At 37.2% G+C, this 144,179-nt stretch overlaps 1 pseudogene; it reads left to right on the top strand.

The window, feature by feature from the left end:
• Window positions 1–59,762: 59,762 nt before the first annotated feature.
• LOC132236108 (FACT complex subunit SSRP1-like) lies at window positions 59,763–116,661 on the top strand (annotated as a pseudogene).
• Window positions 116,662–144,179: the final 27,518 nt, after the last annotated feature.

Below are 144,179 nucleotides of genomic sequence, written 5' to 3'. Positions count from 1 at the left end.
AACAGCTAGTTCTTTGAAAGAATAAACAAGATTGAAGAACCTCTAGGCAGGCTCAACAAGAAGTAAAGAGAGAAGACCCAAATAAATAAAATCAGAAATGAAAGCAGCAAAATAACAACAGACCCCACAGAAATACAAAGGTTAGTAAAAAAAAAAAAAAAAAAAAAAAAAAAGATACTATGAACAACTCTATTCCAATAAACTGGTCAACCAAGAAGAGATGGACATATTCCTAGAAAAATATGAATATGACCTTCCAAAACTCAATCAGGAAGAATCAAAGAATCTGAATAGGCCGATAACTATGGAGAAAATTGAAGCAGTAATAAAAAAAAAAAAAAAAAAAAAAAAACTTCCAGGAAACAAAAGCCCTGAGCCAGACGGCTTCACAGGGGAGTTTTACCAAACATTCAAAGAACTAAAATTTTCCTCCTCAGACTATTCCAAAATATTCAAGAGAAATGAACACTTCCAAGCTCTTTTTATGAAGCCAGCATTACCCTAATCCCCAAACCAGATAAAGACACTACAAAGAAAGAGAATTATAGGCCTGAGAATTAGAAGATTTTAGCATCTGATAAACATAGATGCTAAAATCCTCAACAATATTCTAGCAAATCAGATCCAGCATTACATTAGAAAGATCATACACCAAGACCAAGTGGGACTTATTCCAGGATGCAAGGCTGATATAATATCCGCAAATCAATAAACGTGATACATCAGATAAACAAAGTGATAGATTAAAATCACATAATCATATCAATTGATGCAGAAAAGCATTTGACAAAATCCAACACTTTCTTGATAAAAACTCAGCAAAGTGGGAATAGAAGGATCATATCTCAACCTAATAAAAGCCTTATATGACAAACCTACAGCCACCATCATACTCAATGGGCAAAAACTAAAACCATTTCCCCTACGAACAGGAACAAGACAGGGATGCCCACTCTCACTATTCCTGTTTGACATAGTACTGGAAGTGCTAACCATAGCAATCATACAAGAAGAATAAAAGGTATCCAAATTGGAAAAGAAGAAGTAAAACTGTCATTATTCGCAGATGACATGATATTGTACATAGAAAACCCTAAAGACTCCATCTAAAAACTATTATATTTAATAAATGAATTCAGAAATGTAGCAGGATACAAAATTAACACCCAGAAATCTGTTATTTTTATACACCAATAATGAACTCACAGAAAAAGGAACAAAAAATGAATCCCATTTACTATTGCACCAAAAAAATTAAGATACCTAGGAATAAACTTAACTAAGGAGGTAAAAGACCTGTACTCGGAAAACTACAGGACATTGAAATGGAGATAGAGGAAGATATAAACAAATGGAAGAATATACCATGTTCATGGATTGGTAGAATTAACATCATTAAAATTTCCATAATACCCAAAGCAATCTAGAGATTCGATGCAATCCCCATTAAATATCAATGGCATATTTCACAGACCTGGAACAAACTCTCCAAAAATTCATGTAAAATTTTAAAAAGACCCCAAATAGTCACAGCAATCTTGAGAATGAAGAACAAAATTGGAGGGATCACAATACCAGATATCAAGTTATATTCCAAACCACTGTCCTCCAAATTGCCTGGTACTGGCACAAAAACAGACATCTAGACCAATGGAACAGAACAGAGAACCCAGAAATCAACCCAAACCATTATGCTCAACTAATATATGACAAAGGAGTCAAAAACATACAATGGAGTCACAATGGTCTCTTCAATAAACGGTGTTAGGAAAATTGGACAGATACATGCAAAAAAATGAAACTAGACCACGAACTTATACCATACACACAAAATAAACTCAAAATGGATAAAGGTCTTAAACTTAAGACAGGAATCCATAAAAATACTAGAGGAATCCAAAGGCAGCAAAATATCAGACATATGTTGTAGCAATATCTTTACTGATACAGATCCTATGGCAATAGAAACTAAGGAGAAAATAAACAAATGGGACTACATCAAAATACAATCTGCACAGCAAAAGAAACCATCAACAAAAAAACAAGAAGTCCACTGCATGGGAGAACATATTTGCCAAGGTTATATCTGATAAGGGCCTAGTCTCCAAAATTTACAGGTAACTCATACAGCTTAACAAAAGGAAGATAAACAATCCAATAAAAAAAATGGGCAAAGGACTTAAAAATAGATACTTTTCAAAAGTGGACATATAGAAGGCCGAGAGACATATGAAAACATGCTCAAAGTCACTCATCATCTGAGAGATGCAAATCAAAACTCCAATTAGATACCATCTCACACCTGTCAGAATGGCTATCACCAAAAAACGACAAGTGTCAGAGAGGATGCAGAGAAAAAGGAACACTTGTGCACTGCTGGTGGGAATGCAGACTGGTGCAGCCACTGTGGAAAACAATATAGAGTTTCCTCAAAAAATTAAAAATGGAACTCCCATTTGACCCAGTAATCCCACTTCTAGGAATATATCCCAAGAAATCAGGAACACCAAACAGAAAGGACATATGCACCCTTATGTTCATAGCAGCACAATTTACAATAGCTAAGATTTTGGAAACAGCCTAAGTGCCCATCAGCAGATGAGTGGATTCAAAAGCTGTGGTACATCTACACAATGGAATACTATGCCACTATAAAAAAGAAGGAACTTTTACCATTTGCAACAGCATAGATGGAACTGGAGAGCATTATGCTAAGCAAAATAAGCCAAAGAAGGATAAATATCGTATGATCTCACTCATTTGTGGAATTTAATGAACAACATAAACCGATGAACAAAAATAGAGCAGAAACATAGAAGCATTGAATAGACTGTCAAACTTCAGAGGGAAGGCAGGCGGGGGGAGGGAGGCCCTCAACCAAAGGACTTATATGCATGCATATAAGCATAACCAATGGACACAGACCCTAGAGAGGTGAGGACATATGCTGGACAGTGGGGGTGGCCGGGGAGAGGTAAATGGGGGGAAAAGGGAGACATATGTAATACTATATGTAATACTTTAAAAAATAAAGAATTAAAAAAATAAAAAGCTCTCCTGTCTCTTTAAGAGAGTTAGATAGCCCAGCAGATACATAATGGGAAACATACATTCATTTCTACTTATTCTTGAATTGCTTTGGTGCTTTACAGCAAAGCAGGACTTTTGATTCAGTCATTTGGATAAAGTAAAGTGGGATAATCCTAGTACAATTCCTGAAGATAAATTATAAAGAGTCTAAAGAGAAATTTATAAATGTAAAGAAAAGCATGTTAAGTGTACTACACTATATTCTCTGCTACACATATAAATGATAAATGGTACAGTTTGCTATTCATTTAGTTTGTCTCAGGTGTTTACCAATAAACCCCAGAATAGTGCAATGAGACATTTATTCATTTTTAGAATTTGAGGCATGAAGCAGCCACGAAATAAAGATAATATTCTAATACAAGTGTCAAAATGATGAACGATATCAGTATAGTAGTATGTGCAGACACCAGACGTCATTGGTGTTGACAAGTGTGTGACTATTTCACTAGCAGACTATGTCTTTCAGGGAATACGGTTGGATACTTGGAGCTAGCCCTTGCTTGGATTCCAGCTTTTCCAGCTGTCATCTAGGAGAACCCCAGAGCCTCAAACAGCTGCTCTTTTCATAGAGAATGTAACAAATAATCTCTCCTACACCATTTGTGAACCTGAAGTAAGAGGTTACATGCTCACATCCCCATTTCTGAGTTTTGCCCAAGGGTGTCCCTGCTTCTGCCCCTGTTTGGGGGGACAGATTTTGAAATATGTGTTGTTATGTATTTACATGCTGCCCCAGAATGCCTCAACAAGAGCTGGACCCTTTTTCCATCAACTTTATTTTTAAAGGAAATGGTTTAGAAATAGCCATGTGTTCAGTTGTTGCCAAGGATATTAGTGAGAAAACACCTAAAATATGTACAGCTGATGTCATACCATTGCCTAATAAGTTAGTACAAAAAAACACACACACACACAAAACCTCAAGAATACTTAATGATGATGGATATTTTATCATGCTGCAGCCATGTAAAAATAGTCTAGAAATGTTGCCAGAAAAGTTTAGGGACAAAATTCTGTACAACATTATGGGTGTCCTGATGTATAAAATCTATCCAGATACCCAGACTGGAGACACTCAGAATCATCATTGAGACACTGTCTATCAATTTTAAAATAATATAAAAGGCTAAGTGGCCATCCATCCGACTGGTTGCTATTATGTGCACTGACCACCATGGGGCAGACGTTCAAGGCAGGGGCCGCCATGACGCGCACTGGCCATTTAAAAGTAAACTGCACCATGGACCTGGCCTTGCCAAACCAACACTTGGCTTGCCCCAAGTGGTACATAGGCCTGCCACCACCCCGGAGCCACAACTCACGAAATCGCAGCCAATACTGCCAAGACCCCATGGCACAAAATGCGGCCCATAGCCCAGCCCAGAAATGGTGGCTGTGGGCACCGGGTAATGATGTCACGTAGCAACACCCAACTTCCTCTCCCTAGTGACTAGCTTCCTTGGAGTTTCTTCAGCCCAGGAACCTGACTTACTTTATAGCCAGGTGCAAATGTTTTACAGTTTAATCAAATGTTTGTGAAGCGTTTTCCTATGTCTCATCTCATTTGATCCTGACAGAAGTCCTGGAGTAGGTAGATAGGAGACTTGGTAGAATCCTATTTTCTTTTCATTAGCAAGACATGAATAGCGATATTAAAATATTTCTTATAATTATTTTCCTTTCAATGTGCACAAATCCATGCACCAGGACACTAGTTTTAAAATAATTTTCAAATATGCATGAAGGTACCACTACTCCTGCAATATGCCCTATGTACCCCTCACTGAGTCACAGTACTGAGCAACATTATTCAACACTTTTTTTCTTTAGACACCTCTCCCCAACATTTTTTAGGAGTATTTTAAAAAATCTCAGACATCATGTCATTTTACCCATAAATATTGTCAGCATGCAATTTTAAATTCTAAGGACTTTTTTTTAAAAAAAATGAACCAACATGCCCCATGCCAATAAAGTTAACAATTGGTAAATATCATCTATATTTAATTTTCAGTCTGTATTGATGTTACCCTGATTGTCTTGAAAATGTCTTTCTACAGCTGGTTGGTTCCAAGAAGGATCCATATAATATCAATAAAGACAAATACCACATGGTATCACTTAGGTAGCTAGGGGTAGAGGGGGCAGGACGGATAGAGAGACATTGGTAAAAGGGTAAAAACTTTCAGCTATAAGATGAATAAGGTCTGAGGATCTAATGTAAAAACATGGTGACTATGGTTAACACTATACTGTACAATTGAAATTTGCTAAGAAATAGAACTTAAATGTTCTGATAGATAGATAGATAGGATGGATGTATTAATGAATTAAATGAGAGGAATCCTTTCATAATACTGTATATACATACATCAAATAATCATGATGTACACTTTAAATATTTTACAATTTTATTTGCCAATTATATCTCAGTAAAGCTGGGAAAAAATAAGATCAATATACTGCTCTTTGTGTTATTCTTTTATGTTTCTCTTAACCTATAATAGACCTCCTCAACCCCACTTGCTGTGTACTATTGATTTGATAGAGGGATTAAAGTGTCCTGAGTTCTGAATTTGGCCAGCTGCTTCCTCTTGCTGTCATCTCTATTCTTTGGAGCTTTCCTTTAAGCTGGTATTACTAGTAGATCTAGAGGCTTGATCACATTCAGGGACATGATTGATGGGTGGCACTGAGTACTTACTGCAACCAGTTATGAGGCACCTGTCTAGTCACCCTGCTTTGTATGGCAAAGACTAATCAGTGGGGCCAGATGGGGTCAGCCTGATTCTCCATGATGATGATCCCCATCACTTCACTTAATTTAACATTAATTCATTACCATTGCATAGATTCATTATTTCACTGCAGTTGGCAAGATCATAATTCGCTAATTCTGTCATTTCTGGAATTCTTTTATAAAAGGAACTAGAGGCCTGGTGCACAAAAATTTGTGCACTGGGCGGGGGGGGGGGGGCCTCAGCCCAGCCTGTGCCCTCTCGCAGTCTGAGACCCCTCAGGGGATGACCACCTGCTGGCTTAGGCCTGCTCCCCGGGGGATTGGGCCTAAGATGGCAATCAGACATCCCTCTGGCAGCCCAGCAGCTCTCGGGGGATGCCCACTTGCCAGCAGGGAGCAGACTTAAGCTGCAGTCGGACATCCTTAGCGCTGCTGAGGAGGCAGGAGAGGCTCCCACCACCACCGCTGTACTGGCAGCCATTAGCCTGGCTTGTGGCTGAGCAGAGCTCCTCCCATGTGAGAGTGCCCTGACCACCAGGGGGCAGCTCCTGCATTGAGCGTCTGCCCCCTGGTGGTCAGTGTGTGTCATAGTGACCAGTCATTCCCAGTCCTTCTGCTGTTAGGGTCAGTTTGCATATTACCCTTTTACTATATAGAATAGAGGCCTGGTGCACGGGTGGGGGCTGGCTGGTTTGCCCTGAAGGGTGTCCCGGATCAGGGTGGGGGGGGTGCCTGGCCAGCCTGGATGAGGGAATGATGGCTGTTTGCAGCTGGTCACACCCCCTTCAGGGTGGGGGTCCTGCTTGGGTGCCTGGCCAGCCTGGATGAGGGGATGATGGCTGTTTGCTGCTGTTCACACCCCCTTCAGGGTGGGGGTCCCCAATGGGGTGCCTGGCCAGTCTGGGTGAAGTTGCTGAGGGCTGTTTTCAGGCTGGCGGGTGACTGAAGCTCCCAACCTATCCTTTTTTCTTTTTTTTTTAATTCTGGGATTTATTTACCTTCTATGGCTGTCAATGGAGCTGAGGCTCGGCTCCAGCTCTGAGACCTCGGCTGATGAAAGCAGTTATCTGGGTTTGTTTGGGTTATATAATTGTAACACTGTTGCGGTCCTGCTAGCTCCAGCTCTGACAGCTGAAAGCAGGTTTCTAGGGTTTATTTACCTGCTATAATTGCAACACTGTTTCTTAGACTGCAGCTCAGAGGCCAGCAGCGGCAGGCGGGAAACGTTGGCTTCCTCCTTCACTGGAGCAAGCAAGCCTCCTGTTCGCTTCAGCTGCCTGGCTGCCAGCCGCCATCTTGGTTGGCAGTTAATTTGCATATCTCGCTGATTAGCCAATGGGAAGGGTAGCAAAGTTACAGTTAATTACCATGTTTCTCTATTATTAGATAGAATTCTACTTTATCCATTTTTAGTTACCCAGAAACACAGGACTCTTTCCTTTATTGAGGTTCAGGATAATGTGTTATTTCACTAACAACCCCAAAGGTGCCCGAAGTGGGGTTCTTTTTAGCATCATTATAAATGCAAAGATTTGTATATATCTGATGCATTTTAATCCATTGCAGTTATTATTTTCATACTAAAATGATCCCATCTTAGGCTAGTGGGAACTCTTCAGGTATCTTTTATGCCCTTTAGATGTGCTACTTTTCCTCTTCGATAGATTTCTTGCTTTCTGACACACCAAAGCCTCCCAGGCTCATCTTACACATTTGCTCAACCCATATCAGTCATTCCTCTAAGAATCCTTGGTTCTTGTTAGTGGGAAGTCTGACCACCAAAATTTGACTTTTATAAGAAATGCTGGCTTTGACTCAGAGGCATAAATTGCACATAGTATCTTTCTTTTTCAAAATTGCCCAAATATTTGAAAAAGCTAGACATATAAAACTTTAAAGGGGATCTTTCAATATTTGGCAAGCCAATCTGTTACTTCTGTAACAATTTTTATGTAAACTTGTAGACAGCATGAGTAAGTGCTTTCATTTATGCCTTTATAAATTTTTAAAAAATATTTCGGTTTTCTGTAACAGGAAAACACGTACACCAGTGTTCACTCAGCAATCTCACAATGTAAGTGTAACACAGCTTAAGGGGTGAGCTTGAAAATCACGTAATTATTTTTCTTATTTTTAATAATTAAAAAGTTTCTCTAGATTCTGCTTTTTTTTACATTTGTGTTTCTATGAAGGGATAGTCAATGCCAAGATCTGAAATGTAGGCTTAAAGTAGTTTACTAGCTATAATTTAGATAAGCCAAATCTATTTCTGTAAAAAGGAATTGAAATCCAGGTTAACTGCTTGAAATTAGACACACACCCTATGGGGCACAGCTCCCACTCCCCTATTGCTGTGTGTGTTCTTCGTTCGCTTGAAGGAAGCCCCCATAGGTGCAGAACCAACGACACAGAGGAAGGACTCTATTTTCATCTTTTGTCTGGACTTGTTGCTGGTTCTGCGCTCTGGCTAAGATCTGAATGATAAGACTTTTGTACCAAAGAAAGAGTTTCTTAGCTTAGTCGTCTTCAGAAAATCCCTGAGCCTGGCATGCCAAGGGCTCTACTTCATCCAGACGTCTTTCAACAAAGTGCAATTCCTCAGTCAAGCAGTGTTGGATGATGTTTTGTTGATGCCTGTATGGTTTTGTGAACCAATGTCACCCCAATAAATTCAATTTTAAAAAAAAAAAAAAAAAACAGCAATAAGATTAGTCTCTTCCTAAATTTCCAAGTTCTACTCACTGCCCACGGTGTTAAATTCTCCACCTAACCCTAAGATTTCTTTAACTTTACTAATTTTGATTACTTGAATCCCAATAGATATATTTTAAGAGGTTTTTTTTTAATTGAATTTATTGGGGTAGCATTGGTTAATAAAATTATATAAGTTTTGGGTATATAATCCTATAATACATCATCTGTAAATTGCGTTCTGTGTTCCACCCCAAGTCAAGCCTCCTTCCATCACCATTTACTCCCCCTTTCCTCTCATCTACCTCTCCCACCCCTCTTTCTCTCTGGTAATCATCATACTGTTATTTATGTCTATGAGTTGTTGTGTGTGGTTTTTGTTAATCCCTTTAACTTTTTCACCCAGCCCTCTAATCCCCTCCCCTATGACAGCTATCAGTCTGTTCTCTGTACCTATGAGTCTGATTCTATTTTGTTTTTGCTCATTAGATTCACATATAAGTGAAATCATATAATAGTTGTCTTTCTCTGATTGGCTTATTTCACTCTCCAGGTCCATCCATGCTGTCGCAAAGGTTAAGATTTCCTTCTTATTTACAGACTAGTAACATTCCATTGTGTAAATGTACCACAGCTTTTATAGTATATATTGCTTTTTAGAGCAAGAGGAAGGTAGAGAGAGAAACATTGATTTGAGAGCAATGAATGCATCAATCAGCTGTCTCCTGCATGCCCCTATTGGGGATCGAGCATGTTACCTGGGCATGTGCCCTCATGGGGAATTGAACCCAGCAACCTTTTTGGTGCACCTCACAACACTCAATCTACTGAGCCACACTGGCTAGGCATACCACAGCTTTTTAAAAAAATATGTTTTCTTGATTTTAGAAAGAGAGAGATAGAAACACCGATGAGAGACAAACATCAATCAGCTGCCTCCTGCATGGCCCCTACTGGGGATCAAGCCCACAACCCATGTGCTCTGATTGAGAACTGAACCACTGACATCTTGGTGCTTGGGTTGACACTCAACCACTGAGCAACACCAACCAGGCCACAGCTTTTTTATCCACTCATTGACTGATGGGCACTTGGGCTGCTTCCAAATCTTGACTATTATAAATAATGAAGATAGAGGTGCATATATTTTTTCAAATTAGTGTTTCGGGTTTTTTTGGGTATATACCCAGAAGGGGAATTGCTGGGTCATAAGGCAGTTCCATTTTTTATTTTTTGAGGAGACTCCATACTGTTTCCCACAGTGGTTGCACCAATCTGCAGACTTAATGTTACTTAGGGCTGTTAGGCACAGTGTAGTGCCAAACAATATTTTGGAATAAAAGTGCCAAAGAATCTCATGAGCACACTCAGCATTAGAGGATACCGATGGGTGAAACTGAGGTGGAAATGAGAGGAGGCAGTCTCCTCTAGTCCTCTCTCCATTTAATTTCAGTTCTGGGGTACTGGCTGGTCTAATACAGTAGTGTTGAAATTTGCCTGACTAAATAGAGGGGTCTGTATCTCTCCCCCTCATTCTCTCTCTCTCTCTCTCTCTCTCTCTCTCTCAATCTCTCTCTCTCTCTCTCTCTCTCTCTCTCTCTCTCTCTCTCTCTCTCTCTCTAATATACTTTATTGATACAGAGAGGAAGGAAGAGGGATAGTGAGTTAGAAACATCAATGAGTGAGAAACATTGATCAGCTACCTCCTGCACACTCCCTACTGGGGATGTGCCCACAACCAAGGTACATGCCCTTGACCTGAATTGAACCTGGAACCCTTCAGCCTGCAGTCCTATGCTCTATTCACTGAGCAAAACCGGTTAGGGCACTTTTTCTCTCTTTTAACTTCTTTCTCTTTTATCTTTATTTAGACCATTCACTTTTAGGTTTTTATGGGCAATACTTTTTATTATCAATTGGGTCTCTTGTGACCTTCTGGAAATACTTGCCAAATTAAAGGAGGTTTGTTGTTGTTTTTCTCTTGTGAAAGACAGCAAACCCTTCTATAACACTCTGTGAGACAGATACAACCCCAAGCACTCACCATAGATCAACTCGCAACAGCCCTAAGTCCTATTCTATAGATGAGAAAATTGAGATGCATAGAGACTAAGTAACTTGCCCACCATCACCCATATGATTAAGGGCAGGGCTGTGGATTTGAATCCAAGCAATGTGGTTCCCACTAGCCTCAGAGCCACTCAAGGTTAGTTTGATATATAATTAGCTTCTGTGAGCTGGAGCTGTGAGGGCTTACAAAGACCTGGAACTTTGTCTTCAAATGGTCTGAAGTTTAGCATTGGAACTGTGATAATAGTATAAAGCCATTCTTAGTTACTATAATGGAGTAGATTTCTTTCTAGAGTAAAGAAAGCTACCACTAGATAAAATTGATATATTAGGTTATCCTTGAAGGTAAATAAATAAGAGGAAAAGCATGTATTACCATTATAGCAACAGCATTCTACATCAGAGTTTCTGGGTTATAATTTGAGGGAATGCCAAATAAAGATTGATAGGTAATGAATCAAAGGAATGATATTCATATTAGAAATTATGGATTAGAATCTGGACTAATCACAACCTAGACATAAATATTGTAAACCAACACCATGAATCTAAGAGAACCATGACATAGACAAAATTGTTGATCTATCGCCACCAGCACCCTGCCTTCTACAGATAATTTTCTATGAAACTGGAAGTTACTGAAATCAAACCAGAAAGTCTACTGGACCTGAGACTCTGGGGATGCAGGAACATGAAATGTAGTTCTGCACAATCCTGTGTCTACCACCTTATCACCGATTCCTCCTGGGGATCAAGGTACTGCTGCTCCCCAATGCCATACGGCTGTGTGGCACTGAAAAATTCCTGGTGTTGACTAGGCAAAGACCACCAACCTCTAGACAGCCTTGGAACCCATGTCTCCAAAGGTGAAAGGTCACAGCCTCACCTCCCAGCACCGCCTCGGGTCTGTTTCTTATTACCAAATAATTTCCAGAAGGAGACCAGGCTAGGCCTAGTAGCAGAAGGGAGGGAAAGGGGAGTGTGAGGAGAAGCGATATTCTCGGTGCAGTGGCTGGTGAGTGACTGACAGTGGGAACCGCAGTGGTGTCAGGAGGCAGACAGTCCTGGTGGCAGGAAAGGGTGGCAGTTTGAATGAGCCAGATGCTCTACAGAGGACAGCACCTTACTGTGAGGAGATAGGAGGAAAGGAAGACCCTGCCAACAGAAGGGCCAGCAATTGCTCAGAGCCACAGTCAATGGAGCCTTTGACAGGCACAGTCCCAACAGAGCAGAGGTGAAAACCACCTTCATGTACCTGAGGTGAGGGACCACCGTTAAAAATAAATAAGAAACTCCGCATGTGTAAATCCGATATAAGCCAAACCATATGGCTGAAAATGAAAACATTTTCGCCCTCTATCTTTGGGAAAATTCTTACTCGAGTTTGCATACAGGAAAGTATTAACGCACCTTTTGCCATGTAGTTTCTCCCCTGATATATGGCATTGATAATAGAAGCAGTTCAATGATACTTCCAGTGTTTGTGTAGCTATGTACATAAAAGGAGGTTGTGCATACACCAGAAGTGCTAAAATCCTGGGGTAACACCTCATACATTAGTGGCCTTCCACGGTGAACAAAGTCATTTTTCAGGCAAGTCATAAAGTAGCCTAAAAAACAAGTGTTTCAGTGTTTGCCCCAAATGAGGCAGTGGTCCCGGGACCGCCGTTCATCTGACATCATTTCTGACACAGTCAGCGCTGGTTTGGTATCTGATTAGGGCTCCCGCCACCGTGGTGCCAGACTTCGTCTTGAAGTGAGGTGGCGGAGGCAAATTAGTGTGTCAGAGTGACCAGAAGGTGAGAGTGTCTGCCTCAGGTTTCCTCTGGAGAGCGTCAGCTGGAATGGCCTTTGATTCTTTCCAAGACAATCTATTGAAGCTATTTGTGGAGCTCGCTAATAGGTGAGGACCAGCATCCCACAGGAAACTGAGCTGGCATCAGAAGGGAGGATGCCCTAAAGGATGCGGTGACATCTGTACCCCTTTGTGGCAAATAGCCGAGTCATGTAAAGGCTGCATTGAGGTCTCCCCTGAAGAGCTGAATTCCTAAAGGCTGCATTTTCAACTTGGCCGAGCCACTGACCTGCTGCCTGGTTCTGGACAATCACATAAGCAATCTCCACGTCAAACTGTTTACCTTAAACAAAGGAAATGCTATCCGATGCGTGGGAAAATTAGGTAGAAAATACCAAAATGTGCTCTGAGATTTCTTGATGAAAGGATGATATATTCCTAAAGGTAGTGTTTCTGTTCTGTGATTTTTTTCTCCACCCTCCTCCCCCTCCTGGTCTGTCAGCTGCTACACACATTAAACTTATCACAACTCCCAGCCCATTTGACTTCCACTTTCCAGGTAACCTTCTGGATCTGCAGATGGAAGACGCCATGGTGCCTTTCCTTTATTCAGTTGAGGCAAAGTGCACAACATAATTTTGCAGACCTTAAAGTCAAACAGAAATACCCATTACTACCTCCTGTTTTCTGCTGAGAAAACAGAGCAGGAGAATGTGTTCTTTGCACCAGACAAATCTGGGCTTGAATCCTGGCTCTGCCACTTACATATGCATAACTCATGCATGCATACATGCATTCGTACACACACACACACACACACACACACACGTGTGAACCAAGATAGTCACACTATACACACACGCACACACGAACACAGATGCTCTCATTAATGCATGCACACACAAACCCACAGGCACTTATACATACATGAAACTTATGCCCATCAAGCTAATTTTTTGCAGTGGTTCTGAGACTAGAGAAGCAGTTTTACATGATTGGCAGTTCTGCTACATTGGAGCTGCCTTGCTCTCCAGGAAGGACATTTTCTTGTATGTCTTTCATCTAGCCCAGAAAACCATTTCTCTGAGTGTAGGGGCCAAAGTATCAATGTGGGGCCAGGAGACTGCGTTTGACTCCTGCGTCCACTACATAACAGCTATGTGATCTTGGATAAATTCCTAAGCACTTGTGCCTCTGTTTCCTCATCTATAAATCAGGAATAATAATAGAACTGATTTCACAAGGTTGTTGAAAAAATTAAATTCATAAGCTACTCAGGACAATGCTTGGTACATGGTAAAAGCTACTGATTTATTTGTTAATATTAAGGGGAGAAATTCAGCACAATTAGACAAAAAGATTTCTTTCCCAATATGACCTTTAATGAAATTTTCCATGTGTAAATGGGCGAATGAAACATCTTATTGTGAATTAACAAAAATTTTAGTGGGCTAGTTCATTTTAATGCCACCTTTGAGAAGGATGTGTCATCTTTATAGCAAATGTCAGGCTTTTCTGGTTTACCCATAGAGATGGTCAGATCGGTGTTCCAGTGACTTTCAGGAGAAATGAGAGACCATAGCCAGCTAACAGCCATATGTCTCTAGGCCCATTTCAAACTCTTCTCCTAAGAGATCAACTGAAGGACTTGTATACATCATGTAAGCATAACCAATGGACACAAGACATTGGGGGGCAGGGAAGGCCAGGGGAAGTCAAGGGGGATAAAAAAAAAAGAGAGAGACATATGTACTATTCTTTGTAATACTTTAAACAATAAAAAAAAATATTTTTAAGAGTTTAATGGTAGACAATTAGCTGCCTCTTCAGAAATCTGGGGGATTGGGTGGAGGCAATAACCATGAAGAAAATGGGTTCTACTGTTTAATATCTATTTTCCTGAATGATGTAATATGTAATAATTTGTTAGTTCTCTATTTCCCTCATATCCAAAAACCCTTAGATGTGGATCTATTGTTCTGAATTATATTTAGAATTGCTGTCTTCTCATCAGTAAATCAGGAATACTATAATTGATTTCACAATAAAACTGTTCAAAAATGTTTATTGCTTCTCAGATTTTTTTCGAAAATTATGATATACTTTGGATAGATACATATTGCTTGGACTTGGGACTTTTGGATTGAACAACCTGCCTTATGATGGTGCTTAAAGAAGAGTGAGGACTGGGTGTTAAACAGTGCAACTAACCAATATTTAAATAAATACGAATTCTCAAATTAAGTCTTGGTTATTCATTCTGAATCATTCTTTATGACAGCCCATTCTAACCTTGATTTCAGCAAACTTAAAGAGAGATATTCCATCAACTCATAGTGAAACTTCCTATTTGTAAAAATAATGCTCCTTTGACATACATTACTCTGGGACTACATAATAGTTTAATATGCAAATCTTTGCAGCACTGATTTCTAAATACAGAAATTTATTTCTGTCTCTTCTAGAACCCACCATTGGTGGTGTTCCTTAAGGATCCATTGCCCTTCACTTTGACTTAAGGAGATAAGGTGAGCCTGCACGTGAGTTGGGTGACTGCCTTTCCCTCAACTGTAAATTTTCAGTCACATTATCAACCCATTGCCTGCTTCTCATTTTTATTAAGGAGTATGAGCTGCTTGAAGTTTTTAGATAAACATCATAAATACTTATATATACCAAATAATCATTTGGTTCTTTGAGATACCTCACTAAAAAAGTTTACTATACATTGCTTTCAGAAAAAAATTGGAGTTCTGGTCAAACAAAACTTAATGGGGAAAAAAAGTGATAGAAAGGGAATTAATTTTTTTGATAGCCTGTGATGTCTCAGGCACTATTCTTTATTTGAATTACCTTACTTAATTCCCACAACAATCCTGTGAAAACCAAGGGATTGTTGAAACCAAGAAAATTGCACTATTATAAGTGCAAGAAATGAAATTTTATCCTAGATATAAGTACCTATGTATTCTGCTTTTCTAATACAGGAGTACTCTATGGGTATTTCAAACACACTGTTTCTCTTTAGTATCATCATTTTTTCAATCAACAACATTTACTAAAAGCTGGGTACATACAATGTACTATGATAGGAAGCTAGAAAAATGAAAAACTCTGATTCCCATCTTCAAAGATGGGAATTTAATTGGTGAGAGAAGACATCTAACCCACATCCTCAATAACCATGTCAGTCTATAGAACAGAATGTGGGACAAATGGAAATAAAGAAAATTCAGTCCGTATGCATATATGGAAAACCTTCTGAAGGAGGAGGCAATGAATTGAATCAGGCACTTAAGAATGGGCAGGAATGCACCAAGCAGGAAGAATGTATCGCTGCCTTGTGGTGTGAATTCAGTGGAGTGCATTCAGGGGACAGCAGGAAGGCTCCCACACCAGAGAGGTGCTCAAATCAGAGAGGAATGAGAAAGCAGAGGGTATGACCAGTTTGACCCAGGTTATAATGCTAGGTAAAAAGTTTGGACTAAATGATATAATACAACAAATTTATGAGCACTTAAATATGATAATATTTTATAATATTGTGGGGCCAAAGGGGACAATAAGTGATGATACATTTGGAGAATAAGTAGGGCAATTGGGGCCTCAGGAGATAAAGTCTGGTTCAGGAAAATGATAATATGCATATAAAGGGGGTTGGGAAATAGAATCCAGTGTCTCATTAGATCTGTGAGATCCAGTGGAAAGTTTCAGTGATGATTGGTTAGTCTGGAAAATTGGTTTTGCAATTCATTTGATTTTACAGGAAAAGACATCTTTCCTGATACAATTAATAATGGTGTTCACTTGTGTAATGGAGACAGAGAAAGGAATCATTGGGAATATAATATATATACTAGAGGCCCAGTGCACAAAATTCGTGCACTGGGGGGGGGGGCGGTTCCCTCAGCCCAGCCTGCCCCTCTCACAGTCCCGGAGCCCTCAGTGGATGTCCTACTGATGGCCACAATCTGGCAGCAGAGGCTCAGAGCAGGCGTCGTGTGTGTGTGTGTGTGTGTGTGTGTGTGTGTGTCTGTCTGTCTGTCTGCTGGAGCCTGCCCCCAGCCGCGCCACGTAGGCTCGAAGCAGTTGCCGTGTGTGTGTATGTGTGTGTGTGTGTGTGTGTCCCCACTGGGGGTCTGCCCCCCAGCCACATTGGAGGCTCAGAGCAGGCACTGTGTGTGTGTGTGTGTGTGTGTGTGTGTGTGTCCCCAGCCACACCATGGAGGCTTGGAGCAGGAGCCCCTCTGTGTTGATCTCTCAGGCTCCTGGCCTCCACTGCATGTTGTACTCTCCCTTGAGCTCGGCCAGGATGGGGGTGCTGCTTGCAAGCCGGGCTTTCCTGCTCCTGGATCGCCATGGCGACCGGGGAGCAGGCCCAGCGGGGGGCTGCCCGCAGGCCGGGCTTTCCTGCTCCCTGATCAGGCGCAGCTGGGGGCTGCCTACAGGCTGCACTTTTCTACTTACTGATGGCCAGATCACCACAGTGACCCAGGGCCCAGCGGCACTTTCCTGCTCTCCAATAGTCATAGGGTCCCAGCTGGGGGGCGGGGCTTAGCAGTGCGGGGCTTAGGCGGCACGGGGCTCACAGCTGGGGGCTCAGGTGGCACATAGGGGTCCCGGCTGGAGGCGGGGCTTATGCCCCGCTGCCCAGGGCTGCACATGGGGCCCAGATGGCATCTCGCACTGTCCCGCCCTGCCTGTAGTATAGGATAGAGGCCTGGTGCACAGGTCGAGGCCGGCTGGTTTGCCCCGAAGGGTGTTCCAGATCAGGGTGGGGTTTCGCTTGGGTGCCTGGCTAGCCTGGATAATGGGCTGATGGCTGTTTTTAGGCTGCCCACACCCCCTTTAGGGTGGGGGTCCCCACTGAGGTGCCTGGCCAGTCTGGATGAGGGGCTGAGGGCCATTTTCAGGCTGGCGGGTGACTGAAGCTCCCAGCCTCTCCTTTTTTTCTTCTTTTTTTTTATTCTGGGATTTATTTACTTTCTATGGCTGTCACTGGAGCTGAGAGCCGGCTTTAGATCTGAGGCCTGCTCCAACTTGAGGCCCTGGCTGCTGAAAACAGATATCTGGGCTTTGTTTAGCTTCTATAATTGAAACTCTGTTGCCGTCACTGCCGCTCTAAGCTCTGAGCCTGCTGCCGGCTGAAAGCAGCTATCTGGAGCTTGTTTAGCTTCTATAATTGCAACAATGTTGCATCCTGAGCTCAGAGCTGGGCTGCTGCAGGCCGGGAACCTTGGCTTCCTCTGTCACTGGAGCAAGCAAGCCTCCTGTTCGCTTCAGCTGCCTGGCTGCCGGCCGCCATCTTGGTTGGCAGTTAATTTGCATATCCTGCTGATTATCCAATGGGAAGCATTCGGGGGTATGGTCAATTTGCATGTTTCTCTTTTATTAGATAGGATACTTTAGTTATATTGAAAACAATAAATGTTCATGAATTTTACTAAAATTTGATGCAATTCCAAACCTTTCTTTGATGGATATGTCATCGGGGTTCTAAATCATCTTTCTAGTATAAATCACATATTTAGGGCATTATTTATAATTTCAAGTTGCTGTTTTCTTTCAAGTGAATAAGAAAGTTTCAAAACAATATGATCAAAAATTCATCTACATTGATTTTCTCCCAATCTCTCTTACTTTACCACTTTCAACAGCAATCATTTCAGTGAGTAGTTTTATTAAAATATTCTGAAGCATTCCTTTTAGTTTCCAGAAGAAGATACCTTTCTTTTTGCACTAATATTTAATTGACTTATATAATATCTAACTAAATTACATACTTACAATAACAAATACAACTAGCATGAATAGGTTTAGATAAAACACAGCTGACTCTTGGTTCAAAGATGACTTGACTTGTGATCACAAGAGTGCATGGGACCCTAGAGCAAAATTGCCAGATGAAGCCGGAGCTTTTGGCAGGCTCCAAATAGCAGTCACTGTATTATATTCCTAGCATGGAGGCATGAGATAATCCAGTAAGCCAGACAAGTAGAGCTTGGTGAAGAGCTTGTGTTACTCCACAGAGGACATAGTCCTCTAAATGCTAAATAGTAACTAACATTTTCCATGGTTACTACGAGCATTAAAATGGAACCTGACATGAAGTATTCCTCATCTTACCTAATAATAGACAAACATGTAAATTGACCGTACCTTCACTACACTAACCAGCCAATCAGGAGAGTATGCAAATTAACCCAACAAAGATGGTGGTTAATTTGCATACGTAGGCTCCAAGCGGTGGAGCGAAGACTGAAGGGAAGCAGGAGCAGCGAAGACGGAAGACTGAAGGCGGCTCCGGCCAGAGCAGCAAAGACGGAAGACGGAAGGCGGCTCCGGCCGGAGTGAAGACCTGGGTCCCGGGTGCTGGAGGAAAACCAGTGCCGGCAGCCAGGAGAAGGGAAGGCCTATTGCACGAATCTCATCATGCAACAGGCCTCTAGTTTTATAATAAGAACATAGCTTGACTTTAAACATCTAGACCTTCCATATTTTCTTTTGGGGAACTGTCAGTACAAAGTGGAATAAATGTCAAGTCTCACAAGTTTGAAATTTGTAGTGAAGTCAAGGCAGGAAGTAGATACAACATGAGATAGAACTTGACATTATAAAGTAAAAAAAAAAAAAATTTAATGTATGTAAGCTATGCTTTTATTCATTTCCCACATTCTTTAGTGGCTAATCCAAATGAACACCTACTTATTTTTTGAAAACCATAGCTTTCCAACATTTATAAAATTATGAAGTTGTTTCTTTTTAAGAACCACTTCAGAACATTCTTAACAACTTTCAACAACACAAAATAAATGCATTATCTTAATTTCCTAAAGTGCAGTTAAGCAAAAAGTTATCATGCATTTCCTTAAAGTCACCAAATAAGCCTATAAAAGCAAAGACTATAATGAAGCATAATACCCCCAAGTTTATCCTTTAACATGATGGCCCTATATCTATTATCTCGTCTTACTTTCTTTTAAGCCCAAGACTCTCAGGGGTGCATCTGAATGGCAGAGTCTTGGTCACCTGCAACTCCCTAGCTGCATGGCTGGCTGATTTAGTTCCTTGGTATCCCAGTCCATAAATTAGAAAGGATCCCAGCATAAGGTGTTAAAATTACAGATTATGACAACCAAACATGATAGCTGATAATCAAATCATACTATCACATGCCAAAATATATTTTTTTAAAAAGATGAAGGCTCTAATTGAGAATATTTCAACTCCTTATCTTAAAATATAGTCAAATTTAACACAGTAAATTGTCTGGAAAATAAAATTCAACAAAAGAAACTTTAAGTGTGTTAATAATTGAAGATTATCTCCCCCATAGTTTATCTTTTGAAACCCTCTATGTGATAACCATGTCATATCTAGTCTTTTATAAATTTATTGATTCACAAAAATCTGCTTTAGTGGGTATTTTTCATTTAGTGAGCATTTGGAGAGCCATTAACAGCTTTTAGGTCTCTCCAATTTTTAATTATGACAGAATGGGTAGGCATGCAATGTAACACCAAAACCAGTAATACATTACTTAGATGACACTGTACTTAAGAAGAAGGGGAGTTTGGAGCTGAGTACTTTAGCCGATAAAGCACTCATTTTTCACCTATCGGACCTCAGTTCCTGTTGTCTCTGCTTCCTTAAGTAAAATTAATTTTGTTACGTCAACCATGCTACCATTAGTTGATAATCCAGGAGGCCATAGGTGCCTTGCATATTTCATGTTTTGTTAGCTTCATGGCATTTCTGAACGTGGGCTAAATAATAATAAGACATTTCAGATATGCTTAGCGATCTACTAATTTTAGTTTTAGTTTTAAGCAGGACCAGTGAGACACTTGGGTGATTATTCCACTCTCTGTGAGGGCAGAAATATTGGCAGTTTTAACAAATGTGTCCCAAGTTCAGATTGAGAATTCATTTGTGTTTCTAATATTAATTCTGAGGATATAGATTACTTTGGGATTTCTAGTGTTCTGTGTTTGCCTCCCACTCAGACCTATAAAGCCCCCAGGTTAAGGATGAAATCCCAAACGTCTAGTGGCGTGCTTAGCATATAGTGTGTGCTTAAAATATGAAAAGAGCAAAAGTGGTCTGATTTTTATGAGGACCAAATAAACCCACTAGGGACATTATGAAAGATGATTTGGGAATTAATGATCAGACTCCAGGCTATAGGAATTAAGACTCTGAAAGGATAATAGAAGAAGCATTCTAGAAACACCTCAGATAGGCAGAAAACTTCAGAAATAAGAAATGACCAGATGTCTGAGGCAGAGAGTACACTGCACTTTTAGGGGAGCACTTTCAGATTCTATTCAAATGTCCTCCAACTCAGAGTTGGAAAAATGTAAGTTCATTGAGCACGGGACATCAGGAAACTAAAAAAATGAGATCACCCTTCCGGGACTCTTGAACCAGTTGTGCTATAATCGAGGAAAGACAACTCAACTATGAAACATGTGGGCACTTCAATAAGAAGCTGGGAGGACAGAAGAAATCCCCGGCATCTGTCCTACCTATATTCCTGAGCGACAGGGCTGGTCTAGAGGGGTGAGTATGGCTGGCATACCCAGTTATAGTCCTTACACTTGGGCTTGATTTGGAGATAGTGTCACTCACCAAGAGGGTCTAGGCTGGCTGATGGGTAACATTAGCAACCTGTCATGGCTGACAAGTGACTGAGTGAAGGGAAGTACCATAGGCAGGAGCATGAAGAAGTTAATTACCTCCAAGGAGAACGTGGGGGCCATTTGGACTCTATCTGGTCTCAGATCCGAAGACTGACTATATTATTATTGTAGTGGATTTATTCACACTACAATTTTACACAGATTTACCCACACTACAATTTAGATGTACATAAAAATGGAGTTAATTGAGGCGCAGAGAAAAGGTATTTTTTCCTGTTTCTCATTCAAATTTCTGGAGCAAGATTGTCCTTAGACAGCTCTAAACCACTCTGAAACAGGACCACATCAAAATACATTGGGTCGTTCCCTGTGGCCAGGCAAAGGGAAGGCTGGGTGTTCAGCTTCCTTGGACTGCTCCAGATCCTACCTAAGCATTGGCCTGGATGACACCCGACGTTCCCATTGAGGGCAGCTGGGCAGGTAGATGACTTGCCAGGTAATATATGTATTTTTGGACCTGCTTTGGGTGAAGGTGAGACGATACTACAGAAGTCAGGAGAGACAGACGGAGAATGGGAATGTAATTGGCTTTTATATATGCTGCCATCGATTTTCTTGGCCTCACTCATCTTCCTGCTCATGGAAGGGACTAGATGTTGACATCTTGCCATCAGAGCTACTGCTTCTTATATCCCAGAAAGGAGACAGAATTGTCCTTCAGTGTGATTCAGCAACACTTAATTAATGCTGTTAGGATAATATATAATGAACATAACGAATGTTATACTGAGGAGCCCCCAAAATAAAAGATGACTGTTTAGTCACTGAAATTTTGAAATAAAAAGATTGTGCTTGCGTTTGGACTATAAAATCAATTCTTCTCTGCATATAAAATAAATCTCAATCTACTTGTAATAGAAGCCTTTTCACTATGTATATTGCCCATTAGACATAATTCAAGTAGTGAAGAGCTATGGTAAAACTGACGTCATCTAAAGTAAGTTCCATAAAAATCCTGGAGGTTAAGCTTCGCTCCAATGTCAAAGCCTACTTTTTTATCTTTTCTGATTAAAGTGAGGAAGCATCTTTAGGGGCAACATGATGATACAATAGTGATTTAGATGTTAAAAATTTAATAGTGCCCTATCCTGTTTGGCCTATTGGATGGAGCATTGGCCAATGGACCAAAGGGTCCTGGGTTTGATTCCAGTCAAGGGCACTTACCTTGGTTGTAGGATCCTCCCCGGCCCAGGCCCTGGTCAGGGCTTGTGCAGGAGGCAACCAATCGATGTGTTTCTCTCACATTGATGTTTCTCTCTGTCTTTCCCTCTCTCTTCTACTCTCCCTAAAAATCAATGGAAAAATATCCTCGGGTGAGGATTAACAAAAACAAACAAATCTAATAGTAATTCTCATCACTTTGTGTCTTAAAATATGCACTGCTTAGGGACATAATTAGCATCTGGTCAGCAGCAGAACAGGGAAAAGGGTGAAGTGCGTGAGGCACCCTCCTCCTGGCCCTGCTTATCAGGAGGTCAGGTAAGTGAGACAAGGTAGGGACAGCCCTGTCTCTCTTAAACTTTTCAGGTGATTATTGTCACATTTAATTAACTGCAATATACAAATCCAGGAGATACAGGTTCTAGAAGAGTGGTGTGACCAAAATAGAAACAGTATGTTCTGAATTGATTGTAAGAGGTGACTTTTAGGAAATCAAAATTAAAAAGGAATAATTTAATTCTTGAAAACTTTTCTGTCATATTTGAGGACATGAATATTTATTGAAAGAAAAGAGAACACTAGTAAAAGTGACTCTTCTAAAGAGTGTAATTCCCCTAAATGACAGTATCCATATTTTGAACTCCTTTTAGTGCACTGTGTCCAAAATAATTAATAACCTGGGAACTGTGACAAATTTTGAACTCTGAGAAGAGAAAAGCCCTACATAAATTCTTGAGCATTTTCCCCCTCTATTGTTTACGTTACGCTTTCCAATCTCTCCAATCTCCTGTTGACTTAAATTAGGTGGCAAAGGGATATTTGATTATGTTAAATTTCTGCCCTAAGGTTAATGAGTAATGCTTGTGATCTGAAACAGGTATATTATATTGATAGTGTCAGGAATGCCTCCCACTGTGCAAAAAAGGTGTCAAAATGCCAATAACCAAGTGTGTGGTGAAGGTCATAGGGACTATATCTGGCCACTTGGTGGGCAGATCATAAACTCTTAATAAGTGGCACTTGGGCTGGGAAAGCCTCATAATTTGTCCACACATGTCTTTTCTTCTATACCACCACACCCCATCAATTCACAGCCTACGGCTTTAAACATTTTCACAAGCAAATCTCAATGTATTTCTTTCTAACTCCCCTGCAAATAGGTGATAAAGAGGGGTATCTCCTTTGCTTTCAAACGTCTAATTATTTTAGACCTCCAATGCAGTTTATCCATTTTCGTCTTTTAAAAAATAAATGACACATATGAATGAGTATCTTTAAAATGACGTGCCCTTAGATTACAGTCATGTGCCGCTTAAAGACGGGGATACATTCTGAGTAATGAGTCATTAGGTGATTTTGTACTTGTGTAAACATCCAGAGTGCACTTACACAAACCTAGATGGTACACACCTAGGTTTTATGGTATAGCTACTCAATGGTGTTGCTTGTAGGTTATAAATTTATACAGCATGTTACTTTACTGAATACTGTAGACAACTGTAACACAATGGTAAGTATTTGTGTATCTAAACATATATAAATATATAAATGGTACAGTAAAAATACAGTGTGAAAGATAACACATGATACACCTGTGTAGGGCACTTCGCATGAATGAAGCCTGCAGGACAGGAAGTTGCTATGAGTGAGTCAGTGAGTGAGTCGGAAGTGAATGTGAAGGCCTAGGATTTGACTGTCCACCACTATAGACTTTATAAACACTGTACACGTTGGTTACACTAAATGTATAAGCCATCACCAGATTAAAACAAGCACAAGAGAATATGATGCAATCTAGGTTCCCAGTAAACACAAGATGTATGAAGCTGCTGTTGCACAAATCTGGCATACTGCTTTACAGCAATTTTACTTAATAAGTAGAAAGACTACACTCTAAAATAATAATAAAGAGTACAGTACAGTAAATACATAAACCAGTAGCATGGCTGTTTATTATTCTTATCAAGTATTGTGTCCTGTACATAACTGTACGTGCTATACTTTCATACACTGGAAGCACAGGTTTGATTATACCAGCATCGCCACAAGCTCAGGAGTAATGCATTGCACTAAGACAATGAAGACGGCCACAGTGTCACTAAGCAATAGGAGTTTTTTTTGGCTCCATTAAAATCTTAGGGGACCAAAATGTAGTTATGCGGCACGTGACTGTATCTGTTTGTATTTAAATCTCCCAATTGCCACAGGATGAAGCTCTGAATCCTCATGGCCTACAGATGCAGTTTATGGAATTCCTAATCCGTTACCTTGTTGAAAGATACAAAGACAACCCCATGTGTCTGGTTTTAGAATAGATTTTAAAATTTTGTGTATTTATTTGCAAACTAACATTCATGATTAATTTATAAGGATTTTTCTTTCTTTCTGTCATTCCATGTGTATGGAGTGCCTACTATGGGCAGGGTAGAATTCTAGGATTGGGGATATTAGTAAAGAGAACAGACATGTTTATGAACCTTGTTTTTGCATGATTTGCAAAATTCTCTATTGGATTTGGCTAGTTTTATTTACATGTGAACTATATCTCTATCACTGGAATGCAGTGCAATCAGGAACATTTATAGTTAGTTACACACTGTGATCTTTGTGTGAGAGAAGAGTTATGATAATTAATCTCATTCTCCTTGTATAGCAATTGCGCCTCGTGTATCTTTACTCATCAGAAGTTGAAGGAAACAATCCTTCCTGCCTTTCCTCCACTCTATCACCTGACAGTCAAATAATTAATCTGCCTTCCACATCTTGAATAACTATAATTCAGAACCTCTGCAATTCACATCTGGGACAATGGTAGGGAAAAAAATCATAAAAAGGGAGTTTCTTGTAACCTCTTAATGTTCTACTTTTTCTGTCTCTGGCTTCCTTTTTTACTTTCATCAGTGTTGTCATTTGCTCTACTTTTAATTCACTGGGGACAAAAATGCCACGTGTGTTGTGGCATGTAGAACTTGCATTTTCAAATGGAGACTTTGCTGGTTGCCCTGTTGAACTCAGGTTATGAATGGCTCCTGCTGGTAGCAGAATACAGCTGTGGAATGTGTTAGGTTTCCATGTTGGATGCTTTGCAGTCCAATCAATATTCCTCATTGTTGGAATTATGTTTGTATTATAAGACATAAAAGATTTGAGTCAAAGGTTAGAGGCCATGTATGTGCAATTCTTATCCTACCATGACTGAAGAACTTTTTTTATTTTCAGATTCATAATTTTTGATGAATAATGTTTTTTTCTCCCTGAAAAATGTGTTGTTATACTTTGATTTAAATTCTCACACACACTGTACAAATGAGTTTGAATCATATTCCACTCCCCTTTCCAAGAGTTTCTTTGCTGTTGGTTATGTAGAATGTCAAGGGAGTTGTTAATCTTTTAATGTAAATCTTTGGGAAATGGGGTTTCTTTAAAAGCAACCAGATTGTGAGAAATGTTTTATATTTTTAAAAAGGAAATTTAAATAGTTGTATCTCTAAATAATAAATCTTTGTCTTTGTAGGAAAAGTTTAATTTTTCTTCCAAAAAGATAATGTATAATATCAGCTAAAGTATTACTATTTAGAAAAATATATGCTGAATGTTTTGTGACAGCATTGTTACCTTTTTGTTTCATTTTGGTAAAAACATACTAGAGATACAACTTAATTTCAAGGAAGGTTGTGATATTACCTAAAGAACTAAATAAAAGCGTACATAAAATATAATTTTTGTTGTTGTGTGGGTGAATAAGAATCAATTACATTAGTTACTGAAACCACATAATCAGAGAGGTATATTTAATGAGTGAATTTTTATTTGGGGGATTCTGGAATTTATCAAAGAGATTTAGTAGCTTTAATAGCTTTTCCACAACATATAAATCTAGTATAAACATGTATAAAATATTCTTCAAGATGATATTCATAGAAGTAATTGCCATAGTTTGTCTTGTTTCTAGTTCCTGATTTTCAATCTTCAGTTTTCACCTTAACTACAATTTCAAATTAGCTATCTCACTGAAAATAAAAGCCCACGTCAATTAAAATCTGTGTATTCACAACACAGGAAGCTGAGCTACTGATGAAGTGAATTTTTTTTAATTGTAGCACATTATTGATTTCCCTAGTACATGGAGAAGTTACAGTTTAATTAACTAAACAGAGACTAAGTTGGCACAAACTCAATCAGTGGGAAACCTGGCAACCAGCACAGATAATTATAATGCGCCAAATGCAAAATCATGTCCCTGCTTTAAAGTTTTGCTAACAAGGCACATTGCTAATTCTTGAGGGGAAGGGGTTTTTGAGGTGGGGGTGTCTTTTAAAGCATTTGGATGTGAAATAACTTTATAATAGTATTTGTGAAAAGGTGTCATGTTGTTGTACATGTTCACATAGCATTACTTAACGAATAATGTATATAATAATTATATATTTCAACAAAAAAAGCAATTGAGAAAAAGCAATCATTGAATTGTAAGAAACAGGTTTTTAAATATTATTTATAAAACATTTAGAAATGAACAGATTCTTACCTAACATTTTTGGACTTTAGTTATCTTAAATTATTTCTCTTTTATTTTTTTTTGGTACTTTGTACTTATTCTAATTATTTTTATTTACTGAGTTATGGAAATATTTCTACATTACCACCAAATTAATGAGACCACCAGGCTTCTATATAAAGGCACATTATGAAAGTCAATTTTGTTGACTTAATAACAGTGAAAAATGGCAAATATAAATTCATGTTGCCTTTGGGTACATTTAAAGTAGGAGAGAAACTTTGTAAACATGTGCATATAGTCATAAAAACATTTTATCACACTGCATTATTCTGTTTAAGTAGTATCTTTCCTACATTGTATTAGTATATCAATAACATGTATTTTCAATAAAAATAGACTTATTTTAACTGTTATGATTGGGGATTTAAATTTATAAATTAGGAACACTATACAAGATTTCTTTGATTTTCATTCCTACGCTAAAATATAAAAGAAGTAGCAAAGAAAAAGTATACACTTAATTCAAGAAGTACTTATTATATCTCTACCATGCACCAAGAACTGCCCTAATTGTGGGATGCAAAAAAGCATAACAAGTGATAACTGTTATCAAAGACCTTACAATTCGTTAAGTAGATAAATTATGCTGCAGTTGAGAGGATGGTGTATTGAAACTTTAGAAAAGAAAGCTAGTGTTGCTCTGGTATTTTGGAAAGTCTTTAACCTGGAAGGAATAAGGGCATTTCAATTAGTAGAAGGAACAAAGATGGCAAAACCAGACCAAGAAGGACTTGTTTAGGGAGTTGATATGAAGAGCCCCTGGCTTGAATAAGGAAACAGTGGAGTCAAATAATGGGACACAGCATGAAAAGGAAAGCCAGTTTTGGTCAAATTTAGAGGGCTTCAAATACTTTTATAATATGATAATTTTTATATTCTATACCTAGGCGATTGGGCTATATCTCTTAAAATTGGGAGACATTGAACAACCAGAGGAATACAGTGTTTTGAAAAAAATTTAATCCAACGTTAATACTTAGGATATATTAGTGGGAAAGTTAAAAGAGGCAAGAAGGCAAGAAGTTAAACAAAATTTAAAATTCAGTTCCTGAGTTGCAGTAGCAACATTTCAAGTGCTCAGAAGCTACATACAGAAAATGTAGGTGGAGAACATTTCCACCATTATAGAAAGTGCTACTGAGCTGCTGGTATGGAGAAGAGGCCAATGGTATCAAGCATTAGAGGGAAGGAAATCACTTAAGGGCTATTTCCACAGTCACCCAAAGAGCTAATAGGGGTCTGATGTAAGGAGGGTGGCATTAGGAATACAAAGTGAATGAATGGAGGCAAAATCAAGGTATACCTTAAAGGTGATGGGGAGCTAATTCTGGAATTTAACTAATTCATAAGCCCACCCTCTCTGAGAGTAACTATTTAAGAAACAGATACAAGATTCAGAACCAAAATGTTAGCTAAATTACTAAAGTAGCAGAATTGAAGAATATATTTTACCCTATGTCTAGATTTTAGGGGCTCTACCCAAGGAAGAGTTTGCCACACTAGGGGAGTGTAGTAGCCAGCCTCCATACCTTCTGATATCCATGCTTGCTTAATTCCCTCTATTTTAAATAGAGCTGACTTGTGTAACCAATAATATGCTACAGAAATGACTGTGTAACTTCTAACTTGGCTAAAACAACATGGACACTGAGGCACCCACTTTCCTCTCTCTTGCATTGATCATTCTGGAAGCTAGCCACACAGGAAGGGTACTCCAACAGCCGTCTGGAGCAGTCCACATGGCAACAAACTGAGGCCTCCACCAACATCCAGTTCGAACTTGCAAGGCATGTGTGAACAGACTCTCCAGCCCCAGTCGAGCCTTCAAATGACAGCACTCCTAGCTGACACTTTGACAGTAATCTCATGAGAAATCCTGAAACCAGGCATAAGCCAGATACCTAGTTAATCTATACTTAGAATTCTGACACCACAGAAACTGTGATATTATGTTTATTGTTTTGAACTGCTTAGTTTTAGGGTGATTTTTTAAAAATATATTTTTATTGATTACAGAGAGGAAGGGAGAGGGAGAGAGAAATAGAAATATCAATGATGAAAGAGAATCATTGATCACCTGCCTCCTGCATGTTCCCTACAGAGGATCGAGCCCACAACCCAGGCATGTACCCTTGATTGGAATTAAACCTGGGGCCCTTTAGTCCACAGGCTGATGCTCTATCCACTGTGCCAAACCATGTAGGGCTTTTAGGGTGATTTTTATGCAGAAAGTTGTTCTTTATACAGCTGACTCTTCAACCAAGGATGTAAAGAAACAAGACTTTTAAACTTATTCCCTCCACACAGTCAAGACGTATGAGCAAATAGACATCAGAGTCTTACTACTCACACCTCTGAGATAAATTAACTCTCCTCTCATTAAGGCCTTAAGGAACAAGTTTTGCGAGTATTATTATTTTTAAAAAATCATGTATGGAAGCATGATACCAGCTTCCCAAACTTCAGTGACTAATTGTGGAATATCAAGTTGAAGAATGAGGCTAAGATGACTTTGGACACAGCTTACACTTGGACAAAGATGGACTTTACAATAGCATTTCTTGGGGTTCTACTTTTTCATATTCAAGGAAAAGACTGTGGATGAGGTATGGTGGACAATTTAGGAAACATACTTCACAAGCTGACTCTACTGTTGATGGAAGGTGATTATTTCCGCCTGTGTATTTAATTATTAGTATTTCGTATTTCTACCCATAGTGTTGGCTACAGATATGTTATTTCCATTAATTCATGCAAAACATTTTAATTTATTTTTAGAAATGCTTGAGAAACACTGACACAATTCCAGTTCCTTACTGTAAAACTTATTTTAATTAGATTGTACTTTGATTATATAATGTTAATGCCAAAAGCAGATTAGAAGTTAACATGTATTTGAATATAAGTAATAAAAAAATTACATCATAAAAAATTCAAATGAAGTATTGTAAATCAAAGACTTTTAATAGGCATATTCATTGAGCCCCTATGTTAGACAATTTTCCTCAAACCCACATCACTGAATTCTTGGAAAAAGAATTTAATTTTGTGTTTCTATTTTCATGATAATCCCAAAAATTAATATATACATACACTGGGCGATGTAGATGACCAATTATGTCTGACTATGGCTGCTCAAGATCAGTTCTCATGTTTGTGCATGTGTTTACAATCCCACTTACATTAAGTGAAGGCCAAATAATGTGACAATGTGCTGTATGAATAAAAAAAATAGCAACATTTTTAATGTAGAAAAATGGGGTGGGAATTGAATAATTATAGAATAATTATTACTTAATAATCATAATTATAGACAGCAAAATTGGCTGGCCCAACCCCAACAAATAAACAAATAAAAACCTGACATGTGGCAGTAGGTACCATATTTGAGTTGAATAGACCTGTTGGACAGATTGTCTTTTGCCCAATTTGCAACAGTTAATTGGCAGCAAGTATAATGATAAATGAAGAGTGAAAATGTTTCTGTGAGGATCCAGAAATAATTGGTTTATATATCCACTTAATGTTGATTTCAATAACACTCAATTTCACCCTAAATTCAAGTAAACAATATAGTTTTACAGAGTTATCAAGAACTACCTTGTTAAAATTGAGAATAATTATGGGTCTCTACCTTTCACTTTATGATTGTTTTTGTAAATGTCAAATAGAATCACTAACATTTTTTATATTAAATAATGTGCCCAGAGAACTAGGGTTTTTTTAAAGGACTGAGTAATGGTATGCTCAAAACAGCAGCAAAAGATAAGAAAACACAGCTTGTTTATCTGTTAAATATTGTTATGTCTTTGTTATATGTGAGTTTTCAGAGTTAGTAGATTTTTTTATTTAGTAATTCAAATTTTCCCCCCTTATATCTTAAGCCTTCCACTTCCCCCTCTTTAAAACTCACACTCTAATGGGGCCAGTTCTCTAAGCACAGGCTTAAAGCCATGAAAAAAGTTGCATGCATTATGTAATAAGTTGGTTTATGGCACAATATGTCATTTCAGTTTTTGTGTTTCCTCTCACACCTAGACTGGCACTGAAAGATGCAATAGAGTAATCAGCAAATATATTACTTCAATATCAGCTAAAAGCACTTTACAGAAGAGGAGACTCCAAGGCAGCCGATTTCCTATGGCAGCACTTTCCTGAGTGGACTAAGGTAATTAGCCTCAATAGGAGATAATTTTGGTTCACAGGGGTTGCTGTTGTTTTAAGTCTTGCTGGGAAATTTGGATTTTCCATTGATAGCAGTTTTAACATGTCACACTGGAGCCAGAGTGAATTAAAGTGAAGAGCTACACAGTCTAAACAAACATTCCTTCCCATTATCAGAAGCCTGACAACATAATAGCATAAACTATAGTCATGTGGCCACATTCGCAAGTAATGCAAAAACAATTACAAATCAAAGAAATGCTACATTTCCTAAACCAGACTTGAGTTGGGGTAAGCATGCTTAAAATTACCACTTTCCTCCCTTCCCACACAACCTTTGTTTTTGAATTGAAAAATATAGATAGCAATGTTTATATGAACCATTCTCATGATTAGTCTGTCTCTATCTTTTTGTAAAATTAAGGTAGATCATGGTAATATTGCAACACAATTTCAGGTACCTAAACCTTGAAAATATTATGTGATTTGGCATGCTTAATGTTTTGAAAGAATAGTTTTCTATTTTGTCAAAGTTTCATAATTACTGAAAAAAAATGTAGAGCTACATTTTACATTTTCTCCAAGGATGTTAATAGAATGTGGTTACACTTACTACACAGATTTTTTAAACATGGAATGGGTAATGTAGTTTACATGTTAAAAGTGAAATGTTTTTCTATGTATTTTTTTCTTCTTTTTATAAAGAGGTAATTTAAAAGAATAACCCATACACATTGATGGGATTATACTTTGGTGGGTTCTGAAGTAAAAATATTTTGTCAATAATTTAATATATTTTTATTATTGTTTAAGGAAGGTTGCGTTAATTATATTTCAAGAAGTATTTTAGGTTTAGCTCTTCTCTCCACATGTATATGTCTGACTGACACAAGATGAATTCACCTGCACATGCTTTGAGCTTGGTGACAATATCCTTCACCTTCTAAGACCCTTATTTTCAAATACTTTGTTTCCTTAAGTATTTTTAGATTTGTCCAAATATTTTTATTCATGAAAAGAAAAATATTAGTGACCACTACAGTGAAGCATCTTTAAGAGAGGCTTTGTGGTTTCTTCTGCAGCAATTCTCCGAAAGCGGTCTGGCAAACATCTCGCCCTACCCTTACCTTTGCCCTGGTTTTTGTCTCTGAAAAACAATGAAATATTGGTCTAAATTCAGAGATTGGGGTTAAGAAATAAGTGACCAGGGCATCCCAACATGCACCAAAATGAATGATGAAGGAATTCAATTTATTTTTAATATATCTGCTTTACACTACTGTACTAGGTGCTGTAACGGATACAATAATTAGAAATAGTCAGCTCTATCTTCAGAGAACATAGAAACATGGGGGAGATAAGCTATAGAAAAGTAATTACTACAAAAGGCAAATTGTGAACATGTTAGAAGAACAAAAGTTCTGGGGGATAAGAAAAAAGATACAAGTTCTTAAAAACGTCCCCAGTTCATTGATCCTCAAGCCATGCCATCCATGAAAAACATTTTCTTTTATCAAGAAAATCTTGATAAAAATCCAGATTAGAACTTTTCTGGACCCACTGAATTAAGAATTTCTGGGGGTTGGGGATAGAAACTAGGAATGCATCTTTTAAAAGATTTCTCCTGATAATTTTGAGGCATAATCAAATTTGGAAACACTAATCCACATTACCTGGGTATAGGAAAATTATGAAATTTTGTGTAACTATATCTTTAGCCTTCCTAATTATTTTATATTTAGGGCTTATTCACATGGAACTGACACTTCCAAAGTAACTTTCAGACAACGTTTATAATTTCATTCAACTATTTCTTGACATATGCTTCCATTTTTAATGCGTTCTTAGTAATTTAAATGATTTATGCATTGAGTATTGCTTGGAATATACAGTATAGCTGTCAGTTCCTGATAGTCACCCTTGGAATAATGACATTAACAACAGAGTAAACAATAATCTCAATCTCATGTCATTTGATTTTAGTAGTTATCTTAGATTTTACCCTAAAGAGTGTGCATATAGAAAAAGGTATGATACTTTATATATTGCCTGTCTTTGCAAAGTAGGCCAGCCTCCCTCCCTCCCTCCCTCCCTCCCTCCCTCCCTCCCTCCCTCCCTCCCTCCCTCCCTCCCTCCCTCCCTTCCTTCCTTCCTTCCTTCCTTCCTTCCTTCCTTCCTTCCTTCTTTCTTTCTTCCTTCCTTCCTTCCTTCCTTCCTTCCTTCCTTCCTTCCTTCCTTCCTTCCTTCCTTCCTTCCTTCCATCCTTCCTTCCTTCCTTCCTTCCTTCCTTCCTTCCTTCCTTCCTTCCTTCCTTCCTTCCTTTCTCTCTCTCTCTCTCTTTTTGTTTTAGTCCATCATGTCTAACCCTGGCTTCAGGATTATAAAATAATGAAAATTTAGAAGACATAGTTCCTGCCCTTAAGGAGTTTTCAGCCCCACCACGAAGACATAAGGCATAAAAAAAATGTATATATGATAAAAGATTGTCTGAGGGGTAGAGTGATCTTTTACCTACCTGCTACCTGCCCACTGTGTTTGGGGGGGCACCATGGAATAACACCCCTCTACCAGTTAGTGTTGGTGAAAGGGGAAAAACCTGACCTCCATTTAGCTTAAACCTCTATTTTAACAATATTTGTCTTGAAGCAAATCACTTAGCATTCTCTTCGTGTCTATTTCCTCAACAGAAAAAAATGGAGGTAATACATTTCCTCATACATAAAAATTATAGTGAGATGAAAAAATGAGATAATATATGTAAAAATGAGTTTTTGGGATTCATTGAATGTGTACAAGGCTCTGTGCTAAGTGCTTTGGTAGGTATTGTCATTCATACTCAAGATCATCTTAGGAAAGCTATAATAGTGCATAAAAACCATTATTCTCCCTGTCTTCTAACAGAGGAGGAAACTGAGCTTTAAAGAAGTCAAGTGAAATGAGTGCTCAGTGGAAGTGTTAAAATCTAGATTTTTCTCAATCACAGAGCACACACTTAACACTCTTAACCAATACTCTATGCTGCAGTCTTTTTTTGTGTAAAAGAAGCAATTGATTTCTAAAGTATTCGTTATTAGTTCCTTCTCTAAAATTTCCACATGTCCCCTTAGTCCTCAAGGTGGTGGTGTTTCTAGAATATTACTGTTGAAATGTCCATGTCAAATGGGGGAAGAGAATATGACTGACCTTCTAGCCTTCTCTTTTTAGATTTTTTTATCAAACTGTATGATTTTCATATCAGAAGAAACAGGAAACACGGTACTGAGGAGATGAAGTATGTGACCTGAGTGTCCAGAAGAAAGAGGTGGAAAAAAGAGTTGGCATCCACAAGCCCGACAAAATGAGATGCACTGGCTGAGGGAGCAAGCCTGGGGGTGGTTTTGGGTTTGGAGAGAACTCTGCTCAATAACTGAATGCAAAAAAAATGTACCCGAAGAAGATTAATGGACACAGAAAGGAGATGACTCTAAAGTGGTCAGAAACATTTTTCTTAGCTGCTCCGGTGTTGCCTCCTAACATCCAGCCTTGACTTTGGTATTATCTGGTGGGGTCAATTATAGAGAAAACAAAGGTGAGAAACATAGCAAACAGCAATATCACATCTTTGAATTAGATTGAAATTATTGAAAATCATTTTTTATTTTAAAAAAAACCATTTTACTCAGTTATACAAAAGATCATATGGTCATTTAAAATTGGCTTGTGCATAAAGAGATATGGTATGCTGTTTGTGTATGCTTGGCAAATACTTGTATTTTAAGATCATTTAAAGAGATTCTAGCAGAATGATGCACATGAAGTAAGTTAAGTAATAAAGTCACTGCCATTAAAACTTGAATGAGTTTCTAGAAATTTCTAACCTGTGTGAGGGGGCCAATTTTGATCTGATACTCTTTCCAATAAATGACTTTCTTTAAACTATAAACCCCTTGAGAAGAAACAATATATCTTTTTAGTTTTGTACAATACTTAGTGCACTTAGAGAGTTTAGGTATTTTTTTAATTCACCAGTTGGGCCAATAAAAAATTATTATTTCTATAGTAGGGGCACAGTGCACGAATTCGTGCACCTTGGAAGGAACTGTGGCCGTGAGCTGTGGTGAGCACAAGGGTGGGTCTTGGCCCATCCTTTGTGCCCCCCCGGCCCCTCCCACCACAGTCCCCAGTCCCCTGTTGGCCGGCAGCTTCACTCCCACCACCACCACTCCCGAAGCTGATGGTGCCATCCCCACTTGCACCCGCTGAAGGCATGGAGCAATTGGGACAGTGCTGGCAGCAGGTGAGAGTGCCAGGCAGGACCACAGCATGTGGGAGCAAAGAATTTTCAGTAACCACTAGAGGCTCGCACCAATGACAGCGACTACTGTCCTGCCTTGGTCTGGTGCCCCGCTCACCTGCTCCACCATCCCACTGCGGTGGATGCTTGCCATGTTTTGCACGCCCCCGTTCCCCCCCCCGCCCCGGTGGTCAGCACACGTCATAGTGACCGTTTGTTCAGTTGTTCAGCTGTTCAATTGTTTGGTTGTTCTGCTGTTCCTTCTATTTGCATATTAGAAATATATATATATGATGTGTATTAGACATCGCCAACATACAATGCCCCAAAATTATATTGTTGATCTTCTGCCAAACATGTTCCTCCCAGAGTTTGCTACATCCCAGGAAATGGCAATTTCTTTCTACCTGAGCTCAGGCCCAAAACTCTGGAATCAGCCCTGACTCCTCTTTCTCTCACATCCACATCTGATCCATCAACAAACTTTATATCGGGGTCCTCAAACTACGGCCCGCGGCCCACATGCAAATACAAATATTGTATTTGTTTCTGTTTTGTTTTTTTACTTCAAAATAAGATACACTTTTTTAAAACTATAGTCCGGCCCTCCAATGGTCTGAGGGACAGTGAACTGGCCCCCTGTTTAAAAAGTTTGAGGACCCCTGTTTTATATGCTCCTATTAGTTAGCGTAGAGGCTATGCTGCTCTAATAAGAAGACCACAAAATAGTCTTAAATAGCTTAAAAGTTAGTTCTTCGTCCTATAAGAGTTCAAGAAAGAGAGTAATTATCCTGTTCCCGGGCAGTGGCAGATCTGCTTCCTCAACACATTCCAAGGTGCTCTAGTCATCACTATTTCCAGAAAGAATGAAGAAAACCGGAGAAGCAAGTACAAGATGGCCATCCTTAGAAGGATGGCTAGGAGTTGACACATAGGACTCTACTTAATGGCCCGTTTGAGAACCTAGTCATATGGACACTCTTTGCTGCTAAGGAAGCTTGGAAATGTTTCTAGCTGGGCACCCAAATGCCCAGGAAGAAGGATAGCACAGATGCAGGACAGCAGTGATCTTGGCCACAGTTTGTTTTTTCAAAATATATTTAGTCTCCAATTATTTATTATCTCCACTATGACACAACTACTGCAAGGCCTCATCATCCATCACCCCAGCATTCATCACCTGGATGTTACTGCCTTTGTTCTTGCCTCTCTAACCTGTTCACATCTCAGTCAATGATGGTGTTAAAATTCACATTGGATCATGGCATTTTCTGCTCTTAACCCTGCGATAACTTTCCATCTCAGTCTGAATCAAAGTATGTGGCCTGGCCCTGCTACTTCTTGAGCTCAGCTCCTATTCATAGAGTGGACCACCTGGCTCTTCACAGGTGGACCACCTGTATGCTCCCATCTCAGGGAACTTGTGTCCTCTCAGTCTAGCAGTTTCTTCCACCAGGACTCTCCAAGCTCACCCTCACCTTCATCTTGATTCAAATGGCCACTTTCTGGCAACCCAATTTAAAATTGAAACTCTTCTACCAACTTGACACTCCTTTTTCTCCGTTAAGCTATGGAAGGAAGCAGAAACTTGAACTTGGGAGAAATTACATTTTTTGCCATTCTGAGAATAACCTATTCATGAAATTAAACAATTAATTTCCTCTCTATTTGCTTCAGTTTTCTCAGCTCAGTTAAACATAAATACCTACTTCAGGTTTATAGAGATTTGGAAACTTAAATATGTGAAAAAGACAAAGTAATATCTTAAAAGTATTTGCATATAGTTTAGCTTTACATTTACAAATGTTATTAAAGTAAAAAGATAGGGGCTGGGAGGAGGGGTGTAAAGGAGGGGAAATGGGAGATATCTGTAATACTATCAACAATAAATAATATATTTTAAAAATAAAGTAAAAAGAATTCTAAAGAATTTGCTTATTTCAAACAATATATTTGGATAATTTGTACAGAACAATCCATTCTATGTTGTATTTCAGTCTCTATCTCTAAAGTTGTAGTAAACCACAAAGGTGTCTTGAATATGTTTAATTAAACAATCATAGTAACAAATATTTTTACATGTGATGTTAAATCTTTGTAAAAACACTATTGAGGTAGGTTCTTAGAGGGACATGTAGGATATGATTATGGCTGACTAATGATTAAAACAATAATATTTATAATTTGATAATTTAAAAATACTTCAATTCTGCCACTAAAACACAACAAAAAGTTGTGTGCATAAAAATAAGTATATTTTTCTGAGATGAGTATTTACTTACATGGGATATTTCTTTACTTTTGTTCCACAATATATTATTTACTCCAATTCAATCAACAAAGAATATCCTAATACATTTAAAGTGTAAAAAAAATAGCCTCCAAAATAATTTCCTCTCTAATAATATGATAAATATGCAATGCTTGTCAAAGGCCACTAATTCAAAACAAACTACTCCAATTTTATTTCCTAAATTAGAAAGGAAAAAAAGAACATAAATTTTTCTACATATTACCTACATATATCCCCATAAATAAGTTTTTATATGTAATTTATAAGAATGACAAACTTAGAAAAAGAAGCAAATTATAAATAAAATGACAAGAGTTTGGAATTATCAAGGAAACAACCCAGATTCCTGCTAATTTGGTTTCAGAAGATGATAATAATGCTTTTTATCTCAAACTTGGCTCAAGCTTGGGGGGAAAATATTTCCCCAGGAAATTTTAGCCCAGCTGAAGCAATTAATTTTTTCTGACTGTATCCAGTATTCTTGTTTCTCAATTTTTGCTACTCAATGCATGATCGCTAGAACACACGCATTTGGATGGTTATTCAGAATTGAATCAACAACTTTGGTGGCATTAATATCTCTGCTGGCCTTCCACAAAATGCCCTTGTTACTCCAGAAGATGGACAAGAACCAGAATAGACATCCCAGATTCCCAGATACAGCAGTTGGGACAATCAAAAACAGTGTTTGAGTATCCACTGTTTCTTAAGACACCACGGAGCGAGCACAAATTTCAAAAAGGACATGGTACAGGCCTTCAGGAAATAGAATTTATCATATTTTTAAAGATATCTTTAAAGAAAAAATGACATCCAAGCCTCCTATTAGTTTATGAACAAGTCTGGACACATTTACAAAACTTGTTATTTCTGCAAAATTCTCACAGTGGTGGCCACAATAAAATTCTCGACAGTCTTACTTTTAACACAAACAACAGGTAATTTCAAATCCATCAAAAATAAAAATGTGAAAGCCATCTGGATGTTAAAAAATAATTTAATGGCTTTTTGTAAATCTGCTACTTGGATAAATTTTATATTGATTATGGAAGTTTTAGGATCACCATTATTTTCATTGAGTTTTATAATGGTACTAAGATAAGTGTAGCTAAAACATTTCCAGAGTGTTCTTGGGTTTAAAGGGTCACTTCCTTAATAGATTGGGGCTGTGTCAAAACTACTTTAAAATGAGATGATACATATAGGAATACTCTGTAAAGTTAAAAGCCTCATAGAAATGCGGGACCTTGCATAGATCTAGACCCCATTTTGGAAGCACTTAACTATAATTACAAATGCTGATAAATGATGAAGTAAGATGCCAAAAATGCTTTCATGGCCTTTTAAAAAAAATTATTGATTGATTTTTAGAGGGAGGGAGGAAGAGAGAGAGAGAGAGGGAGAGAGAGAGAGAGAGAGAGAGAGAGAGAGAGAGAGAGGTTTGTTGTTCCACTTATTTATGCATCTACTGGTTGATTCTTACATGTGCTCTGACTGACAGGGAATTGAACCCACAACCTTGGTGCATTAGGACAGTGCCCTAACCAACAGAGCTACCCAGCCAGGGCATTCATTGCCTTTCCCACCAGTCTCACTGATGAGGAGGAATCCATGTCATCCATTAATATGGCAAGACCCTTTAAATGCCAGACATGTAACAAGAACTCAAATCTGAGGTCTCCTTTGAGCTAAGCCCCAGAATGAATGCTCTCTCACCCCCTGCCCACTTTTGGCCCTGTATAAATTAAAATTGTTTTAATAACATTTTAAAAATCATGGTAGTCTAATGAGCATAATTGTAAAAATTATTTGTCTTCCAAAAACAATTTACTCCTCCACAGCTACTTCAAAAATCAATAAGCTCTTCTGACTTGTGGTTCTCCTCTAACAGTAGGGATGGTTTTGTTTACTTCCTCACTTGACTATCGGTGGAGCATTAAGAATCAGCTTCAGACCAAAAAAAATTAGTGTGTCCTTAGGGTGTGCCCTAGAAAGCTGTCAGATACCTCTATCTCCCTCTACTGGCTAAATCATCATCCCAAATTCTGCGTTCTGGGGAGCCAAGGACAGGCATTCCCCCAGGAACAAGGCAGAAAACCAAGGAAAGCTGTTGTGGTCAGTCAGGTGCTGGGCTCCCAGTCAGGTCCTGTGCCTTGAAATTTCCTTCCCATCTTAGAACAAAAATAAACGAAAATGTGATTGCCATAAATAAAGAGCCCTCGATGGAAAAAAAAAAAAGTATTTTCCTTAATTTTTTTTTTAATTTACTCAAACAATTCTTGAAGATTGAAGTACAAATGCACAGTGCTCCGTGTGCATAGAATGTGACTTTCCCCGGAATAAATAGGGAACTAAGTAATCTGTAAAATAGTCCCATCAAATCTCATGGCTGAGAATGTGTGAACATTAAAAAAAAAAAATCCTCTATTTACCTGCTTGATAAATGCCTCATTAGGTCACAACTACCAGAAGTTAGAGAAGGCAGAACCTGAGGTTCGGTATTTTAAGTGGCATTACATGTTTTCTTTGAGTTCAGAGGGTTAACCAGGTAAGTGCTTTCACATGGAGGTCCTTCCTAAAAAAAATGAGGACAAAAACGATGAGCTAGCCACTTTTTCAGAGGTGGAAAAAAAGAGTTAGAACACACCACGTCGGAGACACAGTCCGGCAGTAAGTGGAACCTTTTGACGGTGGAGGCCGTGCGAGGCAGCAGCTGGGTTCTGTCACCCCTGACGGGGGCGGCCTTGTTAGTGTAGCGTGACCCCTGGAGCCCTCGCACAGATAATACCGGCACCTCTCCCCACTCTAATCTCCTACCCGTCTGAGCAATTCAGCGGGAGATAGGGGCACTAAGGCCATATTATTCTAAACAACATTTAGCTGAATGGTAGCTGAAGATTGTGACAGCAAAAGACAAATTCTCCCGGCCAAATACTTTCCTTCCCAGAAAAGTTTCCTGTGGTAGCACTTTGGAGACACAAAGATGCCATTAAAAGGGAACCCAAATGGAAGTCTCACACCATCCTTAGTTGAACCTAAGGAAAATTGAATTTCACACAGAATTTGGGGGGGAGCTTCTTATGCTACAATGAGCTATGATAAATAGCCAAACACCCAGATTCAGACTAAGCCATTCATTCATATATTTTGTCGGCATTATGTCATCTCCCCAGATATGCGTAGATAGCTTGTGTTAGCGGTTTGTATCTGGTGGCCTGCATACTTGGTGGCCACTTCTTGGAATGAGGCAGCATTACAGCCTAGCTGACAGTGGTCGGCAAACTCATTCGTCAACAGAGCCAAATATCAACAGTACGACGACTGAAATTTCTTTTGAGAGCCAAATTTTTTTGACTTAAACTATATAGGTAGGTACATTGTTATCAACTGAAATAGGCTACTCCTCAGGCTTAGGAAGAGCCACACTCAAGGGGCCAAAGAGCCGCATGTGGCTGGCGAGCCGCAGTTTGCCGACCACGGGCTGGGTCACAAATCTAAGCGACAGTGGCCAAGTCCTGCTTTTCATCCCCTGCATTGGGACGCTGCTGAATGTGTTTTCTCACAGCCCCAGGAGAAGAAAGTGAAACCTTTCCGAAACTCTTACAAATACTTTCAGAGCTACAAGTGCCCCCTAACAGTGTTTTGTATTTGTATTTCGAAGTGGGAATCTGAGCAAATCGATGCTGAACGTACGCAAGCATTCCCCCTCCGGTTGCCTTTTCTATTTCTATTGGTTTTTTCTTTCAAAACATACAGCAACAGGATTTTGTTCTGATGTTCTAATAATCCAATTTGGGTTTTAAATTCTGGCAATGGGACTTATGGGGAAAAAACAAACTATCTCGCCGGTAATCTGCCATGCCTGGTGCTCTGAAATAAGATCAGACAGTGATGGGAGATGATTCTTTCCTGTGACAGGACACTGTGTTTTGGGAAAGGCTGATTAGTCTTTTAGTTTTGCCTGCACCAACGATGAGCTGGCTTAATATATCAATGAAGATCTGTTTTCTATGTCTTTCTTTTAAACAATATAGACAGACTTGTTTAATAATAAGGATACGATTTCCTTTATCGAATAACATCTGATACAGCATTAAAATTTATATTTCATCTGAAAAAATATATTTCTCACATGCCACCTGATATAGGTTCATTTGATTTGTTCTGTTGATCAAAGAAAGTAAGCTCTCGCTCTCTCTCTCTCTCTCTCTCTCTCTCTCTCTCTCTCTCTTTCTCTGGTGTGTGTGTGTGTGTGTGTGTGCGTGCACACGCTGTGGAAGGGCTGGGGGAATGATGCTGGTGGGCAGTAGAGATGCTAATTCACTCTATACACTAAAGTAATTCACTTGTTGAATCTGCTATGTCTTGATAGATTCTAAAACATGGCTAATTATTCCATTCTTATTAGAATGATTTGACCTGTTTATTAAGAGCTATATCTTTATGTCCTTTTTGTTATAAAAACAAAATGGAGAATGTTATGAATGGTAAGCATGCTCACTATTTCAACTTAATGAGAAGCGTATCACTTTACAACTGAACTTGGTAATTTTCAGATAAATTCCTTTATTTTACTGATTCACAAACAGAATCAAAGAGATGAAATCATTCTTTTAAGTTCACCTCCTTCCTTATCATGGGAGTTCCTGATGGATCTGGTCTGCTGAATGAGTCTGTTTGCCCTCTCCACTTCAAGCTCCTGCACTTGACCATGCTTAAGCTATTCGTTACATCAGTGAGTAAATAAGTGGAGAAACAGAAATACAAACATTATTCTATGGTTAAAATATATCCAAATAGGATTAGAGGAAGTGCCAGATTAAAAAATAGATAGAGCAGGCCATCTGAGTAGGGCACTGTGTTACATAAATTGCTAGAATGAATCAGAAATATGATGCCAGGAAACTAGGATTTCTGCAGAACACTGTGTCCATAACTATAACTGTAACTCATTCCTGCTCTAGATGAAAATTATAATATTACTTGCCCCCACAAACCTATCTCTGAGTAATTTATTTGCGCTGAGAGTCACAAGTTGGCAAGGAGTGCCAGGGACAGTGAGCTAAAAGTCAGAAACAAGTAATACAAGGCTCTAGAAATGCGATTTGTTATCAGATTGAAATAACTATTTAAATTGTTTAATATACTTCCTGAGACACTGTCTATCCCAGAATATTGAAAATGCAAATTGCAGAATGAAAAATGAAGATAAATGAGATTTTACAGACATGGAAGTCAAGAGAAAACATTTACATAATTTTGAACTAAACTTTGTAATTTTATATAGTTTCCTATAGTGAGTAATGGAGAAACAAACAAACAAAAAAAGACAATGTCTGGACTCTTAAAATGTTATATTTTTAAAGGTAAGAGAACACAATTTACAAAAACAGTAACAACAGCATGCTTAGAAACAGGTTTAACAAGAAATATTCTAATCTTACATAAAACACAATCCAATATTATTAAAAGCAAAACATTCTTGAAGATATAGAAGGCATTCCTGTTTCTAGAATGAGAGTCAATACTAAGATGCCAGCTCTCTATCACTTAATTTATACATTTAATGTGATTCCAATAAAAATACCAATGACTTTTTTTAACAGAGCTAGATGAATTTGTACTGAAGTTTATATGAAACAATAAATATGACGACTAAAGAAACACTGTTGGGACTCATGATTTCTAGTATATATGTATACAGGGTGGGGCAAAAATAGGTTTACAGTTGTTCATATAGAAAATAATACAATAATTAATAAATAATAATACAAGAATACACTCTGTGTTTCACACACTCTCAACTGTATACCTACTTTTGCCCCATCCTGTATATGTATTTGTATGTGTACACATACACACACATGCATGCAGACATACATATATATATGCTTATGTGCATGGATATATGTATGTATCATGTATTTATGTATATGTGTATATAAATAAGTGCATTTTTTTAGTTTTCTTAGAAGCAAAGACACCCAGGAGCACAGGTACACCAAGTGCCCAGAACTTGTCTCAAGTGCCATTACTCTCTGCAAGGAACCAGGGCTTCCCTGAGAAATGTCTGATTCTAGGACTGAGGCAGAGTTGGTGAATGAAAAAAAAAGAAAAAGGAAAACTACATCATTCTAGAAAGTAAGAAAACACTCCAAAAAATAAGGAGGCATGTCATAAGAATGAAGGATCCAGCTTAAAGAGGATTCTGAAACAATTTGAGCAACAGAATAATTAAGGAGTAGTAATAGATTATAGACAATTGAATTAAGTAGGAATCTGTGAGCGTCCATACCAATAATAAGCAAATAATAAATGAAGGAAGGAAGGAGGAAAGATAAAGGGGGGCTCTTGCCTAGAGTAGAATATAGACTATCAACTGTGAAGGGAGTGGTGGAGGTGGAAAATCATTTTGCAGCCAACATAGTAAAGACTGGTTCAGGCAAACATCATAAAGGAAACCTAAATCAAAGGAAGTGTTGATGACAAGCAGGGTATTTGTATGGACTTAAAAGTGGGTCCTGCAAGGGGGGAAAAAAGCATACAATGGAAAAATCAGACAACACCCTGAATGGATCGTCAAAGTTAACTCCACCAATGAGAGGCAGATGGACATGAAGCCTTGAGAAGGATATAGGGTCTTCCATGTAATATCTCACCTGAGACTGCATAACTTCAGTCTAATCTTGAAGAAACATTGACAAAAAAAAGTGGCAAGTAAATGCCTTACTAGATCCTAGAGTAAGTACTGTACTGAAGGAAAATTAATATTATATAGGACATTGGGTCAATTGACAGATTTGGAATACAGGTGAGGGATTAGACAAAAGTTAAATGTATCGAAGTTGATAAATAAATGTGATTTTATAAATGAATATCCTTCTTAAAATATATATCCTAAAGTATTAGCGTAAGGGACCATAATGCACAAAATATACTTTTAAATGACTCAGAAAAATATTATATAAATAGATGGATGGGTAAAATACTTAGGTAGATTAGCTATATTAGATGATAGATAGATAGATGGATAGATAGATAGATAGATAGATAGATAGATAGATAGATAAAAAGTGATAAAGTAAATGGGCCTAAATTTTAAATATAGGTGTAGCTGAGTGAAAGCTATATAAGCATTTTATGCATGAGTCTTTTCCTTACAATTTTTCTTTAAGTTCAAAATTATTTCCAAATTTAAAAATAACATAGACATTACACATAACTAATTTTGAATATAAAAATCTGAACATTTGATTAATAGAAAATCAATTTATTTCCCCTGCCAATAAACAAATGTTGAACAAATATTTAACAAATGTTAGTTTAATGTTTACCAAATATTGGCCTGCCTAGAGTCCACATTTCAGTGCAGCCCTAGATATTAGTGAACTTGTGAGGTAGGCTGTTTTTCTTGATATCACTTATACCTCCTGCAAACTGAAACATAAAACCAACCGAAACAAAACTTCTGGATGAATTCTTACCAATAAGGAAAAGCTCCTTGGTTATCAAAAAGAAAATGTTAAAATCTCTGAAGAAAAAGCAGTGAGATCATCTTTGAGTCATTGATAGCCAGTAAGTGAAAGTATAGAGATAGACTTGATAACCAAAGTTTGAGGAGAGGAGAGTTCAAAAAATTCAGAGAAAAATTAGATTCAACCCCAAAACATGAATTTCTGGAAGAGAGTCCAAAATGTTTGAGGAGCTGAGAAGACCTCATAAATGCAGTTCTAGCTGATGAAGAATAAAAAGGGAGGTACAGATAGAATAGCATTACAATGTATAATAATTTATGACTTCACAAATTTTAATATAGGCATAAAAGTAAAAAACAACAACTAGGCATATGACAAAGGTTGAATGAAATAGGGTGGTGGGGTCAGCCTATATAATAAAAGGCTAATATGCAAATTGACCGAATGGCGGAATGACTGGTTACTATGACACGCACTGACCACCAGAGGGTAGGTGCTCAATGCAGGAGCTGTCCCCTGGTGGTAAGTGCACTCCCACAGGAGGAGTGCTGCTCAGCCAGAAGGCAGGCTTATGGCTGATGAGCGCAGTGGCAGTGGCAGGAGCCTCTTCCTGCCTCTGTGGCAGCGCTAAGGATGTCCAACTGATAGCTTAGGCCTGCTCCCCATGGAACCATCAATCAGACATCCCCTGAGGGCTCCCAGACTGCGAGAGGGTGCAGGCCGGGCTGAGGGACATCCCCCCGCCCCGTCCCCGCCCCAAGTGTACAAATTTCGTGCCCTGGGTCTCTAGTGTAAAAATAATGTCAGGAAGACTGAAGTTCTCTATGAAGGGAGGTTTGTTCACCATCCTCCTCCCCCCAACAATGCTAAAGGAAACAAAAATATTTCTGCTGCTGTATATGAAGCAGAAAGTTAAGGAATAGAAGATACTTTCCTCAGCCTGAAGAGTCACAGATGAGACATTATCTGGGCTGAATTTTACATATTCAGAAATAAGAGGTTCAAGAGGACTTTCTATTTAGAAGGATTGCCAAGACATGCCACAAAGGTGTGGAGTTGAGAATCTTGGAACCTTGGCTGGTTCACAAGGGAGACTAAAGGGCGGAGGTGTGTGACACTCAAGGAAGAATGACGATAGCTGGACCATCTAAAGCTTGACTCCTTGTGCAGTCTGTCATGCCACCCTTATATCCTTTCAGAAAAGACAGTAAAAGGTCTCAAGAGGTTTTTCCCCATTGTGTTCTAGCTGCTATCAAAGTTTGGGCCCCCTAGGAGAAATTTCCTAAAGACACCCAAACTCCAGTTGGAAGCCATAGATAAGGTATTAAATTTGGGTTCACCGTGGCTATGATTTTTTTTTTCAGTAAGATATCCGTCAAGCATCTATTGAAGAATATGGCAAACCCATTACAATAACATATCTGTAAAATATACCTTCTGAATGAATGCATCTCTAAATAACAGCTTTCTGTTCATCACCCGTGAGGCCTTCATCCTTCCCTTTCTCAAAAGCCATGTCTTTGTCAATATCCTGTGTGCTACATTGTTTGTTTTTAGAGATGTTAATATAGACCAGTTAAATGTTGGGGGTATGTGTAAAAAAAATTATGGCTCTGGTTTTGAAAGAGTTAATCTAGAGATTTTTTTTTTTTCCTTTTATAGAGAAATTTGCTAGTAGGGCCAGTTATCTTTTGAGGCTAGTCGTAGTTTTTTATAATGCACCCATGCCATCTTTATATTTTTCAGTACACTATGATGGGTGGGAGCAAACAGGAATGAATAGTGTTTATTTTTAATTTATTCCTCCCTTAACCCTGTACATCTGTTTGGCTAATTATTAATGTAAGGGAAGAAGTTTGACCCAAATCTGTAGTCTGGAGCCTTTTGGTTCCTGTGTACTTCAAGTCCACCTGCTGCACACCACAGTTTGTAGATGGGTCCATAGGGAGGTAGATGTCTGCCTCTTTGGTAAAACTTGGGGTGAAGATGACTAACCAGATGGATTCCTGAAGAAGTCCAATTATTTTGAATAATTCATAAGAAACATTACTCGCATTTTCTTGTTCACTTGCTGTGCAGAGTCAAGAGAGAAACTTTCTAACGCTTCTGATGCTGGCTTCTTTTGAGTAACTTTTCCAATATTGAACTGAGCTGTTTGCATTCTTATAAAACTAGGAAGATAATTACCCTCTAAGATTGAAATTTCCCAAGAATTGCCATGATCACATTGCCTCTCTACATGCTGCCCTCCTAGTAACAGGTTGGTAACATATTCCCCCACCTGCTCCACTGCTTGCCTAACCTCCAGAAGAAATAAATAACTACAACGTTCCTCCTAGGTATGGTGAGTACTACTGATAATCAGAAAATAAAAATTTCTAAACATTTAGGGCTAATCCACAGTTTTACGGATGAAAATGCAATTTAAATAGAACAGACAGATTTCATTGAAAAAGAGAAACATTTTATTGGAGAAATATAACAAAGGAAACAGGAAAGAACTAAGAAGGATCCAATGAGATCTGAGGGAAAGTTCTACAAAATAGAGAGAAAAATATTATAATAATAAAGAATTTTGTTAGTAAAAAATCTTGATGTGTTTATTTTAAGTTTTCTATAGTAGCAGTAGAAAATAGAACAGATGCCGGTGAAAGCCTCGTTAATACTATGGTAAATGAACTGGAAATTATCCTAACACACTGAGTAAAAAAAGACAAAGAGTGGAAATTGAGAAAAAAAGAGATAAACTTAATGGAAGATAGATCCTAGAGATCAAACAACCCAATAATTCAGGAACAGATAAAGAAGCAGATGGAGAAAGAGAAACAAAGAAATAATAAGAATATTTCTCTGTGCTGCTTTCAGATCAAGGCTCCTTATTGCTAAGCCAGATTAACAATAATAAAAGACATTCTATTTCATTTGGAAACACTTCTGGACTCCAAGGATAAAACGCCAATCTTCCAAGCTTCCAAACAGAGAGAAGTTTCTCAATAATGAACCAGAAGAGGGAGAAATATTCCCTCGGCAACTCAGGAAGCTGCAACAGAGTAAAATACGATTCACCATTTTCTAGAGCAAAAAGACTAGCATTCAAGGATTGTATAGGCAGCCAAGATATAACTGAACAGTGAGGAAGAGAATTTAAAACTTATCTCACAGAAACTGAGTAATGAAGTAGACAAAAATGTATAAGCATATAAAAAATTTAAGGAATACAATTGTGCCTGAACTGTGTATAGAATAAAAACTGAGAACATTCATTTTCACTTATGCTCATGAAATATGCTTAAAAATTAATATGGATACAGCCACAGAAAATCTTAATACGTTCCAGCAATACATATTTTATGGCAACACCTTTGGAATTAAAATAAACAAAATATTAAAAGTTCTGGTTATTTAGAGATGGTAAACATAATGAAGATGGCCAGAGGGAAGGGGGGCTGGAGCTGGGTGGAGGTGGGCAAAGTGGGGGCAGGGAGATAGAGACATCCGTAATAGTGTCGACAATAAAAATAAAGTTAAAAAAATATTCTATATCAAAGCCTATAGTCTACAGTTAAAGGAAAATCCACAGCTTAAGATTTCACAAGTAAATAAGAAACATTTATAACAAATGGACTAGCCATTCAATTTAAGAAAGAAGAAAAATACAGGAGCTGGAAATTAATAAAGATAAAAGCAGGAATTACTGATTTAGGAAACTATAGTCACCGTTAACATTTATAGAGCGTTTGCCATATACCAATTACTGAATAAGTGCTTTGTAAGCATCGTCTTATTTAATCTTCATAATAACTCTAAGGGATAATATTCATTATGAAAAATACCAGTCACAGATCTTTCTGAGGCAAATAACTGCATCAGACTCTATTAAGAAAAACAGAACTACAATTGTTATTGAGGTCTTTTAAAGTATTCTGTCAGCCTTTGATAAGTTTAGAAAATAAAAGGCCAACACTCCCTGCAAAACCAAACCAAACCAAAAACTCAGACAGTTTGAATAATGTTGAATACATGTCTATTTATATTTCTCTCATACAAATCTGGGTTGGAATTAATAAATATGACTCACATATTAATACCCCAATGAAAATTAAATCTGAAAAGCTGAATCTTATACAGGTTATTGTCTTTGTCTACAATTTAATATGTAAATATATAAATAAGTACTTCCAAATAGAAAAATCTTGGAGTTTGAAATATATCCTCATCTGAAATTATATAATATTAGGAAAATAACAAATGAGAATATTTTTCCAAAATTTATAGATGAAGCCATATCTGAAAATAAAATCAAAATAACAGCCTGGAATATTTTGAATATTAAACAAGAAAAAAAATGGAAATAAACAAATAATTAAACTCAAGAAATTCTGATGTATGAAAACTAGCAAAGAAGGATTTCTGAAACCCAAGTAAAACAATGATTTTGAAGTGGAGAGGGGGGGAGAGGGCTAAACAAAGAACTTATATGCATATATGCAATAGCCCATGGACAAACATTAGTGCAGGGAAGGCCTGGGGAGGGGGCAGGAGTGGGGGGAGGGGTCAACAGTGGGTGGAGGGATAAGAGGGGGGACATTTGTAAGACTTTGAATAATAAAGTTTAAAATAAATAAATAAATAGATAGATAAAAAGAATTGTTAAAAGTTTTTTTTGCTCTTTTTATTTCTTTTTTATATTCTAATTTACCCTGAATAAACTCAAGTTTGCATCATACCTGCATTTTTTTCTCAGTGTTAATTTTGCTCTGAACTGTTTCAAAAATTGATTTTAGAGATGGAATTTCTTTATGTGCTTTCCTGATCACATTCAGCTACCTTTTCCATGTATGCCCGTCTCCCATCTCATGGGCCTTTCTTGCCACCGACAGTGGACACTATAGTATAATGAGTCTGGCCATTCTTTTCAATGAATTGCTTATTCCTTAATGTGGCCGCATTAGGAGTTGGCTGGATTGCACAAGACCCAAGATGGGAAAAATCAGACCCTTTTCCTTTGAGAGCAAGAGAAAGACAGACACACCAGTCAGGCTTTCTCTGGGAATGCGGGACTTTAAAATGGAAAGCCTGATGCTTCTGGGAGACTTCTTATAGCCACACGGCCTGGCCTGTAGTGAGAGAGTGGAATGAAGCCAATGCATAGAGGGGAACAGAACTAAGGAAGCAACCCAAGTGCCTATCAATAGATAAATGGATAAAAAGTTGTGGTATATATACTACATATATATATATATATATATATATATATATATATATATATATATATGATATTATTCATAAAATATATATATATATATATATATATATATATGATATTATTCATAAAATAGAATGAAATATTACCATTTGCAACAACATGGATGGATCTAGAGTATTATGTTATGTGAAACTAGTGACTGGTGAATGGAGTCATGCACATTGAAAGGAAATTAATTAGAAGGTGGCCAGTGGGGCGGGACTGGGCAAGATGGGCTGAACACACCCTGGAGCCAACTTCCTGTGGTCCCTCCCCGGAGTCTGCGGAGTAAGTGGGGTCCCTCCAGCAGGTAGGGTCCCTCGGCCTGGGCTGTGGGGATCGGGCTGAAACTGTCTCTCTGACATCCCCCAAGGGGTCCTGGAGTGTGAGAGGGCACTCTTCAAAGTTGCTGTCATACAGGGTGTGGAACTCAAATGCAAGTATGCAGTAAACCAGATTTGGAGCTGACAAGGCCCCAGCAATAACTTAATCCATAGCCGAAGGTGGAATCACATGGCCCCACGAGGAATCAGGTTCCCTTCTCTATGGTTTCAGGGTGCATCACCCGAGAACTGCCACTGCCAAGTCACTGCCATGAGCATCTGCCCCCTGGTGGTCAGTGCACATCATAGCGACTGGTCAGACAGGCAGAGGGATCCTTAGTATTTTAACCTTTTATATCCTATATAATAAAAGGCTAATATGCAAATAGACCGAATGGCAGAACAACCAGAACGACCAAACAGCTGGTCGCTATGACGTGTGCTGACCACCAGGGGGTGTGTGAGGAACCTGGAGGGGTGTTGGCTGTGGCAGGATGGTGGAGCAGGTGAGCAGGAGTGCCAGATTAAGGGGGGGCACTGGTCGCTGTCATTGGGGTGAGCCTCTGGTGGTTACTGAAAATTCTTTGCTCTCGCGCACCACAGTCCTGCCCGGCACTTGCACTGCTGCTGGCGCCAGCCCCACTCGCACCCGCAGCCAGTACCAGAGCCATTGCTTGCACCCACTGCCGGTGCCTGGCACCAGTTCCAATCACTCGGCACCATCAGCGGGTGTGAGCGGCAGCTGCCTGCCTTGATTACCCCTGAGGGCTTCTCCAGCTCCCCCTGCTCCTGAGGGGTGATCAGAACAGCAGCCACTGCTTGTATACACTGATGGTGCCGGCCCCACTTGCATCCACTGCCAGTGCTGGCCCCAATTGCTCTGCGTTGTCAATGGGTGCGAGTGGGGCCCGTGCCATCATTGTGTGGGAGTGACAGCAGTGGGAGCCAGGCTGCCAGCAGACAGGGGACCAGGGGGCCATGGCAAGAGGGACCAAGTGGGGGTGTGGAGGATGGGCCAAGACCCACCTCTGTGCCTACCGGAGCCTTGTGGCCCACTGTTCCTTTCAACGTGCATGAATTTGTGCACTGGGCCCCTAGAATATAGATAAGTCAGATAGAGAAAGATAAATACCATGATTTCACTTATATATAGAATCTAAAGAACAAAAATAAACAAACAAAATAGAAGCAGACTTATAGATACAGAAAACAGATTGATGGCTGCCAAATGGGTGGGGTGTGAGGAACTAGATGATGAAGGAGAAGGAATTGAGAAGTACAAATTGGAAGTTACAAAATAGTCACTGGGATGTAAGGTGCAAAATAGGGAATATAGCCAATAACATTTTAATAACTATGTATAGTACCGGGTGGGTATCAGAAATATCAGGTGGAAAAAATTTGTAAAGTATATGGTTGTCTAACCATTAGGCTATATACTTGGACTTAATACAAAATAATATTGAATGTAAACTGTAATTGAAATAAACAAAATAAAATAATGCTCTCAGGTGCTTGTGCAGGTCATTGTTGCTGCTCAGTTACATCCCAGACCTGTGTCAATCGGCTGTCCCACCATCTCTCTTTTCCCTCTGTTGTTGGCTGCTTGGAACCAAAAGAGCCTTAACACATGGCCTTACTTACATTTCTTATTTTATATTTCTCGTATTTACTTTTCACTGATTCTCTTGAGAATACAAAGTCAATTCTCTAAATGTCTAGTTTCACTTCCCTCAGTCAATCTTTTCTACAAGTGCGCTCCTTCTCAGCGCCTCCAGCACCACATCCTCCATTTTCTCCAATAATCTCCATGGAGGTGCTGTTTTCCTCTTTTGTAGCAATTCGTTCTTTAAGAAAGAGCAGCCCATGCAGTGAGGATGGATTCTCTTCGTTTTTGCTCCAGTGATGCTGGATGTACACATGCATCCCTTCGTCACCGGGCTGAGGTTTAGAGCGCTCCTCCCGTGACTCTGCAGGAGGAATCTCCAGGACATCTCGCCATGACCGGCAGAGTTCTTCTCTGGTGATTCTGAAACAGGCTTACATCCTCAATCGGCAAATAAGAACCCTAATCCCTCCATGAGCCACTTTCAGCTTGTGCAGGCTCAGTGTGTTCCCGCAACTGATTTCCTATCTTGGAATGTCAAGTGCCACTCCCTATCCAGTCAGCCTCCAGCCTCAATGCAATCCTGGCAATCCTCTACCCTCCCTCCAGTCCTGGAGGATAAAGGTTCACGCCAGGGTGTGCTTGTCTGTAACACAGTGATGCGCTTTGCCAAAACCACTGGTTCTTGTGTCAGAGATCATAGACAGTAACGCAGGCAGTTCCAAATGTAAAGACGGCGTAGCATGGAAAATACAGTGTTAGAAAAGTAGAGAACTTGTATGAAGCGAATAAATTGCCCTGGGGAACATTAATCTGTAGGTCCCTGAGTATCTCAGCGTCAGTAATTTTAGAGAAATAATTTGAATAGAGATTAGAAATTGATTGAGGAAACAGGATAGAAGACTGTAAGGAGCACTAAGGAGAAGGTCCCCAACTTCCTGTTTGTGGTGCAGGTACTCTCTTACTGTCACACTCTGTAGTTATGCTTTCTGTAAGTCACTCGAAAGTCCAAACATAAGTTATATTAGAGAAGTAAAAGTTAAAATTTATGCGTGAATAGTTAATGAAAACTGAGATAAGAATAAAATAGGGTAACATTACATGATTTAACATTGTTTAAAGGAGTCAATATTAAACTTAAGAGAATTTAACTGCAATGCAAAAAAAATCTTTTAACATTTTTTAAAAGATTAATAGGATAAAAATTATTTCCATCAATACCTCAGCATGAAATTAATGGCATTTTAAAAGGATTTCCCTGAAAGAATTTACAGAGCAGTGAGGAGAGTTAAGAGAACCGAAAAGGACTGGTGAAAAATGGGAAACCATGACTACTTCTCAGCTTGAAAAGGGAAAAGTGTGTTCAAGATGGTGCTGTCCAAACCAGTGATGGCCACCCTGCCAAGGGAAGGGGACCTCTCTCCCTGACCTCTTTCCTCCCACCCCCCAATTTTCTTCTGGTCTCTCAGGCCGCAAAACAGGGCAGAGAGAGATCAAAGAATAAATCAGGAAAGACAGAGAAAAACCAACCTGAAGGAAAAGGAATTTAATGGTAGAAAATGATAACAAAACAAAGAAAACATGAAGCCAAATGGAGAAAATGTTAATAAATTTAAAACATTAAAGCTCATTAAATAAAAAATTAAAAAAGTGTAGTCCTTGTGGGATGATAGACCAAAAACAAGAATTAGGGCTAGAAACCTGAGTCAAAACATAGAACACTAATCAAGTAAGATTCCAAGCAAAATAATTTATTTTAGAAAATGAAATCAAGAAAGGAAATTCTAATGTTAGAAAGACATGATAAAATTAGAATGCAACAATGAAAATAAAATCAACATAAGCTGAGGCAATAACATACACAAAAAAGTAACCTAATAATGTACATTAGTAGAATTACTTTCATTATTTCTGTTTTATACTTTATATATTTTCAGATTTTTAAAATAATAAGTATGCCTTATTTTTATCATCAAAAAGGAAACAAGTGTTTGAAAATAAGAAACACATACAAACACAGCTCAGTTAGCACGCTGATATTCAGTGATACATCAATTAAAAGACGTTATGACAGATGAGAAAACTGTTCATAATTAAGTAATTTGCCTAAAACCAAATAGTTAGTGAGGACATAAAAGTTTTTCTACTATGTTGTATCCACTATCTCTCTGCTACATTTTAAACTCAGTCTCAAGTACTAGTAGAGAAGAGGCGAGCATCTCTCTGTCTCTCATTATATATGATTACAAATAATTTGGGGAAGCAGACACAGTACATTTTGTATCTAAACCCCTAATACAAACATTCCAACATTCAAAAACATATATGTTATTGTATTACTTTCCCCAAATAAGCAATTGTACAATATAAGCATAGGAAGAAAGGGGGGTTATGATAAAGCTCAAGCATGTGCTGCTTCATCTCCAGTGTGGGCTGTACCTGTAGCAGTGTTTCTCAGTCCGACAGGGGCCCCCACCTGCCACTGTCAGGGAAGCCTTATATTTCTCTCACCACTACCCTTTGTCCACCAGGAGACATGTTGGAAATTGCTGCATTTTTTTTTTCAACCCAAAACAATTTTTTCAAACTTTACTTTCTATAGCTTATATTATAACTAGAGGCTCGGTGCACGAAATTCGTGCATGGGTAGGGTCCCTAGGCCTGGCCAGCAATCACGGCCGATTGGGGCCTTCTGGCTGCCGGCTGGGGCCTTCCTTTGTTCCGTGCCACCCCCTGTTGGTCAGCACATGTCATAGCGAGCAATTGAACTCCTGGTCTCCCGGTTGAACTCCCAAGGGGACACTTTGCAGAGCCTTTTATATATAGATAGATAACAAGAGTTTTTTCTTCCTTCTAATATAGTAAACATTAATTCAATATTTTCAGGAACTGCACCAGTCCCATGGCTCCCAAGGTACAGAAAATTCTCTTACAAGTGTGTCCTCTCTTTTGAGCCTTTGCCTAGAGAATCCCAGCTCCCATTGCCAAGCTGAGAATGAAGGTCCTAGAAAATAGCCTAAAGACCCTATAAATCTCAAAATTGTCTCTCTTTAGAAGATGGAAGAATGCTCTTCTTGGTGCTTACATTTTCTCTTTTGTATAATATGGTCATGTAGTCCCCAAGTGTGTATTCTTGTTATATGGGCTGGATTTTCAAGGATTAAATCGCCAAGTGGAAACTCTTGGCCTGGTCATTACACCTTTGCTTAGGTAAATCCACGTCAGGAAAACTACTCCCTAGTTAGGGTGGACATCCCAGGCAGAAAAGGAAAGCACTGGACACATGGGACTTTCCTGTCATTGTCACCTCCACCAGAGCACCCAGAAGATTCCACAGTCAGTGGCTATTTTGTGTGGAAGCACAGGCTATTCCACTGCCCTGTACTCCTGCTCCTGACATTTTACAGTAAGAGAAAGTCCAGACATTAAATAGAAATATAAGGGGAAGCTGAAAACTGAATATAAATAAATAAAGTAAGCCTTGAATAATGGGAGTTGTTGATGTTCCTATAATTGGTTCTTGCAACTTTATGGAACAGATGGGAGTCCTAAAAGATCTTAAGAAAAGATAACTGGAGGTTGGCATATATTATATAACTGTCATATTTTGAACTGAAGGGGAGTTCTGGGGGGGGGGGAATAACTAAATTAGGAACATGTAAAACAAATGTGTTTATTGTTATCTATTATTTATGGCCCTCTGGATAGCTGGTAGTTCATTTGACCATACTCTGCCTAAGCCAATTTAAATTAATCTAGCTGGTAAATTGAATAATACTGTATCAACTGCTTTGCTGCAATCAAGATATATTGCATATACTCAACTCTCTTAATCTAGTAACCATATTTTCCAAGGTTGATGGATAATTGCCTTTAAGTGCATCCCTGCCCTCTCTGCTTTTAGGTCTGGTTGATAGGATCATTACTGGAAGTGGTATGTTCCCAGAACCATTTTGAGAATGCAATTTGGCTTAACTCTGCCATCAGTAATATCAATATAATCTGAGGGTTCTAAAGGCTATTAGCTTTCTCTAATGGTCTTTGACTCCTTTAAATAATGACCAGAAAGGGTTCAACAGACAAGAGGAAACAAACTTCAACTTTCAACTCCCTAATCTTTTCTCCACTTTAGTTTGAACGTTCACAGTAATTCATGAACACATACTCCTAAGGAAGAGTGCCTCTGAAAAATTTGTGTGCTACGTCAATGAATTCAAAGAACACAACTTAATCAATCCGCAATTTCCAAAAATAAATTTGTAACTGCAGTAAATGCTCCCCTTTATACTTTCCTTGGACATTATGTCATGGCATAACAGGAAGCTATGAAGAAACAGTTTGGTAAAAGTCTTGCCATTGTAGATTTGTATTAACTAACTAAAAATATTTTAATAATGCATGAAATTCCAAGTCTCTTTCAGCAATATAATAGGCTGGAATGATGAGCTGTTTGCACTTCCTGTTTCTTTTAAAACAATTGGTAGATATTATGATTGGCTTTAGAATCTCAGCTTGCATATGCCTCTATTCTGCCCAAGAAACCTCTTTTTTATCGCTTCTGCTTGTTCCTGTAATGTTCAATGTTATAATTTTGTGAACTTAGTTTAGACATCTTCACTTTTTAGCATTAAGTTTCTGAAAACTCAGCTGATCATAATTATTGATAACTATAATGACAGACTTGAAGATGATCGTGCTTCTACCACAGGGTGTGTACTGGAAGGGTTTTCCTGGTGTAGTTAAGCTAACTGTGGTTAAGCTAACTGTGGGTCTACCTATGCTTACTGCTCCTCCTTGATCAGTAAACCCAAATGTGAGTGTAGCATTTAATCCTGGCAATGTCATTCTAGATAATAGAGAAAGGGCTGCCTGTTTTATATCATAGAAAAATGATAATTCATAATTCATATAATTCTAAGAAGTATAGTTCTTCTCAGTTGAAGAATAAAGAAGATCCACAAAACCTTGGTGGTAAAAATTATGGAGATAGAGATAATCTCTAAAATGATCATACCTCTAATACCAAGGGAACCTCTGTGCCAAAAGAAAACATATAAACAAATAAACAAAAATATCTATTTATTATATCATCAAATGAGACTGTTAATATATGAGTACATTCTTTTTTCATCTTCAGTTGACATGAATATATACATCTAGTATATACATATGTAAGAGAAATGTATATATATGTGTGTGTATATATATTATATATGTATATGTGCATATACATATATACATGTGTATGTATGTATATATATGTGTGTGTATATATACATATACATATATAATATATATACACACACAAATGTGTGTGTGTGTGTTTGGGCCAAAATAAAAATGAGATCATATATGGGAAAGTACTCCATGCTTTACAATACATTTAAAGTATAAGATTTATCATGTATAGACTTATAGGCCTAAGAAGCAAGATGCTCCTCCAATTGGAAGTACATTATCTGATTCTTAACTGAAATTTCCAGGTAATCATTTGATTGTCATATAGTTTCCCAGCCCAAATCCTTCCAAAAATGAAAAACTTAAATTATAAAATATTTACTAGAAGAACCAAAATGACTGTCTCAAATCTCTGGCTTCAGATACATGTATTAGGCAATATTTCAAAAGGCATAAATAGGTATATGTTCTACATGAAAATCTACCTGAGTTATTCTCATAGATTAACTAATTATCTATCTTTATACATATATGTGTATATGTACTTGCACACATACATGTGTATCCATACACACACATATATATGAGGTTTTTTTAATCAAATTAGGTAGTTTTTATATCTTGTCCCAAAAGCCATTGTTGCTTTAAGAAACAAAGATGTTTTGCATTAATTTCAACTAGTATTTTAAGTCACAATCATACACTTTAAACATATAAATTACAAATAAATTTGACTGTATGCTCTTTGAAGGGAAGGATTATGCCTTTTGTTTCTTGCATAATTTTGACACAGATCTTAGGATACTGCTAAATCCAAAGTGGATATTTGATAAATGTTCACATTGAATGGTTGGTTGAAGAATGTTTCAAATATATTCAAAAATAAAATTATATGTTTGACTTGGAGGTGTTCAGTCACTAATGATAATGAGAAATATATGCTTGCAGCACACAGAACAGCAGTCCAGAAAGAGCTTAATGAAATGTTAAGTCAAGCCATAAACTAGCAAAAACCATCCAACCATAGCCTCAACAAACTGGAATGATGGAGAATTACCTTCTCTTTTCCCAAGAAAGGCTTAGGGTATAAAGTGAGACCTGTTAATCCAGGTCATCTTGGTTTTATTTCAAACACAGTGTGTAGGAATATTTAATCTTCTCCACTACTGCCAGACTGTGACTAGTGTAAGATAATGACAAATCAATTACACCAGTCTAAAGTAACAAGACACTTTTGTCAAGTAGGTCTTATTAGTTTGGAATGTTCCAAATATTGAGCCATGATATTAATCCAGTAAATGCTCTAAGCAGACACCAGTCAGCAGATTTTTATAAAGTGACTCTCATGTAACTAGCATTTTGATAAGGACTTCTGAGGAGTTTCTATCCCTGGTGATTTACTCTTGTTGGGGAGACAGGTTTAAAAGGGGAGCAGGTCTTGGGAAATGAGCAGGATTTGGGTAGAAGGACGAAGGCAGAGACTTGAGATAGGTGTATGACTCGCACGAACGCATAAATATTGAATGCGTGGATCTGAGAGTCACTGCTACATAGTGATAAGAACAAGGGTTCTGGAGTTAGATTTCCTTGATCAACTCAAAGCCTGTCTCTGTGCCCCCTAAACTGGCTTCATCTTGATTTTCTCATCTGTAAAATGAGGGAAATAACATTACCTCGTTTTTCTCAATGAATTAATATAATATAAAGTATATAAGTTAATATATGTAAAGTTAATATATACTGTATAAAGCAATTAGAGTCGAGTCTGGGACAAGTGAGTGCAATACAAGTGCTTACTTAATCACTAACTGGAGAAGACATTGGGAGGGTCAATAAAGACATGGCCTAACTGGAGCAAGAATTTTGGGGAATAATAGGCATAAAAGGCAGGTTATAGCATCTTATACTCTACTAGGGGCCTGACTTGCACAAAATTCGTGCAAAAGTAGGCCTTCCTTCCCCCGGCTGCTGGCACCGGCTTCCCTCTGGCACCTGGGACCCAGGCTTCCCTCGCAGCCCCAGCTTCGTCTGGACGGATATCCAGTCTAATTAGCATATTACGCTTTTATTATTATAGATACTTGCACTTTAAATTAACGGCAAAGCCCTGCGTGGTTCCTGCCTCCCAGGTCACTGATCTTTCCGATATATCAAACTAACTGTGTCCCATTTTTCTTATCTTTAAATTGGGAATATAAACCTTACAGGATTTTGGTTAGGTAAAACCTTACAGGATTTACACAATTTTGGTGCTTAAATGGTACCTGGCACATTGGTACCATGTAGTAAATGTTAAGAAAACAAATGTTATTAATTTAGAATAGTTATATAGATTACCTCTTACTGAATAAGCACCTCTCAAAATTAGTTCATGATTCTGCAAATCGACAATATGGGCTGGTCCAGCAAAGCTGATTTAATTCGGGTTTACTCCCGGATCTGCGATCGGGTGGTGTATTGGGTGAGCAGGGCTGGGAGGCTTGTAAATGTCCTCCACTGGGAATACCTGTGACTGAACCTCTCTTCATGTCATCTCTCATCATGCGGCCAACTAGCTCAGCCTTGTTCACAAGATAGAGTCTTACAAGCAAATCGCAAATCTCTGTAGCTTATAATTTGCAACTACCCCACTGGCCAAAAGCAGTCACATGGCCATGCCCAGAGTCAGTGAGGGGGCAGCTACCCAAGGACATGAGTACAAGAAGATGGGAACAAATTTGGGGTCTTGATTGCAGCACCCCACAAGTACATAAGTCCAAGTATATTAAATTCAAGAAACAAGCCTTCTAGTTAAAGGTGATGGCTGAACTAAATATATGTATCTCCCTCCTCCTCCAGAAAACCCATTAAAAATGATAACAAATAAATAAATAAATAAACAAACAAACCTAAAGGATAAAGAGATGGTGGGAAAAAATATTGAAGAAAACATTTCAACACTGTTTTTGTTAACTGATTTAGCAAAGCAGAAGAAGATGTTCACCAAAATACTTACCAATAAGTAGTGGTGGAATTAATCATTCAACCCTGCCCCTTCACTTCCTCTTCCCTATCATGCTCTAGGCTTGGAGGTTTCAAAAACTGGGAAGGGTGAGGGGTGAAGAGAAGGACTGAAAATTGGGATATTGGTGTGAAACCTACATAGAAAGCAGATGGCCTAGCCAGTTTGGTTCAGTGGATAGAGCGTCAACCTGTGGACCAAAGGGTCCTGGGCTCGAATCCAGTCAAGGCCATATGCTCTTTGCAGCTTCCTCCCTGGCCAGGGCCCTGGTCAGAGCACATGCAGGAGGCAACCAATTGATGTGTTTCTCTTACATCGATGTTTCTCTCTGTCTTTCCCTCTCCTCTCTTCCACTCTCTCTAAAAGATCAATGGAAAAATATCCTCGGATGAGGATTAACAACAACAAAAAAGCAGTTAGACCTCAGTCCTTGTCCTTGTCTGCATGGAGACATGAACTAACTGTTTTACAGGAAAGAGGAAATATTTTGTCTGGAAAAGCTAAGAGGGAGATGTTTAGAATTTGGAAACAACAAGTAGGGTGGGTTGAAAGTAAATGCTAGGATTAGAAGATAGTCTCTTTATCTAATGAAGAATGGTACTCCCCAATCTCCTGCCTCACTATTAGACTAGCAACAACCAAACATTCCTCACCCAGGAAGGAGATAAACAGTCTCTTTTTGAAGAGACTGCTTGGTCCCAGAAGGAAGACATATTGACATTTAACAGGGCAGGAGTTCTTTATTCTTTAGCCAAGCACACAGAATTCCTAATCAGTTCTTCACTGATGAATTTCAAGCACTAGAACAGTGCCTAGAACATAGTAGGCATTCAATAAATATTTATTGAGTATGGAATAAATGAGCTTTAAATATTTCATTTTTAGATATAGGCTGGCCAGGAGTACCACATGTTTGAGGAAAGTCTCCAACATAAAAAAGAAAGACCTAAAGAAATAAGCAAAAACCAAACAGATCGAGAGAAACCTAAAGAAAAGATATATAATGAAGGTATGCCTAATAAAAGCATACATAATTAAAAATCCTCAGAGAGATAACAGAAGATCAACAACCCATATTATTAGATCTGAATTACACATATATATATACACATATATGTGTGTGTGTGTGTGTTTGTGTGTGTGTGTGTATATAATTTTTTCATCCAGGGGGGGAAAAAACCTACATTTTTTGTATTAAAAACACAAAAGTTGAAATTTAAAAATCAATAGCAATTTAAAAGATTAAAAAAAACCACCTCAAAAGTAGAACAAAAGACAAAGAGAAGAAATAGATAGAAGATGAGAAACAAAGCGGCTCAAACTAACAAAAGTTCTTATGCAACAAAAGTTCCAGAAGAGAAAATAAAAAATCAAAGACAATTACAAGAACATCTTCCAAAACTGGAGAAAACCAGCATGTGAGTTGAAAGATGTTAACTAGTGTTATATGCTGCTGTCTCACTCTTGGACCTCCTAGAGGGTGGCTAGCACAGGCCCATTGTTCCTCAGGAAAAACAGGGACAAGAAAAAAAGTAATAAAAGTGAGAAAATGCCTTCATTTAGTATTATTTTCTAATCTCCACATCCATTTACTGTAAATAATGCAGTGCCTATATGAATAGCCCTGAGGAGCCCAGAGAAATCAAGAATGAGAAATAAATTTGGTCTCTGGAGGCCTTACAAATTTATCTCGCTAACGCGAGGCAATATTGCTTTGAGAATTGTAAGACTCCCTTCAAAATTCAAATGACCCCAACATATGTTTTACCTTGTTTAACTATTACCAGCTAACACCTGTGGAAATGGACACAGAATAGCATTTCTACAGCGTAAATCAGTAGAATAAGAAAGGATATCAAAAAGGAAAGTGGATGAAAACCAAAAATAATCTTGTTACTTCCCTATTTTTCAAAGTGCCTGCAGTCAATAATGGTGCTTTCTTCACTCATGGGAAGGCAAGTATATTTCACCATGGCCTTTTTGTTAAACTAAATAAATTAAACCTCCCTCATTGCTATCATCCTTTTACTCATGAAGAAGAGCAAAGAGTTCACCTATCTTTCATAATCCTAATATATACATACCAATGACTAATACATGTTTTTAAGTAGTTAAAATAATTATTTTTCCATTCTGTAACTTTATAATTTTGTCTCCCTGCACACTTCCTATACATCATTCAGTAAAATCTTTGCTGAATAACTAAAATGTCCAAGGCACCCATTTCAATAATATGTAACTAGAAACAAATATTTTAAAACAATAACAACTAACATGTCTATCTCCTTGAAGAGAGAAGGCAACATTTCAGCTGGGGAAATGTGACCTAGAAAACACTTATCAGTATAATTTGACAGAAATGGAAGAAATTATTATAAGGCATCCAATGAGATGGGCAATAGGTGAGCTGGCAGTAAGAATTGGTCATTTTAAATTTATATAGTGTGGTAATTAAATCTTTAGTCCATGGAGTCAGAAAGAGCTGGCTCCTGATTCTGCTCATTAGCTGTGTGACCTTGGGTTACTTACTTAACCCATATAAGCTCCAAGTACCTCATTCTTAAAATAGGTATCAGAATGTGACCTAATTTGTTCAATAATATTTGAGTGTCTACCATATGCCAAGCTCTAGGGATGCAGTTATGTACAAGCTCTAGTGTTTAGTACAGTTTGTTTTCATCCCTCTTTAAACAAAAAGCAAGTAGTCAAGTTGTAGAAAATATTCCGAAAGGGAGATAGAAGAGTGCAACAAACAAAACTAAACCTCAAAGATCTTTCTGAGGGATTGGTCTTTTAATGGAGACCAAAGTGCCATGTCGCATGTAGTTAGTGGTGGCCAGTGTCATCAAGAAAGGAACAGAAGTCTGGAGGAGCCAGGGCAGAAGAGGAGGCCCAGGATTTTGACAGACAGTGGATTTCAGAGGACTGGTCAGCCACAATAAGGATTTTAGTCTTGAACCTAAGCATGATTAGAATCTATTGAAGGATTTAAGTGTACTTCATTTAAAGAAGTGTTGTCCTGGCCAGTGTGGCTCAGTAGGTTGAGCAGTGTCCCATGGATCCGGAGGTTGCCAGTTGGATTCTCGGTCAAGGCACATGCCTGGGGTTGTGGGCTCAATCCCCAGTAGGAGGCCTGCAGGAGGCAGCTGATGGATCAATCGATGTGATATTTCTCTCTTTCTCCCTCTCCCTTCCTCTCTCTCTAAAATCAATAATTTAAAAAAAAGAAGTGTTACAAGGATTATATGAGAAACTGCATGTAAAATGCCCCTTCCTTCTTTCCTTCCTTCCTTCTTTCTTTTTTCTCAAATCAAGAGCCCTCTCTAATTCAGGGGAAGGATTACTAATTTATATCTCACCCATTATGTAAGAAGCTATGTGTTAAGAGAAAAGTTATTGAGGACCCTACTTCTGACTCCTTCTATGGATGTTTAACATGCCTTAGAGCTGTGTTTCCCAGAAAGTGGCCCAGATGGCCCACCCCTAATTCAATTCTGACGGGAATAAATTTAAAACATTATTTTAAACAAACGTAATTTTAAGGCACATATAAAACACCCCCACTCCACCCACCCTTGGAATAGTATTCATTCCTCTCTGATAAAAGGGAGAGCTTAGTGGAAAAGTTTTACAAGCCCTGATGGTAAAAGCTTTTGCTAAATGGCAATGTCATTCAAAGTAAAAACAGAGAGGAGGTTGAAGGAGGCCTTGAAGGCCATGGGGAGATTAAACTAAGCTTTGCAGGAGGGGTAAGATAGAAGAATGAAGAGAAAAGAAACGTGTTCCAAGCAGAGGACATAGTGAAAGAAAATGCACAGCATCAGTTCACATGCAGTCACTTGGAGGGAGAACAGGGGAGTGAGCTGGATAGGACAGGGTTAGGGGTTGGGGTGGGGAAAGTATACAGTGAGATCCAGAGAGACAGTTAGAATGAGGTTTCAGTGTGATGACTAATTCCAGAGTAAAAAAAAAAAAAAAGAAAAAAAAAGTATGATTTTAATTCAACAAACTTCTTCACTTTCTAAGGCACAAAATAAATTCATACAAAATTGTAAGTATGAAAAAGTAGCCTCAGAGTTATAATAAAATCACGCAGTATAAATACATTTCCCTTTATATACACTGATGAAAAAAAACAGTTAATTGATAGAGATGAATGCTACTGCATGCTAAACTAGCTTCCATTCAACTGAATAGAAAAAAATGAATCTGGGATCAGATCCCTTCAAATGAAAATGCATAATTCTGAGCTCCTTCATATGCCAGGAAGGGAGAGAATGCAATAAGTAATTAATACAGTCCATTTCACTGCACTGTGTAGTGCATTGATTCATGTCACATACAACATAAGTTGATCTACTGATTGTTCATTTAAAGAGTAGTAAGTCAGCCTGAAAGAACCTCATATAATCATACAATTAAAAGAATGATACTAATAAAATTAGAATTTTAAATAAACCTAGTAAAACTATCAATGATCTATTAATAGAAAATTTGTTCAATAAGCTTAACAGAAATTACAATAACTATCCCAAAGGCCGTGGAGTGTTAGAATGCCATATGCCCACTTTTACTCTGGCCTCGGAAATGCAAGAAAAGAGCTGTTCCATCATAGATCATTTATAACTGTGTTTGCTTATTTAGATTCTGATTTAGAGATCTTTCCCTATATTTGATAAATGTACTGAACTTTTGTAGGTGAAGCACGAGAAAGCATTTGTCTTATACCATTCTTAGTTCATGCATTTTTGAGAAAGCCAGTCAAAAGGAAGGCAACAGAGCTATTTTTTGGACATTGTCCGACATTTTTATGTCTTTTAATGAAAGAGATCCTTGGTTTTTGAGGAGGATGTGATAAATAGTAGGGAGTGTGGAGTTTAAAATAACATATATCTTGGCTAGAAATTCAATAATTTGGATACAATCCCCATTGGTTAGATCTCTGAATTTTTCTCTGAGCACTGTATAGTCCATTTGGGAATCATTCACATATTTAAGCTGTATTTACATATCAGAATCATGTCTTGGTGAAAAAGGTGATTAAAAAAATGGGAATTTTCCAGAATGTGAAGAGGAAAGCTAATCAAATAAATATAACTTTAAAAAAATCAAGCTTTAAAAACATTCACTCATATTCATTTTGAGACAGGTTACAAAATACTGAACCATCCATCCTGATGAAAATTTGTAATTTCAAAAATAAAGAGCCCACCAGTGTGGCTCAGTGGTTGAGCATCAACCCATGAACCAAGAGTTCACTGGTTCAATTCCTGATCAGGGTACATGCCCAGGTTGTGGGCTTGATTCCCAGCAGGGCTCATGAAGGAGACAGCCAATCAATGATGTTTCTCTCATTGATGTTTCTATCTCTCTATCCCTCTCCCTTCCTCTCTCTCTCTCTCTAAAAATCCATTAAAACATTAAAAAAATAAAGAGAAAAAGTCTACAATGAGAGAGAGAGAGAGAGAGAGAGAGAGAGAGAGAGAGAGAGAGAGAGATTATGAAGGTACAAAGGAAAAGAATTTGACTGCATTAGATTTTTACGAGTCAGATTCTAGGAGACAATGGAGCAACTTATTCTGATATTCAGATTTCCAGGAAAAGCAATTCAAATCTACAATTTTTAAATTGCATATAGTACATATATAATTTTATCTTTGAAGAGGCATGCTTACATGGTTCAAAAATCAAAATATAAAAATATATAATCTACAAAAAGACTCCTTCCTCTTTCCCCATCCTGTCCCTTACAAATGGCAATTTTATTCATTTTTGTGTATATTCTAATATTTTTTATAAATATAGAAACAAATATGAATACATGTTTACTTCCAAGTTTCTTACACAAAAGATAGCTTACTCTAAATATTATTCTATTAAATCTTTTTATCACATAACAAAAAAGTGTTGGAGACCTCACCATTTTGGCACCCAAATCTTTGTCATGTCACACTTTTTGATAGCTTCCTACGACTGTGCGTGTATGTACAACAGAATTTATGTAACCAGTCCTTTATTGTTGAAGACTTAAGCAGTTTCCAAACTTGTAGTGTTAGAAACAATACTACAATTAATATTATATATAGTAATATTGTATATATTATAGTTTCTTAAATGTCCATATGTGTCTATAGGATTATATCTTAGTAGTGAGATTGCTAAGAAAGGTTAGATGAATTCCAGTAAAAAAATACCAAACTTCCTTCCTTCAGAGTTGTTCCATTTTTGAATCTGAAAAACAACATACAAGAGTATTGGTTTTCCCACAGTTTTGCTGGAAGAATTTGTCAGCCTTTTGGATTTTTGCCAATAAAAACGTAAAAAAAATGGTATCTTCCTGTAGGTTAACCATGCATTTCTCATATTAGCATTGAGGTGTTGCTTCTTTTCCTACGTTTGAGGAGGCATTTATGTATTTATCTGTTAACAATCTCAACTTTGTTACTTTGGGGTTGTTAGTCTGTTTTTTCCTCAATTTCTGAGAGCTATCTATATATTAGGGAATTAGCCTTTGTTGATTATATGAGTTACATCCCCACCTCCGCCAACCATCAATAATTTTTCGTTTATCTTTTGAGTTTGTGTATGGTGTATTTTTCATTCGAAGCAGAAGCTCTTGATTTTTATCTAGTCAAAAATGTCATTCTTGCCTTTAATGACTACTGGATTTGCATTATAATCAAAAGGGCTTCCCAATTGCAAGGATATAGAATAATTCAATGGTGTTCTCTTATAGTATTTGTATGGTTTTATTTTCAAAAATTCAATCTTTGATCCATTTGGAATTTGTCCTGGTGCAAGATGTGCAACATTAATTTACTCCAGATGGCGAGCTAATTGTTCTAATAGCATTGTTCAAAAGTTCATGTTTTTTAATGAACAGAAACCATGGGTTAATTTTTACTTAATAACTTCAGATTGGACAAGGTTTTTCTAAACATAATACAAAATCCAATAGCCATGAAAATTAAGACTGGTACTTTCAAGCACATAAAAATAAGAAACTTCATCTTTACTCATTTTTTTTCTCATGATACCTTTATCATATATTAAATTCCTGAATACATTTTTGTTTATTTATAAGTCTGTTTTATGTGTCTGAGTACCAAAGTACCAAACTATATTCTCTTTTGAGGTTTATCATATACTTCATAATTCTTAGGATGAGTTTCCCTCATTGTTCTTTTTTCAGAGTGAGATTAGCTAGCTATACATATTGTATTGTGTGTTCACCATCCAAATTTTCCTTCTATCATTACTTATCCCCTCTTTATCATCTTCTACCTCCTCCTCTAGTAATCATATATTGTTTGTCTCTATGAGTTTGGGGGGGGGGGGTTGGGGGGGGGTTTGCTTAATACCGTCACCTTTTTCACCCAGCCTCCCAAACCCTCTCCCCTCTAACAGCAGTCAGTCTGTTTTCTGTATCTGTAAGTCTGTTGGTTTATTTTGTTCATTAGATACCCAGAAATCACAGTTTGATTCCTTATTAGGGCACATGCCTGGGTTGATCCCTCATAGAAAGAGTGCAGGAGGCAGCCAATCAATGATTCTCTCTCATCATTGATGTTTCTATCTCTCTCTCTCTCTCCCTCTCTCTTCCTCTCTGAAATCAATAAAAATATATTTAAAAAGTAAAACAAAATGGCATTAAATTAAAACAAACAAACTTAGGAAAAATAGGCACCATCAGTATTAAATCTTGCTATCTGAGACTATGATATGTTTTTCTATTAATTTAAGTTTAAATTTCTATTCATTTCTGTATTTCAGGGCAGTCTAAAGTATTTTTCATACAAATGTTACACATTTAATGCTAAGTTTAGGCCTATGGCTTTATGCTTTATACTGATATTAAAAATGGAGTCTTCTATTGTATTTTTGAAATAGTGGTTTTATGTTTAAGTAAATTCTATTTATATATACTAATTTTATATTTTACCATATTACTGTATTATCTTACACTTGTAGCGTTCTGTTTTCTTCCTTAGTGTCTGAGGTTTTCCCACAAATAACATTATGTCAACTGCAAATAGTTGTAGTTTTATCACTTCCGTTCCAATATTTTATACCTCAGTTTCCTCTCTTGCCTAATCTATAGGTTAATCTCTTTCAGACAATGTTAAATTACAGTGGTGATAGTGGGCATTCATTCCTGTCCTTGACTTTAGTGAAAATACCTACAGTATCTCCCTATTAAGTATGGCACTGGCTTTTAGAGATAGATAGATAGATAGATAGATAGATAGATAGATAGATAGATAGACAGATAGATAGACAGATGATAGATAGATATTCATATAGATATCTACATATATAATAAAAGTAAGAAAGAAAGGATAATTAATTAAAATAATTCCTATATTGCTGAGTGTTTAAAATAAAAGTGAATGTTTTTTTTGTTAAATGCCTTCTCTGAATCCAGGTAGATAATCATATGATCTATATGAACAGTTTGATAATACTAACCCAAACGGCAAATAGGCTCTTTCTGTACTATCTACTCAATTTTCTATAAACCTAAAAATTATGTTAAAAAAGTAAAATCTATTCATTTAAAAATTAACTTGTATTATATTTAAAGAAAGGGTGATGTAAGCTTCAAGATACTGTGCCAACTGAGAAAGATTGAGAAGACAAGAAGAAGACATTTTGAAATAGAAAGATTTATTAGCCTTGGCCTTAGAAATTCTCCATGAATACACAAAGTTTCAGTAGAAACACATTTCCTTCTATATCAATTTAGTATCATTTGGAAGATTTTAATTTTATGCTTTAACTTACACAAAGGTACAAAAATCTAATTAGGATCACAGAATATAATTGAATATTATAATCCCAACAATTATAATATAACAACAAAAACGATAAGTAGAAGGGGGAAGGATAAGGGGAGAGTGAGTGAATGTGTTTTAATATCCTTTGAAATGATGCAATGCAGTCATGTACTGCTTAATGACGAGAATACATCATTAGGCAATTTTCTCATTGTGTGTGTATCACAGAGTACACTGATACAAACCTAGATGGTATTGCCCACTACCCATGCAGGCTATATGCTATAGTCTAATGCTCCCAGGCTGCATGCCTGTACAGCATGTTACTGTGCAAAACAACACAAAATTAAATCAAGCAAGAGAAAATGATGCAATCAAATGATGCAGTAAACATGAGATGTATCAGGCTGCTGCCGGCATAACACAGCATACTGTTTTACAGCAAGCATTTTTTTTAATAAGTAGAAAGAGTACACTTAAAATTATAGTAAAACTATGGTTTAGTAAATACATAAACCAATAACATTTATTATCATTATCAAATATTATGTACTGCACACAAGTGTATCTGCATATTTCATATACCTGACCATGCAGTAGGTTTGCTTACACCAGACTCATAACAAATACATAATGCTTTGCACTATGACATTGCACTATGACGTCACTAGGTGATAGAAATTTCCAGCTCCATTTTAAGATTATAATGAGACCACCCTTGTATATGCAGTCCATCACTGACTAAAATTTGTTATCAGGTATGACTACTGACTAAAAGTAATAAAGAAACAGAAAATGTAGTGCATATTTTAATAACATAAAGAAAGCAACTTAAAGAATGAAAAACAACAAAATTTAAAGGTCAATAGAAAGAAAAGATATTTGGTATGTGTTAATTCCTAATACTTTCATAGAGGAGAGTAAACAAATATTAACTAAAACTAACCAGGAATCAGAGGTATAATAAGGTTTTTCACAAGTTTAAAGATATCTAGACTAAAATCGGAAATTATTATTAGTTGTGACCTCGAGTTTGAACTTGGGTAAAGGTGTAGTAAGAAACAGAGAAAATGATACTTTCTTTTATATGGACTATGTACTATTTTAAAAAGGTAATCCATGTTCATGCATTGATTCGATAGCCATGGATGCACTAATATGGTACAAGTTCATTACATAATACTAAATTATTACCATATAATTGGCATAATATTATTCCATTATTGTAACTATTATATTTGTGTATGTGCATGTATAGCTACACCTAGAAAAGTCTATAAGGTTACTAGTATATACCAAGCACTCTGGAGTGTGGAATGAGGTTGAGGATCTTTTCCTTATTAAATGTTTGAAAAGTAGTCTCTCTTTCTTCCTCTCTCTCTTCTCTTTCTTTATATGAAGAATAAATCTAAATGAGAAACAAAAATTCCAAGGACCCAGAATAAGGGTGGGCAACCTTTTTGTGAGTGCGAGCCAAAACCAGCAAAATCTCTGACTCAAAATTCTTCTGCGTGCCAACCCTAATTTTTTGAGAACATGTTATGCCTACTTGATATCTCTTAAGGCGTATGTATGTGAAGAACCTTGAAGAAATAATAAAATTCATTCTAGCAACAAAAACACAGTATATGATGATAAAAAATACATTTATTTTTTTAATGTATACATGTTATGTAAAATTATTTATTTATTTAAGATGCACCTACACTGAATTTATCTGAAAAATAAAAAAGTCGATATTAAGAAAAAATTGTAAATGGAAGATTATAAGAGAGGGTTTCGCGTGCCAGCAAAAGTTACTTGCATGCCATGTTTGGCACGTGTGCCAGGGGTTGCCCACCCCTGACCTAGGAACTACAGAAATCTAGAGGCCATTCATAGATTTATGAGATTCCTAATCAGCTGCTTAGGGAAAAGTAGCTCTATTAAGGCCAGTCAAAAAGAATTCTGCAGACACTGAAAGTTTCAGGACTACACTGTTAGATTCACCAAAAGGAAAAAGGTAACAGAGAGAAAAGTTCTCAAAAATATAATTACAATATGGTGTCAGGAAGAGATCTGGCTTTGGGTGATGGGCACACGTGTGGACTATACAGATCTTGTAACATAGAAACCCACATCTGAAATCTATATGTTCATGTTGACCTATCACCCCAATAAATTTAATTACATATATATATATATATATATATATATATATATATATATAAAAAATAACAGACAAACATGGTAATTGACCATACCTTCACTACGCCTCCCATTGGCTAATCATCACAATATGCAAATTAACCGCCAACAAAGATGACGGCTAATTTGCATACTGCAGGCAGGGCGGGACAGCGCCATTCCGCCTGCCCTGCTGCAATCCAGGCCTACTATCTGCGACCTGGGGCCAGGTGGGACAGCAGCGATCCACTGGCCCGCCCAGGCATCCCGTGTGCGACCTGGGACGGAGCCCCAACCCTCCATTGGCCCTGCACTGAGCGAGACGGGGATGCGCCACAACCCCCCAAACGGCCCTGCCCTGTGCGCAACCCAGGGAGGAGGGGCAGGCACCTAGGGATCCAGGCGTGCCATCTGCCACCTGGGGAGTGGGCCTAAGCCAGCAGGTGGTTATCTCCCGAGGGGTCCCAGACTGTGAGTGGGGCTGAGGAACAGCCTCCCCTCTCCCTGCTGGTGCACAAATTTTTGTGCCCCGGGCCTCTAGTATATATATAATTACAAGTTAAATCATTAATTTATTCAATAAGTGTTTATTGATTTCTTAATCTGTACCTCAAGTACTATGCGTTGTACTGGGCCTTGAATAATCCATTGATTCTCTACACTATGACACTGCACTTCAATGGAAAGGAAAATATAATTGCAATTACAAAAGGAAAATATAATTCATGTTCAAGGCAGATCATCATGGAAGGCAGATCAAATCATACAAAATGATACATTTCTGGATTAGTATATATGTTGTTTTGTTATGTCAGTCTGAGGTGACTAATCAGGCTCTATTTTCTAGCAAAACTGGATTAAGAGAGCACCCATGACTTTATGAATATTGGGCATCCATATTACCTACTACCTATTTATCTGAGTCTCTGCCCATGCTCCTGGTGTTCTGCTGTGTTCAGCAGAGATCCTCATGTTCCTATTACTGAAGGGACCATCCTGCATCTCATGCCTTGTGCTGGCATGTACAGCTGGTCTCTCTACAGCTCGTCTCTGAAATCCAGCTGTTGGGGTTTAACTCATTGGAGGGTTTTGAGTCTGGTTCTGCTGGCCTAACATGACAAAACTAGCACAAACCTAGGGAAGGAGTTCTATTGACTCATGCCTAGAACTTCCAACCCTTAATAATCTGGCTGAACTATAAAAAGGGAGAATCATTTATCAAAGGAAACATATATATATAAGCCATTTTGACTTTGGCTAGCATTCCTGAAGTCAAACCATACATACGCTATCATGTGAGTAAATACTACTACCTATTACCAACATGCTATTTCTCATGTAGACGTTGATCACCGAGTTCCTTGCATAAACTTGATGATAAACTGCATGACAAACTGATAATTAATAATAAACAGGCTGTTAAATGGGACACTTTCAGTCTGTTTTTGACAAAACCCCCAAATCTGAGAATAAGTGTGTGTGTGGGGGGGCAACTACCACCAATCCTAAAGCAAAGTATGAGACCACATAAGCCACACTCGCAAAGAAGTACATTAGTTTTTTGTAGCCTTTGCCCATTATTCAATTTCAGAGCATAAAATTTAAGACTGAAAATTTTGAGAGTGTAAAGTGTGTTGGAGAAGGGTGTCAGTATTCTAAGCTTCTCAGGAGCAAAGCTGAGTGGAAGAGGGGACCTTAAGACACTCACTCTGGTCTTGAGTAATGTAGGACTCTCACCAGAAGAAATATGACGGTGAAAGCCTGGCTGAAATTGGCAGCACCAGAGAAAGGATTGCAGTGGGAAGTAATTACCTTCGAACTGCAGTAGAACAAAGGTATTTATGGACCAGATGTGACTCTTGCAATAATAAACTAGCCTGGGATGCATTAAAAATTATTCCACTCAAAAAGATCACTTTGGAAGACCAACTTGATCTAATAAATGGATGGACCACAGGAAACCAAGATGCAGAATGGAGACTCACAGATAGGAAGAAAGAAGGCTTTAGGCATGATTCCCAATGGGGATACCCTAAGAAAGTCAGTTCTAGATGTTCTCTAAGCAACATGGGCACCTATACCCGATCATATCTATACAAAGAGCAGTCAGCAAGTGGGGAAGGAAGTGGTGTGAAAGAGAACAAATTAATTGTGTTCACGTCCCCCACCACAGTCTTCCCAACTTGTGTCAGACATGAGCTGCTGGAAAGGAAAAATTTAAATTGGGTAAAAGCTTAGAATTTTGATATTGCCCTTGACTAGACCAGTCTTTCTATTTTTGAAGACTGTATATAAGTTAAGGAATCAGGCCTGAGAGTCATTTCAGTTGTGGGGAAAAGTAAGTTGTGAAACACCATGGCAGAAAATAAATAAGTAAAACTAGTTTCTGGTTATCCCCCCTAAATTCATTTGTTTGATAAATCAGTAACTGATATATTACAGCCCTTCTTTCAGGTCTCTAATGTATCTACATTCCAGCAAAACTGGAACAAGACTCTTCAGTGTTTAAAGAAGACCCTCCTGACATTTTGTTCAGAATAATTAATTATTTTCAGGATTGGCCCATGTATTACAGAACTTTTAGCATGAAACAGTCTTGTCCATTAAATGTCGATCAAGCTCCCCAGTAATTTTGGTGAATGTTTCCTAAGTGTTGTATCTCCACAAATTGAGAAACATTAATTCACAGTAAATTAGTTAATGTTGACAATCTGGGTATCTTCAAATTACATGGTAAACCCCAGCAACATTAGCAAAACACGAACCTTGGATGGAAAACTCTAGAGTCTCTCTGCAGTGAAAATATTACATGTTTAATAATTTATATCTAAGTAAGAATTAAAAAAGAATCCATTGAGCCTGATCAATTTCCTTAAAATGTCCTTAGTACTTAAAATGGAACCTGAAATCCAGTTAAGAATCAAGAGGAAATGCCATGTGGGAAATCTATGTCTCTCCCTCAAGTCCTACCCAAACATAATGTGCTACAAAGTTTGTGATCCCAAAGTGTTACTGGCAATAATATGGCGAAATGAGATCTAAAACAGTTATAAAATGAGCACACCAGCAACTAAGAAATCATCAGAGATCATATTTGCTGCAAATATTGCAAAAGAATTTTGAAGAACCTATAAATTATAAATAGGAGATACTATCAAAAACAGACATTATGACATTAGGGATTTATAATAAGACTTCTTACAAATGGGACCTTAAAGATAACATGATCCGAAGTGGGATTAAAATATAAGAATTAAGTAAGAAAATGAAAATGAAATACTTTGTACTGTTTAAACAACAACAACAACAAAAATTCCCACACACAACACACATATAACTAAAGGAAGAGGAGGTATAAGAGAAGAAATAGGTGAAGGAAAAGGAAGAGAAAAAGAAAGAAGAGGAGAGATTAAGTAAAAAAGAGGGAAGGAGGGGGAGGTAGTACCAGTAATTATACATCAAAGAATTAGTTATCTCTCTCTCAGGGACATGAGAGATGACCTACATTAGTTATCAAGCAGTGAGAACCAGAAAATAAAGAGATAAGATCAGCACTCGCTATATTAAAAATTAAAATGGATACAGCCTGGGGGAACTAAAACTATAGGCAAACGTTTTCTACGTAAGAGACTGGAACCAAATCACACAAAAGTAAATAGACATCAAAGGGCAGACATTGCAAAGTGCACATTAGCCTCTAACGTGCCCTCAAAATAGAAGGTTATGACAGTCACTAGAATAAATAAATAGATGCAATGAAGACTGTAAAACAAGTGGCCCTGTAAACAGGCGCTTTGAATATACAAAACATACTGTGGCTGAACACAGTATATAGAGACCCATATTACAAAGTAGAGAGATGAACTAATGACATTGAATGCAACACTTAAACTACTATTACACAAATAAATTATAACTAAAAAATTTTAAATAAAATGTGCCTTTAAAAGTTTCCATGGTTTATTACTTGGTAGAAAAGTGTAATGAAATAGCCCTCACTCTAGACTTAGCTTACTTTTCTCCCTTTACAAAAAGCAACTCTGGGAGAAAAAACTACGAAAATACAATATTAGATTAAATTTTTAAATTGTGAAATGAACCTTTTAATTTTAGAATGTTTAACGTATGTGATAAATACTAAGAGATTAAATAACTTACTCGAGGGTTGTAGCTAGAAGTAACCCATCATGCCTCTTCACTCCCAAGCAAAAGAACTCACTGGTGATCTGTTTCCATGACTAGAAAAATGAGACACACATGGTCTCTTTAACAAGTAAAAGTGAGCTTGGGTGGTTGGCTTGGGAAGGCCATTAGGGAATGAAGACCCTCCAAGGGTAAAGAGTGCTGACCTGGAGAAGAGAAATGCAATGTATTGAAGAAGTGGGAGGCTCCTCATTGTGTGAGAAGTTGCTGTAATATCACTTCTCATCAGAAATGTAAGGTCCAATACTTACTTGCTTCTGGCCAGGAAAAGCAGCAGAGAGAGGGGAAAATAGTATTGAAAATGGAAAATATATTTTGGGAAGCTAGATGGTCATTTGGGGCACAATATTATATGGATTAAGACAAATCTGTGTCAGCTGGGAAATAGTTTTAAAATGTTCTAACATTTCCTTTTAAAAACAAAATTTTTGAAGACAAGAAAGAAGCCCATCCTAAACCAATGCTTCTATATTATACTTTTACTCAGTTATGACACCCAAGCCCTTTGGTTGTCTCAATATTTTTTTTAAATCTCTAACTTTGGAAATTATTAAAGAGTTCAGCAACCACTTCTTTCTCATTTTACAATTTTATAAATTAATAAAAATGGCTATCTGCAACTTCATTAAATTAAAACCCTTGAATTGCCCTAGCTGGTTTGGCTCAGTGGATAGAGTGTCGGCCTGCAGACTAAAGGGTCCCAGGTTCGATTCCAGCCAAGGGCACATGCCTGGGTTGCAGGCTCGATCCCCAATAGGGGGTGTGCAGGAGGCAGCCAATCAATGATTCTCTTTTATCATTGATGTTTCTATCTCTCTCTCCTTCTTCCTTCCTCTCTGAAATCAATAAATAAATATATTTTAAAAAATAAAAAAACAAACACTTGAATTATATCTGTTGCCTCCCACTTTTCAAATTTGCATTTGTTTATATTATATACCCTAAATATAGATATTAGTTTGCCTATTAAATTTTAAAGATGCACTAGAGAAGGAATCGATGAGACCTGAAATTGTTTACCATAAGAAAAAATAAATAGGTAAAACAACGTATTGATCAACCAATTTTTTGTTTATTATTTGTTAAATGGACAATGTTATAAATACTTATTGAACATTTTCTATATGCTAGATATAGGGAAAAATACAAGATTATAGAAGGCATGGTAGCCCATAGCCTCCAACAGAGGTCTATAATAAACACACAGTCATCATGGAACAAGGTATGTGACAAATATCTCAATGTACAATGGTCAGAGAACAAGGGAGGAAGCCATGTGTGCTGGTAGACAAAATTAAATGCAGGCAACCTGGAGCAAAGAAAATTAAACTAAAGAATGGAGGAGGCATGAGAATAAATTTCCCAGATTTGCTGAGCTACAGATTATTACTTGGGGAAAATTGGAGCATAAAGAAAAATGTAAGCTGGATCAAAGTGATGAAGGGCCTTGAAGGCCAGTGTAGAGCTATTTGTTACTACAGAGATGAAACATCTGGATGACTGATCTTCTCGTCCAGATATCTGGCATTATCCCAACACTGGACTCAAAATTTTAAGATTAAAAAAATCAAGGAAACATAATCTTTGAGTAAAAGTCAAGGAATATCTGCATTTGAATTTGGAATTTCCTCCCAAAGGGAACAGTCTTGTTACTATTTCTTGAGACTTACAACAAAAAGAGAGAAAAGTTAAGAAAGTAAATTCTAACAAAATGTTAACAAATGAAATGGCCTATAATAAAATGGATGTACTCAAATTCGAATTTATATAATTTTATAGACATTAATATTTTAAATGGTCTCTGAAGTGGTACAGTACCCTAACCCACACACAGCCAGGACACAATGTCATTGCATTGGCTATGCTTGGATCAGTATTTTAAATGGTAACTGCACATTGACGGCCACTGAACCTACTTGGAGGTTGAGGAGTCTTTATTTATTAGCGCATGCACTTAAATCTGTAGATGGAAAGTCGTGAGTTCAATCATAAATTTGGGATTCATGAATCTGTAGGCAGTCTAGAGTTCAATCATAAATTTTGGAGTCATGTACTTGGCATTGGTTTCAGTCTTAACCAAAATGTATCTTCCTAACGCTAATCCAGTGACATCACTGCGGCCTTCAAACCTTAATCCCTGAGCAGGCGTAGCTCCAACTATAAATGCTAGGAGTTTTTCACATTTTAAACTGTAAACCCCGTATAACCAAGGGTTTGTGACTTTAAGTGTATATGGAACTCAAGACGTTAATCCCTCTATGCATAAAATAAAAATAAAAATTCTGCAAGCACACATTTTAGCTCCCCAAAAAAGTGTTTTTCTCTTTCTTAAGTGGGGCATGAGTTAAGGACAATCTGTCACCATAACTTTGAACTACTTGATCTTGGTATGCTTTTTTGGTCTAGTTTTAATGTTTCTTAAACCCAATTTCTCTTGTCTTCCTTAAAATGGACTAATCTCCAATCATCATGGAAATAAGTCAAGTAAATGAAAAATCATAAATTACATGGGGACTCACTAATTCAGTCAGTTTATTTGGCAACAAATGCCTGGGGCTTCAAAGAGAAGTGACGGCCTCAGCTCCAATTCATCGTATACATCGGCCAATTTAACTTGCCAGGGAAATGATAGACGATTTAACAAAGTGAGTGGTCAATGTGACTTTCTGTTCTGTCCACAAAAGTGTTGGGGGTGGGAATGAGGTGGGGGTCAGGGAGGATAGAAAAAGTCTGGAGCGTTACTTCTAAATCACAAAACACTTCGGTTAGTTACATTCTCTCAGTTACATACTCTCTCTCCCACGCCCAAGGAAGTATCATAAAACAACACCAACATTTTCAAAGTTAAATGCCTTCAGTACCATTCTAGTTATACATACTGCAAAGCACTTGTAGGATATTACAAATCCCCAAAGGTTATGAAATACAAAATTAGACATGTGCCAATCAGAAAATAATTGAAACTCCCTTGCAGTTTAAGTTACATTACTGGAAACAAAAACCAAAGGATATCAACAAGAACAACAAAAAACGAATTTAAGATGTAAATTAGATTTATCTTATAGCCATTTAGTGTTTCCAGGTGTAAATTGCTTTCATCATGTTTATATTATGACTTAACCATGTGAGATATAAGAAGTAGATAGTATTGTTCCTATTTATCAGAAAAATAAAACTGAAGAATGACACAGTCAAGGCCACATGGCTAAGTAGAAGAAGACAGATATCTATAATTATTTCAACTTTCCACTATAATCCACTGATTATTGAAATATAAGTGAGAAAAAGGAGGGTTAGACAATAGATAAACTATTTTATAGAATCCAAGATAATACTCATTCATTTGTTCATTGAAAAATTATTTCATATATTCATCAGTCTCACACTTTATCATGAAGTAGTGAATAATGTAAAATGAAAAAAAAATGTCTAGTTTTAAAATAAACAGGTTGTCAAATACAGAATTTTTAGAGTGGCATCTAGTTAGATGAAATTGATATTTTCTCATTACTTTTGCTTCTGCATCATGTATAGAGTTGTTGGAGTTTTCCTTGCGCATCACTTTTAAACTTTTTCCGAAGATATCTGGAATTAGAATTCTAAAACAAAATTCCATCTTGAATTACAAAGTCTTATTAGTATAGGGGAATTTTATACAAATTTTTACCTCAATATCAAGTGGTTTATTTAAAACATAATAATGTATTATGGACCAAAATACTTTTTAAAAAGTTAATAACTTCTTTATGGTGAATTAATCATAGTGGAATTTTAACTCTTTTTACTCTCAAATTTGGGGACCATATAGTATGAAGTGGCAAGTGTAGACTTAGTTGAAGGGGCATTGTGGAAAAAGATTCCTGAATTCCTGTATTGATGTACAGGAAGTAGAAAGCAAATGTCAAATATGAATGTAAAACAGGACATAATAAACTATTACAGCAGACCACAAAAGTGGCTCAGTTCAAACGGGCTTGTCTGGGAATTTTGTGCTATCCAGATGGGTCAATTTGATACATGCACTTATATACATCCTACAAGAGTCAACTAAAGTCTCTTATAACTGGAATGTATCACAAGCTGACAGCTTATGAAATACCAAAGTATTGAAATACAAGCATAGTGTGATGAAAATTAGAATAACATACAAAAATCAACTTTAATTACTTGTGCATTAATTGGAGCCAAATTCGTTGTATACTCACAAGGAGAAGCACTTGGACGAATGACAACATCTGCTAGAGGTGTAGGCAAGGGCAGAATGATAATTTTATTTTCAGCTACATTAGGAAGGAAACAGAAAATATAGCAAATATGATGGGCTAATTAGATAAATTAGATATTTTCACTTACTGTACAGTGAATTATCATGTTAACCAAAGAATTAGCATGTAATTTTAGGCGAAGTCATTAGAAAACAAAACAACAATAAAGTAATTATGAAGACCATGTATTTTCTAAATAAATATATAAATCAGAGCCTTGGGACTGAAGATTCAAATAATAAAAATGAATAAATATAAAATAATAAAATATTAAGAGCTATATTTTACACTTCTTATCTGCTAGTAGCAGCAGTCGTGTTCATTCACATAAAACCAGAAAGATTGCTAAGAGGGATGGCCATCTTTAGCAAAGTTGTAAATAATTAGGTAAATTAGCAGCGTAACCTGCTGCTTTTCTGCCTCTTTGCTCCCTTCCTCCCTACCATCTTCAGAAAAAAAACCAACAGAATTATCATAGCACGTGTATCTGAACTTGGTTCCATTGGTACTGTTTTTGTGTTCTTCTAATTCTGCTCATTGTACACTAAGTTTACACCCTGACCCACAGAGCTGGATAAAATCCATTTCGCTAAGTCCCTTCATGTTTAGTGATCCTAAATAAACTACCTTCAACAGACGATCCCAGTGCCTGTGTCCAGATTTAAAGCCATGTAGCACCTGGACTTTGTGAGCTTAACCTGCTGTGACAAATAAAAATAAATAAGAAGGTTTCCCGTAGTTGACAACCCAGGTGGAAGTTTTACTACAATTTCCATCAGTCACGGGACAGGCTTCAAGTGAAATAAACTGTATTTACATGCAAGTTTGTTCAGAAGGGTGACTGTATTATAGCTTTCTACAAGCTCTGAAACTTGCAAAGACCTCTATAGATATAAATTGTGAAAATAAACCCCCTTGTCCACTTGAAATTTCATATATGTGTGTGTGTGTGTGTATACACATACATAAAGATATATATATATATATATATATATATATATATATATATATATATATCTTTACATACATCTTTTCTGTATCTAGACAACTTGAACCAAATAAGTTTTGTCCTAATATAAGGAGAAATCCATCTGGGCACTCTATGTTGAATGACATAAATGTTTTTGGGGGAAGAGCCAATTTACACATACTGGCTCAAACCTGTATCTCACATTGATCCTTAATCTAAGTTTCTCTTTTATTCTCTTTACTGAACTGATGCTGTGGGGGGAATTATATCAATTAAAATTTTTGAACATACTTTATGAAGACAAAAATAACCAACCCTTATACAACTACATCGAAGATAGAACACTGGACACAGAAATCAAAAGTCTAGGATTGAAATCAAAATCTCAAAAATACTTTTTTAACTAAATTTTTCCTAAGCATATGGTGTGAAAGCCCAAGATGAGTAAAAAAAAAGATTTATAAGAGAAGAATTAGAGTAAGATATAAAAATTTGTTATAAAGCTATTTATTTAATAAAGTTTGGTGATACTGACACAAAAAAATAAACCAAACTCAAGTTCAGTGAAGAAAATTAAAATATTGTATTTAGTTAAGGGTGGCACTTAAAAGCAATTGGAAAAGGATGATTTAGCCATTAAATAAAGTAGTTAGCTTTTCAGGAAAAAATAAAATTATACCTCTACTTCTACCAAGCAATAAGATGGCTTAACCATCTAAACCATTTAGATGGTTTAATAATATTAATGTTTAAGAAAAAAATAAATGGTAAAAGACCAAGAAGAAAATATATTTATCTGATCTTGTGGTGTGGAAAAACAAGTTCTTAAACCATTAAAACACACATGGTACACTAGTGAACACAATCCTAACTAATAAAGAACTACAAATAAATAAAAAACAAACACACCAATATGATTATACACAAGAGTCAAGGACAACCATATATATATATATATATACATATATATATATATATAGTCATTCAACATAAAAAACAAGGTTTCATTCCATTTTTAACCTAAGAAGTATAAATGAAATATCATTTTGAAATGGTATTTTATTTCTTATTTTCTGTTTGAAAAATCTAAAAAGTAAGTTATAATACCCAGTGTTGTTTGGGTGAAGCAGACACTCTCATATACTGCAGGCAGGAATATAAATTAAAACATTTTGAAAAGATAAGTTGCCAATATGAATCAAGATCCTTAAAAATGTCTATGAACCTTGCTTGGTTCAGCAATTCCATGCCTGGGGATTAATCATATGGAATTAATTTAGAGATACACACTAAGATTTATGTATAAGGATAGTCATAACAGCTTTATTTATAATAGGAAAATAACTTAAAAACTCAATAAAAAAGATGAGCTGAATAAATTATAATGCATACATTAAATGCAATATCCTATAACTACTATAAATCATATCTTCAAAGAATATTTAGTGACATGCAAAATATTCAAGATACAAAAATATTCAAGATACAAATATTCAAGAAAATTAAGATACAAAATTCTATATATATTTTGATTCAAATTTTGTTATTATGCACAGAATAACACTATACTGAACAGTAAAAAAATGTTATCTCAGTGTTGCTCAGTGGTTAAGCATTTACCCATGAACCAGAAGGTCAAGGTTCAATTCCCTATCAGGGCACATGCCTGAGTTGGGGGCTCAGTAGGAAGCATGAAGCGGGCAGCTGATTAATGATTCTTTCTCATCAGTGATGTTTCCATCTCTCTCCCTCTCCCTTTCTCTCTCTGAAATCAATAAAAACATTTTTAAAAAAACCTATTTAAAAAAGAAAATGTTAACATGAGTCAAGTATCAACCTTGGATTTTAGTTTATTTAAATTTTCCTTTTTACACATTTCTGCATTTTCCAAAATATCTACAATACATATTGTTTTTTAAGTTTAAAGACAAAAATCTTAAACTATCCAGTGTTTAACTACAGCTTCACCAGTTATGCGAATCCAACTAGGTCACTTTACCTTCTTTATCCACCTTCATTTACAAGTGTCCACCATCCCAGTTATACTTTTCTGAAGTAGATATATAGTGTGTTTAACAGTTTTGGAAAAAAAATAATAAAAGGATTACACACATTTAAAATGTTATTTGGTATTTTATAAAATAAGCAGGCATTTACAGTGTTATTAATCTCTGATGCCCTCCTAAAAATAGGAACAAATGCTCAAAAGTGATTTGGACTTTATGGTCAATAGAATTAGTGTGAAAGGTATATCTAACTGCAGATACACACTTTGATTGCTGATGACAAAATGCTTACATCCTGCACCAACTAGTAAACTAAAACAAAGCTGAAAGAAAATGAGGATGTCAGCATGAAAAAGAAATCTTCTACAATGTTCTAGATATTTTTGTTAATATGAAATAGTATTTCCATGATTAAGGAAAAGTGTGAAGAGATTGCTTGAGTTGATACATTGCTTGAGTTGATACATTACTTCTGAAATACTGGATCATGATCTATTCTGTTTCTGTCAGGAATCAGTGTATACTAATGTCTACCAAAGGCACTTGAGGCAGGTTTTGATATTTGGAAGTTCATCATTGCTGTTTGCCAATTTCTAGTCCAAGTGAAGGGTGAAGTTACTATGTTGGTGATAAGGAGAGGGTAAAATAGGTGGTTGAATGTATAAGATAACAAAAGTACAGTAAGTCCTCACTTAATGTCATCAATAGGTTCTGTGACTTTAAGCGAAATAACACATAAGGAAACCAATTTTACCATAGACTATGTGATATAAACAACTGAGTTCCTAAAGCATCTCATCAACATTACAACAAAAGGCCATTGAGCCAAATAACTGAAGTTGAGGACCTATTGTATCTGGTAGTTGAAAGAGAAAGGTAGGATTGCCATGTTTCAGAAAATCCACAGCTGCATTTAACTGGAATAGTAATGTTAACAACTGTAACAGCACACAACATTATTTTACACTACTAAATTTCAATCACCTTAACAATAAGGAATCATCACATGCTGAGAATTATAAAATGGGCCCCTTCATTATATACTGTTCCAGTGTGTGTTTTTAATATTGAAGGAAAACCCTAACTAGTTTGGCTCAGTGTATAGAGCATTGGCCTGTGGATTGAAGGGTCCCAGGTTTGATTCCAGTCAAGGGCATGTACCTTGGTTGCGGGCACATACCCAGTAGGGAGTGTGCAGGAGGCAGCTGATTGATGTTTCTCTCTCATCTATGTTTCTAACTCTCTATCCCTCTCCCTTCCTCTCTGTAAAAAATCAATAAAATATATTAAATATTTTATTATAAATAAATATATAAATATAAATATATATATATATATGGAAAAATGTTAAACTCACTAGTCACATTTCTAATCTACCAAGAATCCTCTTACATTTGAAGTCAGAGGGCCTACTATCAGGTCAAATAAAACAATGGCATAGAAATGTCTAATATTTATGTTTTTAGGTATGAAATTATAGAAATTACGTTTCTGAAGTTTTGAAGATTCACCAAGGTTAGAACTCACAGAGGATTTAGAAATGTTAAAAATTCAACTTGATTGAATGTCTAGTCATATTCTATCTTTAATAAAAATTGGTGAGATATTTTGCATGTTAGAAGAAAGAATAAGCCATGCCACTTTTTAAAAATATTTTTACTGATTTTTAGAGAGGGGAAGGGAGAAGGCGAGAGAAAAATCAATGTGAGAGTGAAACACCAATCAGCTACCTCCTGCACGCCCCCTATTGGGGATTGAGCTTGTTACCCAAGTATGTGCCCTGACCCAGGAATTGAACTGGCAACCCTGTGATGCACAGGATAATAACCAACTAAGTGAGACACACAGGTTGGGGCCATTTCATTTTTATCATCCTTTCTGATGGTCTGTTATTCAGCCAGCAACCTACAATAGCAGTAATTCCTGATAGCAGTAATTACAGTAGTTACTTTGACGCTCTGATACAAGTTGGTCACTTTTGTTTTTAGAAAGATTAAGCAAGCCATGCTTTATTATTATTTATTATAATAACATCAACCTCAAATTTTATGTCCTTGATGAAGAAATTTTAAAGAAAAATCATAGTGTCACATTCGATGGTTCCATTTAATAACCTTCTCCCCTTTAAGTCACGATATTTCTTCATGTTTCTTCTGGAAGTTGAGAAAAAGCTCGCCCAGGGAGTGACTAAGGTGATCAGAGTAACAATGTATTTTCACCAAACACGAAAGGAAATTCACTGAATGCCTCCTATTCAGAAGCTCTCCTCCCAGCTGCCTTCTCCCTCCACTGTAGTGAAGCAAAAGTAATTTCCCTCCCAGGGTTACCTATATGCTGCTTCTCTCATCTACAGATTGGAGACTTAACACAGTTACTTGCACAGAGATAGATACAGTATGTATACTAAAATTGTATGGTCCATCCTCAGCTTTCTTTAAGAATGTAAGCATATTCATTCTGCAGATATATAGGCCTTTTCTTACATGTATAAGGTGACAGAGGCCGTAAGTGTTCACCATTGTATTTGGACTCACCTGAAGAACCTGGTATTGTGCAGTGGCAGGTTCAGAGCTAATTTGCTAAGTACTTACTCAGCACATTCAATGATCATGAAAGGAGTTTTTATCACTTATTGAGTTTGACTGTTGAGAAACATTCATTAATGCTGGAAAAAGCATGGATCATGGAGACAAGTATTATCTTAATTGAATCTCAGTTCTAATTTCCAGGCTCTGTGATAGGATACATATTATTTCACCATTCTGATTCTCAGAGTCTTTGTCAGTAGCTATGTTTGGGGACAGCAGTAAAATTGACAAAATATGCTAGAGTGATGCATACATAATGTACAGCAAAAAAGTGGGAGTGAGTTTTAAATACTTGGTTAAAATACACTAGAAATTATTTAACAGGTTACACTTCCTGTCCATTAAAAGTTTATACCTTTCTTAGCAAAAAGTATTCAGAGCATGAGGTAATTTTTTAAGAAAAGCTGTTTCAATGCTCAAGTTTTACATAATAATTGAAATATATGCTGATACTTCTTTTTCTTTATTTTTAAAACTGGTAGACTACAATTCCATTATTTGTTTTTACTTCATTAACATCTCTCTTTGCCTCTAGACCGGTGATGGCGAACCTATGACACACGTGTCAGAGGTGACACACGAGCTCATTTTTTTGGTTGATTTTTTCTTTGTTAAATGGCATTTAAATATATAAAATAAATATCAAAAATATAAGTCTTTGTTTTACTATGGTTGCAAATATCAAAAAATTTCTATATGTGACACAGCACCAGAGTTAAGTTAGGGTTTTTCAAAATGCTGACATGCCGAGCTCAAAAGGTTCGCCATCACTGCTCTAGACTATAAGCTTCATGAGGTTAGGGACCAGGTCTGTTCTGCTCCCCATTGCTTTCCCAGTGCCTAGCACACAGCAGGCAGTCAATAAATGTGTTGATGGAATGAATGAAAACTAATGAACCTCCTTTAAGAGAGAGCATGTGATGAACATGACAAATGGCCAGCCTCTCTGGCCTCACTGATCTTAACAGGAGGGAATGGGGCTACAAGCAGAAAAGATCCCATTTGATCTCTGATCAGCCCACTAAATCCTTATTATCAAATAATGGCACAAATAATGTGTCAAATTAATTTCATTTTGCATTTATAAATGGCTCTGATACTTTGTTCCAGAGTTGGGAAAAGAAGAACATTCTTGTCTATAAAAATAAGTCATGGAACATGCCCAGTATCCACCCGTTATTGTTTGCCTGCACAGGAGACCTCTGTCTTGAGCCCACTCGAGGTATCAGTGGCGTCCTGTGAAAGAACAAGTCAGATATCCCCGCTCTACCAAAACGTGAGGCGACCGGCGAGTCGGAAACCCGAGGAAGGGGTAGGTTAGCTTTATATTTTACTGTCTGCCACTTCTTTTGAACAGCATGGGTGGTACTTGGGGCCTCTGGCACTGTTCCCAGAAGCACGGCCCCTGCCAGGCAGAATTTGCACCTTCACAACTGCTGATTGACCGTGATGGGAAAGGCAGGGTCCCCCTCTGACGGCAGCTTTCTGGGAAAGATATTACACCTCCCGTGTGGCTGTGGAGAGGGCCCAAGGAAAGACGAGGGTTTGGTACTGGTAGGTAGCAGATCATTTCCTTTGTCATTACATCTGTTCATTCTACCATTTATTTTGAAGATGTAAGTTCCCTAGACACGGATCATAGAAAAATAATAAAATATGAAAGCAACGAGGTTTCTCTTTTTCTTCTTCTTTCTCTCTCTTTTTTTCTTTCTTTCTTTTTTTTTTTTTTTTTTTACAGAGTATTATAAAAAGTTTGTTTTCCTGGCTAATAGCAGCCAATGTACAAAGCTTTCTTCGTTAGGGTCAGCTATTTAAACCATCAGCTCATTCTGCAAGAACATCAAACATATGTCTACCAGATGCTGGGAACAGCGCAGTCCTTCGGACCTGACTCAAGTGAACAATAATCTGTGGACAGCGGGTGTGAACCTGAGCTGGGCCGACACCTCATCAGACCGAATGGCTAATTGATTTCAAAATTAGACTTGGTATTTCTGAACAATAATCTTAAAAGGCAGCAATAAAATACATCAAGATCCTTTGAGCTGGCCAAGCTTTCATCCAAATGGCTTATTACAAAGAGCTGGCACACCTGAACTTTGGCACAGTCAAATAAATCCAAAAAGAGCAAATGGAAACCACATTCGGCACTGGGGGTTTGTCAGGAGAAGTTCGTGTTCACGAGGAAACATGATTTTTGATTTCGAAAATAATTTCTGTGTTAGTGGCAGGAAGCAATTCATTGAATGCGTTTTACTTGGACACCTGTGATTTATACGATAAAATATGCATATTAGGTATCTGAAGGCTTCGGGGTGTCATATAATTTTTGGAACACCAGGAGCAGCCAGGACACAGCCAGGGTTATAGTAGTTCCATTAGTGATAACTCAATCGCATGTGTAGACCTACCCTTTTGAACTCTGAAGAGCTGTTTTGTGGCATCGGGGTCCAAAAGTGTTTAAATTTGACTGCTCTGCAGTGACAATAAATTATACCAACTATTTTAGAAATGCTTGGAATCTTATCTTGCCTTCAGACTGAGGCAACTGAGATTACAATCCCTTGCTTAGAAGATGGCATAAATTTTGAGAACAAACGCCTAAGATTTACACAACGGCAATGGTATATTTCAACACCCTCCTCTTGCAGCATTTTATGAGTACTTCTACAGATACACATTTTAAAAAGGCCACTAATAGGGGATGTCTGGGTGGGTCCAATGAATGAAAGATTTGACTGTTTGCCTAATCCTTATAAAAATGGGGTTCTCATTTTATTCTTCTGGCTATTTCAGAGGAAAAAAAGCTTTTGGCCTTTTCCTTATGCTTCTTATCCAAATAATTGACTCAATTTTTAAAATTAAATTGTATGTAAAAGTTCTGCTTAACTGGATGTAGTTGATTGGTCTTTTCACTTTCTTGCTAGAACTAATCCAAAGATAACAAAATATTTCCTAGAAAAAAAAAAGGGTGAGAAGAAAAAATTGAAGGAAAGGAAACAGAATCCCTAGCAGGGGTGTAACCCAGAACTCAAACAGCAAAGAATTCTCAGGAGAACAAGGACAGGGAGTGACTTGGAGAATTTATCTCCAATTGAAAACATTTTTCTTTCATTGCACTCTCCTTAGTTTCTAAGGCAGATTCTCTTTGTTAAACACACACACACACACACACACACACACACACACACACACACACACGCACAGTGACAACCTAAGAGCAATTGTGATTATGACTTTTTAGCTAAGAAGTTACTCCCAGCCTGTGCTGAGCTCATTAGGGGGTGACTGTCTCTTGGGAATTAGTGGTTAGAGATCTAAAGAAAGAAAGTCAGATATGAGGGTCAGCCTCTGCTCCTCCATTAATTCACTCCATGATCTTGGACACATCTTCCTTTCTGGACTTTAGTTTCCTCATTTTTAAATGATGAGAATTGGACTAGATGATCTCTAAGGACTATTTCAGCTTAAAAATATTATAAAGCTATAAAATAGTTCCTTCAAAGTTGAGATAAACAAGCTTGGTGCATGCGTTGAGAGAAAACAAAAGTAAAGAGATATTTAGGGTGTGATATTTAATGAACTGGATTAGGACACATGAAATGGTTTTAGAAATTTGGTTTATAACCACATTTTTTTCCAGTATAAATGAGATAAAGAGCTAATTGACAAAAACTTTAATGAGAAAATACTATTTGAATTATAAATAATTTTTTAGCTATAACTAAGTAGATGGAAAAAATCACTCATTAACTCTACTAGTGCAGGGCAATAGCAAAATTCTCCAAAATAAAGTTCATTGCTGGGAGCACATCCTGCAAATCACATTCTCCATTTATCTAGTTAGTCAACATATCCTGAGTGTTTCTTTTATAAAGACAAATGAATACTCAAGCTATACACATTCTCTAGAGAATTACTAATGCAGAATGCTGAGTTCAGGAGAGTTTTAGATATTATAAAGATTAACTACTTGGTATTCTGTTTATGTATTGTGTACAGTATAAAATAAAAGAGTAAAGCATGTATTTAGTTTCAAAATATTATGGACTCTTAAAAATTGGAATCCAAAACAGTACTTAACTTACAAAAACACTTTTATGTTCTATAATCAAACACAAAATTTTTAATGTTTTCCATTTCAATACATATTCAGCAATTAAAATTTATGTTAACATGACATTGTATTATCTACACCTTTAAATAATTTTTTCTCAAATCTAATGTATTTTATACCTTTTTCTATCAAGTTGAATATGCCTTTTGTCTCATTTAACCAATTTTCCTGATTAATATTAATGACTATTTAACAAATGTATTCTAGTCTGCCAAATTTAAATGCAGTAACATTTAAATTTAACAATAAACTTGGAAAGTGGGTACTATTGTATTATTTTACTGATGAGGAAAACAAGTTTAAAGAGGTTTAAGTAATTTGCCCTGTTTAGCACACTAACTTTTAACTGACCATAACTTACTAGTTCCTATTTTCTGCAATAAGCACCATTACTACTTCAATGAATGTAATTTATTCATTCATTCTACAAATATTCATTGTGGCCTACTAGATGGCAATTATTATTCTAGGCACAGAGGATAGCAGTTAATTTACATCCCAGGAAGGGAGATCAGATAATAAATCTCTCTATACAAAAGGCTAAGCAACCCTCTGACCCGTAGCTATGATGTGCACTGACCACCAGGGGCAGACACTCAATGCAGGAGCTGCCAAGTTGCAGTGACTAGGCAGCAGTGGTTCTCGGGTGACACACCCTGGAACCAAAGAGGAGGGAGCCCAATTCCAGGGTGCGTCACCCGAGAACCACCCTCTCATAATCCGAGACCCTGCTGGGGATGTCAGAGAGCCAGTTTCGGCCTGATCACCACAGGCCAGGCCAAGGGACACCACCTGCCAGAGGGACCCCGCTTACTCCAAAGACGCCCTTCAAGCCCCGGCGCCGCCCCAGGTGCTGCCTGCCAGGGAGGGACCACGGGAGGTTGGCTCCAGGGCGTGTCCGGCCTGTCTCACCCAGCCCTGCCCTGCCAGCCACCTTCTAATTAATTTTCTCTCATTGTGCATGAATCTGTGCACTGGGGCACTAGTAAGTAAATAAATAAGCAAACAAACAGATAAATAAATAAATAAATAATTTCAGTCAGAGGATAAGTGCTCTGAGGGCCACCATGCCTAGCCATGCAAATTGTGACTAACTCTCAGTATTGAGAGGAAAAATAAGAATGATGCAATAGAGAGTAATGGGGGAATGATTTTAGATTAAGTAGTCAGAGAAGGGTTCTCAGAGGAGGTGGTATTTAAACTGATATTTAAATGACAAAGGCATCCAGCCTTGGGAAGATCTTGGGCAGGGGCACCAGGCGGACCAAATAACTCCTACAAAACCTTTTAGGCAGAGACCAGTTTTCTGAAAACAAAAAACAGGAAGAATTCCAATGGGGCTAGAGCTCAGGGAGGAGAGTAGAGTAGGCAGGATGAGCACAGGGAGGAAGGAACTGGTCTGTGTGTGGCCTTCCTGGCCATGGTAAGGACCAGGGGTCCTCAAACTACGGCCTGCAGGCCACATGCAAATACAAATATTGTATTTGTTCCCATTTTGTTTTTTTACTTCAAAATAAGATATGTGCAGTGTGCATAGGAATTTGTTCATAGTTTTTTTTAAACTATAGTCCGGCTCTCCAACGGTCTGAGGGACAGTGAACTGGCCCCCTGTTTAAAAAGTTTGAGGACCCCTGGTAAGGACCATATTAGCAAAATATTAATGTAAACCTACCTGTTAAACTATTGTTATTAGCATCTGTTTTATTAACTTGAAGTAGAAGTTTATGAACTTTCTGACTCTTAGGATATTTGGAGATTTTAAGGAGGAAAAAAAAGCTATGGATCATCTCCCTGGAAAAATGCACCCATACACAGAAGTGTGCATACTATTTCAGGGGTTAACTGAGTTCATGTTTCCGCAGGAGCTTATATATGAGCCCATGGATTTGGGGTTAAGGAAAATCAGAAAAACTATTTAATAGTGAGCTAAATGAATTGTGACCCTTAAATCATAATTATAATCTCCACCTAAGTAGACAGCCCCCCACAAACAAAGTATACAGTCCAGACCATAAGACCTATATACAAGGCTAAGTTTGCAGTTTCAACCTCAGAGTTGGTTTGTGTATTTTTAAAAAACAAATCTATAATTCTGGTATGCAAAAGCCAAATTATTTTTATTTTATTTTTCAATTACAGTTCTTATTCAATATTATTTTGTATTAGTTTCAGGTATATATTGCATAGCATTTAGACTTTAGACAATCACATACTTTACAAAGTGTTCCCCCCGATATTTCCTGTACCCACCTGGCACCACACATAGTCATCATGATATTATTCCCTAGGCTGTGCTTTACATCCCCATAACTATTTTGTAACTGCCAATTCGTACTTCTTAATCCCTTCACCTTTTTCACCCAGACCCCAACTCCTTCCCCCTCTGGCAACCATCAGTCTGTTCTCTTTATCTATGAGTCTGTTTCTGGCAAAAGGCAAATTTCTAATGCCGATTAAAAATGCTTAATAAATAATTACCAGCAAAATTGGACTGAATTGATGTGAGGTTATGTGTGACTTATGTTTACTTGTGCCACCCAAATGTTTTGTGGCACAGATAGTAATGTATTGGATTATAGAATGATGACTTAGTCTCCACTGGTTATGTTAATAGCTAGATGGATGATAGACAGACAGATGATAGACTGATGATAGATGATAGAAGATAGATAGATAGATAGACAGAGTCATATATCCAAAAAAAATCAAAATTCTAAACACATAAGCCTTGAGATATTGGGGTAAGGAAACATGGATCTATATAACTTCTCTTTCTTCTGAAAATTTTCTTGAGTATTACACACGTCTTCACTATATATTCGAAATACCAACCGTAAGTTAGCACACAGGGCTCTACCCACCTCCATCCAGCTGGCATTACCACAGGTTTTAGATGGCAGCCTAGTGTTTCCTCAGGGCAAACCACCTCGGGCTATAGGACACTATGAATGTTCTCCCTCAGCACATACAAGCAATGCCTGGACCAAACTAACTGATGCTCGCCTAGTGGGAAGCACACAGCGTCCCGCAGCCTCTCTTCCTGTGAAGAGTGGTCTATTGACTCAGCTGCTATGCAAAAAAGCCCAGGCAGGACAGACACCCTGGCCTCTTGGGGGGCTTTTCCAGGAATTACTCCTACCAGATTCCCAAGCTTGTTTTTTCCTTTGTTTTCTCCATTCTTACTTAACCTTTATTTATATAGCGTAGCCTTGTATCTTCAAGGCATTTTGGCATCATTAAATTGCTAATACATCCCACATTGTCTTAAAGGAGGCCTTATTCTCCTTGTGCTGTGGAGAGCCAGAGATGGGTCCATTAATTTGCTCAAAGAACCTGAATGTGAGTCAGTGATTAGGCTTCAATTAGAACTCCGAGTTTCATACATGCTGTTCTTTTCTCAGGTCTCTGGGGCACCATGTGATTATCTGGGAAATGTTCCCAAAGACCAAACTAATTATCCCTCGCTCTGATGCTTCTGCTTCACATATAAACACTTCTGAGGCAGAAAGAGGAGGCGAGAACTGTAAAAGAAATAAATTTCCTAACTTTCCATAATGTACTAATGTATTGACTATAATGAATGTATTAACTCTTATTCAGGCTTTGTAAAAATAATTTTCTCATTATTTAAATCTATTTTCATATGACCACTTAAAACCTAAAACAATTATACTTTAAGAAAGAAAATATTAGATTAAAGTAATTAGAGTTGAACTTTTGCTGCAGTACACTCATTTATTTATTTTACTTTATGTGCTCGATTGCAAAGCTAAGATTCATTTTTGCAGGTAGTGAAAAAAAAGAAAAGAATGTATATTTTATAAAAGTTCGAGTGGAGAGCTGCCAAAATTAAATTATTTTTAATCCAATCCATATGAAAATTTGACATATGACTCAATAAGGAAAATTCGGAAGAATTCTTCTTCACTAGCTTTCCCTAATCCTTTCTCCCTCCTACAGTGCCTGTGGACATGACTTAGTTTTCCTCTTTCTCTGCTCTTCTCTGGATCACTGTAACTGACCTCTTCCCATTTCCATGAAGTTCCATCCAGGTTTTTTTCAACTATGCCTCAGCCCCTTATTGTAGAATCCGCTATTGTGCACATACATTTCCATCTGTATATACGCCGTAGCTCCAGAAGTCTCTTTTGAGGACTCAGTTCTGTATTTTGTATTTACACTGCCGCACTTCTCCATCCATGGCAGGGATAACTCTCCTGAGTCTTTGGACCACCTCCTTCTTTTTTATATATCTCTTTTACAGAAAAGTAACACATGTGTACTTATAAAATGCTACTTTGCTCACATTTCCCACTCCCTGAGAAGCCCAATAATAGCTCCCTCTCGCTGTGGGATTCCCCACAGCACCACCAACATAATTGCCCAGTATTCATCTTTCAGGCCCCATCACTGCCATTCTGAAAAACCTTTCAAACGGCTCTCAGGATTATGAATTGTGGTCCTTAAATCATAATTATCAGAGCTCTCAAAATAGGCTACCTAAACCATGCTGGTCATTCCTCAAACACCACACTTAGGTGTTCCCTGAAACAATTTAGGGTATTTCTGTGTTGTTGTTTTTTCTGATCGTGACCCAATTTGTTGGTCTCTAAGGGCTTGGTAGAATTCCATCCTGAACATTCCCTAGATTTCCCCTTATACATGTAATAACTTCTTCTGTTTATTCTAAGTGTTGTAATTTTCTTCATTTAATCTGAAGCTCTTCTCCTCTCCTCAAGAATTCTTTTCTTATTAACAGTACATGCCCCAGATCTCTTCACTTACCAATTGCTTATTACGGCTATCTTCATACTTTGTTGTTTCTTTTAAAATTCCCATTTTGTAAATTCATCTTGTTATTCTCACATCTGTCTCCTTGCCTTTGTCTCACAGGACATAGTCTTTGTAGATCTGACACCTATTCAATCTGAAGCAAGCAATGCCAATTCTATGCCATGGCCTTAATTTTCTGTTGTCTAGTCAGTCTTTAAAACAAAAACAGAGAGACTGAAAATTAATGTACCTTTTTTCTACCAGAAAAACTAAACAAAACTCAGTGGAATTTTTAAATTGTTTGCGAATTTGTGTCACTCATTTGTTTTTTAGCAGAGATAATATGATGTTGAATTATAGGGTAATGCCTCATTCTCCACTGATTATGTTAATATCCATATAGTGGAAGTAAGTATGGTGTAGTATTTCAAAAGGTAGATGTCAGAACCAGATTGTCTTGGACTGTATTCCAGTTCAAACTTTAATTATTCTGTGCTTCTTTATGCCTCAGTTCCATCATTGATTACACATAAATAAGCATAGTACCTAACTCAAGATGGTTGTGAGGTTTTAATAAGAAAATATACTTAAGGAACTTAATAAAGTCTGGCACATAGTATGTGCTCAATAAAATATAACTATCAATACATTTAAAATTAGATTGAGTTTATTATATAACTTTCAATATGTTGGCTATTGGGGTGGGGAGGCTGTGGAAAGCAGAGTATAAAAGAACACACTGCCAGATTCAAGATAACTTATAAAATATTTAGTGTGGTTAGGCATTAAAGTTATAGCTTCAACTAATTGTGTAAGCTACTGAGAAATTTCATATTTGAAATCATTCAGGTAGGATGGCATGCATTTATCTAAAGAACATACATACACACAGATATAGGAATTTCCCTATATGTTCTCAGTATTGGTAAATGTAAGTATAAAGTTCTCTCTGGTCTGGTTCTCTTTACCAATCCAAATAGAAAGTCTTATAGTGTTTTCATCCTACTTGTTAGCCCCAAAAATTCATTCATGGTAGTATCTGTCTCTATTTTCTAATGGCCATATATATGTCTAAATTTTCCCAACATTTATAATTAGTGGAATGATAAGAAATGACCCCAGTAATTTAACTCCCCCATTCTTGCACATAGCAAATCATCAAGTAAAACAGAACCAAAGCACAAAACTATGAGTCATGCCGAGGCCTGGGCTAGACACAGGCAATAGTAGCTGGGAGGGGACAGAGTCTAAAATGTGCTTGAAAATTGGGTTTTGGTGTAACTTCCATGTTTTTTAATAGATTCATAAATGCACAAAATGCCAAAACTCACACAACAAAGAGTAGAAATAGGTCTATATCTATTAAAAAATTGAATCAATAAATAATAATCTTCCCAAAACACAAAGTATCAGGCCCAGATGGGTTCATTTTTTAATTCTATCAACCATTTATGGAAGAAATTAGATCAATTATCAACAATCTCTTTCAAAGGACAGAAGCAGAGAGAATGCTTCATAACGCATTCTACGAAACCAGCATTACTCTAATACCAAAACCAGACAAAGATTTTATTAAAAAAAAATGGGGGGTGTATTACACAATAATATTTCTCATGAACATAAATGCAAAAATCCTCAACAAAATATTAGCAAATCAAACCCAACAAGTGGGATTTATCCCATGTATGCAAAGCTGGCTCAATATTTGAAAATCAATTAATATGATCTCTCACATCAATAGGCTAAAAAAGAAAAATCACAGGATCATATGAATAGGTGCAGGAAAAATATTTGACAAAATGCAGGACCCACTCAAGATTTAAAAAAAGAAAACTCTCAGTGACCTAGTAATAGAGAGGAACTTCTTCAACTTGATAAAGAATATCTACAAAACCTATAGCTAACATCACAGTTAATGGTAAGAAACTCAAAAGCTTTCCCATTAAGATGAGGACCAAGACAAGGATGTGTCCTTCACCACTCCTTTTCAATATTACTGGAAGTCCTAGTTCATACAATAGGACAAGAAAAGAAATCAAAGGTATGCAGTTTGGGAAGTAGGAAATAAAACTGTTTTTGCTCCAAGATGACATGACTGAATCAACAATAACAACAAACTCCTGGAACTAATAAGCATTTATAGCAAGGTTGCACAATTCAAGCTTAATATGCAAAGTCAATCGCCTTCCTATATTCCAACAATGAACAAGAGGAGTTTAGAATTAAAATCATAATATCATTTATATTAGCATTTCAAACAATGAAATACCTAGATAGAAACTAACAATATATAGAATACCTATATGAGGGGGGGAAACTACTAAACTGTTAAATAAAATCAAAGCCTTAAGTAAATAGAGAGATATTTCATGTTCATGGAAAGACTCAATATTGACAAAATGTCAGTTCTTCCCAACTTTATCTATAGTTCAATACAAAATCCCAGCAAGTTATTTTGTGGATATTGACAAATTAATCCTAACATTTATATGGAGAGTCAAGAGACCCAGAATAGCTAACTCAATACTGAAGGAGAAGAACAAAGGTGGAGGACTGAGACTATCCATCGTTAAGTTGCAGTAATCAAAACAGTGTGGCTCTTGTGAAAGAATAGCCAAATCAGTGGAACAAAATATACCTACATAAATAGAGTCAATTGATCTTTGACAAAGGAGCAAAAGCAATACAAAGCAGCAGAGATAGTCATTTTTTTAATGACTGGAACAACTGGACATTCACATGCAAAAAAAATGAATTTAGACAAAGACTTACCTTTCACATACAAAACAAACAAACAAAAAACTCATGGATCACAAGCTTAAATGTAAAGCACAAAACTATAAATTAGAAGGTAACATATGAGAAAATCTTGATGACCTTGCGTATGGCAATGACTTTCCAGATACAACACTAAAGTTACAACCTATGAAAGAAATAATTGATAAGCTGGACTTCATTTAAGTTAAAACTTCTGCTCTGTGAAAGACAATGCCAGGAGAATGAGAAGAGAAGTCTCAGACTGTGGGAAAATATTTTCAAAAAACACATCTGACAGGCAACTGTTAACCAAAACAGACAACTCTTAAAATTCAACAATAAGAAAACAACAATTAAAATGGACCAAAGATCTTAATAGATACCTTACCAAAAAAGATGGCAAATCAGCATATAAAAAATTCTCCACATTAAATGTAATCAGGGAAATGCAAACTCAAACAACAGTAAGATACTACTACCTGCCTTTTTGAAATGGCCAAATCTGGATCACTAACAATACCACATACTGGTGAGAATGTAGAGCAACAAGAACTCTGGAATTCAAATGATTTTGAAGGATAATTGGCTATTGCTTACAAAACTAAACATACTCATCATAAGATTCAAGCAATCATGCTACTTAGTATTTTCCCAAAGGAGCTGAAAAGTTATATTCACAAAGGGACATCTGTATGGATATTTTATAGCAGCTTTACTCATAACTGCCAAAACTTGAAAGCAACCAAGATGACCTCCAGTGGGTGAATGGATAAACAAACTGGTACACCCAGAAAGTGGATTACTATTCAGCAAAAAATTGAGCTATCCAGCTTTCAAAAGACATGGAGGAGCTTTAAATGCATATTACTAAGTGAAAGAAGCCAACCGAAAAGCCTACATACTGTCTGATTTCAACTATATGACATTCTGGAAAAAGTAAAAGAATGTAGACAGTAAAATATATCAGTGGTTTCCAGGAGTTGTGGGTGGGGAAAGGAGGGGCGGGGGTGAACAGGTAGAGTACAGAGATTTTTAAGGCAATGAAGACACTTTGCATGGTCCTATAATGATGGATACATGTAATTATATGCTTTTCCAAACCCGAGGAATATACAACACTAAGGTGAACCCTAAGCTACACTCTGGTCTTGAGTGATTATGGTATGTCAGTGCAGATTTATCAATTGCAACAAATGTACCATTCTGGTGGGAATGTTGATAATGGGAGGACTGGGAACAGGGACTATATGGGAAATCTCCATACCTTCTTTTTAAATTTTCGGTGAATCTAAAACTTTTTTTAAAAAAAATAAGGACTTTAAATATTAAATAACATAGGATACAGAGGAAAATTTTGAAGGAATATAAAGAATAGCAGTATTAATCAACCAGATATCAAGTTTTATAAGAAAGCTATTTTTATTAAGATAACATGGAATTTGTACAGGATAGATAGGCAAGTGTTGCAGAATAGAGAGCTCATATACAGTATCATGCTATATAAAAAGTGTCATATTACAAATAGTCTGGAAAAGACCAAAGAAGAAACTGTTAGATAATTTCTTGCCTGTATAATAAAATAAAACGTGGTCTTTACATCATACCTTAAATAATTTCCAGATGGATTAAAGGTCTAACTATGGAAAGCAAAGCAATAATACCTTGAGAATTTCTTAAAATTTAGAAAAAGAATCATGAAGAAAAAGTGATGAATTTTAATATACTATAAAAGTTATTTTGATGAACATACAGTAGGAATAAAAATAAAGAATAATATCTTTATGATTTTGCAATAAAGAGTGTGATATTGTCATATTTTTGGTCTTTGTCCCCAGCTCCTGGAAAGAGCTCCTGAAACTCCTTGTAATGTCCTAAATATGATAAAAAATATAGGAGCACCTTTTGTTATAATATTTGTTTTTTGTTGCCAGTTCCTGAAATAGCTCAAGAGTGATAACCAGGAAGACATGCCTTCTGTTATTCATACCAAGCTCCTTCAATGAACCCTCAGCTTATGTTAATGAGTGACTTTGGGATGTGATCCAAAGATTGGGGAGGGGTGGGAGGGGGGGTAGGCTGGTTGCTAGAATACCAACAAAATGATTAGAGGGTTAGAACTTTCCACCTCACTCCCACCCTCTGGAAAGAGGGGCTGGAGGGTTAAAATGGCACAGATGCTTTACTTGTGGAGTCAGACCAGACCTTGATTCAGCAGCCTTGGTACTTGAGTTTAGGCTAGGAAAGAATTCAGAGCCAAGACCCAAACTGTGAGAGAAAGTTTATTGAGAAAAGAAGTAGAAGAAATGAGTGGTAGAAGAAACTGGCTCAGAAAACAAGTTATAGAGGCAAAAGAAGGGGGCCCTTGGAGCTTAGGTGAGAGAAGGGTAAAGGTAACCCACCTGAGAGGAAAAGGTGGGGGACAGGAAAGGCAAGGACAGGCCCCCGAGAGAGAGAGGCACTGGGTCCTTTGTCCGTGGGCTTGTAAGGGTGGAGATTTTAGGGGAGGTCCTAGGAGAGAGTCTCAATAGACTATTCATCAGCTTTCCAAGTGTATCCTTTCGGAGTTGTGGTCTCCACTGATTGGTCAGCGCCAGAGCAGTGGGTCATTAGTCAATGCACTGGTCCTGAGGTCAGCCATGGAGTCCTTTGCCTGGTTTTGCTGCTTTTCTGGGCCTGGAGCTCAAATAAAACTGAGGTCTAGATGTATTTGATGTGGGTCAGAACCTCACTGTCCTGGGCGCTTAATGCCTAAGAGCTAAAGGTCAGGGGAGTATCCCAACCGCATTATCAGTGATATGAAAGGTCAAAGGTCTAAACTGCATGACCAGTGATATACTAGGGGAGGAAAGGTTATTCTGAGGGTGAGCCCTTTGTTTTCCCAGTTTTGTCCATTGCGAGGTGCCCAAGGTTTTCCCCCCTCCTGACCTCCTTGCTCTGCTCAGACCTGTGTAACTGTCTACCATGGATGTAATGACCATGGGCAATGATATAACCCAGTGGTTCTCAACCTTCTGGCCCTTTAAATACAGTTCCGCATGTTGTGACCCAACCATAAAATTATTTTCATTGCTACTTCATAACTGTAATGTTGCTACTGTTATGAATTGTAATGTAAATATCTGATATGCAGGATGGTCTTAGGCGACCCCTGTGAAAGGGTCGTTCGACCGCCAAAGGGGTCGCGACCCACAGGTTGAGAACCGCTGATTATAACCCATGATGCCTATGGAAGGAAGCCTCCGTAACCCTAACCAGAGGGGTTCCGAGAGGTTGTGAACACATAGAAGATCTGGGAGGCAACATGCCTGGAAAGAGCAGGCTCCATGCCCCTTCCCACATACTATGCACCTCTTCCATTTGGCTGTTCCTGCATTGTATCCTTTATAATAAACTGGCAATAGAAGAGTGCTTTCCTGAATGCTGTGAGCCATTCTAGCAAGTTATCAAACCTGAGGAAGGGGTCATGGAACCCTGATATATAGCCTCCTGATCAGAAGGATGGGAGTCCTGGACTTTCTATTGCTGTCTGAAATAGGCTCAGTCCTGTGGGACTGAGCCCTTAACCCATGGGGTCTGAGCTAACTCCAGGCAGTCAGAATTGAGCTGTATGATACCTAGTTGGTGTTAGGAGAGTTTGGGAATTGGTTGGTGTGGGGAACCCCCACCTCCCAAAATACATGTCATGTCAGAAGGACTGTGTGAGTTGAGAAACTACATTTTGTTTTGTTTTCCCTTTAGGGAAAATTTCTTAACACAACAGATACCCTCATAAACAAACCGCCTGCCCCCCCCCCAAAAAAAAAGAGAGAGAAAAAATAAAATGGATTATATCTGTCTTCATTGAAAGTTAGAACTTTTTTTTAACCAGATACCCTATAAATTAAATGAAAAGCCACAATGAAATGCATATGCATAACAAAGAAAGAATTCCTTATTAAAACATTTAATGATTTTCCAGGATAAAAAGACATAGATCCCAGTAGAAAAATACAGAAATGTTATGAACAAACAATATAGGCAGAAGCCCAAACAGTTAATATTAACACATAAAACTCTGTAGTAATAAGGGAAATAGAAATAACAACCGCAATGACATATTTCACACCCATCAAATTTGCAAAAACTTGGAAGGTCTAACCAAAGCAAGTAAATGACTCATTTGGAAAAGTATTTAGTAGTGATATCTAGCAGAATTAAAGGTGGTATATCTTATGATCCAGTAGTTCAATTTCTAGAAATGTATACAACACACAGAAACATATATATATATATATATATATATATATATATATATATATATATAAACAAAACACATCCAAATTGTTTATTGCAGAGCTGTTTATGATGGCAGCTTTTAGACACTTCGTAAATGTCCATCAATATAGGCAGGTGGATAAATAAATGTTGGTACACTTGCATAAGGAAAAATAATACACTAGATAAAACTCACACTCCAAGTATCAACATGACTAAACCTCAAAATCATAATATTAAGGAGAAAATGATAAATCAATATACCATTCATAAAAATACATAAAACACTAATTGAGGTCATTTGTAAATATGCACAATAAAATTATAAAATATGGTGGGGATAATATACATCAACCTCTAGGTAGTGTTTAGTGCTGGGTGGCAGGAGGAAGAGGGATGGGACTGTCACTGAAATTCAGAGTAGTGAATAGCTCTACATTTTATTTACCTGAAACATTTTTAAAGTAAATTTTGCAAAATGTTATACTGCTTTAGTGTTGGAGAGTTAATTCATTGTATTCGTTATATTATCCTCTATAATTGTCTTCCTTTTTGAGGTATTTCATTATAAAGATATTTAACCCCTAGAGTGCCGGGGAGCATGATGGCGCTCTTCCTGTCTTTCACCAAAAGTGCCGGGAGCGCTATTCAAAATTTTTTTTTCTACTAGTATTTTATAATACAATCAGAAAACAATATACGTCAAAGATGAAAACAAATGTAGTAAATGTTTCCTTAAGTTTTTGAATATGTCACTTCATTTACTTGCAATTCATAATTTTTTTCCTAAACTGCTGTTAAATCAGCAAAAATGCCTTGGCAATTTTAGCATAGTTCCTAGGATACTGGTTGGCACTCAAAGGGTTAAAATGAAATTCTCTTAGAAAACACAGTGAGAGAAGCTATGTGCAATATTGTATAGTGGGAAGAGAATGGACTTTGAGGTCAGAAGCATGAGCTGTGGGTCCCTGAGAAATTCTTTTAACCTCTCTAAACATCAAAGTCTTTTTTTGTAAAATGACAGATAATTTTGCCTGCCGGTATAGCTCTGAAGATTAAATTAGTTGACTTAAGAACAGGTACCCGATATCTAATAAGTGCACAATAAATATTAAATATCTTATGCCAGGAGCAGATTTATTACTTCAATGTAAACATACTGTAATTGGGTTTTCTGTCCATGAAAAGCCACAATAAAATGCATATGCATAACAATGCATATGAAAATAAAGAATTAGTATATAAAACACTTAAAGATTTGGTAAAAAATCACTTGTACGACTCTACCAGTCTGGAATAGGTTTGCCTGCACCAAGAGCTTTAGGGTATTGACGCTACAGTACCTTCAGGGACCTGAATCTCTTCTGCCTTTCTGTCCAGCCATCTTTAGCATGTGGATTTATCTCCCACATCCCTCACTCCCGGTCACAACATGACTACTTCGCCGCTCGCATTATATATTTTGTCCAGGTAGGAAAATAAGAAAGAGCAAAGTTAGCTGCCTCTTCTAAAATAATTTTCCAAGAAGCCCGACTTAAAGTTTATATTTACTTCTCATTGGCTAAAACTGTCACATGACATCTGTGACAGTAAAACAGGCCTGGGAAGGGGATCTTGTGGCTGAGCATGGCCCCTAGAACAGAGGCGGAGTCAGTATGAAAATGGGGACAATGAACAGAAGCTGGGAACAGCAAGGGCTGTTACTGAGATTGTTGCTCTATGCAACCCATGAGGATCTCCAGTTGAACCTAGGTTTGCTTTTCTAGTGTGTGATGGCTTCAGAATTCCTACCTAGAAAGGATTTTGGCATGTACATTTGGGGTGCAAATGTGGGGTAGGAAAGCGGCTGATGGGGCTGATGAATGAGGAGAATTCTGAAGTCCTCTAGAATCCTCGGCTGAACCACAGCCTCTAGGCCGGTGATGGCGAACCTATGACACGCGTGTCAGAAGTGACACGTGAACTCATTTTGTTGGTTGATTTTTCTTCGTTAAATGGCATTTAAATATATAAAATAAATATCAAAATTATAAGTCTTTGTTTTACTATGGTTGCAAATATCAAAAGATTTCTATATGTGACACGGCACCAGAGTTAAGTTAGGGTTTTACAAAATGCTGACACGCCGAGCTCAAAAGGTTCGCCATCACTGCAGTCTAGTACTTATGCTATTCACATCCCCAGACACAAACACTTAAACTCAGGTTTTCTTTGCCTGTGGAGTAAATCAGTCAAGTACAAAGATTACAACTCTTACCAATAATGTTTTTTTCAGGAAAGGGGTTAACTGGATTTTGACAGAATTGTGCTTTTCTTCTTTAAGCTTTTCTCTTCCCATGATCTTATAGGAAGAAACTATTAGAACTAATATTTTTTTAAAGAGAAAACAATATTCCTCCCCAGAGGGATCTTGCCTGAAGCAGCCTCTTTTATATGGTCCTCCCTAAGGCAGCAAGCCCAGTCTTTTATAGACATAGTGTGGCACAGGTGTGTGGAGCTGCACTAATGAGCAGCATAAGCTCTTAGTGACATTCCCATTTACGGTGTCATCAGGGTCCAGGAAAGCAAGAGTATTTCAAATTTAGGTTAAAAAAAAAAAGAAGTGAAGATGCTGAGGCTCTTTTCAAAGTTAATTATTCTGGGAACCCTGATTAAAATAAAAACTTTGAACTAGTACAGTGCACCCATTTATAGCAAATCATTCACCAGTGAAAATTGCCTGGAGAAAGAATATTTTAAAGTCCATGGGAAAGGGGGGTGGGAATAAAACAAGTTTTCCTATAATGTCAATCTGGGCCAATTCTGACCAACCTCCATTCTAGATCCAAAATTTGGGCCAAAATTTGGATCAATACAGTGATCTTTGTATAAGTTCTGTTAGCTGGGTTTTAAATAGGGTAAAAATGAAACCAGATTAATGACTTAACTGGGAGACTATGCTGCACTGGACACTGCAAACCAAGCCTTGGGCTCCTTACAACTCGAATTGGCTCATCTACAAAAGTCAACCTCAAATTTTATCTTGGTTTCATTTGGAAGGATCCTCCTATTATTATCTAAGGTAGTTACAAGTGGCTTTCCTTTGGGGAGTGGTTTGAATCTTCAGTCTCTCCCTATAAGTACCACAGTATCTAGATTAATATGAACTATCTTGAATAAGGACATGTGTTTGAGCTCCTTATTGTACTCACATGGGATAAGGAAGACATGCAGTTCACAATCATATCCTTTTCTCTTGCACAAAGTTTGAAATTGTCACAGATGCTAATATGTGCGAAAAGTACAAATATGCTGCTGCTTTGATTTTTAGTCCCATGCCATCTGGCAGTGAGGATGAAGTGAGTAAAAGTAGAGTGACAAGCAAAAGTATCAGCCTTTCATGTCTAATGTTGTAGTGATTGAGGTGTGAAAGAAGTGAAAGAAAATGGAAGAATATATATATATATATATATATATATATATATATATATATATATATATATATATATAGTATATATTTATATACTAGGGGCCCAGTGCATGAAAATTCATGCACTCAGGGTGGGGGGTCCCTCAGCCCAGCCTGCGCCCTCTCACAGTCCAGGAACCCTCAGGGGATGTCCTACTGATGGCTTAGGCCCACTCCCCACAGTCTGGCCTCCCTCTGTGGGAGGCGACCAGGCTGCCCATTGCTCCTTGGCTGGTTGCTGCCACCTCCCCCTCCCCCCCATCACCCTCTCCTCCCTCTGCCCGCTGGCATGCACCTTGGCTGGCCTGGCGCCGCCTGCTTGCCGGCCCCACCCCCCGCCAACTGGTCATTCCACCGGTCAGTCAATTTGCATATTATGCTTTTATTATATAGGATATATACATTATTCTAAACTGTTTAGTCCCTTCCAATGGACAGTGACAACTCAGCAATTGCAAAGCCAATCACTAGTGAATGGGATGAGGTTAGACACTGGACCCCAAAGCCTAGTATTTAGAGCAAAAGCACAGTAGGAGACAAGCCAGTTATATACCAGTCAACTGGCAGAGACACCAAACCCAAGTAGGTCAGGTCCAAGAACCAGGATCCTAGAGCACGGTTAATGTTAGAGCTGACTAGAGTCAATGAAGAGGAAAGGAAGCTAAGAAACCCACCTCCATTTGTAGGCAGAGTTCTTTGTGGTAGCTTCTTACGAAGGTAATATGTGTCTCCACCCCTTTGTACCCATACCCAAACATCATGCTGCCTCTGGTATTTAAGGGGTAGCATTTGATAGTATTTCATCGGGTTGTCTACCCCGACACACACCTTTCTAGTTTTGACACATTTCACACAGTTGTCATACCCACTGTCCTCAGACAAGTCTGTGGGCTTCAGGCAAACCAAGGTGTACTAATACAAATGTCTATAACTGATAAATAATGACACATCTGAAAGACTTGTGGCAGCTAAGACCAGAAAAGAACTCGGTCTCTTCTCCTTCTCTCCTTGGAAATTGACACCCTGTCATCTTTTCATCTAAACACTTGCTCTTCCAAATTTTCTATTCTTGCCAAAGCAAAGAAAATTCTTCCAGGTGCCAAGTCTGTCCTTTTTGACTCAACTTTCCTCTTTATCTTCTATGTGAAACCTCATGATATCTGCCGACTTCTGTTTCCGAATGGACTTGGACTTCATGTTTTCCTTTTCTCCCTCACAATCACCACCTAGACCCTGAGCTCATAAAACATGCATTATTTTAATTGATGTGTTGGTTCCAGCCTTTCCTCTCCTGGGTCTGTTTCCCACACATCAGTCCCTAGTTCTGGGATCCCTGAGAGGTCTTGTAACTGGATAATCAATGGGTCCATGCTGCCTATCACTACTTGAGCCAATTAAGCAGAGACAGGGTTGAATCATATATGAGCATTTATTCCAATACTGCTGGCAGTATAGAGAGCAGCAGGTCATTCACAAAAATCTGCTCTGCGCCCCACCATAAGCCAGCTGCTTATGTTGGGTAGAAGAACAAAGATGACATGTGGAAGCAGGCAAAAGGGTATGCCAAATGGGCAGTTATTAGGTAATGCAGGCTAGATATTTGCAAAGGCCCGTGGGTATGAAAAGGTCTGGGGTCTTCCAAGGGCTGGTGATATGCAAAGGGTTGGGGGTCTTCAAAGCACTGGTGGCTCTGGTTTCTGCAACAAGATTGTTAATCTTTCCATAATAGGCAGCTCCCTGGTGGGGAGGATGGGCTGCATTTCCAGGTGAGCTCCCAGTTCCCACATGCAACTCCCAGCCAGGTTAGAATGTGCCCTCTTGAATCAAAACAAAACAATCATGTTTAACAAAGCATGATTAATATTTCGTACAATTATAACTGGTCCCCAATATTCTATTTCTGTCCCTGTCATTCTCACCACCTATAACACTAGGTTCAAACCCTTCCCCTAACACTCAGTACCTGGCAATCTTCTCTATCCAACCATATTTCCCACCTAACCCTTTGTACCACTCATTTCCTTATTTCCAGTCTTGCCATGCTTTTTCCCCATTTCTAATCAATTTTCTTTGCTTAAAAGTTTCCTCTTTCCTCTCCAGCTATCCAAATGCTACTTATCCTTCCAAGTTCATGTCAAATTATCACCATAAAGTCTTCTCTGAAAGATTTGTTTCCTTTAAATTCCATAGCCGTATTTGTCAATATCACTCATTTAGGTATCTAGAATATCACATTATGGTTTGTGTTATACAATGCTTGTTTTCTAAGTTCAAGTTTGCTTCCCTCAACTGTTTTTGAGAGCAATGAGTTGGGATACATTTCTCCTATATTAAACTTTCTCCCCTGAAGGGACATGAAATGGCACAATAGGCATACCATGAATATTTAATGTATATTTATAACATTTTGTCTGAAAACATGGATAAAATAAAAAATTACATTAAGAATGACTCTTGAAGAGTCAATTTGGGATTTGAGGTGGTTTAACCACTTGATACACAAGAATTCATTTAAAGACACTAGAAGTGAAATATTCCACTGCCTCTGACCTTTGGGCCTGCAGCAATATTGGCAAATTATACTCTGGTTTTCAGCCCTTCTACCATAGTCTCTGGGCTGCTTAATTGGCCTGCACTCCAACCTCATCAGTGGCATGTAAGACATCACCTACACATTTAAAGAAATAGTTAACTCTGACCACTTGCTTTACCAAGTAGAACAGAGATTTCCAAAGAGTGGGAACCCCACAGCTCTGCCATGTCCTCTGTGACCTGAGGAAGGTTCTGCTGTGATGTCCTCACATCTCTGTGTTGAGTTCATGTTCTCCTCCCCTAAGGATGACACGGAAAGCAGACAGCAGTAAAATGAGGACCCACTAGAAATGGAAGAACAAAGTAAATTTGATCTTGAACTGAGAAACAGTTCTCTTTCTAAAGACCTTAGGTACATGGTACCTTCTGGTTAAACAAAGTAATTTGATTTTTATTAAGCACCAAAGAAGCAGAGCGCCTGGGTGAAGTGGTCACTAGCGCTGATCTGTCCAGCAGTTAGATCATCTAATTAGTAAACACTACAACGAAAGCAGAAAATATAACCACAATACGGAAAATTTATTAAGTAACAATGGAGTGAAAATTCTCTTCAGTTAGATAGTCCATATTCCATCTTCAGAGACTGTAGCAAAATTGTTTAAAGCATGGAGACCATGTAAATTTTGTCAAATCATAAAGGAAAGGAAAATTGTTTTTTCAAACAACACCAGAACTGGGATCATGGGAAAATGAATTGAACATGCATTGTCTACATGAACAAATAGAATCTGGGAGGAATCAAACAATTAATTTTGAACAAGAGCATCTCATTTTTAACATTCTTTCTTCGCATACATGCTTTAGAATTTCAGGAATCAAACCACAATGGGTTGAAAAATACCAAGTTAGCTCACCAAATCTATGTGTGAACAAGATTAGCATTCAATAATGTGCTGACTAATCTCACCCTTAAACATATTATTTTCAGATTTGACTTAAGTAGCTAAGTTACCCCTTTATCTCTTTCTTTGTCCAAGCCAATCTCTTCCCTCCCTTTCTTTTACAGTACCATCTTTTCTTCTTGCTCAATATTATCAAACCAAGCCACAAATCTAATTAAGCTGTCTTGATGCCAAAATCTCTGCTCCTGGAGAAATGCATCATGCAGCTCATCTAGGTAAATGAATTAAAAGAGCATCCAGGCAGGTATCTGGTGAATGTCTCAGTTCATCCTTGCATAATAAACTATCTTCTCCTGCTCATTCATTTGTCAGTCACAGTAACTAAGGATTATTATTTGCTGAATGTACGTGACACCAGCAATTTGCAAAGTCTGTTGGCAAGAAAATCAGGTTAGAATGACAGAGTGAGAAATTAAGCAGAAGCCTGATGTAATTAGCTACAACAATCAGTGCTCTAATTTCTGATTTATTGTTTCCTGTTTTCCTGCTGCACTCCACTCTGTGTATACTGTATGTGCTTCGTATAGGCCAAACAATTGCCTTATCAGTCCTGGCAAAGCGAGAGGTCACAGTTAACAATATTTATTTAAACATGCAGGATGCTTCCCGCTGCAATTAGGAAATAACTATTACTAATAGGTCCTTGGCACTACTTCCTCACTTATACAATTTTTTTGGGGGGGAAACAGAAACAAGAAAGGCTTGGATTCATTTCTTACAAATGCATAAGAGTTGATTTAGCTCTCCCTCTAGGAGAATTTTTCTTCTCTCAAAAGGTTTGTAATTCTAAATGAGCCAAACAAATCATTATTGTTACAGCTAAATATCCATAAAAATATGGAAAAAATATCCTTCCTGATAAATAGTGGAGTTTATTTGCAAAGCCACATGGAAAGATACCCCAACACACACCTTGGAAACTCTAGTCTGTAGAGAATGTCCTTGCTTTCCATCATTCAATCAGAAACATAATGAAGTTAGACAGGGGTTGGGAGGAGGGTTCATATGTGAAGAAAGCATTTTTAAAAATTGCATGTAGGATATATTTCGAAGAGGTTAATTATGAGCATTTTGACATTCTAAATAGTTTTTTAAGCTCTGAAATAACAAACTCTTCATAAGATAAAAATACCACTATACTTAACCTAAAATAATGTTAATATCTCTGAAAATCTGAATATAACTCAATTTGCATCACTAGCCATAAAAATGAATATTTTATAGATCCTTTTGAAAAATAAAGAAAATGGATATGATGACATAAATATTTTTATTTTTATTCTTTTAATTTCAAAATATTAGATATGAAACTCTCCCAGAACACATGTCTAACATAAGATAAAGCAGAACATACCAACAAGGTCCTTGGGGAGCCCTCAGAAGCTAGTCATACTGCAGAGTCATATGGGAATTAGAAGACACATTAGATCTAGTGTCAGGAGACCTGGATTTTTTTCCAGGACATTTCTCTCATTAACCAGTGGTCTTGAGCAATTCATTTGACCTCACTAGGTCTCATTTTTCTTATAAATAAAATGAGACGTGTGGACTTGATCTTGAAATTGTTTTTATAGTAAAAATAAGTATATATCAAGCACTTTGTTCTCTGTCAGGAGCTATGCTAAATATTTTAAATGATCCAGTTTTTGCTATTAATAAAATTAAATTAAAAACAAAATTTAAAACATTATAATGAAAAGAGGGACATTATATACAACTCACTGTTGACAGTTCTTTTCTTTCAAGTTGACATATACTTCACGTCTTTTAATTCTCCCAATAGTCTATGAAATAAGAACTTACTGTCTCTATTTTACAGATGAGGAACCTGAAACTTTGAAATTCTGTAACTTGCTTGAGGTTATTCAGTTGGAAAAAGACCCAGAGATCATTCTAAACCAGGCTAATCTGTGCCCATAACACAAGTACTTAACCTTTTTGTTCTATAGCCTTATATCTTAAGATCTTAACATATTAAGATTCTAATAAAAAATATATAGAGATTCATGAAGATGAGCACAAAAGAATATCTTAAACCAAAATGTAGAAATCGACAAAGTCCTATTGATATAAGATGGAAGATTTAGTGTGTGAGCACCCAATTGTATTTGTGTCTAATAATAGTTTCATGAAAATGACAATTGCAATTTTAAACAAATATCATTAAATCAATCACTAAGTAGTTTTCTGAGTAGATTTTATGTTTTCAAATCAGAATTGTATTCTTTTTTAAAAAAAATTTATTTTATTTTATATTTTTTGTTTAAAGTATTACAAATAGTAGTACATATTCAGGCTTGTATTCTGTAGGAGGGTAGAATGTACCCTCTTTTCCCAAGAGATCCATAATCCAGTTGCGGTTATACTCCATGTTGTACATTCATTTATGATAAAATCTGAGGTACACACAACAATTGCTGAAGGAAGTCAGCTGATAAATTTGAAATATCAGAGCTAGAGCAGTCAGAAAGCATGGATGAGATAAATAAATATACTCTGAATTAATGGAAGAGGGAAAGGAGAGCTTTTCTTGACCAACACCTTCAAGAAAATGGCTAGAAGGTGTTAGTCAAGAAAGCAAATAGGGATAGTAGTGTTAAATAAAGTCTAGTCTAATTGTGTTCAGGAACAGGTGTGTGTGTGTGTGTGTGTGTGTGTGTGTGTGTGTAAAAAGAGAAGAGACCTCATATTCAAAGAGTTTTTTTAGGCATCATTACAAGGTCCATTTGTAATGGTTAAATCCTGAAATGAAGAAAGTGCCAGCAGGAAAAGAGAGGAAAGACACATGTGAAAAACTATTTTCAAAGTAAATTTTCATTTATTCATTCAATCATTTATTCATGTGATTAACCTTGATTGTGGGGAGCCGGTATAGGGTTAAGCCTCGGACTGACCTGTTGTCAAAGTCACAAACAAGTCCCAGCTTAGAGGGCACAGTCCTCTTAGCATAATTAGGCTTGACCTTATAACTCCCTAGATCTTACCAGGGAAGCTAATGGGCTGAGGGAAGTGCAACAAGAACAAAAACAAGTGGAACTCACAAAAACAGTGTAACTTTGGTGACCACTACCTTGTTTACCTCTGACTATAAAAATAAAGGCTCAGCTTGCCTCCAGATCTTTCTGTGGCCTCAGCCAGGCACAGGAAGATCCACAGAGACTGAAGAGAGCTAGTGAGTTCTGAACGCTGAATGCTGTCTCCGTGTAAAACATTCTTCGCCAACTCCGTCCACACCTTTGGGAACCCCTGGGCCCCCGGGGCTGGACCCGGGCACTTGATTATAACCTTATATCCAGGAACTATACTAATATGATAAATGAAAGAATGAACATCACTAAGACTCCTTGAACATTAAACAGACAATCAAATAATACTATGAATAACTATGTGCCCACAAAGTTATAACCTAGATGAAATGGACCATTTCCTTGAAAGACACAAAATGCCAAAACTCACATAAGAAAAAAAGAAAAGAAAATCTGAATAGGCTGTGATAATACCTGGTTCCCATGGCAATTGCCACACATATGTCTCTGCTCCAGTAATCTGTGACTCCCTGTATTTTTCTGTCTGTCTTTCTAATCTTGAAGCCCTGGTTTTCCTTGAACCCTCATCTATCCTTTGGATCCTAGAAGAGTTCATTTTTCAGTCTGTTGAGTTATTTACTCATTAGAATGGAGTGACAACCTCCAACTTCTTTACCTAAAGAAACAGAAATAGGAAGTCCCTATTTTTGTGTGGGTGATTGGGTAAACATTACTGTCATTTGTAGAAATAATATTTATTAGTAGTAAAGTATTGTTGAAATTATTTCAGCACAGTTGTGACTTAAACCTATACATGGTCCATACAAGCTGACTATGAAAGGCATGCATCCATTAATTCTTTCATTTATCCTACAAACATTTCCTGAGTGCAAAATAAGCACTGTGCTAGGCGTTAAGAAGTGATGAACAAATAAGACACTGGAGTTTAAGATGTCTATCAGGAGGTAAAAGTCTCTCCATGAATGATGGTTAGCTGAGGTTGAGCCACTTGAGTATCATCTTCAAGAATAGCAAGATGGGAAAAGTAGATAATATCCAGGTATAATAGTAGTGTTGAAGGAAGGCATCTAGCACAGTGCACTTCTGGGTCATAGACTTAAACTTCTCACAGAAAACGACCATGTTTATAAGTATGATGGCTTATGAGAATCTGAATTGAGAAATTCTCTGATTTCTTTAAAACTCACTATTGCCTTGACCTGATGTAAAGGGCTGGAACTGGGGGCAGTAAAGTTTGTTGGATTGCTATTTTTCTTTGACATCGGTGACCAGCCCGTCTGAGATTCCCCTCAGCAACATGTCTCAGGTGCACCATAGGCAAGAATAAAGTGACACTGGAATGCCATCAGAATGTTGATGCCAAGGTCTCTTTTATGTGCCTCCTAACCTACAGGATGGCGTGTACCTGGTTGAGAGGGTTGCCCAATGTGTGCTATCCACAGCAAATATAAGCCAGGCCACTGGAGATGCATCTTCCAGGAGCTGCACTGTGTGACTTCCCTTGGTTTTTAAAATGTTTGGATCTATCCTACCTTTCTGCACCTGCAAGGAACTCTGTATACCTTCAGCAGCATTGTAAGGGAGGAGTATGCGAAAATGATTTTGGCAATGCAAAAAAGCTCAACATCAAAAACAGTATTGAACTCAAACTCAAACTACAATAAATAGATCTCTAATTCTGATAAAGATTAGCATGATGCCTACTTGGAGCTGAGAAAGAATACCAGTAAGAGAATGCACCAACAACAATGATGACCAATAAGTCATTCAACTCAGGTGTAGAAAAGGAAGAAATGGCAGAGAAGTTAGATAGCAATGCTCTGCCAGATCCTCCAGTAATGAGGATCACAGTGATTGGGATGAGAAGAAGAAACAGCTCAAAAAGGCCAGATGGCCACGAATCACAAGGGTCGGTGTGGCTCATGCTAGCTGAAAGAAGATCAGGTCAGACGATCTTGGCATCAGCATCACAGATCTTTACGAGAGGCGACAAGCTCTTGGAGGAAATGTCCAAATAGAATAAAGAGAAAGGGGGTAAGACTAAGCATACCTGGAGGGAATATGAGAAAGACGTAATATAATATAAAGGGGGCCAGGGTAAGTGTTCTAAGAGGGACAAGCCAAAGAAAAAGAAAATAAATGTAAAAATGAAAAAGGTATCAATGCCCTCCAGGGGTTCATTATCAGAATCATTCTCAGGGCAGCTAAGTGAGAACTTGAAGAGACAGTTTGTGTCCTATGATGACAGGAAAGAATAAGACCAAGAGAGAAGGCATAGTAAGGAATTGGAAGAATAGGAACTAGCCAGTACTCCCCCAGCTCAGAGGACTGGATGTCAAAATCAAATGAATAGAAAAGAGGAATCTTTCTCTCCTTACACTTGCCCTATCACACCTTCTCTCTCCCCATTCATATTTTGGTACCAGTTTCTCCTCATGTTAAAATGTAGTTTTTTGATTCTGTGCCATCTAATCAAGCTCTCCTGGTGATATGCACTTACCGGTGGTAGCAGGAGAGCTATCTTACTCAGATACTTCCCATGGATGACTCTTTTTAACTTGGGAAGAGATTGGGTGGGAGACAAGGCAAGGCAGAACCCTCCTTGAGTTTCCCAGTCTTAAGGTATAGCCTCTGCTTGTCCTGTTCAAGTTGCTGCAGCATGAGTTTTATAAGGCCAGGCCTGTAGCTTCTAACTGGGGCTTATGTCTACTCATATTTTGTAGTTCTGGTCTGTAAAAATCAACATTTAATAAAGGGAAGTGACTTTTCATATGGAGGAGAAGGAAGGAGTGATCAATGCTGCCAAATGCTACTGACAGAGAAAGATGAAGGAAGATAATGGCAAAATAAAGGTTAATAATGAGAAGTCCTAGGAGCTATGACAAATGGAGGTCCTTGACAAAAGCAGATTCATCAGCTTTGAGGTGACACATGTATGGACTTAAAATCAGGCTCCACCACTTAATAGCTTATGACTTTGGGCAAGAAACTTCAATTTCTGAGCCTCAAATTTTTCATCTTGGCAATTAAGTTATAGTGCCTACAGTCAGACTGGTTGGATAATTAACAAAATAACATATGGGAAAGATCTTGGCATAACTTAATAAATAAATGGGCTTTCTTGCTGTTTCCCAAGTCACAAAAAATGGAAAATATTGCTAATTAACCAGTTTTATTAAAGCCAAATAAAGCTTTTACAGTATATCAGAATTTTTAAAATAGATGTCTAAATTTTTGAAACTACTCTTCAACTCACAAATTTTTTTAAGACAGCAAAGTTTAAACTTTGTAATGGGAATAGTCATAAATTACTCAATAGCACATAATAGCTAATGATCTTAATAAATGCTTTAAATTCCTACCACAAAGGAAATAACTAAATCATGTTTCTTACACTAAGAACTAATATTTTTTCTGAAATAAAAGCACAATGAAAGAGGAGATCATGACAATGGGAGTATTAATAAAGTTACAGGCATATTAACTTAAATTAAAATGGTAATGATGTCCCAGTAGAAAGAAATATATTATTCTTTTTAGACTAAGGGAACAAAATCATGCAAAATCTCAGGCAAAAGAAATGTCATCCTTGTAATGGAATCTATCATTTGCAATTAATTAAATGTTTTAGCTGGGTTGAGACTTAACTGCTGCACAGATCTTAAAGCAACATGAATTTCTACCAAGATATTGAAATAGCTAAAAGTTTTTGTCACCTGGGTATTTCTGTGGTGCTCTCTTAATTGTATCTTTAGGTGAATAGAATTCCCTAATTTTAATTTACTCAGATCTGTCAATATTTTCCTGGTTAGTGCATTTTGTGTCCTATTACCACCTTCTTTTCCCTTTTTTTTTTTTACCTAAGCATTTATTAATTTATTTAACAACGTTACCTCAGTAATTCTCTGAGTCAAAAACAGGATACAAACATGGACTGGATATCTCAGTTTCTAAAGAACTTTTTGTACAATATGGGAGGGTGAGAAGGTGTAGAAAAGACACTTAGCATAGGCAAGTAAATAAACATTAAATATAGTGTGATAAATGTTTTAATACAGACATATAAAATACTAGGGGAGCAAAAAAGAAAGGTTAATTCACACTGCTAGGGGGCAGGGCTCATTTTAGAATTTAAAAAATATATTTACAAGGCACCTAAAGGCTGTGGAAATAGTGTATTCAGACTTATTACTGGTTAGACCTAAATTTATATCTGGCTTTACTAGCTATGTAAATTCAAGTAATTATTAACTAATCTGACTTTCACTTTCCCCAACAATGAAATAAGCATAATCATGCCTGCCTAATTGAAAATATTTTGTTAAGGAGTTTTGTACCTATATTCATAAGAGATTGGCTTTATAATTTTCTAGGGTGTGTGTGTGATGTCTTGTCAGGATTTCGGTATCAAAATTAGGCTGGCTTCATAAAACAGGTTGGAAAATATTCTTTCAATATTTTCCTGTTTGAAGACTGTGCTAATATTGGTGTTATGTCTTTATTAAGTGTTTGGTAAAATTCACCAGTAAAGACATCTATTTTTGAAAATATTTTTGTAAAGAAGTTTTGTTATTGACTCAATTTCCATATTAAACTATTCAGATTTTTAAAAATTTGTTTCAGTTTTGGTAAGTATATTCTTCTAGAAAGTATCCCATTTCATTCAAATTTTAAAATTTATTGCAATAGAAATCTTTGTAATGTTCTCTTATGATGATTATGTCCATAGAATCTACAATAATCATCCCTTTTCCATTCCAACCTTAGTAATTCTCTTTTTTCTTTTATTACTCCAGATATTTATCAATTTTTTTTTCAGGTTTTAAAACTTTTTATTTGCATGATATTTATCAATTTTATTATTCTTTTCAAACAGAAATTATTTCACGGATTACTGTTCTTTTTATTATATCCTACTTTCAACATTCTTTGTGTTTAATTTGTAATTCTTTTAACAATTTCTTAAGATAGATACTTGAGAGAATGTTATTAGACTTTTTCCTTACTATATAAATTTAGAGCTATAAATTTCTATTTCATCTTCCCACAAGGTATTTATATATTATATCCTTATTATTATGGAGCTTAAAATATTTTTCTAATATCTATTAGTTTACTTTTTCACTCATGTATTTTTTCAGAATTATATTGGAGAATGTATTGAAGATTTTCTAGTTAATCTGTATGTATTTTTGTGGTCAATTTTGGTAAATGTTATAGATAAACTTGAAAAAATATATATCCTGTAGTTATTATATGCAGTATTCTACATGTTTAACTAGATCAAGTAAGTTAATTGTGTTTATATCTTTATTGATTTTTTTCTCCCTATTTCATCAGTTACTGAGAGATGTATATTAAATTTTCCAAATATGATTGTGAATATTCTGTTTTCCTTTTAGTCATGTCAAATTTTGCTTTATGAACTTCCAAGCTATGTATTAAGTGCATACAAATTTAAAATTCTTAAGTTATCATGCTGGATTAAACATTTTATCATTACAAAATGTCCTTCTTTATCTCTCATAATGTTTCTTGCCTAAAATCAACTTTCATATTAGTTTGATATACCAGATTTCTTTTGATTAGTTTGCATTTTCTGTGATTTTCCATCCTTTTACTTTCAACACTTTTTAATACTTATATTAAAGCTACATCCATTGTAAACAGCACAAAGTTGGGGGGTTTTTAAGGAGTTTGATAAACTTTATCTTTTAATTAGTGTTTATTATATTTATATTTCATATAATTCCTGATATGTTGAGGTTTTGTTGTTTGTTTGCTGGCTTCACTGTGGAGTTTTTTTAATCCTTACCTGAGAATATGTTTTCCATTGCTTCTTTGTTTGTTTGTTTGTTTTGGAGAGTAGAGGAAAGGAAGGAGTGGGGAGACAAAAAAGGTGGGGAAAGAGCGCCTGAGGGAGCAGTGGGTTGGTTGCCTCACACACACCCCCTAACCAGGGCCTGTAATCAGCTTGCAGCTGAGGTACCTGACCTGACATCAAACCCTTGATCCTTCTGTTTATGGGCCAACACAACTGCCAGGGTCCAACCCCAGCAGGTCCAGGGGTCCCCAAAGGTGTGGACGGAGTCGGCGAAGAAGGAATGACACGGAGACAACGTTCAGTTGATCAGCAGCCTAGCCAGGATCTCTAGCCCGGATCTCCAGCCAAGTTCTGGTCTGGATCTCCAGAGAGGTTCTGCTTCGGATCTCCAGCGAGGTTCTGTAGTCATGTTCCTCGCTAGGTTCTCCAGCCAGGTTCTGTCCAGGCTCTCCAGTCAGGTTCAGTGTCCAGGTTCCAGTCAGGTTCTCCTGCCAATCTCTGTAGTCAGGTTCAGTCCAGGATCCCTTGCCATGTTCTCCCGCTAGGCTCTGTCTCTAGGCTCCGAGGCCAGTCCCTCTCCAGGATCCTCCGGCATGCTCTCTCCAGCGAAGTTCTTCTGTCTCTAGGCTCCGTGTAGGTTCTGTCTTCTTGATTCTGTTCTAAGTTCTGAGTGTTTCTGTCTTGTTACAACTGTATTTATACCAGTTGATTCAATCCTATCAATCTCTATTACAAAGGTTAGGGCGTTTCTTATCTCCATTCCAGGGAGAAAAGATTATGTAGTTTAAGCATGATTGTTCGTAGTTAAAGGGATTAATTACCCGCCTGGCACTTAGTTGAGGGGTTTTATTCCCTCCCTAACTTCAGGGGAAAATCCCTATCTGGGGATTCAACCTTTCTCGGAGAGGTGACTTTGGTTAAAACACAGCGCCAAGAAGGTGAGCAAACATATTAAGAACCGTATGCCATATATGCCAGGTCCCTTGAAACAGCAAGGATGGACCGGCTCCCGGCACACAACCACTGAGCAAATTGGCCAGGGCTATATTGAGGTTTAAATCATGTCTTACTATTTGCTTTTTTTCTCCATCCCACCTCTTATATTTCATTTTACATCTTACTTTTTATATGATTAATCAAATATTTTATATCATCTTATATCTCACTCTGTTTCTTCTCGGTGGTACATTACTAATTTAAGTGATTAATCCAGAGATTACTGCATGCCTTCTTGGCTTATTAAAATCTAACATGAATTAGTAACTTCATCACTTTCCAGATACAGTGGGGCCTTGACTTACAAGTGTCCCGACTAACGAGTTTTTTGAGATACCAGCTGTCTCTCAGCTGATTTTTTGCATTGAGTTGACAGAGTAATTTGAGTTAATGAGTTCCTTAACGAGCTCGGTCTCGGAACGAATTAAACTCGTAAGTCAAGGCCCCACTGTATTGCAAGGACCTAATAATAATCCATTTTCCTTCTGTAATTATTATGATATATCATATATATCTCAAGTTCACAAGACAATTTATACAATCTATTTTAAGTTGATATGCTCAGATATTTACCCTTGTGGGCTTTTTTTTTTTTTTCTTTAATGCATCTACATGCTTCTATCTGGATCATTATATCTGAAGAAATCCTCTCAAATCTTTACAACGTTGGTAGTTTTCCAACACCTCCAAACAATTGTTTTCATTATTTTAGCTATTCCTGGTAAGAGTATTGGTCTGAAATAAGCAAGTCTGCTCTTCTAGAAGCAAAAGTTCCACTGGATATCTCCATCTTAGACATCTTTCCTAATTCAAATACCTGCTTGACATCTAGATGTCTAATCGCTCAAACAATATTGAAACCCTGGCCTGTCCTTAACAACACCTCTCCCTCAGCAAAACCTCACTTCATCACAGCATTCTCATGTAATTTGATAACACTGTCAGCCTTTTAGTTGGTCAACCTCAAATCCTTGGAGTCATCCATCACCTTTCATGCCTTTTCCCCCCTTAGACGTCATATTCATTCTGTCAGAAATTCTGTTGACTCTATCTTTAAGATTTATCCAGAAATCAACCAATACCCTCCATCTGTACTGTTACAACTCTAATCTGAACCACTCTTATATCTCTCCTGGATTACTACAATAATTCCCTAATAGGTCTCTCTGAGCCTACCCCACCCCCTGCAATCTATCCTCAACAGTGGAGCTGCTAGAATGATCCTTTTAATTGTAAAATGCTGTCACTTCTCAGCTGATACCTCCCAATTGCTGCACATTTAAATAAACAAAGACCTTACTGTAACTTGCAAGGTCTAACTCGACTGTCTCCTCCTTGCCTCTCTGACCTCATCTACAATTTGCACTGGACTCTCCTCCACACAGGCCTCTTTGCTGTTCCCCAAACAAATAGGGCTCTGTCCCATCTCAAAGTGCATGCTCTGGCCATTTCTTCCTTACCAAGAGCTCTTCCTCATCTGTTCTATTGGCTAACTTTCACCCTCACAAGGAATCGCTCAAATCCCACCTTTTTAATGAAGCAAGCTTTACCATTACCAATTGATTTAAAACTGCAACTTGCTTGGCCTCTGAATAGCCCTTTCAATCCCTCTTACTCTGCTGTAAGTTTTCTTTTTTTACATCGATTTTTCATCTTCTAACATAATATATGATTCACTTATTTTATGTTTTATCTTTATTTGTCTTCACCAGCTAGAATACATGTTCCCAGGAGAAAAAAAAAAGGAGTCTTTGGTGTATTTTCAGTGGTATATTACAAAGATCTCGAACAATGTCAGGCATATAACAGACTCTCCATACATATTTGTTGGATGAATCTGTGAGCAAATGAATGTATAACTTTCTCTTTCTACACATTCTTGCTTAGAAGTTGAATGAGATATTTTCCTCTCTTGAACCATAAGGATATATGCCATATCCCAGTGAATTGGTATCCTATGTCAATTGTAACAAAGTACCACAAACTTGGTAACTTAAAACAACAAAAATTTATTTTCTCACAGTTCTGCTGTCCAGAAGTCCAAAATCAATATCATGTGGCCCAAATCAAGGGGTCTAGAGCCAGGCTCCTTCCAGAGACTCTAGAAGAGAATCCATTCCTTGAATTCAAAATCTAGAGTGAAATTCCTAAGCTTATGGCCACATTACTCCCTCTCTAATCCTTTCGTATCACCTTCTCCTCTATCCATGTTTCAGAACTCCCACTGCCTCCATCTATTAGGATACATGTGACAGCATTTATGACCCACTTGAAAAATCCAACATACTATGCCCATCTCTAAATCTTTAACTCAATCACATCTGCAGAAACTTTTTTTCCCAAGTAAGGTAAAACTTCAGGTTCCAACTATTAGGACATGATATTTTGGAGGACTATTATCAGCCTACCACACCAAGGAATGATGGTGTAGTACAGGGGTCCTCAAACTTTTTAAACAGGGGGCCAGTTCACTGTCCCTCAAGACCGTTCAAGGGCCGGACTATAGTTTAAAAAAAAACTATGAACAAATTCCAATGCACACTGCACATATGTTATTTTGAAGTAAAAAAACAAAACGGGAACAAATACAATATTTGTATTTACATGTGGCCCGCGGGCTGTAGTTTGAGGACCCCTGGTGTAGTGAGTGTAGTTTCCTTAGAACTTTATGAAGCAGAGCTGTCATGCCAGCCCTAGAATCCTTATTTTGGGATATAGAAATAAACCTGTTTTAAAGCACTGTACTTTTGGGCCTTGTTAAGTTCAACCACATTGAATTCTAACCAATAAAAACTGTTGAATTATCATCAATATATTTTTGTTGTTGTTAATCCTCACCTAAGGGTATTTTTCTACTGAGTTTTAGAGAGAGTGGATGGGAGGAAGAGAGGGGGAGAGAAAAATATCGATGTGTGAGAGACACATCGATTGGATGCTTCCTGCATGCTCCCCAATCAGGGCCCGGATCGAACCTGCAACCCAGGTATGTGCCTTTCGCCAGGAATCAAACTGGTAACCCTTCTGAGTGTGAGGCGGAACTCTAACCACTGAGTATAACAGCCAGGGCCATCACTAATATTTTAAACTGAAATATTACATTTACCTAAAATGAAGTTTCACAGACTAACCCAAAGGTCATGTTTCTTTAATTTAGAGTGGAATTTTATTGACTCATTGGGTAAGATTGGTTATTTCACATTTATCAGAAACTCTGATATAAAAAAAAAAATGCTCAAACTTGGTAATGAAGTTTGGTAGACATTTTTTAAAACCCGAAATGCCTAGAAAATATAAAAGCAATGTAAAGAAATCTTATTACAGAACTATTTAGAATCACTGTTCTTTACAAAAGCGCATTTAATACCTGAACAGTTATCTTCTTTACCTATTTCATTTTCTCAAGAAGCCTAATAAGGACAAAATTACAAGTCTAGACTGAGGCCCAAAGACATGAATGTTCACAAGAAAGTTATGTTCTAAACAAATGCCGTATTTGACAAATGCTGGTGAATAATGACTAAAAGTGCCTAGCTTTTTAAATAGGAAACTGCCTCTTTAGTTCAGTTATTTAGCTTAATTGTAAAAGCTGATATTTATTTTGACATTTATTAAATAATATATTAACAAAATAGTGGGCAATTCTAATTCTGCAAAAATAATCCCCAACAAACTTTCAAGATATCCTCCAGGGAAAAGTATTATTACGGATTATAAACTAAAAAAGCTTTCGATTAGAGCTGTGAAAGACAGCTCAGCAGGCTGTGAAATTCTAGTGGACATCTATGTTTGGTCATTGTCCATATGTCCCATTATTAAGTAACACTGTTGGGTCAAACATCTCAGGCCCAAATAAGCTATTACCTAATAGAGTTATGTACTAAATGTTATCATGTTATAATTAAGCTACATTGGTTCCCAATTGATGCCCAAATGATCATACAGACCATACATTTTATCAAAATACCAAAAATTAAGTTCTGGCTTTTTTCTATAAATGATCAACAGTTGATTTATTCAATAATTACTGTACCATCATCTAGTCAGCTGCTCAAGGCAATATCCTTTTTTTTTTTTCACATCCAAGTGGGGAAGTAAGTCCTACCTGTTTAATATCTCATCTCTGTATGTCCCTATTAAAACCACTTAGATCAACTCCAGAACTATCATTTACCACCCAGGTTCCATTAAGCTCCTAAATGATCTCCATGCATCTGTTGATGCCTCTCTAATACATCCCCCTCCTTGCAGAGGGAAGAGTGAATACATCACTCTTTTGCTGCAAACCATTTGGTGATCCACCAGATTCTTCAAGACCATTTATATTCCGGCAATACAATGGAGCCATTAAGAACTTGGGCCGTGGACCCAGACCATGTGGGCTCAAACCTTGGCTCTCCCACCTCTTAGCTCTGTGATTCTAAGAAGTTACTTCATGTCTCTGGTTCTTGATTTCCCTTTCTGTAAAAGAATGAATGTAACAGTACTGTCATATCACTATGATTGTAGGGATTAAAAGAAACTGTGCTTATAAAGCCCTTATTCCAGTGGCTGGTATGCCGTGAACATTCCAGAAAAATGAGTTGCTATTATGTCTCAAGTCCTGTGTTCTCTACGGTTTTAAGAAACTGCTGGCGGTTCTCTGAAGGTACATTTATGGAAAGAAACCTAAGTGAAAGTCACCACTTTGCTTCTTTATGTGTGTACCAAGACCCACACATTGTTGCCAAAAGGGGCACGTGCTGACTTATGCAGAGGTGGCTTAAGAGGGCAGGGCAACTGCAGGACATTACCGCTCATTTGCTGGCCATGAGTGTGTGGCACAAACCAGAATTTCAGTCTGACCCTTGATTTCATAATTTAATACCAATATTACTTACATTATTAGTTTTACTGTTAAATCAGGAGCAAGTTGTTGGAGTCCAGCTGTGACCTCAGGGCAAGAACTTTTTGCCTGCTGTCACCTTCTGACAGTTTGGGCTGTTAATTACCTCAATCAACTAGAACACAAGCACCTCTCTGTCTGCCAGCTGGCAGGCTCCGCTTCAGAAACTGGCAGGTTGGGAAGATTTAAAACCTGTAAAAAGGGCTGCTATGTAAACAGTTTATTGTATAATATTCGATGACCACAGTAGACCGGCATCAGTAATCAAAGGGAGGTGCTGCTATTGTGCCTTGGTGGGTTAGCAAAGAAGAAAGTTAAAGCCAGCTTTTGTTTATATCCTTTTTTTTTTTTTTAATCCAGAAGAATGAACTAGGAATTTCAGTTCTGTTGATGTCTTGGAGGAAAGTTGGTCGTGTAGTTCTACTGAAATAAACGCGGATTCCAACAAAAAGAAAGATAAGTAAGCAGTTGTGTTTACTTTGCAGAGATCACAAAATAAGTGGAAAAGCTTGAAGCTCTCTACTGGTGAAGGATGCTGTATGGGCATTCACTCTCAAAGGGAATCTATACCCTTTACACGTGTGGAAACTGCGGGTGGGCTGTATCATGCTTGCTGACTGCTACTATCTTCTGACCAAAACGGCTTTCCTGTCAGTAACATTTAAAATACAATTTTTAAAATCATGCTCAAACTTTTGAGATTGTATCTGGTATTTCACAACCTCCCTTCCAAACTCCATAGAAAGAATTTTAATGTTAATTTGAGTAGACTATCAAATGATAAATTGAAACGCTAAATGGTCATTCTTCAGATTCTACTTGAACATTAAAATTCAGACATCTGGCCTTTCTTGATTTAATGGCTTGTTTCATAAGCCAAGTGGCTTAAGTTCAAAACATGATCAAAATCTAAATTATTTATTTGTTTTGGAGGAATAAAAAAAAGCATACTATACTATGATAAAATAACACTGAGTAATTTTCAGCCAAGAAATGAAACCAATTAGCTTGTAACTGCCTTTGATTCATTTCTTTGAGGCATTTCTTCATAAACCTTTCTAGAAGAAATCATTGCCTTCTTGATATTTTCCTTGGAATCTCTTTTCATATAAATTATCAGACCTATTTAGAATTAACTATTTGTATTCAAGTGTGTGCACACACGCATACACCCTGCCTAATAGTAGTTACTACAGGTTTGTAATCTGTGTCTTGCCTTTCAAAGAAACAAAACTGACATCCACTTCTCCCTTATCCTTTGAAATTAAAACTTCCTCTACCACTGTTGATAGTAGTAGATAATATTATTTGCTTAGTATATGCCACACAAAGTGAGAAGCACTTTAAGGGTATTATTTCTCATCTATTCTTTGCCTTATGAGATAGGTATATGATTGCCTTCACTCTACTTATACAACTTGCTCAAAACCATGCAGCCTACAAATGTTAAAGCAGAGATCCAACAGACAGTGTTTGGCTCCTCTCTCTAGACTCAGTCACCCCAATACACTATCTCCCAGTCAGCACTTTCTTGAAACTCTTTCTTGAAAGACAATCAAATCTCTGTGCTTTCTTGGATCTCTCCCTTCCCTCAGCCAGAACTTCATTTGCTTTTTATTTTTCCTCCACAAATATGGAAGACTCCCCCCACCCCCCCCCCCCGAACCTCCACCCCCTGTTTCCAGGGCTTCTTCCCATCCACTTTTCTCATTTATTTCAGCGGCTTTGACTTTTACGACTACTCATGTGGGCTCCAAAATCATCAACTTTCCTGAGTCCCAGAACCCTTTATTTGATTGTGGTTAAGCTCCCCTCTGTAGCAAACCTGCCCTTTCACTTGTAATTGCATCCTGGTTATTGGCATGACCATCCACCCAAACACAGGATTATCTTTCATCTCTTCATTTCACCACCCATTCGGATGAAAAAAATCTTAAGAATCTTACTTTCAAAAAAAATCATTTTTTCCTTATGCCCAGCTCATGGCTAATTTGAGTCGCCATTACTACTCACTAAAGGAGTACTGCAGCAGCCTCTTAAATGCTTTCATTGCCTCTTGTCTCTGTCCTCTCTAATCAGTTCCACATTGTACCACCAGAAACATCCTTTTAAACACAGAACAATTCTTAGTACTCCCCTTCTCTAAAACCTCCAATGGCTTTCCGTAGTGCACAGACCAATATCCAAACTCCTCAGTTCAGTAAACCCCTGGGCTTATTTCTGGTTTATCTTAATCCAGCTTAACTTCTGCTGCCATACTCTAAGAGGCATGCTCTACCGTTTTCTGATTGTGCCCTGCCCTTGTCTCCTCTTCATTACACTGGTGTTCTTTCTTTGTGAGCTTATTTCTCTTTCATCTTAATCCCACTTGATGTACCTCTGGTTTTCCCCTAGGAAACTCCGTATGGTCCCCCCAAAATTCATCCACCTCCTCATTTATTTCAGAAATATTTATTGAATATTTATTATGTGCCTGACACTATACCAAGATCTGAAGTCTTAAAAATAAAAGGCAGGGTCCCTTCCCTCAAAGAGTCTATAAAAAGCTAATAAAGAAGACAAACAAGTAAATAAGTAAATAAAATGACATATGGTTTTCATGAAAGATATAAATTACCAAAGCTCTCTAAAAAAAAATGTGCTATGAGGAGAAGGAGGCAGAGGAGATTGTTTCACTAGTGAATTCTACTTAGCATTTAAGGGAAAAACAATAACTATACATAAGCTCTCACAAAATTAAAGATTCCACCATTATATTGATATTAAAACCAGACAAAAACTGTACAAAAAAGAAAATTAAAGACCAACATCTCTCACCGATATAGGCGCAAAATTCTATGTAACATTTTAGCAAATCAGTTCAAGAAATACATTAAAAAATATGACAAGTAGGGTTCATCTCAAAAATATGAGGTTTGTTTCAACATTAAAAAATCAATAACTGTAAGTTGTATTAACAGACTATGAAAAAAAATTATTATCTTAGTAAATGGAGAAAAGTCATTTGACAAAATTCAAAGTCAATGCATAATAGAAATTCCCAGGAGAGTGTAAATAAAAGGAAACTTCCCCAATTTGTTAAAGAGCGTCAACAAAAATTCTACATCAAATACTATATTTAATATTAAAAGAGAAAATTCTTCCCAAGTTAATATTGGGATCAAGAACATCTAATAAATATTGTACTGAGGAAGTTAGCCAGTGCAATAAGGTAAAATAAATAACTAAGCTACAAGTGGAAATAATTACATCCTTACTTCCAGACATGGTTGTCAAGGTAGGAAATCCTAAGGAATCTACAAAAAACACAACTAGCAACAAGTAACACTAGCAAAGTCACAATGTATAAGGATAACATACAAAAATCTACTGCATTTCTATATATTAGCATCTAACAACTGAACATTTCAATTATAAAATCACAGTCAGCATCAAGACCATAAAATATTTAGGGATAAATTTAACTAAGTGCAAAATCTGTACACTGATAATTTCAAAACATTGTTGAGAGAACTTAAGTAAGTTAAATAAATGGAGAAATATTTACAAATTAGAAAATTCAATATGTGAAGAAATCAATCCTCTATAAATTAATCAATAGATTCATCATGACATCATTAAAATTCCAACAGGCTTTTGTATATAAGTTAATTAAATTGACTCAAAAATATATATGGACATGCAAAGAAAATGAAATGGACAAGACAAATTTTGAAAGGACAACAAAACTGCATGACTTGCATTACCGGATTCCAAGAACTATCACAAAACTACAGTGTGGTATTAATGAGGATATAAACATAATAAACAAGGTAATTCAATGAGGAGTGAACAGTCTTTTCAACAAATGATGCTGGAACAACCTTTGCTACACACCACTTATAAAAATAAATGCAAAATGGATCACTGACCTAAACATAAAATATAAATCTATGACACTTCCAAAAGAAAGCATGAGAGAAAATCTTTACTACTTAAGATTAGGTAAAGATTTCTTGGAGGGCACAAAAATTCAAAAAAACCCAAAAAAACAAAAAAAAAATAAAAGAATAAATTGATAGAATGGGTATAATCAATACAAAAAACATTTTCTCTTTGAAGACATTATAAGGAAATGAAAATACAAGCCACAGATTATAGGAGAAAATATTTGCATGACACATATCTGAGGAGCTTGTATCCAGAATATATTTTAAAAACTCATAGTAAAATAAAAAAACAAATAAGATTTAAACAATTCACCTGAGAAGATTATGTGAATCACTGATACACACATGAAAAGATGTTCAGCATCATTATTTATCAGAGTGATGAAAATGAAAATCACAACGAGATACTACTAAACACCAACCAGAATGGCTAAAATTAAAAACGGTGACGATAAAAATGCTGGCAAGAAGAATACTGAACAAATGATACACTCCTGTGTTTCTGGTATGAATGCGAAATGGTACGGTCACTTTGAAAAATTGGCATTTTCAAACTGTAAAAGCATAACGTAAAACATTTGCTTACCAGTGTCTCTTACATGGTCTCCATCCTCTTCCCATTCCAAACACGTATGTCAACTTCAGATTGATTTTTCAATACCATAAATTCATTACTTTGTTAACTTATTCACCCACAGAGAATTTCAGACAGGATTTTTCACAGAAGATAAGTTTTACCAAGTACAAAATTTCTAATGAAAATTATTTGAGGTTTAAGCAATTATTTCTCAATCCAAAAACACCCGAAGCAAATAATTCCTCTGTGCCTAAGTAGGTTACATTAATCAGGTTATACAAACTAACAACCTAGTATCATAAAGCAACAGAAGTTTGTTCCTTACCGTTGCCGCAGTCTTTTGCAGTTAGAGGGGTGAGTGGGGATGGTTTTTCTCTATGCAGTCCTTCGAAGATTCCTTGTTTTCCATTTCAGTGGTTTTACCACCTTTATGTTCACTCCTCTGATCCTCCTCCTCTATCTGGAAAGCAAGCAGAGGCAGTGTGGGGATCACAAGATTGGTCTTAGGTGCTAGGTCTGAAAGGGTATATTGCTTCCACCTGCAGTCTATTATTACCTGCGGTCAGAACCCTGGCCCCATCTCCAGGCAGGGGAGCCTGGGAGATGCGCCTCAGCTGTGCGCCCTGGCGTTAAAGGAAACAAGAGAACACATAGCACTGTCTCTGCCACAGTGACCATGAGAAAAGCACACCTAATCCTCTTCCTTTGATACTTACACAGACAGTTCACCGTCCAACATCATGGGTTTGAACTGCGGAGCCCACTTCTAGGTGGATTTTTTTTCAATACCGCCAGCCCTTGCTTGGTATCTGCGGGTTCACAATCCCATGGACTCAAAACAACCTTGGATGGAGAACGCTATTTCTGCTTTCCAGAAGGGCAGTTTCCTAACCACGGTTTCCCAGCTGCAGATTCCCAACTGCAGATCCTGTTTTCATCTGTGGTTGGTTGAATCTGCTGATGAGAAGTGCTGACCGTAGACTAAGTTTTCGACTGTGAGGTGGTCGGTGGGCGCTCTTCAAGGGTCTACTGCAGTTTAGTGGCTTCAAAATGGTTGGAGCAAGAGGAGATCTAAGTGAATGATTAAACTTTCCTTATTATGAAATCATAACCCAACTTAATAACAGATATTTTCTAGGCTGAACATTTTCCGTAGTACCAGTTACAATTATGGGAGGACCTCATTAAGCTTTTACTGTGATCATCAAAAAATGCTATATAAATGGCTCAGTGAATGAAATGAAAGTCAAAACTTTTCCATATTTGCATCCATGTGTACACATGAACTCAGATTTCTGCATCCATGTCTCTTAATGAATTCAAACAAGAATGCCTAAAGGATGCACCAGTCATCATTTGTTTTCTTTATTTCTACTTCTTACCTAGGACAAAAGAAGTACATGTTAACTACCTTTTTATAGCATGAAGTAGTAGAACGAGAAGTGGATTATGAGGTAGGAATCCCAGTTCTAGCCCTGGCTCTACCATTATCTGTGGTCTTGATAAGCCAGTTCATCTCTCTGGATCTAAGTGAAAGATAGAGACCAGGTTATCTCCAAGGTATTTTCCTAATATTCTCAGAGTCTTTATGAGGCCATCAGCTCCAATGGGCTTATCATTCAGGGACTGAATGTTTTGATAGCTGAATGTTTTATTCCTCAACTGGAATAAAAAGAAAGGGAGGAAGGGAGACAGAAAGAAACTGAATTGAAACAAAATTCCTCTTTACTTTAGGAATTTGTAATGTACAAATTGAAAATTACAATCATTTCTGTTCTTCCCACCAGAGGTTAATTTGGGCTCAGAAAGTCAGTAATCAGTGCCTCAAATTATAATCTAATCTGCCCTGCACTTTTTGATTACAGAACAGGTTCTAATAATCCAATAGCTGAGACAATCAAATAAATATTAAAAATACTGAAATTTCCTGATTTGCATTTAATTTGTAAGGAGTAACCACAAACAAGATGATTTAAACCTCAAAAGAAGCCATATAGAGCAGAGAAATAGCAGAGGAATAGAAGCTTGAAAATCTGTATTCTATTCTCTGCCCTGCCCAAAATTATTTGTATGATGATGTTGGCAAATCACTTACGATCTTTAGATCCCAGTTCCTTTATTAAAGAAAGATTGTGTTGGTCTGTAAGATGTCTTATAATCCTGGGATTCTTTGAGTCCATGAAAAAAATGAGGTCTCCATTGAGAAATACAGATAATCATATAACATTCAAAACCTATCCCAGATAAATTCCATAGAAAGACTCATAAACAACATTTCCCTACAAGGTAAGCATTCTAGCTTATCTTGGACCTACCACCATTGTTATAAGATGAAGCAAACAGTTAAGTTTCATATTTTGCTTAGAAAATAAAAGGATGAGTTCAGTTCATATGTCACAGATCTCAGCAGTTTAAGGGAGAATCACTGAAAAATAAAACAAATATGTAACTTAGATCAATGGAAAAGAGAGAAATTTGTCACTTTTTAAAACCCAATCAATGAAAGGAGAGATGCAAATGCTCCTTGGAAGAAATACATTTTAGTTTCAAACCTCAGTTTCAAACTGGCCAGGTTGCAGATAAGAGACTTCCTCCAAAGAAAGCAGGAAAAGAATATATACTGAATAATGATTCAAAATAAAGTGAAATCTATTTTCTAGCAAACATTAATACTGCTTTTGGAACTTAAGGTGAAAGAGAATTTTTAAAAACAGATTTTATTCACAGAAATATTCTCATAGCAGGAAACTTTTCTAGAACTACATTGAAATATCTCCTGAATATTATTAAATTAATAAATTTAATTTAATTTAATTATTTTATTTAATTAATATTATTTAAATTTAATTTTTCTTTAAATGTATTTTGCTGATGGATCTTTCATACCAAACAGCTAACTAGCCAAAATGGTTCAATTTTATAATTACAGTGCTTTTCATTCTTTTGATTATTACTTTAGAGTATCTCTTTAGAACAGTTGGATAATTTAAACTTTAAACTTGAGAGAACAATTCTGTCAGGAAAAACAAAGACTTGCTAACTACTCAGGTCTTAGGACAATCATAAGAATTTAGATTCATAAAACCTTAGGAGGCAGGTTTGCCTTACTGACCACATGATGAACACCAAGCTACTTTTGCTTTAAACAAATAGAGACTGTCATTTTAAATTTCTTCCCATATGTAACAAACGCAGTAAAATACTTCACAAGTAGCCAGAAAGGAAATCAGACTCTTGTGAGGATTCTTAAGATGCCTGTGGGTGCTTGTATACACACACACACACACACACACACACACACACACACACACAGCCTGTCTTGGAAATAAGGAAAAATGTGGTCTAACAGTTTCTACAGAATATACTTTTATTTTTTTAAAAAATATATTTTTATTGATTTCAGAAATGAAGGGAAAGGGAGAGAGAGATAGAAACATCAATGATGAGTCCTGACCAGTTTTGCTCAGTGGATAGAGCATTGGCCTGTGGACTGAGGGGTCCTGGGTTCGATTCCGGTCAAGGGCATGTAACTTGGTTGTAGGCACATCCCCAGTAGGGGGTATGCAGGAGGCATCTGATCGATGTTTCTCTCTCATCGATGTTTCTAATTCTCTATCCCTCTCCCTTCCTCTCTGTAAAAAAAAAATCAATAAAAAATATTTTTTAAAAAATTTAAAAAAAAAGAGACATCAATGATGAAAGAGAATCTTTGATTGGCTGCTTCCTGCATGCCCCCTACTGGACATTGAGCCTGCAACCCAGACATGTGCCCTGACCAGGAATCCAATCAGCAACTTCCTGGTTCATAGGTAGATGCTCAACCACTGACCCATACCAGCTGGGCAAGAAAATATCTTATTAATCCTTGGGCAAATCACTATACTAACCTGTGGAAGTTGAAATCTTGAACAGTTTGGGCACTTTAAACCATCCGTCACTAGAAACTTACAGTGTTTAAAATAGCAGAGGCTCTGAGTACATAAACAAGTTAGAAATATTTCAAAAATAATGACTCCGATGTCATTTTACAATTCCCCTTCACAGTAAATATCTAAAATAATAATTTTTAAAAATATGCTTTGCTTTCTCTGTTCTGTTGTAACTTTAATTGAAAGGGTCAAAGGACAGTCTTCATCCTTGGAAAGGCAGATGGTAATATTACCATTCACAGAGAATAAACTGGAATCTAAATAAGGCTTATATGTGAGTGGTATGCTGGTACATATTTAACAACCGGCTCCCTAGGAGAAAAAACGTGCATGTGTTTATTGTTTATTATAAATTTTACTGATATAAAGAATGTGTGGCCTAGAGATTAGAACTAGTAATGGTATCTAAAATTATTTTTTTCAATTTTATATAGTCAATTTATTCTCACAGAAGGCTTTTGTTGACTTCTTGCCAAACTCTTAAATCCATAATCAATCTCTGGTTACAACCGATGAATAAATGTAGTTCCAACATGAACTTTGGTTAATGTTTTCATTCATTTTAACAAATGAGATGAAAGGAAAAACACTGAAGAAATATGTTGGGATTTCACTCATGATCAATGACATGAGCATTTCCCTTACTGAATCTCATAACAGTTTGCAAATACTAGAAGGATAGGTCATCCAATTTTGCACTAGTCACGATGTAACAGCTACAGATTATAGCACACTTTTAAATTTGACCTGCAGGATTGACATCATCTCCATCATTCTTTAAAGTCCTGACATCAGTGAATAAATAAATAAATAAAGCCTCAATTCTTAGCATTTGCCAATTTCTGTGGTTGTGCTTCCACTAGGACAGAAGTCAAGCTACTAACACCTATCCCTGAAGGTGGGTGGAGTTGGGAAGAAATACACAAAGGCACACTCACATGGCATTTTCACAGTACCGTATACAGTGCAATACTATATAATATAGTAGACACAAATTGTCTTCAGCATAGATGATAGTATAATGCAGTAACTTAATCAGGAAGCAATGAATGTTGAGTATTTATTACCTTTGTTGTTAATATTTTATTTAATTGTAAGTTGATATAATCCAATTTGTTGTAATAGCTATGGTTAACCAGCTCACAAAATTCCTCAATATTTAGCAACCAGCTCTCGTAAGCCAGTGTGAACCAGCTCCAGCACACGACTGCCTCCTGTTCACAGTCCACCAGGGGCTTGAATCCTTGGCATTCTGTCATAGCTTCATGAACATAAAATTTTGCCTAAGGAAAAGGTTACTGAATTCCCAGAAGAGAACTTCTTTTAACTTCATCTAAGAATATACCGCTTAGCAAATAAGTTCTGAACTTGGCAAATGCTTTTAAAGCCAACTAATAAACCTTATAAACATCAAATACCCACCACAGAAGGACAATAGAGAGTTTACGTAGGTTTACATTTTATAAAGGTTTAAAGATTTTCTGTTTCTGTAACAGGTTATAATGGTCAAAATAAAAGTAGCAGGCAAATAGTCTGCTTATTCTCCTTGAAACCATTCAGAACAAAATTTATCCTATATAATAAAAGCCTAGGTGGCATGATGCCCCCGCACGACCTCATCACAAGATGGCCTCCACAAGTTGGCTGTGCACACAACAGAGGCAGGGCCCGGTGGCCACTCTGTGCAGTGAGGCCTGGGGGGTCCCACGGCTCTGCGTGGCACAGAAGAGGCAAGTCCTGGCGGAGGAAGCGGGTCATGGCAGGGGAGGGCAGTTGTGGGTGATCAGGCTGGCAGGGGAGTGATTAGGGGGTGATCAGGCTGGCAGGCAGAAGTGGTTAGGGGCAATTGGGCAGGCAGGCAGGCAGGCGAGTGGTTAGGAGCCAGCAGTCCCAGATTGTGAGAGGGATGTCTGACCGTCGGACTGGCAGTCGGACATCCCCCCAGGGGGTCCCAGATTGGAGAAGGTGCAGGCCGGGTTGAGGGACACCCCCCTCCAATGCACAAATTTCATGCACCAGGCCTCTAGTTTATAGTATAGAACGTCCAGGCCTATAAAATTACCAACACCCCATCTTCAAGCATGTAAGCAAGATACTTGAATTTGTAGATCAGAGTTCGGCCAAAATTTTAAAAAGTGATCTTGAACACTGTTAGAAAGCTAAGTTAAAAGATGATGACAAATGAGTTATGTATGTAGCTGTGAATCTAACTATACAGCTGAAAAACAGAGACAATGTGACGTAATGGAGAAAGAGCAATAGTCAAAGAGTTGGAGCCTTTGGACCTAAATTCCGGTCAAGCCTCTTAAGTAACGATGTTACCTTTGGAAAATTATTTTGCCAGTCTAATCCTCAGCTTCAGAGGATAAAATGCTTAGTTGACAATTTTATCAGGGTTACTTGAGAATATATGTGAATTACCTGGCAAATAGTAGCAGATCAGCTACTGTTATGAAAACATATTCCTTTCTGCCTAAGCAGACTGGTGGAGTCTAAGGCAGGGACCCATTAGAGAATCAATACTCATAATTCTCTCAAGATTCTTTTTCTGGGTAGCTTTATTCAAAACAAAGTAAGCAGAGATTTGCATCAGCTCCAGAGGCTACCTCAGGCCCCAGATATCTAAAATCAACAACAAAAAACAATTTTAAAAAATCATCAGACTTATCCTTTGGGTTGAGGCAATGCAAATTACATCTGAGACTTTGAAGCTATATCTGATCGCCATCATGTACAAATGTACTGCGAATTGTCTGCTGTCTGTTACACACAGTCCTCTAATCAAGGAAATGAGATGTTTAAGGTCTGCTACTTGCTACGGAGTCACACTGCATTCAAAAGGCACCGTTTCAGAATGCTGACATTAGAAAATTCTAGTTCAAATTCATATTTTACGTAAAATGCATTTCCTTAGCCCTCAGCACCCACTAATTCATTAGAGTGCATTCATTTTTCCTGAGAGAAGATGAGGCCAAGAACAGGTAACTTACTTGGGATTTGAGGGAGCTACTATTACCTGGGCAGCTACTACCTGGGAGAGCAGTCATAGCTTCTCAAGGCAACAGCTCAAGGCCACAATGCCCTTGGGTGTACCGCAGCCACCAGCTAGTGGTGTGGGGGATGGAAAAAAAAGAGTGCTGCCTAAACAAAATTATTTTATTTTGCAGCTTCATGTTGAGTCAGGTTGTTTTTCCTGAGCAGGATGCAAGGGTGATTTCCTTCCCGGGTTCTTCTCCAGATGGATTCGAAGAATGAAGCCACGGGCAAAGGGTGGAAGATGAAAAGGGTGGAAATTTATTGGAAGCAAGTACAGACTCCCATGTAGGGAGGGGGTCCCAAGGGGGTGACCCACTAAGCTCCTTTGTTTCTTGTTGCTCCCTTCTTATTGGTCACTGTATCAGCTTCAAAGCCCAAATCCCACATGGTGCTCCCCACAACCTCCACCCCCTCCCCCACCCCGCTTTCTCTCCCCCTTCAGTAGTAGAAAATATCCTGTGAAAGTCTGTTTTCCTCTTTCTCCTATTCATCATCATTTCTCTATCCTCTGTCAAAGTTTGCTTCCTCTTTCTCCCCATACCCTGCAGCTTTTCCCTATCTTATGTGAATTTCCCCTTATCCTGTGACACCCTCCCCCCCCCCCCCCCCCCCCCCCCCCCCCCCCCGGCGTGAATGTATGCCTTCTGGCAGCTCCAAGCCCTCACCTGTGCCTTCCTCCCCCATGGACTCTCTTTATTCCTAAACCTGCTTATTTTATCTCTAAAACTCCTTTCATTGTGAAAGCAGTGCTGGTCATAGTCATAAAACCACTACTGTTCTTGAGCCATGAAGAATATTTTCTTGGCTATTCTCATTAATGTAGAAATAGCAACAACTTTGTAAATATTTTAGACTCTTCTGTAACAGCAGAAAGTCATCTTCAGAGGTGGCCAGTGACCACAAAGAAGTGCTGCAACGGAGTTAAAAGTATTTCTTCTTTGTACTAGCATGTCTCTAGAAAAAAATGTAGGAACCAGAATCCCTGAAATAGCAAATAAACAGCAGCCAGATGGAAAGTTAAAGTCCAAAAGCAAACCCGTAGCAGCTCCGAATGTCTACATAGGAGAAGCTAAAGGATTTTCCTTGACACAGTATTTGCTTAGCAAGCACACAGTTTTCACTTAGAGAATATATATTTTTTAGAGCAACTTGGCACCAGGATTTGGAAGAAGCCCTGGTGGAGATTATGAGGGAGCTATATACAAAGACCAAAAAGAAAAAGAAAAAAGAAGAATCCCACACTTCTTTTCCCATATGCCTGAAATCACTAAAGTGAGAACAGAATAAAAATCTAAAATTATACACTTAGCTGAAAATCTTTACCCAATTTATTTTAAGAAGCATATTTAATCAGTAATCAGTATTTATGGATTGTCTAAAATGTGTCTGGCACTGGGTAAAAATAAAATATGTTCTCTGCCTTCTTACTGTATGGAAGTAGGAGGGACGATGGTCACTGGGCAAGAAAGTGATGTGATTGGTCTTAGAAACATGGGAGCATGGGGAGTTTCCCTCTGGAAGTGATGTTTCAAAGGGAAATTACCTGGGCAAGAACTGAGATGTGAGGCATGAGGGAAGGATAGAGGGAGAACAGGTACAGAAAAAAAATGCTAGCAGAGAAAACTGAATTGGGAAATCAGGAATAGAACCATAAGTAGTTTGAGAAACTTTAGAAATCTAATCTGAGCAAAGAGGGTGTATCAGACTTGGCCTATAAGGAAATGGGAACTATCCTATATAATAAAAGGGTAATATGCAAATTGACCCTAACAGCAGAATGACTGGGAATGACTGGTTACTATGACACACACTGACCACCAGGGGACAGATGCTCAATGCAGGAGCTGCTCCCTAGTGGTCAGTGTGCTCCCACAGTGGGAGCTCTACTCAGCCACAAGCCAGGCTGACTACTGCCAGCACAGCGATGGTGGTGGGAGCCTCTCCTGCCTCCTCAGCAGTTCTAAGGATGTCAGACTGCAGCTTAGGCCTTCTTCCAGCTGGCAAGTGGACATCCCCCGAGGGCTCCTGGGCTGCCAGAGGGATGTCTGACTGTCAGCTTAGGCCCAATCCTCCGGGGAGTGGGCCTACGCCAGTAGGTGGACATCCTCTGAGGGTCCCAGACTGCGAGAGGGCACAGGCTGGGCTGAGGGACCCCCCTGAGTGCACAAATTTTTGTGCACCGGGCCTCTAGTACTGATTATAATTACAAAGAGTTTTGGGATTTGCTTCATATGCATTAGGCAACAAGTAATTGTAATTGCAAGAAAGAGTGACCCCAAAACTGGCAGAACCAAGGGAAAGGTTGGGGTAACTAGAATCTAGAAACTTTGAGGGGGGCCAGAGCTGGAATCCAGACCTCAGAGGAAAGGACTTGGGCCAGCAGATGCTGATTATATCTGAAGGGATATAATGAGAGTGGTTCTGGGAGTGGAAGGGGGAGTGCTAGAGGCTGGAACACACTGCTTCAACAGTGCAGAGCTATTGGTCCATGATTGGAGAGAAGACTGAAGGAGCAGGTCTTCTCCAACTCTTATTAGCCAGAGTTGACTAAGAATCTGATGTTCCCCATAAGAAAGTCTCTGTGTGTCTACCCAACTGTATTTTGATATGGAATTTGTCCCCCTCTTTTATTAATACTTAAATTAAATCCATATTATCACATTCAAAAACTAATTCATTAAAATATTATCAAGTTATTTTAGTCTCCATTAATTTACCTTTCACTTAATCCTTCAGTTTCCAATTTAAATGAGAAATATTTTACTCTGACCAAAACCTATTGTAAATATTGTTAAAGGGGCACCACTCAGAGCACCTCGCTCTTCACAGCTACTTTGGGGAGAAAAAGACAAACTCTCCTCTTAATGAAAGCAACAAAAGAAGATATAAATGTTTTTGCTCCTCTGCTATTCTAATATGTGGATACTAAGAAGAGCTTTAATCTCTGCCTTTGATCTAAAAGCAATTGAAGTTGGGAGAAAACAGTTTTATAACATTTTTAAAGTATGGAAGTCTTTATACTAGAATGAAATTACAAACTTCGGGTAATTTGCAAGAAGTTTAGCTTGACTTTTGTATTTTTTTTCTCCCAAATCACCTGACAAAGTGTGAACTCCAACAATTTGTTAAATAGTGACAACCTCCAGAATCTCTTGTTTTGTTTTCCTTGGATTCCTTTCATAGATACTACAGCAAAAGTTAGAAAAGGCGAGGCGGGGTGAGGTGGGGGGGGGGTTGTTTCATCATTTTAAAACAGAGTTCAAATATATTATGTATATAAATACAAACCCAGAGTTTCCAAAATGGTTATAATTTGCCCAGCTCAATGGTTGATATCTAGATATATTTGTAACATCTCACAGCCCTCTGTGCTGATTTTTTAAGACAGATTTTACAGAACCCAGCTCAAGTTAACAGAAGTTGTAAATTATGTCTAAGTGGACTTTATAAACAAAAGTTAAAGTTGAGCATGCAAGGGAATATTGAAAAGTTTGCATAATGCTGTCAACATCCACTGTGCCAATGTTCATCCTTTCTTTTATTATTAGCTGGACTTTTTTCTAGAGACATGGATATCTGTCTAAGTAAGTATGTGTGTACAGATTTATGTTTTCAAATGAAACAAAGCTGTGCAGTTATGATTGCCGGGGTTGACTAGGCTACGCAAGCACGTGCTTCCTCAAGCCTATTAAAGTACAGTACCAACATTTCCCTCTCGGAGCTCTGTGAGTGTGATCCAACCCGAGCTTGTGTTTCTGGGAAAGCGCCTGGAGAATACCAATTTAATTTAGAAACTGCTCAGCCTAAGTGTTGGGTAGGGTTTGACAGCGTGGCATCAGGTGATCAGATAACTGTTCAGAGATACCACAAAGAAAGTTTGAAACGTCACCAAAAAGTTTACATGAAGTGTACTTTGCCTACAAAGGAATGGCAACATCATTTAAATTTATAACATGTGCCAGATGCCAGTGTTTTGTTACATGACAGAATTGTGATGCTAGTTCTCTACTTTCAAATTATTTTAGTGCCTGGTATGGGCTTTTGCTTGAATTGCAAACGTTGTTATTCTGTTGCACACTATTAACCTAATAGCCAAACTGGAAATTCTGAGGTAATAGAGTTAAACAGCTATTTCTCCTGCTGCTTGAAAGACTGTAATGTTGTTAAAAGCGTATTTTGGACAGTTCTTTCTCTTCTATATAGGCTTTTTCATTCCTAGTACATGGAGCTTTTAAAAAAATGTACAAAATGTTGTAGTTGAATTTGCTCTCTGTGTATATATATATATATATATATATATATATATATATATACATATATATATATATATTCATCTTAATTTTACTGAATATAATATGCAAAATCTATCTTAAATAGTATTATATATTGTCCCTCAAATTAATGGGGATCGGGGGAGGGTTGTGTTCCAGTCTAGGTGAAAGCTGTGCATCAGCAACAAATATAAAGAGAGTGTATTTCCAAGGATAATCAACTTTTGTTAAAATGATATTTAAGAAGAAAAAAAATAGGTTAAATAAAATCTTGAACCTTTCCTTCTAAACTGGCCCATCACCTTACTTCTCTGTCCACCTTTTTTATTGAATCCAACTTTTTATTTCAGGGACCCAATAAATTCCTCCCCCTTTTTAGAGTTTCTTTGAAAATATCTTGTGAATATTGAAGGAGAAAAATTGTACTAACAGTCTTGCAAATCCTCTGTATTCTCTAAGCAAGAACAAAGATGTCTTCAGGTTTTATTTTGTTTTGTTTGTTTTGTTTGTAAAGGGAGGGTAGAACATTAACACACGACAACAGTGAGATTACACAGATAAATTTTTGAGCTCTTTTATCTAGTAAACATTCTAATGATGGACTTCAAAGGCAGGGGCGGGGTGGGGGGAGGGGGGAGGGAGAGGCTTCCCCGTCCTCTGTGCCAGAGTGAGAAGCGAAGCTCTTTACCACTCATATGGGAGATATGAGGAGCCTTTGAATGGATCATTGCTTTTTATGGGTAGTAATGAGGTGAGAAGTATTCTAGTGTGTGGCACAGGCCTTCATTAAAAAGTGTGAAGCAGAAAGGCTTACAGTAAAAGGGGATAATTTGTTCTAACATACTTGCTAAATTGTGCTGTAACAATGCCAGTTAACAGCACTATATTTTCCATAGGATTTCTGAATGCATTTGTGTGCAATTATTCTGCCCATACAAAGTTCAGGGTGTTTTCCAATAGTTTATGTTAACTACTTGGGGATACTCCTTCAGCAGAAAGTATATTGAGCCGCACAGTTGAAGAGGGTAAAGGGATCCAGAGATGTTCTCATTCCCCTTCTGAAGCCAAAAGATTCTTGTAAAATCAGAAATTCACAGAACCCAAATTTAAATGAATTCCATTTGCCTAAAAGGTAATATCAGAAGTCATCATAAGCCAGTTCAATAAATACAAAGTTTAAAGTTTAAAAACATGTATTCCAATAAATACAGTTCATAAGAAAGAAAGTCTGACTTGGTAGTTTCAAGTCCATCATTTAAAAAAGAAAGAAAAGTTGAAAAATAAGAGCGAAGATATTGCTACATTTGTGAGAAAATTATACTGTAAGGGAACTGTATGTTCTACAACATACCAAGATCGCTTGTTCAGTCTCTTCCTGAGAGCATTGGACTAAGATTTTATTCACTGGAAAAATTGTTCTACGTAGAGAAACATAACATGTTTTTGTTTTTTCACATGACGAGCTATCAAAAGAGAAAATGTCATAAGAAACATTAAATTTTGGACAAAACCTAGAATTTGGGTACATCATCTGGGAAAACTGTTTTAAAAGTGGCAATTTTTGAAGATGGGTCTACTATTACACTAAAAATGTCCTAACATTAGATTTTGAGGGGGGAGGGGAATATCCTTTGAATATTCTTAAAAGGCAATAATACAAATATTAATTGTTTCATGAAATATGTCCCAGCTTATAACTGATGACACAATGTTATTGGAACGGCAATATTTTAATTAAATACAATTGATATGCCACCATGGACTAAAATTGGAGACAAATTTAAGCACCAAAACTTTTTATGGTGAGACAGGAAGTATCAGTGTCTGTCCACTCAGTGGAATTTCTGAGGCGTAGCAGTGGAAAGAACTTCAGTTGTGTCACTTTCCACCCTTTTCATTATTATTCAGTTTTTGCATATTAGATATTTGATATTTTGGGGAAAATATTTACAACCACAGTTAGGTACATAATTCTAGCTTCAAAAATAAATACTGTCAAACTTAATAGAAAACAGACAGCATGCCTACAATAAATGTAATAGGCTCAGCCTCGCCTTTCTATTTCTTTTTATTGGGTTTTTGAGAAAGTCTATGAAGGAAATTCTAATTGCAATTGCTTTTAGCATATGCTCAGTCAGTTTCTTTAAGCCTTTGAGAGAGAAGTGGTAGCCCTGGGCTATGGGATAGAAACAATGGTATTTTTTCAAGCTAAACTGAATATATGAGCATTGTGAGTGGCGAAAATTGTATTTCAAAATGCTTATCATTGTACTACAAGAAGTCAAAACAGGTAAGTGTTTTTATTGAATACAAAATAACATCTTATTCTATGCTAGATTCATTAACCTAGCACATTGCCCAGAGAAAAGGGCCAATCTTTTTAACACTGTCAGAAATTACTCTTGGTAATCAGAACTTCACTTTTTCTTAATTAAACACAAATGTGGACACTGAGTTAATTAGTACAAATAAGATAGGAAACCTAGAAACTAATGTAGTAGGAATGAGCATTAAAAGAACATTTACTATTTTTTAAGATTTTTTTTTTTTGCATTGTGTCTCATTTATAACTAACCGGAGAAACTAAAGCTTTTCAGATGAATGAAAAGAAGCAATACAAGAGTTAGGCTAATACAGTGTGAAATGAATATATTTCATTGAAACTGTTCTGAGCTAAGCTTGTCTGATTATGACATCATAGTTCTCCATGATTGGGAATTCTAATGGCTTCATGATGTAGAATGTCTTCATTTGCTTGAATCTATTCTCAAAGTTCCTCTGAAATAAAAATAAAAAAAATTAAGACAAAACCAAGTATAAGGAGACTAAAATGATAATAAATATTGGACAGAAAATGCTTATCCAAATACTATGTTAAGATGAAATCTATATAACAAAAACATGTGTCTGGGGAGGAAAAATAGTTACTATATTCTAAACAAAATGTATACATACCTACACTTGCAAAAAGTTTTATTGGAAGACTACTAGTAGTTGCATTTTTATAAGAAAGTTGGAGTCATTTAACAAAACTGCCATGTACTCTAAACCTCTGGCAGGTGTGGAGACTGACAGGCCCAACTCAAGTCACTTCCACACATAAATTAGACTCATAAGCTCCCACCCTCTCCGTAAGAGCCCCCTTGTCCTATCTGTATCACACACATCTGAAATAATTACACTTAATTTCTCAATTTTTTTTCTTAAGCTGTTCATAGATTGTTTCAGGTACATTAACTATTTTATGATAATCTCCTTTAGGATACAAATAAGGTATATTATAGTATTTTCATTTCATCAAGAGCAATATATGAATAAAAATAATATAAAAGTAAAAAGACTAGAGGAGCACACCAGATTGCATATATTGTATATTTTAAGGTAATTATTCTGGCCTATTGCCTAATTTCTAATAAATCTAATAGTGGAAATTATTGTCCAAATAAGCAGAAAAGACATCAAATTGGCAAACAGCAGGAGTCCTTATTTTATTTTTATTTTATATTTATTTTTATTTTTTCCATCACCATTTATCCCCTCTGTGCAGTAGAGAAGTCTTTAGAAGAGCATTGTTTGTGGTACTCCTTCAAAAGTCTCCCTATCTGCCCTAGGGTCGCTGGTTGATTCTGGTCAGGGGCACATGCCTGGGTTGTGGGCTCGATCCCCAGTAGGGGGCAGACAGGAGGCAGCCAATCAGTGATTCTCTCTCATCATTGATGTTTCTGTTGCTCCCTCTCCCTTCCTCTCTAAAATCAATAAATATATATATTTTTAAAGTCCCCCTTAGCTGAGAATTACCTTCTTTGCTTAGGATTATCTAGGAAGACAAAGAACAAAGAATGAAAGTAAAATAACCAAAATTTAGAATATTTGGAAAAGAATGGAGACTAGTTTGAGGGAATAAAGGAAGGCAAAGGCATGCTTGCATTTTTGAAAGCCATTTTTCACGCTTTTCAAATGCTGAATATGCTAATGTAGTACACTGAACCAGTGGTTTGGTTTATTCTGTTCGGATTTCTGTAATATAAAGAAATTATGACTACAGTGAATGCCTAAACATGACAAAGTATAACCAATCATGTTTCTTATTCATTGAAAAATACTAAATGAATATATCATGTGTTTGTCCTATTCATGATATTGAAATGGGTAGAGGTATAATAACTTTATACCTCACTGAACAGAAAACCTTTTATTTGTTTAATCAGAACAACACCTTTCCAAATTATCTTGCAAGTCATAAAATTATCTCTTATACTATGATTTGCCATGTTTTAGGTCACTTGTCAAAAATCTTTAAATTACTAGTCATATATAGGAACCCCAAATATTTATAATTAGGATCTCTGTGGTAAGACTAATTCATTTAATTTTCTTATTTATGCTACCCATAACTGGAGGAATTTTAATAAATATTTACCTCCATATTCTCTTTGCTCAATTTCTCTGTAGAAATGATTGAGGGTCCATTTCAGTTTACAGAGAAGTGCCATATTTCGGGACATTTAGCAAGACATTCCAGAGCTATAAATAAAATTCCAACTTAATTCCAAACACCATTCTGTACCTCAATAAGTAGAACCATAGAAAATAGCTGGCTGGCTGCCAAAAATCGAGGAGTGGGACAAAAAGGCTTTTTCAGATCCAAGTTAGAGAAATGAGAAAATTAAAATGAATGCTCCTTGTGATGTGTAGAAATCTTCATTATCCTTAGGCTAGCTCAAATCATTCCAGTTCTAAAGTTAATTTTTCTAGTTAAAATAGATAACTGTGAAATGACCTAACATTTTTGTCTAAATACTTTCTGGCAGTAGAGAGAGAGGATCATGCAAAAGAGTTCCTCTGTTCTACTCTCCCCACAGCCTAGAATTAGAGTGAAAGTGTTAATTTCCCTTGAAATGTTTCTTTCTCAATAACAACATGCTAAAGCCCAAGAATTTCTCATTATATTATTGCAATTTTTTTAAATGTTGGCTTATCCAATTCTGATCTGAAATACCTTTCTCTAATTAGTGTCTTTGAAAAATTGAACACAGACAGATTTTAATCCTTCATTTACTAATTTTATTTTAATGCTATTACTCAGCATATGTTGGCTACATTAAACCATTACAGTAAAAATTAAAATGAAAGTCATATGATTTATCCCCCTTTAAAAGTGCTCAATCAGTCTAATAAAAGTTGAGTACCAAATACCAGATGTCTGATTTAAAAGAAATTCTGAACCAAAAGAAAAACCCTCCCATTATTCTCTTTCAATATTTAGTTGAGATTAATGCCACCCAAGAAAAAAATAACATTTATATATAAATACAGTTGTTTGGATGTATTGAACTTAAGTAAGAAAACACAGGGAATATGTTAATTTTTATATGTATTGTTTTAAACCCCCTTTCAATAAAAACATTTGTATGGCTTTTATACACAATCGAACCAGCTTAATATTTTAAAAAGAAAACGAGGGTGGTTGTTCCAGTTTAGAATGCAGAAAGGCAGAAT

The sequence above is a fragment of the Myotis daubentonii genome, chromosome 5 (assembly GCF_963259705.1).
Source record: "Myotis daubentonii chromosome 5, mMyoDau2.1, whole genome shotgun sequence".
NCBI classification, from domain to species: domain Eukaryota; kingdom Metazoa; phylum Chordata; class Mammalia; order Chiroptera; family Vespertilionidae; genus Myotis; species Myotis daubentonii.
The sequence above is the reverse complement of the archived record's forward strand: the minus strand, read 5'-3'. Positions and strand labels throughout refer to the sequence as shown.